This window comes from Zea mays, chromosome 7 (genome assembly GCF_902167145.1).
Source record: "Zea mays cultivar B73 chromosome 7, Zm-B73-REFERENCE-NAM-5.0, whole genome shotgun sequence".
NCBI lineage: Eukaryota > Viridiplantae > Streptophyta > Magnoliopsida > Poales > Poaceae > Zea > Zea mays.
This window is the reverse complement of record NC_050102.1, coordinates 169,726,842-169,871,020: the sequence shown is the minus strand read 5'-3', so window position 1 is coordinate 169,871,020 and position 144,179 is coordinate 169,726,842. Positions and strand designations below refer to the sequence as shown.

At 47.5% G+C, this 144,179-nt stretch overlaps 1 protein-coding gene across 1 annotated transcript; it reads right to left on the bottom strand.

Moving 5' to 3' along the window:
* Positions 1–97,882: 97,882 nt before the first annotated feature.
* Positions 97,883–99,294, bottom strand: LOC100272993 (Homeobox-leucine zipper protein ATHB-40). Its single transcript, NM_001147444.1, is given in 3 exon segments — positions 97,883–98,396; positions 98,541–98,884; positions 99,046–99,294. Coding segments are annotated over 3 exon segments (705 nt in total). The 5' UTR covers positions 99,125–99,294; the 3' UTR covers positions 97,883–98,114.
* Positions 99,295–144,179: the final 44,885 nt, after the last annotated feature.

Here is a 144,179-nt window from a genome sequence, read left to right as displayed (position 1 = left end):
CCGTCGCGTTTCTTTTTCCTCGCGTGACTGTAGTAACGCGCTCTATTTCATACTGCATGTTTTGATTATGTTTTCCTTTGTATGGTGTAATGTTCTTATGCATATGTATATGTTTGTTTGCTGGTGCTTGTTCGTCTTCGCTTCGCGTCGCGAGCGGACTGCGATCCATGTTCGAGCTTCGATGAATCAAAGATCAAGCGTTGGCGACCAAGTGATGCAGTTCTTCGAGTTCCACAAGATCGAAGACCCTGAGCATCTGTTTGGTGAAGGCAAGTGTCCTCTGACCTATTATGTCCCATTTACTTTATAATACACTGTCCCGCATACTATGAACAACCTAAGGATTTACTAGCTTTCTATTTACCTTGTCCTTGATTTACCTTTTGGGTTACTATGGTTAGCTTCATGCTAGCGCTTTACTTTAATCAATGAACATGATGAGATACAATGATGATACTATGATTTTACTCTGGATATGATGATATACTTGTGGCATTTAGGGGACTCGAGCGGTTTCTCGAGTGCCTCTCCGTAAGGACCTGTTCGTTGAGAGACCACCCGGGATAACAGTGCAACCATGAGGGTGAAATGGGATGCCCTTAGCTAATTAATTAGAGGAACTAGAGGTGTAGTTGCTTCGCCGTCGTGCCGTCAATGGGGTCCAGGCACAGTGCTTGCTCTGCCGAGGCTGGGTGCCGAGGTCCTTTCGTTTTGCTTTTGTTAGTCACCCTCCTGCGGGGAGGAGTACTGTGTTTATCAAACTGGAGAAACCTAACGGGCGGCTATGACCTCTAGGGAATCTTTGTAAAAGCTACGTAGTGATACCCTGCCGGACCACCTAGGAAGTGATCAATGGGGAGTCATGATCCCCGGGCAGAACGGGAATCACGGCTCATGGGTAAAGTGTGCGACCTCTGCAGAGGGAATGAAACTGATATATCAGCCGTGCTCACGGTTATGAGCGGCCTTGGGATCCTCTTTGATTAGAGATACTTGATCAGAGATGGTTGGTTTACAGATGATGATGATGATGGTTATGACTATGGTAATGGTAAGTGGTATTCTTTCCGTTTGGAAAGGGTACTTTGGGTTAATAACTTGGGTTAATGTTAAAACCTGGCTCTCAATTAATAATAATAACCTGACCAACTAAAAGCAACTGCTTGACCTTAACCCCAAATAAAGCTAGTCCACTACAGCCAAGCAGGACATTTGCTGAGTACGTTGATGTGTACTCACCCTTGCTTTCACAAAACACCAGGTTGCCTTTGGTGCAACCTATGCTCAGGTAAAGAAGAAGGTGTCGAGGTGGACCTCCAGGAGTTCCAGGATTTCGACGAGTTCGAGGATTAGGCTAGCGACCTCCCCCAGTCAGCTGCCTGTGGTGGGTTTATTTACGTTGGCTATGTTTCTGTTCTGTGTACTTTGATGATATTATGTAAATGACTCTAGTCTTTCATATTATTACTTATCTTTATTGTTATTCGAAGCATTGTGCTATGATGAGTCATTTATGTAATCGCCGTGTACGTGAATTTCTGATCCTGGCACGTACATGGTTCGCATTCGGTTTACCTTCCAAAACCGGGTGTGACATAAGTGGTATCAAAGCCAGGCTGACTGTAGGACCGCTAACCTAGAGTAGCATTGGCCGTTTAAGGACTTATTGATTATTACTTCACCTCATCCTTGATGCTGCTTCAAAATATTAGTCACCTCGACTAATTCTATGTTATGCTTCTATATATCACCTTGCCAAATGTATTTTGTTCTAATATTGTCTATGCTTCACCTATTCATTCTATTAGATCTGATCTCACTCTTGTGCTTGCGACATCTTTGTAAATGCCCCCTGATCATAACCTTCTTGTCTTTTGGGATTCTTTTTGTCTTCCATTATTAAATTGCTACCATTTGACCATATCTATTCCATTGGTATTGACTTGCTGCATCTTTTGGATTCTTCCAAACCCTTATCCCTTAATTCAAATACCTAACCCTGAAAACTTTGTTGCCCATTTAAACATTCTAGCTTATATTTTCATGTCCTCCCTGTCTTTTGAGATCCCTTTCTATTCTGTTGTTAAGTCATTATCTTTCGATAATTTCTTTGCCCTTGGTCTTTGTATGCTCGTATCCTTGGAATCTTACATACTCTTATATTCTTATGTATGCTTATTTTCATACCCCAATGACTGTTTAAGACATTCCAGTTAACATGTCATTGACCACCCCTGTTTCTTAACGGTCCATGAGCGATCATCTTATGTTGCCCATCCTTGGTGATCTCATTGTTCCTTTATAACTTCTCTCGATAATGAATTCTTACTTCAACCATTCTATTGCACCCTCACCTATCTTACCTTGACTATTTTCTCCACTTCGCCATTTCGCGAGTCTTATCTTAACTCCATTCTTTGTTGTACTCATACCACTGGCTCTTCTATGCCTTCATCTTTTCTCATATACCCTTGTCTTGTTATCGCCTTTGACCCTTGCGATATCTATGTCTTCTACCTAAATGCTTACCTCGAGTTTATCTTTTAAAAGCCTCCCCTTTCCTTCAACCCAGTTTGAGAGTTGTGGGTTACCTATCTCTCCCTTGATTTCCTTTCACTTCTTGTCGCCTTACGAGTTTTGTCTTAATTCCATCCTTTGCCATGTGTTTTATTTGCTATCACCATCTCCTTGTCATCCATCGATCTTGCCTTGATACTCATCTTTATGTTGGCTCTTTAAAATCTCCTCTCTTCCACCTCAATTGGAGAGCGGCAATTCACCTATCTGGCCCATGGACGTACCCTCTCCTTTTCCATTCGCATGTCTTGTCTTAACTTCATCCTTTGTGGTATTTATATTCTTGGTTCTTATGCACATTTACCTCCTCTCCTACATCCTTGCCCGTTATCACCTTTAAACCCTCGTGATACCTATGCCCTTGCCCACATGCTTATCTTGAACCTACCCTTTTAAGCCACCTCTTTTTCATCGCTGTCGGAGGATAATACCTCACCTACTTCACCATTGATTGCTTTCCCTTCTTTGATGCCTCACAAGTTTTTTCTAAATACATTATTTGTTCTGTGTTTGACTGTTATCACCTTAACCCTTGTTATCCCTTGATCTTTACCTTCATGCTTATCATGTACCCATATTTTAAAGCCGCCTCTGCCATTTCATTTCAAGAGTGATGTCCTGCCCATCTCGCTCTTATCCGTTCCCTTCTCCTTTGTCGCGTTGCAAGTCTTAGCTTTTGCTCGGTATCACCCTTACCTTCCTAATATCTAGATCTTTTCATGATGCTTATCTTATGCCTACCTTTTGAATTATCATCTTTCCCATCTCGACTTGAGAATGGTGTTTTACCTATCCTGGCCTTGGATGCATCCTCTCCCTTGCCGATTACAATCCTTACTTCAGCTTCATCTTTTATTATGCTCGTGCCCCTATCCTGCATGTCTTGATCTTCTCCTTGTACTTCGACAACCTTAAAGAGTAGTTTCCCCTTGGAAGGGAAGACCACTATTTAATTAAAAGTTACGTATAGCAACGAGATGTTTGTTGTTGTATGCTTGTGCTGTTTGACTTTGTGTGATGACTGATTCGCTTCTTTGTGATGAGTGTTGATGCGTTGTGGCCCTTGGTCCGCAATGACATCCGTTTACTAGCTGAGTGCCGTAGAGTTAAGTAGCTGGGTGCTCTCCCTATTCTCTCGTTAATCCATCTATTCTTGCCTTTTCTATCTACACCCTTTCCTCTTGCACCTATGCAGTTGGCAACCTCCAACCTCTCTTAATCAGTCAAGATCAGGATCATCGACATCTTCACCAAGTGCATATCAATGCTTCTGTTAAGGGGGTTAGTCGCTAACCCCAATGAAGACAATGTGATCAGCATCAACCAACAAGATCAAAGTGGCGCAGCGGAAGCGTGTGTGGGTCCTAACCCACAGGTCCAAGGGATACTCAAGAAGTGTATCACTTGGTCTTGAGCGTTTGAAGGTCAAAGCAACTAGTCCACAAGTTAAAGTTGCCAGAGTCGAAGTTGAGTTAGAAGAAGCTATGAAAGACCGATGAACCAATCTCATTTTCTTGCTAGCCTCTTCTTGAATCTCGAGGGCGAGATTCTGTTAAGGGGGTTAGATTTGTAACACCCTGAATTTGGGGGTATAAATTTTTTTCCTATTATCCATCGAATTTAGGTGTTACCTTTTCTTTTCCTTGCTTTTCTTTTCTTTTTCCTAAATAGTGTAGAGTTATTTTGTTTTAGATAATTGTAAGCCGAGTAAAATAAAACCCAAAAGGGTCATGATTATTGCACAACATGTTGGATCATCTTTTCTTTTTGTATATTGACTTATTCTGGTTGTGCGTTCATGTAATCTGCAAATTTGTGTTTGAATTTGAGTTCAAAAGAAAATGGCATAAAATAGGAAACAAGAGCAAGAAATAGAAAAAATAGGAAAAAGCCCAGCCGACCCCCTCCTTTTTCCTCGCTGGTCCACCTAGCAGCGCCCTCCTCTCGCGGCCCAGCTTCCCCAGCGCGCAGCCCATGCCCCTGCCCTAGCGTGCGCGCTCTCCTCGGCCTGCTTCGGCAGCCCAGCCGTGCGACGGCCTCGCGCGCACCGCAGCCCCGCGCCCGAACCCTAGTGTGCGCGCTCGCCCAGCGCGCCGCCGCTCGCGCCCGCAGCCGCCTCGCCCAGCTGGCCCACCCCGTCGTGGCCCCGCGTGCAGCCGCTCGCCCAGCGCCTCGCCGAGCGCGTGCAGCGCTCGCCCACGCCGTTCGCCCAGCCCACTGTTCTTCTTCCTCACAGGAACAACCGCCCCTTTGGCGCCCACGTCGTGCACCCGCGGAGCTGCAAATCCCTTGCCCAACTTCCCTCTCTCATGCCTCCTCTCTCAGAGCCATCACCTCGCACCTCCCTTCCGCGCCCTCCTCTTGCCATTGGCGCCTTGCCGCGCTTAGCACGCCGTCCGCCGAAGGCCATGTCGCCCATGTCGTTCGTTTCCATCCGCCCATGGTGAGCCCCTCCCCTTCCTCTCTCCATCCCCTCTTCCTCTCCCCTCGTTTGCGCTCGGTGTGGTGACCGCTTGCCATGGCCGGGGATTGGCCGAGCCGGCCCAGCCACGCTAGTACGGTCGCCTCGTGTGCCCCGTGCGCCCATAGCCGGTCGGTCGTGGCCACCGTGCCGAGTCACCGCTGTCGAACGTCCTCGTCGGTACGCGGTCGCGGTCAGGCCAGCGCGGCCGAGCCGATCCCTAGGTCCGCGTGCCCTTGCTCCGCCCTCTGCGAGTTCCAGTCGGCTCAGCCAGGCCGTCGCGCTCGCTGCCGGCACTCACCGCGATCGGAGCAGCCAGCGACCCTCGCGGTCGGCTTACCGCACAGCAGCAACCTCGTCCCACCCTCGGATAGCCCCTGCACAAACCCCGACCAGCCACTGCGAGGTGGGCGCCATGTCCTCGCTCGTCATGACGGACATCACGCGTCTACCCTGTGCATGGCTCCCCGCATGACGCGATTAGCAGAACCGCACGTGGATGACAACCCCAAAACCACATTCTTGTAGCACGCACTCGCGTTCGCTTGCGCGTAGCCCATCGTCGAAGACGATGGTTGTCTACCCTCGCATGTGTTTGTCTACCCCCCCCCTCCTCTACACCCTATGCAATGTCATCTACGCTTTTTTTTGTGTATGGATAGCCTCGCCATTGTGTCATTCTCAATGTCGCGTCGTCGTCCTGAGATAAGAACGTCTACCCCATCATCGTCTACCCATGTCTACCCCCCCTCCCCTTGCACGTGCGCGCGTTCGCGTCGTTCGCTCGTGTCGTTGTCGTTCGCGTGCGCGGTCGGTGCGCGCCGTCACCGTCCGTTCGTGCTTTGTCGCGTGCGCCTTTCCGCACACCTTGTTTAGCGGGTTGCGTGTCTTGTGCGCAGCACGTCGTCAAGGTCCCGACGACATCCGTCTACCCCCCTAGACGACGTTCGTCTACCCCTAAATGACTCCCGTCTACCCCCCCGTCTACCTCGTCTAATCTCCTGCGCTAATTAATTTCCTATTCGATTGTCGATCAGTAAACTGAGTACTCAATTGGATTAAAATTATGATTTTAGTTAAGCGATTGTAAATATGTGATAATGTGATCTTAACGACTTAGATGTGGTATTTACCACCTATTTAGTGTTCAGTATAAACGCGATGTCTTTTAGCGACTCTTGTGAGTCGTGCGCGTCGTCGCACTGTCTACACGTTGTTCGCACGTGTGGCGCTCGCCGTCGCCTTGTTGTTCGTGTGTATAGTTCATTCGTTACTCTCGTGTTGTTTCGCATGTCGCGCGCTACCCGCGCGCGATATTAAAGCCGGTCGATTTTAATCACTAAGGTCAATTAGTTAACTATTTGTTTAATCGTCCACTAGTAAAATAGTAATTTAGTCAAAGCTAAATATTAGTTTTAATTTATATTTGATATGATAATGTCAATTCATGTAATTATAGTTATGTCGAACTAATATTCTAATTAAGACTTGTTTAGTATAAACACGTCACCGATTTAGCTTTCTCGCCTATCGCGCGTGTTGTTCAGCATATGGCGGCGTGCTGGTTCACGCTTCGTTCACGCCCGTTGCGCGTGCTGTTCGTGTATCGTCGGCGTGCTATGTCGCGCGTGTCCGCGCGTCGTTCGCACGCTGTCGTGATGTTTCACGCATTACGTGCTTCGTCTCGCTCCGTTAATTCGTTCTGCTTAGAGTCGCTGTTGTTATTTAAATTACTTATTTAACTAAGAATCGTTAGTGTGGTCAGCTAATTAAAATTGTGCAACAACTCTAGTTCTATTTTAATAAATATTGATTAATATAATTAGATCAAACTAAATGTTATAATTAATACTCTCTTAGTATGGACGCGATAACTTCTCGACCATAGCCTCGACCGTCGCGTTTCTTTTTCCTCGCGTGACTGTAGTAACGCGCTCTATTTCATACTGCATGTTTTGATTATGTTTTCCTTTGTATGGTGTAATGTTCTTATGCATATGTATATGTTTGTTTGCTGGTGCTTGTTCGTCTTCGCTTCGCGTCGCGAGCGGACTGCGATCCATGTTCGAGCTTCGATGAATCAAAGATCAAGCGTTGGCGACCAAGTGATGCAGTTCTTCGAGTTCCACAAGATCGAAGACCCTGAGCATCTGTTTGGTGAAGGCAAGTGTCCTCTGACCTATTATGTCCCATTTACTTTATAATACACTGTCCCGCATACTATGAACAACCTAAGGATTTACTAGCTTTCTATTTACCTTGTCCTTGATTTACCTTTTGGGTTACTATGGTTAGCTTCATGCTAGCGCTTTACTTTAATCAATGAACATGATGAGATACAATGATGATACTATGATTTTACTCTGGATATGATGATATACTTGTGGCATTTAGGGGACTCGAGCGGTTTCTCGAGTGCCTCTCCGTAAGGACCTGTTCGTTGAGAGACCACCCGGGATAACAGTGCAACCATGAGGGTGAAATGGGATGCCTTTAGCTAATTAATTAGAGGAACTAGAGGTGTAGTTGCTTCGCCGTCGTGTCGTCAATGGGGTCCAGGCACAGTGCTTGCTCTGCCGAGGCTGGGTGCCGAGGTCCTTTCGTTTTGCTTTTGTTAGTCACCCTCCTGCGGGGAGGAGTACTGTGTTTATCAAACTGGAGAAACCTAACGGGCGGCTATGACCTCTAGGGAATCTTTGTAAAAGCTACGTAGTGATACCCTGCCGGACCACCTAGGAAGTGATCAATGGGGAGTCATGATCCCCGGGCAGAACGGGAATCACGGCTCATGGGTAAAGTGTGCGACCTCTGCAGAGGGAATGAAACTGATATATCAGCCGTGCTCACGGTTATGAGCGGCCTTGGGATCCTCTTTGATTAGAGATACTTGATCAGAGATGGTTGGTTTACAGATGATGATGATGATGGTTATGACTATGGTAATGGTAAGTGGTATTCTTTCCGTTTGGAAAGGGTACTTTGGGTTAATAACTTGGGTTAATGTTAAAACCTGGCTCTCAATTAATAATAATAACCTGACCAACTAAAAGCAACTGCTTGACCTTAACCCCAAATAAAGCTAGTCCACTACAGCCAAGCAGGACATTTGCTGAGTACGTTGATGTGTACTCACCCTTGCTTTCACAAAACACCAGGTTGCCTTTGGTGCAACCTATGCTCAGGTAAAGAAGAAGGTGTCGAGGTGGACCTCCAGGAGTTCCAGGATTTCGACGAGTTCGAGGATTAGGCTAGCGACCTCCCCCAGTCAGCTGCCTGTGGTGGGTTTATTTACGTTGGCTATGTTTCTGTTCTGTGTACTTTGATGATATTATGTAAATGACTCTAGTCTTTCATATTATTACTTATCTTTATTGTTATTCGAAGCATTGTGCTATGATGAGTCATTTATGTAATCGCCGTGTACGTGAATTTCTGATCCTGGCACGTACATGGTTCGCATTCGGTTTACCTTCCAAAACCGGGTGTGACATAAGTGGTATCAAAGCCAGGCTGACTGTAGGACCGCTAACCTAGAGTAGCATTGGCCGTTTAAGGACTTATTGATTATTACTTCACCTCATCCTTGATGCTGCTTCAAAATATTAGTCACCTCGACTAATTCTATGTTATGCTTCTATATATCACCTTGCCAAATGTATTTTGTTCTAATATTGTCTATGCTTCACCTATTCATTCTATTAGATCTGATCTCACTCTTGTGCTTGCGACATCTTTGTAAATGCCCCCTGATCATAACCTTCTTGTCTTTTGGGATTCTTTTTGTCTTCCATTATTAAATTGCTACCATTTGACCATATCTATTCCATTGGTATTGACTTGCTGCATCTTTTGGATTCTTCCAAACCCTTATCCCTTAATTCAAATACCTAACCCTGAAAACTCTGTTGCCCATTTAAACATTCTAGCTTATATTTTCATGTCCTCCCTGTCTTTTGAGATCCCTTTCTATTCTGTTGTTAAGTCATTATCTTTCGATAATTTCTTTGCCCTTGGTCTTTGTATGCTCGTATCCTTGGAATCTTACATACTCTTATATTCTTATGTATGCTTATTTTCATACCCCAATGACTGTTTAAGACATTCTAGTTAACATGTCATTGACCACCCCTGTTTCTTAACGGTCCATGAGCGATCATCTTATGTTGCCCATCCTTGGTGATCTCATTGTTCCTTTATAACTTCTCTCGATAATGAATTCTTACTTCAACCATTCTATTGCACCCTCACCTATCTTACCTTGACTATTTTCTCCACTTCGCCATTTCGCGAGTCTTATCTTAACTCCATTCTTTGTTGTACTCATACCACTGGCTCTTCTATGCCTTCATCTTTTCTCATATACCCTTGTCTTGTTATCGCCTTTGACCCTTGCGATATCTATGTCTTCTACCTAAATGCTTACCTCGAGTTTATCTTTTAAAAGCCTCCCCTTTCCTTCAACCCAGTTTGAGAGTTGTGGGTTACCTATCTCTCCCTTGATTTCCTTTCACTTCTTGTCGCCTTACGAGTTTTGTCTTAATTCCATCCTTTGCCATGTGTTTTATTTGCTATCACCATCTCCTTGTCATCCATCGATCTTGCCTTGATACTCATCTTTATGTTGGCTCTTTAAAATCTCCTCTCTTCCACCTCAATTGGAGAGCGGCAATTCACCTATCTGGCCCATGGACGTACCCTCTCCTTTTCCATTCGCATGTCTTGTCTTAACTTCATCCTTTGTGGTATTTATATTCTTGGTTCTTATGCACATTTACCTCCTCTCCTACATCCTTGCCCGTTATCACCTTTAAACCCTCGTGATACCTATGCCCTTGCCCACATGCTTATCTTGAACCTACCCTTTTAAGCCACCTCTTTTTCATCGCTGTCGGAGGATAATACCTCACCTACTTCACCATTGATTGCTTTCCCTTCTTTGATGCCTCACAAGTTTTTTCTAAATACATTATTTGTTCTGTGTTTGACTGTTATCACCTTAACCCTTGTTATCCCTTGATCTTTACCTTCATGCTTATCATGTACCCATATTTTAAAGCCGCCTCTGCCATTTCATTTCAAGAGTGATGTCCTGCCCATCTCGCTCTTATCCGTTCCCTTCTCCTTTGTCGCGTTGCAAGTCTTAGCTTTTGCTCGGTATCACCCTTACCTTCCTAATATCTAGATCTTTTCATGATGCTTATCTTATGCCTACCTTTTGAATTATCATCTTTCCCATCTCGACTTGAGAATGGTGTTTTACCTATCCTGGCCTTGGATGCATCCTCTCCCTTGCCGATTACAATCCTTACTTCAGCTTCATCTTTTATTATGCTCGTGCCCCTATCCTGCATGTCTTGATCTTCTCCTTGTACTTCGACAACCTTAAAGAGTAGTTTCCCCTTGGAAGGGAAGACCACTATTTAATTAAAAGTTACGTATAGCAACGAGATGTTTGTTGTTGTATGCTTGTGCTGTTTGACTTTGTGTGATGACTGATTCGCTTCTTTGTGATGAGTGTTGATGCGTTGTGGCCCTTGGTCCGCAATGACATCCGTTTACTAGCTGAGTGCCGTAGAGTTAAGTAGCTGGGTGCTCTCCCTATTCTCTCGTTAATCCATCTATTCTTGCCTTTTCTATCTACACCCTTTCCTCTTGCACCTATGCAGTTGGCAACCTCCAACCTCTCTTAATCAGTCAAGATCAGGATCATCGACATCTTCACCAAGTGCATATCAATGCTTCTGTTAAGGGGGTTAGTCGCTAACCCCAATGAAGACAATGTGATCGGCATCAACCAACAAGATCAAAGTGGCGCAGCGGAAGCGTGTGTGGGTCCTAACCCACAGGTCCAAGGGATACTCAAGAAGTGTATCACTTGGTCTTGAGCGTTTGAAGGTCAAAGCAACTAGTCCACAAGTTAAAGTTGCCAGAGTCGAAGTTGAGTTAGAAGAAGCTATGAAAGACCGATGAACCAATCTCATTTTCTTGCTAGCCTCTTCTTGAATCTCGAGGGCGAGATTCTGTTAAGGGGGTTAGATTTGTAACACCCTGAATTTGGGGGTATAAATTTTTTTCCTATTATCCATCGAATTTAGGTGTTACCTTTTCTTTTCCTTGCTTTTCTTTTCTTTTTCCTAAATAGTGTAGAGTTATTTTGTTTTAGATAATTGTAAGCCGAGTAAAATAAAACCCAAAAGGGTCATGATTATTGCACAACATGTTGGATCATCTTTTCTTTTTGTATATTGACTTATTCTGGTTGTGCGTTCATGTAATCTGCAAATTTGTGTTCGAATTTGAGTTCAAAAGAAAATGGCATAAAATAGGAAACAAGAGCAAGAAATAGAAAAAAATAGGAAAAAGCCCAGCCGACCCCCTCCTTTTTCCTCGCTGGTCCACCTAGCAGCGCCCTCCTCTCGCGGCCCAGCTTCCCCAGCGCGCAGCCCATGCCCCTGCCCTAGCGTGCGCGCTCTCCTCGGCCTGCTTCGGCAGCCCAGCCGTGCGACGGCCTCGCGCGCACCGCAGCCCCGCGCCCGAACCCTAGTGTGCGCGCTCGCCCAGCGCGCCGCCGCTCGCGCCCGCAGCCGCCTCGCCCAGCTGGCCCACCCCTTCGTGGCCCCGCGTGCAGCCGCTCGCCCAGCGCCTCGCCGAGCGCGTGCAGCGCTCACCCACGCCGTTCGCCCAGCCCACTGTTCTTCTTCCTCACAGGAACAACCGCCCCTTTGGCGCCCACGTCGTGCACCCGCGGAGCTGCAAATCCCTTGCCCAACTTCCCTCTCTCATGCCTCCTCTCTCAGAGCCATCACCTCGCACCTCCCTTCCGCGCCCTCCTCTTGCCATTGGCGCCTTGCCGCGCTTAGCACGCCGTCCGCCGAAGGCCATGTCGCCCATGTCGTTCGTTTCCATCCGCCCATGGTGAGCCCCTCCCCTTCCTCTCTCCATCCCCTCTTCCTCTCCCCTCGTTTGCGCTCGGTGTGGTGACCGCTTGCCATGGCCGGGGCTTGGCCGAGCCGGCCCAGCCACGCCAGTATGGTCGCCTCGTGTGCCCCGTGCGCCCATAGCCGGTCGGTCGTGGCCACCGTGCCGAGTCACCGCTGTCGAACGTCCTCGTCGGTACGCGGTCGCGGTCAGGCCAGCGCGGCCGAGCCGATCCCTAGGTCCGCGTGCCCTTGCTCCGCCCTCTGCGAGTTCCAGTCGGCTCAGCCAGGCCGTCGCGCTCGCTGCCGGCACTCACCGCGATCGGAGCAGCCAGCGACCCTCGCAGTCGGCTTACCGCACAGCAGCAACCTCGTCCCACCCTCGGATAGCCCCTGCACAAACCCCGACCAGCCACTGCGAGGTGGGCGCCATGTCCTCGCTCGTCATGACGGACATCACGCGTCTACCCTGTGCATGGCTCCCCGCACGACGCGATTAGCAGAACCGCACGTGGATGACAACCCCAAAACCACATTCTTGTAGCACGCACTCGCGTTCGCTTGCGCGTAGCCCATCGTCGAAGACGATGGTTGTCTACCCTCGCATGTGTTTGTCTACCCCCCCCCCCCCCTCCTCTACACCCTATGCAATGTCATCTACGCTTTTTTTTGTGTATGGATAGCCTCGCCATTGTGTCATTCTCAATGTCGCGTCGTCGTCCTGAGATAAGAACGTCTACCCCATCATCGTCTACCCATGTCTACCCCCCCTCCCCTTGCACGTGCGCGCGTTCGCGTCGTTCGCTCGTGTCGTTGTCGTTCGCGTGCGCGGTCGGTGCGCGCCGTCACCGTCCGTTCGTGCTTTGTCGCGTGCGCCTTTCCGCACACCTTGTTTAGCGGGTTGCGTGTCTTGTGCGCAGCACGTCGTCAAGGTCCCGACGACATCCGTATACCCCCCTAGACGACGTTCGTCTACCCCTAAATGACTCCCGTCTACCCCCCCCCGTCTACCTCGTCTAATCTCCTGCGCTAATTAATTTCCTATTCGATTGTCGATCAGTAAACTGAGTACTCAATTGGATTAAAATTATGATTTTAGTTAAGCGATTGTAAATATGTGATAATGTGATCTTAACAACTTAGATGTGGTATTTACCACCTATTTAGTGTTCAGTATAAACGCGATGTCTTTTAGCGACTCTTGTGAGTCGTGCGCGTCGTCGCACTGTCTACACGTTGTTCGCACGTGTGGCGCTCGCCGTCGCCTTGTTGTTCGTGTGTATAGTTCATTCGTTACTCTCGTGTTGTTTCGCATGTCGCGCGCTACCCGCGCGCGATATTAAAGCCGGTCGATTTTAATCACTAAGGTCAATTAGTTAACTATTTGTTTAATCGTCCACTAGTAAAATAGTAAGTTAGTCAAAGCTAAATATTAGTTTTAATTTATATTTGATATGATAATGTCAATTCATGTAATTATAGTTATGTCGAACTAATATTCTAATTAAGACTTGTTTAGTATAAACACGTCACCGATTTAGCTTTCTTGCCTATCGCGCGTGTTGTTCAGCATATGGCGGCGTGCTGGTTCACGCTTCGTTCACGCCCGTTGCGCGTGCTGTTCGTGTATCGTCGGCGTGCTATGTCGCGCGTGTCCGCGCGTCGTTCGCACGCTGTCGTGATGTTTCACGCGTTACGTGCTTCGTCTCGCTCCGTTAATTCGTTCTGCTTAGAGTCGCTGTTGTTATTTAAATTACTTATTTAACTAAGAATCGTTAGTGTGGTCAGCTAATTAAAATTGTGCAACAACTCTAGTTCTATTTTAATAAATATTGATTAATATAATTAGATCAAACTAAATGTTATAATTAATACTCTCTTAGTATGGACGCGATAACTTCTCGACCATAGCCTCGACCGTCGCGTTTCTTTTTCCTCGCGTGACTGTAGTAACGCGCTCTATTTCATACTGCATGTTTTGATTATGTTTTCCTTTGTATGGTGTAATGTTCTTATGCATATGTATATGTTTGTTTGCTGGTGCTTGTTCGTCTTCGCTTCGCGTCGCGAGCGGACTGCGATCCATGTTCGAGCTTCGATGAATCAAAGATCAAGCGTTGGCGACCAAGTGATGCAGTTCTTCGAGTTCCACAAGATCGAAGACCCTGAGCATCTGTTTGGTGAAGGCAAGTGTCCTCTGACCTATTATGTCCCATTTACTTTATAATACACTGTCCCGCATACTATGAACAACCTAAGGATTTACTAGCTTTCTATTTACCTTGTCCTTGATTTACCTTTTGGGTTACTATGGTTAGCTTCATGCTAGCGCTTTACTTTAATCAATGAACATGATGAGATACAATGATGATACTATGATTTTACTCTGGATATGATGATATACTTGTGGCATTTAGGGGACTCGAGCGGTTTCTCGAGTGCCTCTCCGTAAGGACCTGTTCGTTGAGAGACCACCCGGGATAACAGTGCAACCATGAGGGTGAAATGGGGTGCCCTTAGCTAATTAATTAGAGGAACTAGAGGTGTAGTTGCTTCGCCGTCGTGCCGTCAATGGGGTCCAGGCACAGTGCTTGCTCTGCCGAGGCTGGGTGCCGAGGTCCTTTCGTTTTGCTTTTGTTAGTCACCCTCCTGCGGGGAGGAGTACTGTGTTTATCAAACTGGAGAAACCTAACGGGCGGCTATGACCTCTAGGGAATCTTTGTAAAAGCTACGTAGTGATACCCTGCCGGACCACCTAGGAAGTGATCAATGGGGAGTCATGATCCCCGGGCAGAACGGGAATCACGGCTCATGGGTAAAGTGTGCGACCTCTGCAGAGGGAATGAAACTGATATATCAGCCGTGCTCACGGTTATGAGCGGCCTTGGGATCCTCTTTGATTAGAGATACTTGATTAGAGATGGTTGGTTTACAGATGATGATGATGATGGTTATGACTATGGTAATGGTAAGTGGTATTCTTTCCGTTTGGAAAGGGTACTTTGGGTTAATAACTTGGGTTAATTTTAAAACCTGGCTCTCAATTAATAATAATAACCTGACCAACTAAAAGCAACTGCTTGACCTTAACCCCAAATAAAGCTAGTCCACTACAGCCAAGCAGGACATTTGCTGAGTACGTTGATGTGTACTCACCCTTGCTTTCACAAAACACCAGGTTGCCTTTGGTGCAACCTATGCTCAGGTAAAGAAGAAGGTGTCGAGGTGGACCTCCAGGAGTTCCAGGATTTCGACGAGTTCGAGGATTAGGCTAGCGACCTCCCCCAGTCAGCTGCCTGTGGTGGGTTTATTTACGTTGGCTATGTTTCTGTTCTGTGTACTTTGATGATATTATGTAAATGACTCTAGTCTTTCATATTATTACTTATCTTTATTGTTATTCGAAGCATTGTGCTATGATGAGTCATTTATGTAATCGCCGTGTACGTGAATTTCTGATCCTGGCACGTACATGGTTCGCATTCGGTTTACCTTCCAAAACCGGGTGTGACATACCGCGACTCGAGGCGCACCAGGCACAAGACCCAGCAGCGCCAGCCTGACGCGACGGTCAATGCGGCCGAAAGTGGGCCGGCAGTAATGACGGTGGCAGACGCGCGGGAGCAGCGGGCACGTCGACAGCCAAGCTCACGTCCCATCCGGGGGCAGCGAGAGAGCTCCCTCTCACGGGGTGAAGACAACGCGCCCGTGATCCGTTCCTCGAACGGCTCGCACACGCGCGACGGCTGCCCCGCCAACCACTCGCCCCGTCGCATTAACTCCGTGGCTGGACAGGTGGCGCTTCTGGCAGGAGCAACGGGCGACGCTTCGCCCTCGCCGAAACAACCGCACCAAAAAAGGTACGCCGCGTCGTTCGGTTTCGTATCCTTTTCCCCTTTTTTCGTCTTTCTCTATCTCTTGCAACAGGGACCGGGAAAGGGGGATCCCCCGAAAGGGATCCTTCCCCGTGAAGGAACCAGGCTCCGAGCCTCCTTACTGATCAGGGGTTCGAAGGCTGGCCCCCGAAGGGTTCAACAGCCGCCTCAGATCGCGTGGGCCCTACACCCACTACTGGTCAGAGGTTCGAAGGCCGGCCCCCCGAAGGGTTCCACGGCCGCCTCAGGCTACTCGGGCTCCGTGCCCATTACTGATCAGGGGTTCGAAGGCTGGCCCCCGAAGGGTTCACAGTCGCCTCAGACGCTGAGCGAGGGATGACCAGGGGTACGTTCGATACATAACCGAGGCTCGGGCTGCGCTCCCGAGGTACCCTAGGACATTTCCGAGACCAGCGGGAGCGATCTTGTAACGGAATCCCATCAGAGGGAGGCATCGAGCCCTCGGACCCCGTCGCCAGGGGACCGGGTCCGGCAGATCACCCGCAGGTACTTTTGGGCGTGCCTCTGGGCCCCTAGCCGACCCCTAACGAACGGGGCACGGACGTCCACTCGGATTACCCACTTGCAGCTCACCGGAGACACCATGTTCGGTGCCCATCGAGGGTAACATGGCGCACTCCCCCCCTCCTCCTTGCGGAAAGGCAACGTAGGGGCGTATGTAAAAAAGCCGGGTCTGTCCCTGATCGCCCTCTCGCTCTGTGCAGAGGCTCGGGGGCTGCTCTCGCAAACCCGGCTCCGGCCGAACCGTTGACAGCGTCAACATACCAGCCCGAGAACTTGGGCCTCGACCGTACACCCAGGCTACGGCCAGCTCGCATGAGGGAACAACCAGACCAGCCGAAGCATTACGCAAGGCATTAAGACCTCGAAGGAGTGAAATCACTCCTCCGAGGCCTCGGGGGCTACACCCGGCGGGTGCGCTCGCGCGCACCCACCGGAACCAAATGCAACTGAGAAAGGCTGGTCCCCTTGCAAAAAAGTGCGACGAAAGCCTCCAAGCGAGTGCTAACACTCCCTTCGAGGCTCGGGGCTACTGTCGGGGACCATAATTAGGGGTACCCTCAAGACGCCTAATTCTCAGCTGGTAACCCCCATCAGCATAAAGCTGCAGAGGCCTGATGGGTGCGATTAAGTCAGGGATCAGTCCATACGAGCGACTTGATCACGCCTCGCCCGAGCCTAGCCTCGGGCAAGGGCAGCCGACCCCGAAGGGGTTTCCGTCTCGCCCGAGGCCCCCCTTCAACGGCGGACACATCTCCGGCTTGCCCGAGGCCTTGCCTTCGCTGAGAAGCAACCCTGACTGAATCGCCACACCGACCGGCCAAGTCGCAGGAGCATTTAACGCAAAGGAAACCAGGCCCTGCCAAAGGCACCATAGGGAACTCTGCTCCGCCCGACCCAGGGCTCGGACTCGGGCTAAGCCCCAGAAGACGGCGAACTCCGCTCCGCCCGACCCAGGGCTCGGACTCGGGCTAAGCCCCGGAAGACGGCGAACTCCGCTCCGCCCGACCCAGGGCTCGGACTCGGGCTAAGCCCCGGAAGACGGCGAACTCCGCTCCGCCCGACCCAGGGCTCGGACTCGGGCTAAGCCCTGGAAGACGGCGAACTCCGCTCCGCCCGACCAAGGGCTCGGACTCGGGCTAAGCCCCGGAAGACGGCGAACTCCGCTCCGCCCGACCCAGGGGCTCGGACTCGGCCTCTGCTGACGAACTCCGCCTCGCCCGACCCAGGGGCTCGGACTCGGCCTCTGCTGAAGACCTCCGCCTCGCCCGACCCAGGGGCTCGGACTCGGCCTCTGCTGACGACCTCCGCCTCGCCCGACCCAGGGGCTCGGACTCGGCCTCTGCTGATGACCTCCGCCTCGCCCGACCCAGGGGCTCGGACTCGGCCTCGGCCATGGAAGACAGACTCGACCCCGGCTTCGGAGGAGCCTCCACGTCGCCCAACCTAGGGCACAGGCTAGCCACGTCGACAGGAAGCGCCATCATCACCCTACCCCGAGCCGACTCGGGTCGCAGAGAACAAGACCTGTGTCCCATCTGGCTGGCTCCGCCAGATAGGCAATGATGGCGCCCCGCTAGCCCCGTGACGACGGCGGCTCTCAGCTCTCTTACGGAAGCAGTGCGACGTCAGCAAGGACACGACCGTTCCAACAGTTGTCCCTCCGCCAGGCTCCGTTGCTCCTCCGACAGCCACGACATCACGCCAGCAGGGTGCCAAGATCTCTCCGGCTGCCACATTGGCATGTACTTAGGGCACTAGCTCTCCCCCCGCTAGACACGTAGCACTCCGCTACACCCCATTGTACGCCTGGATCCTCTCCTTACGCCTATAAAAGGAAGGACCAGGGCCTTCTTAGAGAAGGTTGGCCGCGCGGGGACGAGGACGGGGACAGGCACTCTCTTGGGGCCGCTCGCTTCCCTCACCCGCGTGGACGCTTGTAACCCCCTACTGCAAGCGCACCCGACCTGGGCGCGGGACGAACACGAAGGCCGCGGGATTCCCACCTCTCTCTCGCCGGACTCCGGCCTCCTCGCTCCTTTCCCCCCTTCGCGCTCGCCCACGCGCTCGACCCATCTGGGCTGGGGCACGCAGCACACTCACTCGTCGGCTTAGGGACCCCCCGGTCTCGAAACGCCGACACTCTCTATAGGCGACTTTCAAAGTCGTTGAGGACAATGATACAGTCTCTAAAATATAGCTTTGACCAATGTTTTTTTTGTTAAAATACAAATGAACTCCTAATACATTTATATTTTTGTAAAAGTACTTTTAAAGATACGGTGCATATGACTATTAGGTTCAAAACTAAATAACAAAACGGTTATTGGTAGTCAAAGTTTTACAAATTTAACTTAAACCTTGTCTAAAACTACTTATAACTTGGACCTTTATGTTAGCTAATCAAATATACTGTACTTGTAAGCTGGCGTCCAGCCGTCCTTCTGTGTACTTGTTATTGGAGTACTTGCTTTGGACAACCATATGTTAGTTAATCAAATATATTGTACTTTGTTCTTACGATTCGACTCCTCTGATTAAAAAGAACCATGTCAGTTTTTTTTTCTTTCATTTAGCATAAGCGGAGACTTGTAGTTCAGTAATCAATAGTATCAGAGATGTCCTGTCCTATACAGAATGCTCACGAAACACGCTAAAAATAAAATTTAAAAAAAATAGTAATCAAGTTTGTAGTCTTGTATCACCATTAATAATTGTAGGCAATGTATCTATTATGTTTTTAAAGAAATACTCACAATACCTTATTATAGGAAAACATAAGGTCACATCCCTTTTTTTATATCTAAATTACACACTTTTATCACTATCAAATATAATCTAAAGCAATATCTAAATTTACATCTAAATTGCCCACGTTACCATAACTGTAAATAATCTAAGTAACTACTTGAATTTTCTTGTAATCTCTCATCTCTGCCATATTAGAAACAACTAAAATATCTCCTTGTAGTAGTTACATCTAAAGTTACCAATATAACTATTATAGAAAGTTTTCAATAACCATAAATTATGTTATATATAGTTTTAAAACCACCCATTTATGTCAATATTAATATGTAAAAAACTAACCTAAAGTAAACATAAATGTTGTGCCATCATACTTGTCATGTATGATTGGATGCATGCGTGAGCCCATGCAGGCTAGCCCAATCATGTCCTGCCGGATACGGCTGATTCCTGTGTATATGTGGATGCAACAAAATAAACCTAGGCTGTACCGGTGCATGCACGCTCAACTTCCTGGCTACAGCGAACCAAACACGCGTTCAACTATAGTCAATGCATGTGAGGAGTCTAGCTCTCCTGATGCAGCCAACCAAACACATGGATCAAGTATAGAAATATGCGGCTTAAAAGTAACGGTTTAGAAACATAGAGGAGTTTCAGAGTTTTAAAAGACATGAAAAATGCCCCCTTCACGATTCACATAACAATGAACTAGAAAATCTGTCTTAAATTATATCATGACAAAGAATTGCATATTAATTTAGATCAATTTATACGTATTGTGACTGAAACATCATGAATCATGATATCTATATTGATAGTAGAATATTCTTTAAGAAAAACAACTACACATATAGTTTTCTGAAAGATGAAATTCAACATCTTAAGCAGTAGAAAAGATTAGTGCAGTCCAAATGTACCATAACGTCATTGAACTAAAATAGTTTAAATAAAATACAAAGTAAGGTAAGAGTACTGACTAAAATGTACAATAAGCACTATTAAATTTCTACTTAATCCACGGATACAAAACTGTTGCACGTAATAAGATCAACATCTGAAAGTTAAAATATAGATTTATAATGTCACGAGATACGGCATGCAACAAGATCTAAAATATAGATTTTATAATGCCATATTTCGAGATAACGCATACTGAAAATACGAGGATGTGCGATGGCGAGGGGGGAACTCTGTGGATCTGGGCGAAGAAAACATATATAATACTAATTGATAAGTTTACTGCAATTGAATAGAACTTATAAATTAAATGTATGTGTGTAGTGTGACGTAAAAATAATTTTGATTAGTTACACGATTTTTTTGTATATTTACGTAACTTATTAGGATCTAGCCGTGTATGACTAGGGTTGGTAATAGGATCTAAATTTTACTCTATAATATTTTGTATTAGAATCGAACTTTATTTTTTATTTATTTTTAAACTAAAATTAGTTAATGGCTTAAACAAATCGTGAAAAAATAGATTGTGACACCCCTATATATGAGTATAGCGGTAGAGGTTGCGACGCAGATCACTTCATGAGTCCACTATTTTCTGGCCCAATTGAAGGCTAACTGGCAGATTGTCGTTGAATTTTATGGGACTTTTCGGAGCTGTAAATTATTGCTCGAGACTCATGACTTGTATATATGGCATCCATAGTCATAGCGACCCGTCAAATTTCGCGGAAGCAGAGAGAACGGACGGTTGATTTGTCCGGGCCGTCAGCGGCCGTGCACGTAACCCCGTACGTGAGCGAGCCTTTGTATACTCATTACGTGCCCCGGTGAAACTGCACCTGATATCGTGAAAAATCGATCGGGACCAGGTGCGCAGCACGGTAAGAGAGAGAACAAAATGGTGCACTGACCGTCGGACAGCGATGTGCGAACGGGAACGTGCCATGTTTGTAGCTGTATCGTCTCACTACTGGTAGAGAACTTGGCTCCTCAAGCTCCTCCGGTTTTTCTACTCGGACCGCGTATCAAAACTAAGCTCTTGTCTTTTACTGCTAGTCTTGAGTTGGACAAGATTGGATCTTTAGCTGGATCGCGTATCGAAGGTAAACTCTTGATTTGGATCTCTATCTTTAGCCCGCGTTCAGAGATATGGACAGCTTTTTAGTCACATTTGATGTAAAACAACCTGAACAAAAAAGTCTATTTTCTTTTCTTTTTCTTTTTATTTTATAACTTTTTTATGATTCACTTTTAGCATTGTATCGTTCCGGTTTTAAACTCCTCCTAAATTACACATCTATGCCTCTAACCTTGTAAAGCCGTATCATCATAGTCTATAAACTTTGAACCGTGCACAATTTAATCCTTACACTTTGGTTGGTTATGTCATCTGGGTGTCTGTCTAAAATTTATTTTTTGGTGACATCAAAGATATAGATACCATACTGGATCCGACTCAGTTTAAAGTATCTTGATTTTAGCTCTAATTATAGGAAACATTATTAGTATTTAAAATTCCAGAAAGGATGTAATGTAAACTAAAAATTGATTTGGCTAAACACTATTTTGAAACTGTATCTGTTTTGATAGACACACACAACCGGCCGGCCGGCGAGCAACTGCGGCAAGTGTGAGACAGCGTTTGGTCGCCTTCGCCGCGAGGCCGCATTGACCGAGCCGACCTGGCGTGCATCTACTGATCTACACTCTCAAAGTCTCAAGTGGTCCAGCAGCCGTCCAGGGGTACTGTACTCAGGAAAGTAGAGTGTACTAGCCTATAGGTACTGGGGGGGATAGTGAGATCAGAGACAGAGACTCCTTCCAGCCATCCAGCCTCAGTCGATCACGCGCGTAGACTTGGGCGACTTCATGCTGGCATGAGTATGGTGATGAACTGATGATATATGAGGGACCTCCAGCCAGCCAGAAGCGTCTCTCTCATCTCATCTCCTCTCCATGTGGACCGGCGACGCAGCCCCCGTCCCCGTTGCACGACTCCGTTGCTTGGCCGCAGTTGCTCCAGCAGCGCTAGGTGCAGGTGCAGCTCCATCGGTGGACTGCATGTGGTAGCTACTGCCACCGCGGCGTCTCTCAGTCTCTTCGCGTTTTTTTTTTTGACAGTCGGCAAGGAAACACATCGCTGTCTACTGCAGGCCGTGTGCTGACTGACCTCTGACCCTGGATTTCAACGGGGGGGCAGGTCGACATGGCTGCACGCGCGTTTTATTTTATTTAATCGGCTTCATCGAAAAGCCACATTATAGTAAGATCAGGATAAGTGTCTATCTATCTACTGGACCATGCATGCATGTTGCATGGGCGGTCCCGCGACGCATTTGCTGTTCGTAGTCGCACTTGGCTACGCCCCCAACATTTAAGGCGTGCCAAAGAATGCTGCATATAAAAGCCAATCCACCGCTGGTGTGGTGTGGACGGCCGCGACGAAATGGTCTAGGCTGCAAATTAAAATACGGACTCGTACTGATATCTAGGCCGTCTCTAACAACTATCTTATCTTTTATTTAAAACTTCATTCTATAAATATAGATTAATTGTTTGGTATTTAGTGACTAATTTTTAGTACCACCATTTTAGTTTCTAGCAGAAACCGAGATTGTTTGGTATTTAGTGACTAATTTTTAGTACCGCCATTTTAGTTTCTAGCAGAAACCAAATATCCCCATAGTGTAATCTATATTACACCTCTATTTTATAAATATGATGTGCCACTTGCGTGATACACAGCCATACAGTGGTTACCTCACCCACCATCTTCCACGTCCAGAGAAAACGGGTCTTAACTCTTTACTTGTATATTGATGTCTTCGTTACATCAGCTTTACGACACTATTAAGCAGCAGACTTCCCACGTCACGTTTAGTTTGATTGACCGGCTCTCGATTTTTTTTCTCAGACAATCAAAAGCTTTGTACAGCATCTCAAGTTCCTCTTGTTTCTTGCACAGGCCTGCAGCTGCCATTCCGCGGCGATCTCCATGCATGCGTTCTACTACTAGTCAAGGATTCCTGGCGTTTGCCATCCCTTGTGTCGGATTGATTACACCGCTGAACGTTCCACTACCGGCCCTGACTTGTTCGGCGACCGAGCTCACTGATGGAACACATCACCTCAGTTCCAGTACACTAGTGTACTACTGCTGCTAGTGTGCAGTGCAGCAGGTCAACGAGTCAACGGAGAGAGCAGAGGTCGCTGCAAGCCTGCAACGTGTGCATTGGCTGGGATTAATGAAGAACGATGACGAGGACGTGAATCACTGAAAGGATTATGGCCGGGTACAGCTGGTAGCGCTGCCACCAACCCCGAACCACCGGTCGCGACCAAAACGATTGTTTTCCGGCCAACAATCCGCCGGTTGCGCCACTTGCCAGCAATCCGTGCTATCGGATGCACGGTCAATCCGGTAACCACGTCAGTCAATCGCCATTTCTCGCAGGTCTCTCTTCCTCTCTCTCTCTCTCTCTCTCTCTCTCTCTCTCTCTCTCTCCCCATACGTACGCTTCCTGACGACTTGTGAAGGAACACAGTGACCAGTGAGCTGCTGTCGTGCCCTGCCCTCTGAGTCAAAATATATGTCGAAATCCACACACGCTTTATACGCTTGCGCAAGGTGACAGGCATTGCAATTTGACAAAAAGGCCAAAAGCCGTAGGGGGGGCTAGGGATCCGGGGATCCCGAAAGAAAGAAACTGGACGTGCGCGGGTTTTGTCCTTCTAGTGAGAGAGAAGTCAAAGCTCAAAAGCGACGGCCCGAGATTCCCAGCCCAAACCAAACCTGCCGGTGTCCCGGTGGTGGTGGTGGCCCATCAGATCGCCGAGATTGGTCAATGCACGGGCTGGAAAATCTGGCGCCGACGCCCACTTGGTTTCAGACTGACCTCCCTCCCAGATCATGCATCGGAATCTCCGGCTAGGTTTAACGTTACTGTCACCGTGTGTCATCGCCGACAGCCGACGGGCGGCGGCGGCGTCTTGTTTTTTTTTTTTTTACTGCAGAGCAAGTAGTAGCAGTAGTATTTCCTCTTCTTTCCTTTCCTTGGAGTGTGTTGGCGACAGATACGACCCGATGCGCGAGACAAGCGCGTCCCCGTTCGCTCATCCAGATATCTACCCGTACGGTGCCAAACAGGTCCACGTCGGCCGAGCTTTTTAATACCACGCCGCTGATCTCCAAAAGGCGGCAAACGAACGAATCAAAACGAATAAACTAGCTGAAATAGTATTAAATCGCATGGAGAAGTCCGACGCTAATCAGCGACAGTAACCGCTACCGGAAACGTGGGACACACAGAGATAAATTACACTGCACGCAGCCGTTTTATTCGCAGTCGCACAGAAGGTCCCGGCCCTGCATTTGAAAACAGGAGACGTGCGGCCCTGCGCTTGAAAAGCTAGAAAAAAATGTGCTCCTCTTCAGAAGCATACAAACTTGAAGTAACCATCAGATGATCGAAAGGCTGGGAAGAGAGAGAGAGAGATTTACACGAAGACAGAGACATGGACAGCAATGTGTGCCCTATGGTACTAGCTTAGTTCGTCCGTTTCCGATACTCAAACTACAGTAGATGGCTGCACAATGCGCAGGCGCAATACACTCTTTCCCCCATTCCGTCTAACAGTAAATTTAGTATCTAAGTTATCTCCTCTAAAATCCATCATAATATATATATATATTTTTTCATATTAGACCTATTTCATTCCATACATGTTATGTTTCAAAGTTTCAGTAAACTTTTTTTTTTACTGTCGACGGGGGAGGATCTCCCACCTGAAATTCATTGTACAAGGTCGTGGTTACAACGAGAGGTACATCGGCGTTTCCATCGAAGTTCAATAAATTTAAAAATAAACTAGGACAAACTCTATTAAAGTTGATTTATCTGGTCTTGTGAGTATATGTTTGAAACCAAGTACACTCACACATGTGGCCATTGGGCATTGGCCAAAAGGGTCCAGCGAAGATGGAGCACACAATTTTTTTACCGTTTCTATAGACAGGAACCCAGGAAGGTCTTATGGTGAAATGTTTTTTGTTTGTTTGTTTGTGTGTGTGTGTGGAAGCCGCCACAAATAAATTGGTAGCGCTGGGACCAATGCAACAAGTAGCAGGTTTGGCAAGTGACTACTACTACTACTAGCTTAGTCAACAAACACTCAACGGACAGCGTTGTACAAGTTTACTAGCTAGCTAGCTTCTTTGCTTTGTGCATTTTGATATAACAAAGCTAGACGGCTGCGCCGGCGCCAATATAATTATTAGTACACGGTTGAAATCTGGGCACATCAAGTGATGAAAACAAATACGGTGAGAAAGGCCATGCCGAGAGGAATGGATTTGTATCGTTTTCAAGACAGGATGGTCTCAGGAGGGAAGCCAGTTTTTTTTCCCTGGGAACCCGCCATAAATTAGTATTGCATTATTGTTCTGATGTGAAGTTTGCAGTAGAAAAGATAGCTAAAGTGTAGATAGAGTAGAGGGGAGATTGAGAGGAACCAAATTATTTGGTGTTTGCTCCTAACCCTCCTTATTCTTCACCACAGAAATGTGATATTCTCGCTGTGTTCTCCTGTCTATGACGGCCCGAGCGATCTTAGATCTACCTAAGGGCGTGTTCGTTTGTGCCGGATTGGTGGGTCGGAACGATTCCTAACCGGATTGCTTCTCTAATTTATATAAACTTTGATTAGCTGGAACGATTTCGGTTGCAATCCGACACAAACGAACAAGGCCTAAAGTGTGATCTAAATCGGCGTCAAAGATTTTTTTTTCTCTTTATCTGGTACAACAAAAATTAAACCTGTTCGTTCTTTTTAAGAGCCTATAGGATTTGGTTCCAGTTTAAATTATAAAAGTATTTGATTTAATTTTTGTTGTTCCTTTTCATACCAAAGGCGCAAAATTTTGTTTTTATGGGCTTGAGAAACGAAAAGGTTTCTCTGGGCCAAAAGAAACCGACGGAAGCCTAGTGAAGCCTTTGGCAGAAGACGTAGTCACTCGACAAAACTGAGCCATTGGACTTTTGTGCATGAGGATAACTCGGCCCATTTGACGTATCGGCACAATATGGAACCAAATTAAACCAAAATTTGGGCTGACGCTTCCCGTGGCCCTTTTTAAAATAAACAAAGAACGTACAATTTTGATCACAAGTGTAATAATAATATGCTTGCTTTATCATAAAACACTTGACGTTATATGATCCAAATTTTACGTTAAAATAATTGTCTTCCGTACTTTTTTAATGTACGTTTACTTTCTTACAGAACATCTTTTTTTAATCGATCTTTATCTCTATTTCTCCCATTCTCTCTCTTTTGTTTTATATGCACTACGTCTTTTTTTTTACTTCATCTAAATCCTTATGTTCAAATCTTTCGACTGTTTTAGGATGGAAAAGGGGTACATACGTGATTGGGCATATACGGACTATATATATAGAGTAGAATATTTCCTTTTCTTTAGAAAAAATAGTGTGGTACTTCTTTCGTTCCAAATTATAAGATGTTTGATTTCTATATACATAGTTTTTATGGCTTTAAACATACACTATATATCTAGATGAGTAAATAAAATGTACTACCTCTGTACCAAAATAAAATCCGTTTTAGGCCAATGTTAGGTTCATCAAAGACTTGATGGATGTATTTTATATATGTGTCTAGATTTATGCTCACTTATTTGAATATAGATATAAAAACTAAGAGCTAAAACGACTAATATTTTAGAACAGATGGAGTATTAACAGACCAAAACGTCTTATAATTTGATTATATAGTAAACATAATATATTAGAAAATATAAAGGGCCTTATATAATTTGAATAGAGAGAGTACCCATTTCATTCCATTCCATATATATATTTGACCAGAATTTTGCATGTAAGCCATTGTATTTCAGGTAGGTTTAACGGCGGCCGTGCACGAGCGCGATAGGCCGGCGTTCCGCCTATCACTACTTCACTAGGGTTGAAGATCCAAAATCCCTGCAAAAGTTTTAATTTGTTCCCAACGATGTCAGTCGCCATTTGCATCCTTGTCAGTCTGAGTTTTCTAAAGCGGAACGCACGCGATTCATCTGCGTGGTTCCCGGCACGTGGCGTTCAGTGGTGGCGCTGCAATGGCACACGTTGGCATCATCAGAACGATTATATGCATGCTATTGGTAGTAGGCTTCGTGGACGTACGTGAACACAGTTTCGGTTGCCCATCACCAACACCACCAGATCCATAGACGAATGCTCCCCAGCGCCTGCGCCCGCCATGTGCCCGTATGCAGGCCCGCGTGACTGCAGGTATGTACTTACGGTCCTTGGCTCTGACAGTCAGATGGCTTGACGCGCGCGGCCTACCCTGACGCAGCACGATGCATAGTAGCAGTACATTCCCTTCAGCATCCTGCACCGGCACCACTCCACCGCACGACCTCCGAGGGCCAGCCGAGATGTTAAGCAAAAGAGAAAAGACGTCCTGTACCACTACGTATTTTTCCTGTCGATTCAGAATCAGTGTTCAGAGAAAATAATAGGACCTCTTATCTTCAGTTACATGCATGTTTGTATGCAGGCTGCCTAATCCTGTATCTTTTTGCGGCCTCCGTTGCGACACACGTATTTAGCAAGGTTCAGCGCTACCGCTACAGGCTGCATGCAACGAGAGGATATGTCGTATTTCGTATGATCGATGATCTGCACGTTGCGTTAATTGTCGCGCTCATAGCTTGCACGCAGTACAGAGCTGAAGCATTTCGAGCTTGCAAATTTAAGAAAAAACCGGAGGGAACGAAACGAGACGTTTGCAAAAGAACCATTTAGCACTGTAAATACTGCTACTTCAAGTAGCAAGTCGATCCATTCATGCGTTGCCTCTCTCATTGCTACTCCAAAACGATGGCCATGTTTTGCTCATTAGATGCTTCTTTCTCCCAGCCAAATAATCTTTTTACTCCAAATCGACTGACTTTAAGGCTCTCACCATAACGGAACCACACTGCTCTTAGGGCCCTGAGTTCTACAGACCTCCCCTGGCCCTAGCTAAGTGAGGAGTCAACCTAACTAACATTGAATAAAAGTATCCAGATGGGATAGCCCCACATCATGGGCGGATCCACATAGAGGACAAATGGGGGACATTGGTCCCCTCCATTTTTAATACCTCTTATACCTATTGTTTATTTAATGTTAGAGCATCTCTAACAATTTGACTCTAAAAATTCTCTACAAATTCAAATATTATATCATTTAAAGTGTTTAAGGCAATAAGAATACATTGATCTCCAACAGTTAAGCCCTAAATTAGGTATTTAGTAAGTAAATTATATGATTAGCAAATAAAAAGTTGATAATGATATAGAAAAAAGGATATGACACTAATTTATGGTGTAATATATTTGGGTCATTTCATTGTGTGTGTTCTATATTTTTTTCATTAAAAGTTATAAAATACGGCACTATTTATTGGACCTATCTTTTATGGGTTGAGCCATTCATTTCAATGCCACCTGCCTCGTTCCGACGTTGCCCAACTTTGTAACCTTCCTGACGTGCGATGCCACTCGAACATGCCCCCTTCCAGATGCCTCCGCCCTGCTCATCGTCGTGGCGACGCCGAACCACCCAGCAGGCTAAATCTCGTCCGTCGCAATGATATTGAGGGATGAGCATGTTCAAATGAAAGTGCATAAATCGTTCGAACTGTGGAGCTTTTATGTTAATATGGAGGAGAACCTCGAAACCATAGACTCTACCTGTGCGGTTTATTAGAGAATATTCATTTAAATTGTATTTCCTATAAGCTACAACACATGGTTTTAATTTGTTCCCTATGTGCGCAAACGGTTTAGCGCCCGATAGGGCACTTTCACATTCTAGTATTATTTATATGAAACTTGAATTCTATGTAACACTAGTTTTTTATGGGCTTGCTTGATTTTGTCGTGTGGTCGTCCTGGTCCACGTGAATTCTCATCCTGTGTCCGCCACTGTCCCACATCAACCAAAATGTCTAATGGTCTTTTGGTGTACCTAGGTGCAACGAGGCATAAGGCCTCTAGCACCCTAGGACCTTCATGGGTGAAATATTATAAGTCTTCAATGCACCTTGTGCCATGGAACTAATTAGTGTACAAGACCCCATGTGACTCATGCCCTAGGGCACCCATGCAACTAAGTCCTTGGGTATCCATGCCCCGTGGTGCTCATAACCATAAGTCCTCGAGGCCCCCAATGTCCCAAGGAACTTTATGAGCCTAGGTTCTCAAGGCCCTTGCATTCTTGGCACTCATTGGTCCTTGGGGCCTCTTAGGTCACAGGATATTCATAAGTCTTTGGGGCCCCTTCTAGACTCGACACATTCATGTGTATAGGTTCCTAGGACCCCCTAACGTCCCATGCCACTTGTATGTATAGTTTTTTGGGCCCTTCATGCCTCAGGAAAATAAAGTAGATTATTCGCTACTTGAAAGGTACTTCTCATTTTCGATTATTGTTTGACAAGAATTCATTGAAGGAAATTGGTGTTATGGGATTTGTTGATTCTGACTTTGCCGGTGATCTTGATAAGAGATGCTCCATATCTGGCTATGTATTTTTATTATGCGGTTCTTCAGTGAGTTGGAGGGCTTCACTTCAGTCTATTACTGCTCTTTCCACTACTGAAGCAGAATATGTCTCAGCTACTGAAGGGGTTAAAGAAGCTATTTGGATGCAAGGTCTTATTTCTGAACTTGGTGTTCCTCAATATGTCATTAAGCTTTATTGTGATAGTCATAGTGCTATTTGTCTGACCAAGAATGACATGTATCAATTCAAGACCAAGCATATTGATATCAAGTACCCCTTCATTCGTGATATTGTTGTTGAAGGCAAGATTAAAGTTGACAAGAAACATACTAATGAAAATCCTACAAACATGCTTACAAAGTCATTATCTAATACCAAGTTCAAGCATTATATTGACTTGGTAGGTGTTCGTGGAGCTTAGCACCTTGTGGTGTTTGGGGAAACAATTTTATAGATTTAGTGTCAAGGAGAGATGTGTTGGATAAGATTATGTGACTCTATCTCTATCTCCTTTGCCTATATAAATACGCCCCCTTGTACCATGCATGTACGATACACCAAATAATTGATCTGTTTTCCGTGGTGTTTTTTCTCTTTTCCACCTACAATCCTAACAAAATATTATATCATTTAAAGTGTTTAAGGCAAAAACATTCATAAGATGAGCCCCTTAGGGGCCTCTTAGGTCCGAGGATATTCATAAGTCTTTGGGGGCCCTCTAGGCTCGACACATTCATGAGTATAGGTTCCTAGGACTCCTAACGTCCCATGCCACTTGTATGTATAGTTTTTTGGGCCCTTCATGCCTCGGGAAATAAGATGATTGTGGATGCTCAGGGTTTTCGACCCCTCTAGCACTATAACACTAAGTTGTCTAGGGCCCATGAGGAGCTAAGTGCTTAATAAAGTTAAGTATAATACTGTCTCACGATAGAATGATGTTTTGAGCCTACTAGGGACAATACGACCCTAAAATATGGGACCCACATTTAAGCTCCTAAGGGTAAGTCCACAATGAAAGTGAAAGGGAATTAGGCTTACACTTAGTCCCTAATTAATTTTGGTGGTTGAATTGCCCAACACAAATAATTGGACTAACTAGTTTGCTCCAGTGTATAAGTTATACAGGTGTTAAAGGTTCACACTCAGCCAATAAAAAGACCAAGTTTTGGATTCAACAAAGGAGCAAAGGGGCAACCGAAGGCACCCCTGGTCTGGCGCACCGGACTGTCCGGTGTGCCACCGGACATGTCCGGTGCACCAGGGGGGACTCAGACTCAAACTCGCCACCTTCGGGAATTTCCAGAGGCGACTCGGCTATAATTCACCGGACTGTCCGGTGTACACCGGACAGTGTCCGGTGCGCCAAGGGAGGTCGGCCTCAGGAACTCGCCAGCTTCGGGAAACTCCAACGGCTAGTCCACTATAATTCACCGGACTGTCCGGTGTGCACCGGACTGTCCGGTGCGACTCCGGAGCAACGGCTACCTCCGCGCCAACGGCTCTCTGCCGCGCATTTAATGCGCGCTCTGCGCGCGCAGAGGTCAGGCGCGCCCATACTGGCACACCGGACAGCAAACAGTACCTGTCCGGTGTGCACCGGACACCCAGGCGGGCCCACAAGTCAGAAGCTCCAACGGTCAGAATCCAACGGCAGTGATGACGTGGCAGGGGGCACCGGACTGTCCGGTGTGCACCGGACTGTCCGGTGCGCCATCGAACAGACAGCCTCCCAACGGTCACTTTTGGTGGTTGGGGCTATAAATACCCCAACCACCCCACCATTCATTGCATCCAAGTTTTCCACTTCTCAACCACCTACAAGAGCTAGGCATTCAATTCTAGACACACCCAAAGAGATCAAATCCTCTCCAAATTCCATACAAAGCCTAAGTGACTAGTGAGAGTGATTTGCCGTGTTCATTTGAGCTCTTGCACTTGGATTGCTTTCTCTCTTTCATTCTTTCTTGTGATCGATACTCACTTGTAACCAAGGCAAGAGACACCAATTGTGTGGTGGTCCTTGCGGGGAGGTTTTGCTCCCGGTTGATTTGAGAAGAGAAAGCTCACTCGGTCCGAGGGACCGTTTGAGAGAGGGAAGGGTTGAAAGAGACCCGGCCTTTGTGGCCTCCTCAACGGGGAGTAGGTTTGAGAGAACCGAACCTCGGTAAAACAAATCCACGTGTCTCACTTCATCATTCGCTTGCGATTCGTTTTGCGCCCTCTCTCGCGGACTCCATTATATTTCTAACGCTAACCCGGCTTGTAGTTGTGATTATTTTTGAGAATTTCAGTTTCGCCCTATTCACCCCCCCCTCTAGGCGACTTTCAATTGGTATCAGAGCCCGGTGCTTCATTAGAGCCTAACCGCTCGAAGTGATGTCAGGAGATCACGCCAAGAAGGAGATGGAGACCGGCGAAAAGCCCACTACAAGCCACGGGAGCACTTCATCGGAAGAGTCCCGCACAAAGAGGAAGGAGAAGAAGAAGGACTCCTCCAAACGGAAGGAGAAAAGATCTTCCTCTTCTCACCACAAAGAGAAGAAGGAAAAATCTTCTTCTCACAAGTCGCATCGGAAAGGCGACAAGCACAAGAGGATGAGGAAAGTAGTCTACTACGAGACCGACACGTCTACAACATCGACCTCCGACTCCGATGCGCCCTCCGTAACTTCTAAACGCCAAGAGCGTAAGAAGTTTAGTAAGATCCCCTTACACTATCCTCGTACATCTAGACATACTCCATTACTTTCCGTTCCATTAGGCAAACCGCCAACCTTTGACGGTGAAGATTATGCTAGGTGGAGTGATTTAATGAAATTTCATCTAACCTCACTCCACAAAAGTATATGGAATGTTGTTGAGTTTGGAGCACAGGTACCATCAATAGGGGATGAGGATTATGATGAGGACGAGGTGGCCCAAATCGAGCACTTCAACTCCCAAGCCACAACCATACTCTTGGCCTCTCTAAATAGAGAGGAGTACAACAAGGTGCAAGGGTTGAAGAGTGCAAAGGAGATTTGGGACCTACTCAAGACCGCGCACGAGGGTGATGAACTCACCAAGATCACCAAACGGGAAACGATCGAGGGGGAGCTCGGTCGCTTTCGACTTCGCCAAGGGGAAGAGCCACAAGACATGTACAACCGGCTCAAGACTTTGGTGAACCAAGTGCGCAACCTCGGGAGCAAGAAGTGGGATGACCACGAGGTGGTTAAGGTTATTCTTAGATCACTCATTTTCCTTAACCCCACTCAAGTTCAATTAATTCGTGGTAATCCTAGATATACTCAAATGACCCCCGAGGAAGTTATCGGGAATTTTGTGAGCTTTGAATGTATGATCAAGGGCTCAAAGAAGATCAACGAGCTTGATGAATCCTCCACGCCCGAAGCACAACCGGTGGCATTCAATGCGACGGAGGAGAAGAAGGAGGAGTCTACATCGAGTAGACAACCAATTGACGCCTCCAAGCTCGACAATGAGGAGATGGCTTTAATCACCAAAAGCTTTTGCCAAATCCTCAAGCAACGGAAGGGGAAGGATTACAAATCCCGTTCCAAGAAGGTTTGCTACAAGTGTGGTAAGCCCGGTCATTTCATTGCAAAATGTCCTATATCTAGTGACAGTGATAGGGGCGACGACAAGAAGGGAAAGAGGAGAGAAAAGAAGAGGTACTACAAGAAGAAGGGCGGCGATGCCCATGTTTGCCGGGAATGGGACTCGGATGAGAGCTCCACCGACTCCTCCTCCGACGAGGACGCCGCCAACATCGCCGTCACCAAAGGACTCCTCTTCCCCAACGTCGGCCACAAGTGCCTCATGGCAAAGGACGGCAAAAAGAAGAAGGTTAAATCCAACTCCTCCACTAAATATGAGTCTTCCAGTGATGATAATGCTAGTAGTGAGGAAGATAATTTGCGTACTCTTTTTGCCAACCTTAACATGGAACAAAAGGAGAAATTAAATGAACTAATTAGTGCCATCCATGAGAAGGATGATCTCTTGGACTCCCAAGAGGACTTCCTAATCAAGGAAAATAAAAAACATGTTAAGGTTAAAAATGCTTTCGCTCTACAAGTTGAAAAATGTGAAAAATTGTCTAGTGAGCTAAGCACTTGCCGTGAGATGATTGACAACCTTAGAAATGAAAATGCTAGTTTAAATGCTAAGGTTGATTCTCATGTTTGCAATGTTTCAATTCCCAATCCTAGAGATAATGATGATGATTTGCTTGCTAGGATTGAAGAATCAAACATTTCTCTTGCTAGCCTTAGATTAGAGAATGAAAATTTGATTGCTAAGGCTAAAGATTTTGATGTTTACAAAGTTACAATTGCCAATCTTAGAGATAAGAATGATATACTTCGTGCTAAGATTGTTGAACTTAATTCTTGCAAACCATCTACATCTACCATTGAGCATGCCACTATTTGTACTAGATGTAGAAATGTTGATATTGATGCTATTCATGATCATATGGCTTTAATTAAACAACAAAATGATCATATAGCAAAACTAGATGCTAAAATTGCCGAGCACAACTTAGAAAATGAGAAATTTAAATTTGCTCGTAGCATGCTTTATAATGGGAGACGCCCTGGCATTAAGGATGGCATTGGCTTCCAAAGGGGAGACAATGTCAAACTTAATGCCCCTCCTAAAAATTTGTCTAACTTTGTTAAGGGCAAGGCTCCCATGCCTCAGGATAACGAGGGTTACATTTTGTACCCTGCCGGTTATCCCGAGAACAAAATTAGGAAAATTCATTCTAGGAAGTCTCACTCTGGCCCTAATCATGCTTTTATGTATAAAGGTGAGACATCTAGTTCTAGGCAACCAACCCATGCTAAGTTGCCTAAGAAGAAAATTCCTAATGCATCAAATGAACATAGCATTTCATTTAAAACTTTTGATGCTTCCTATGTTTTGACTAACAAATCCGGCAAGGTCGTTGCCAAGTTTGTTGGGGGCAAACACAAGGAGTCAAAGACTTGTGTTTGGGTACCCAAAGTTCTTGTTTCTAATGCCAAAGGACCCAAAACAGTTTGGGTACCTAAAGTCAAGAACTAAATTTGTTTTGTAGGTTTATGCATCCGGGGGCTCAAGTTGGATACTCGACAGCGGGTGCACAAACCACATGACATGGGAGAAGAAGATGTTCTCCTCATATGAGAAAAACCAAGATCCCCAACGAGCTATCACATTCGGGGATGGAAATCAAGGTTTGGTCAAAGGATTGGGTAAAATTGCTATATCACCTGACCATACCATTTCCAATGTTTTTCTTGTAGATTCTTTAGATTACAATTTGCTTTCCGTATCTCAATTATGTCAAATGGGCTACAACTGTCTATTCACTGATATAGGTGTCACTGTCTTTAGAAGAAGTGATGATTCAATAGCATTTAAGGGAGTGTTAGAGGGTCAGCTATACTTGGTAGATTTTGATAGAGCTGAACTCGACACTTGCTTAATTGCTAAGACTAACATGGGTTGGCTCTGGCACCGCCGACTAGCCCATGTTGGGATGAAGAATCTTCACAAGCTTCTAAAGGGAGAACACATTTTAGGATTAACAAATGTTCATTTTGAGAAAGACAGGATTTGTAGCGCATGTCAAGCCGGGAAGCAAGTTGGAACCCAACATCCACACAAGAACATCATGACGACCGACAGGCCGCTTGAGCTACTCCACATGGATCTATTCGGCCCGATTGCTTACATAAGCATCGGAGGGAGTAAGTATTGTCTTGTTATTGTGGATGATTATTCTCGCTTCACTTGGGTATTCTTTTTACAGGAAAAATCTCAAACCCAAGAGACCTTAAAGGGATTCTTGAGACGGGCTCAAAATGAGTTCGGCTTAAGGATCAAGAAAATAAGAAGCGACAACGGGACGGAGTTCAAGAACTCTCAAATTGAAAGCTTTCTTGAGGAAGAGGGCATCAAGCATGAGTTCTCTTCTCCTTACACTCCACAACAAAATGGTGTAGTGGAGAGGAAGAATCGAACTCTATTGGATATGGCAAGAACCATGCTTGATGAGTACAAGACTTCGGATCGGTTTTGGGCGGAGGCAGTCAACACCGCTTGCTACGCCATTAACCGGTTATATCTACACCGAATCCTCAAGAAGACATCATATGAACTCCTAACCGGTAAAAAGCCCAACATTTCATATTTTAGAGTCTTTGGTAGCAAATGCTTTATTCTTGTTAAAAGAGGTAGAAAATCTAAATTCGCTCATAAGACTGTAGAAGGCTTTTTACTTGGTTATGACTCAAACACAAGGGCATATAGGGTCTTTAACAAGTCCACTGGACTAGTTGAAGTCTCATGTGACGTTGTGTTTGATGAAACTAACGGCTCTCAAGAAGAGCAAGTTGATCTTGATGAGATAGGTGAAGAACAGGCTCCATGCATAGCGCTAAGGAACATGTCCATTGGGGATGTGTGTCCTAAGGAATCCGAAGAGCCTCCACATGCACAAGATCAACCATCCTCCTTGAAAGGGAATTAGGCTTACACCTAGTTCCTAAATAATTTTGGTGGTTGAATTGCCCAACACAAATATTGGACTGACTAGTTTGCTCTAGTGTATAAGTTATACAGGTGCAAAAGGTTCACATCTAGCCAATAAAAAGACCAAGTGTTGGATTCAACAAAGGAGCAATAAGGTAACCGAGGGCACCTCTGGCTGGAGGCACCGGACTGTCCGGTGTGCACCGGACAGTGTCCGGTGCGCCCGTAGACTTCGTTTTCTACCCTTCGCCAGAGGACTTCGACTTCAACCCTTCGCCCTCGGGAATTCGCGGAGGCCGGCGCGCTATAATTCACCGGACTGTCCGGTGTGCACCGGACATGTCCGGTGCTCCAACGAACCGCGGCCTCCGGAACTCATCATCCTCGGGTTTTCACGACAGCCGCTCCGCTATAATTCACCGGACTGTCTGGTGTGCACCGGACTGTCCGGTGTGCCAGCGGAGCAACGGCTCTCTGCGGCGCCAACGGCTCCCTGCGCAGCATTAAATGCGCGCGCAGCGCGCGCAGACGTCAGACTTGCCCATACCGGTGCACCGGACATCAAACAGTGCATGTCCGGTGTGCACCGGACACCCAGGCGGGCCCACAAGTCAGAAGCTCCAACGGCTAGAATCCAACGGCAGTGATGACGTGGCAGGGGCACCGGACTGTCCGGTGTGCACCGGACTGTCCGGTGCGCCATCGAACAGAAGGCTCCAGCCAACGGTCAAGTTTGGTGGTTGGGGCTATAAATACCCCAACCACCCCACATTCATTGCATCCAAGTTTTCCACTTCTCAACTACTACAAGAGCTCTAGGCATTCAATTCTAGACACATTCAAAGAGATCAAATCCTCTCCAATTCCACACAAAACCCTAGTGACTAGAGAGAGTGATTTGCCGTGTTCAATTGAGCTCTTGCGCTTGGATTGCTTCTTTTCTTTCTCACTTGTTCTTGAGATCACACTCCATTGTAATCAAGGCAAGAGGCACCAATTGTGTGGTGGCCCTTGCGGGGAAGTTTTGTTCCCGGCTTTGATTAGAGAAGAGAAGCTCACTCGGTCCGTGGGACCGTTTGAGAGAGGGAAGGGTTGAAAGAGACCCGGCCTTTGTGGCCTCCTCAACGGGGAGTAGGTTTGCAAGAACCGAACCTCGGTAAAACAAATCTCCGTGTCTCTCTTGCTTATTCGCTTGGGATTTGTTTTGCGCCCTCTCTCTCGGACTCATTTATATTTCTAACGCTAACCCGGCTTGTAGTTGTGTTTATATTTGTAAATTTCAGTTTCGCCCTATTCACCCCCCTCTAGGCGACTATCAATTGGTATCAGAGCCCGGTGCTTCATTAGAGCCTAACCGCTCGAAGTGATGTCGGGAGATCACGCCAAGAAGGAGATGGAGACCGGCGAAAAGCCCACTACAAGCTACAGGAGCACTTCATCGGAAGAGTCCCGCACCAAAAGGAGGGAGAAGAAGAAGAGCTCCTCCAACAAAGGGAAGGAGAAGAAATCTTCTTCTCATCACAAAGAGAAGAAGGAAAAATCTTCTTCCCACAAGCCGCATCGGAAAGGCGACAAGCACAAGAGGATGAGGAAGGTGGTCTACTACGAGACCGACACTTCATCAACATCGACCTCCGACTCCGATGCGCCCTCCGTCACTTCTAAGCGCCAAGAGCGCAAGAAGTATAGTAAGATCCCCCTACGCTACCCTCGCATTTCCAAACATACACCTTTACTTTCCGTCCCACTAGGCAAACCACCAACTTTTGATGGTGAAGATTACGCTAGGTGGAGCGATTTAATGCGATTTCATCTAATCTCGCTCCACAAAAGCATATGGGATGTTGTTGAGTTTGGTGCGCAGGTACCATCAATAGGGGATGAGAACTATGATGAGGATGAGGTAGCCCAAATCGAGCACTTCAACTCACAAGCCACAACAATCCTCCTCGCCTCACTAAGTAAAGAAGAATATAACAAAGTGCAAGGGTTGAAGAACGCCAAGGAGGTTTGGGATGTGCTCAAAACCGCGCACGAGGGAGATGAGCTCACCAAGATCACCAAGCGGGAAACGATCGAGGGGGAGCTCGGTCGGTTCCGGCTTAACAAAGGGGAGGAGCCACAACACATGTACAACCGGCTCAAGACTTTGGTAAACCAAGTGCGCAACCTCGGGAGCAAGAAGTGGGATGACCACGAAGTGGTAAATGTTATTTTAAGATCTCTCATTTTTCTTAATCCCACTCAAGTTCAATTGATTCGTGGTAATCCTAGATATACTAAAATGACCCCCGAGGAAGTTATCGGGCATTTTGTAAGTTTTGAGTGCATGATAGAAGGCTCAAGGAAAATCAACGAGCTTGGCGAACCATCCGAAGCTCAACCCGTTGCATTCAAGGCGACGGAGGAAAAGAAGGAGGAGTCTACACCAAGCCGACAACCAATAGACGCCTCCAAGCTTGACAATGAGGAGATGGCGCTCGTCATCAAGAGCTTCCGCCAAATCCTCAAACAAAGGAGGGGGAAAGACTACAAGTCCCACTCCAAGAAGGTTTGCTACAAATGTGGTAAGCCCGGTCATTTTATTGCTAAATGTCCTATGTCTAGTGACAGTGACCGAGGCGACGACAAGAAGGGGAGAAGAAAGGAGAAGAAAAGGTACTACAAGAAGAAGGGCGGCGATGCCCATGTTTGTCGGGAATGGGATTCCGACGAAAGCTCTAGTGACTCCTCCGACGACGAGGACGCCGCCAACATCGCCGTCACCAAGGGACTCCTCTTCCCCAACGTCGGCCACAAGTGCCTCATGGCAAAGGACGGCAAAAAGAAGAAGGTTAAATCCAACTCCTCCACTAAATATGAATCTTCTAGTGATGATAATGCTAGTGATGAGGAGGATAATTTACGTTCCCTTTTTGCCAACCTTAACATAGCTCAAAAAGAAAAATTGAATGAATTGGTTAGTGCTATTCATGAAAAGGATGACCTTTTGGATTCCCAAGAGGATTGTCTAATTAAAGAAAACAAAAAACATGTTAAGGTTAAAAAGGCTTATGCTCTTGAGATAGAGAAATGTGAAAAATTATCTAGTGAGCTAAGCACTTGCCGTGAGATGATTGACAACCTTAGACATGAAAATGCTAGTTTAAATGCTAAGGTTGATTCACATGTTTGTAATGTTTCAATTCACAATTCTAGAGATAATAATGATGATTTGCTTGCTAGGATTGAAGAATTAAACATTTCTCTTGCTAGCCTTAGATTAGAGAATGAAAATTTGATTGCTAAGGCTAAAGATTTTGATGTTTGCAATGCTACTATTTCCGACCTTAGAACTAAGAATGAAATATTGCATGCTAAGGTTGTAGAACTTAAATCTTGCAAACCCTCTACATCTAATATTGAGCATGTTTCTATTTGCACTAGATGTAGAGATATTGATGTTAATGCTATTCTTGATCATATGGCTTTAATTAAACAACAAAATGATCATATAGCAAAATTAGATGCTAAAATTGCCGAGCACAACCTAGAAAATGAGAAATTTAAATTTGCTCGGAGCATGCTTTATAATGGGAGACGCCCTGGCATTAAGGATGGCATTGGCTTCCAAAGGGGAGACAATGTCAAACTTAATGCTCCTCCAAAGAACTTATCTAACTTTGTTAAAGGTAAGGCTCCCATGCCTCAGGATAACGAGGGTTACATTTTGTACCCTGCCGGCTATCCTGAGAGCAAAATTAGAAAAATTCATTCTAGGAAGTCTCACTCTGGCCCTAACCATGCTTTTATGTATAAGGGTGAGACATCTAGCTCTAGGCAACCAACCCGTGCCAAGTTGCCTAGAAAGAAAACTCCTAGTGCATCAAATGATCATACTATTTCATTTAAAACTTTTGATGCTTCTTATGTTTTGACTAACAAATCCGGCAAGGTCGTTGCCAAGTTTGTTGGGGGCAAGCACAAGGGTTCCAAGACTTGTGTTTGGGTACCCAAAGTTCTTGTGTCTAATGCCAAAGGACCCAAAACCGTTTGGGTACCTAAAATCAAGAACTAAAATTATTTTGTAGGTTTATGCATCCGGGGGCTCAAGTTGGATACTCGACAGCGGGTGCACAAACCACATGACCGGGGAGAAAAGGATGTTCTCCTCATATGAGAAAAACCAAGATCCCCAACGAGCTATCACATTCGGGGATGGAAATCAAGGTTTGGTCAAAGGTCTTGGTAAAATTGCTATATCTCCTGACCATTCCATTTCCAATGTTTTTCTTGTTGATTCATTAGATTACAACTTGCTTTCTGTTTCCCAATTATGTCAAATGGGCTACAACTGTCTTTTTACTGATATAGGTGTCACTGTCTTTAGAAGAAGTGATGATTCAATAGCATTTAAGGGAGTGTTAGAGGGTCAGCTATACTTGGTAGATTTTGATAGAGCTGAACTCGACACTTGCTTAATTGCTAAGACTAACATAGGTTGGCTCTGGCATCGTCGACTAGCCCATGTTGGGATGAAGAATCTTCATAAGCTTCTAAAGGGAGAGCACATTTTAGGATTAACAAATGTTCATTTTGAGAAAGACAGGATTTGTAGCGCATGCCAGGCAGGGAAGCAAGTTGGAGTCCATCATCCACACAAGAACATCATGACGACCGACAGGCCGCTCGAGCTACTCCACATGGATCTATTCGGCCCGATTGCTTACATAAGCATCGGCGGGAGTAAGTATTGTCTTGTAATAGTGGATGATTATTCTCGCTTCACTTGGGTATTCTTTTTACAGGAAAAATCTCAAACCCAAGAGACCTTAAAGGGATTCTTGAGACGAGCTCAAAATGAGTTCGGCTTAAGGATCAAGAAAATAAGAAGCGACAACGGGACGGAGTTCAAGAACTCTCAAATTGAAGGCTTCCTTGAGGAGGAGGGCATCAAGCATGAGTTCTCCTCTCCCTACACGCCACAACAAAATGGTGTAGTGGAGAGGAAGAATCGAACTCTATTGGACATGGCAAGAACCATGCTTGATGAGTACAAGACACCGGATCGGTTTTGGGCCGAAGCGGTCAACACCGCCTGCTACGCCATCAACCGGTTATATCTTCACCGAATCCTCAAGAAGACATCATATGAACTCCTAACCGGTAAAAAGCCCAACATTTCATATTTTAGAGTTTTTGGTAGCAAATGCTTCATTCTTATTAAAAGAGGTAGAAAATCTAAATTTGCTCCTAAAACTGTAGAAGGCTTTTTACTTGGTTATGACTCAAACACAAGGGCATATAGGGTCTTTAACAAGTCCACTGGACTAGTTGAAGTCTCTTGTGACGTTGTGTTTGATGAAACTAACGGCTCTCAAGTAGAGCAAGTTGATCTTGATGAGATAGGTGAAGAACAGGCTCCATGCATCGCGCTAAGGAACATGTCCATCGGGGATGTGTGTCCTAAGGAATCCGAAGAGCCTCCAAGTACACAAGATCAACCATCCTCCTCCATGCAAGCATCTCCACCAACTCAAAATGAGGATGAGGCTCAAAATGATGAAGAGCAAAATCAAGAAGACGAGCCACCTCAAGATGATAGCAATGATCAAGGGGGAGATACAAATGATCAAGAAAAGGAGGATGAGGAAGAACCAAGACCGCCACACCCAAGAGTCCACCAAGCAATCCAAAGAGACCACCCCGTCGACACCATCCTCGGCGACATTCATAAGGGGGTAACTACTCGATCTCGGGTTGCTCATTTTTGTGAACATTACTCTTTTGTTTCCTCTATTGAGCCACACAGGGTAGAGGAAGCTCTCCAAGATTCGGATTGGGTGGTGGCGATGCAAGAGGAGCTCAACAATTTCACGAGGAACGAGGTATGGGATTTAGTTCCACGTCCTAACCAAAATGTTGTAGGAACCAAATGGGTCTTCCGCAACAAGCAAGATGAGCATGGTGTGGTGACAAGGAACAAAGCTCGACTCGTGGCCAAAGGGTATTCACAAGTCGAAGGTTTGGATTTCGGTGAAACCTATGCACCCGTAGCTAGGCTTGAGTCAATTCGCATATTATTGGCCTATGCTACTTACCATGGCTTTAAGCTCTATCAAATGGACGTGAAAAGTGCATTCCTCAATGGACCAATCAAGGAAGAGGTCTATGTTGAGCAACCTCCCGGCTTTGAAGACAGTGAGTATCCTAATCATGTCTATAGGCTCTCTAAGGCGCTTTATGGGCTCAAGCAAGCCCCAAGAGCATGGTATGAATGCCTTAGAGATTTCCTTATTGCAAATGGCTTCAAAGTCGGCAAGGCCGATCCTACACTCTTTACTAAAACTCTTGAAAATGACTTGTTTGTATGCCAAATTTATGTTGATGATATTATATTTGGGTCTACTAACGAGTCTACATGTGAAGAGTTTAGTAGGATCATGACACAGAAATTCGAGATGTCAATGATGGGGGAGTTGAAGTATTTTCTAGGATTCCAAGTCAAGCAACTCCAAGAGGGCACCTTCATTAGCCAAACGAAGTACACTCAAGACATTCTTGCTAAGTTTGGGATGAAGGATGCCAAACCCATCAAGACACCCATGGGAACTAATGGGCATCTCGACCTCGACACGGGAGGTAAGTCCGTGGATCAAAAGGTATACCGGTCGATGATTGGTTCATTGCTTTATTTATGTGCATCTCGACCGGACATTATGCTTTCCGTTTGCATGTGTGCAAGATTCCAATCCGACCCTAAGGAATCACACCTTACGGCCGTAAAACGAATCTTGAGATATTTGGCTTATACACCTAAGTTTGGGCTTTGGTACCCTCGGGGATCCACATTTGATTTACTTGGTTATTCGGATGCCGATTGGGCGGGGTGCAAAATCAATAGGAAGAGCACATCGGGGACTTGCCAGTTCTTGGGAAGATCCTTGGTGTCTTGGGCTTCAAAGAAGCAAAATTCGGTCGCTCTTTCCACCGTCGAAGCCGAGTACATTGCCGCAGGACATTGTTGCGCGCAATTGCTTTGGATGAGGCAAACCCTGCGGGACTACGGTTACAAATTAACCAAAGTCCCTTTGCTATGTGATAATGAGAGTGCAATTAAGATGGCCGACAATCCCGTCGAGCATAGCCGCACTAAGCACATAGCCATTCGGTATCATTTTCTTAGGGATCACCAACAAAAGGGGGATATCGAGATTTCTTACATTAATACTAAAGATCAATTAGCCGATATCTTTACCAAGCCACTTGATGAACAATCTTTTACCAGACTTAGGCATGAGCTCAATATTCTTGATTCTAGAAATTTCTTTTGCTAGCTTGCACACATAGCTCATTTAAATACCTTTGATCATATCTCTTTTATATGCTATGACTAATGTGTTTTCAAGTCTATTTCAAACCAAGTCATAGGTATATTGAAAGGGAATTGGAGTCTTCGGCGAAGACAAAGGCTTCCACTCCGTAACTCATGCTTCGCCATCACTCCGAGCAACTCTCTATTCCTTGGGGAGAATTGAGCATCAAAGAAAAGGACTTCATCCTTGGAGGAGAGAGTAAAAGCTCAAAAGCAAAAGGACCGAATTTCGTCTTTGGTATAATCTTAACTCATTTACTTATGACCAAAGGGGAAGAAATTACTTCGAGGGCTCTAATGATTCCGTTTTTGGCGATTCATGCCAAAAAGGGGGAGAAATGAGCCCAAAGCAAAAGGACCGCACCACCACCACCAAATTCAAAAACTTAGTGCTTTCCAAAAGTCTTTATCATTTGGTATCCTATTGTGTTCAAAAGGGGGAGAAAGTAGTATTTCAAAAATGGTATATCAAAACCCTCTTGAACACTAAGAGGTGGATCTCTTTTAGGGGGAGTTTTGTTTAGTCAAAGGAAAAGCATTTGAAACAGGGGGAGAAAATTTCAAATCTTGGAAATGCCTTACAAACTCTTATTCATTTACCTTTGATTATTTGCAAAAGAACTTTGAAAAGGATTTACAAAAGAATTTGCAAAAACAAAACTCGTGGTGCAAACGTGGTCCAAAATACTAAATAAAGAAAGAAACATTCCTTGCATATCTTGTAAGTAGTTATATTGGCTCAATTCCAAGTAACCTTTGCACTTACATTATGTAAACTAGTTCAATTATGCACTTCTATACTTGCTTTGGTTTGTGTTGGCATCAATCACCAAAAAGGGGGAGATTGAAAGGGAATTAGGCTTACACCTAGTTCCTAAATAATTTTGGTGGTTGAATTGCCCAACACAAATATTGGACTGACTAGTTTGCTCTAGTGTATAAGTTATACAGGTGCAAAAGGTTCACATCTAGCCAATAAAAAGACCAAGTGTTGGATTCAACAAAGGAGCAATAAGGTAACCGAGGGCACCTCTGGCTGGAGGCACCGGACTGTCCGGTGTGCACCGGACAGTGTCCGGTGCGCCCGTAGACTTCGTTTTCTACCCTTCGCCAGAGGACTTCGACTTCAACCCTTCGCCCTCGGGAATTCGCGGAGGCCGGCGCGCTATAATTCACCGGACTGTCCGGTGTGCACCGGACATGTCCGGTGCTCCAACGAACCGCGGCCTCCGGAACTCATCATCCTCGGGTTTTCACGACAGCCGCTCCGCTATAATTCACCGGACTGTCCGGTGTGCACCGGACTGTCCGGTGTGCCAGCGGAGCAACGGCTCTCTGCGGCGCCAACGGCTCCCTGCGCAGCATTAAATGCGCGCGCAGCGCGCGCAGACGTCAGACTTGCCCATACCGGTGCACCGGACATCAAACAGTGCATGTCCGGTGTGCACCGGACACCCAGGCGGGCCCACAAGTCAGAAGCTCCAACGGCTAGAATCCAACGGCAGTGATGACGTGGCAGGGGCACCGGACTGTCCGGTGTGCACCGGACTGTCCGGTGCGCCATCGAACAGAAGGCTCCAGCCAACGGTCAAGTTTGGTGGTTGGGGCTATAAATACCCCAACCACCCCACATTCATTGCATCCAAGTTTTCCACTTCTCAACTACTACAAGAGCTCTAGGCATTCAATTCTAGACACATTCAAAGAGATCAAATCCTCTCCAATTCCACACAAAACCCTAGTGACTAGAGAGAGTGATTTGCCGTGTTCAATTGAGCTCTTGCGCTTGGATTGCTTCTTTTCTTTCTCACTTGTTCTTGAGATCACACTCCATTGTAATCAAGGCAAGAGGCACCAATTGTGTGGTGGCCCTTGCGGGGAAGTTTTGTTCCCGGCTTTGATTAGAGAAGAGAAGCTCACTCGGTCCGTGGGACCGTTTGAGAGAGGGAAGGGTTGAAAGAGACCCGGCCTTTGTGGCCTCCTCAACGGGGAGTAGGTTTGCAAGAACCGAACCTCGGTAAAACAAATCTCCGTGTCTCTCTTGCTTATTCGCTTGGGATTTGTTTTGCGCCCTCTCTCTCGGACTCATTTATATTTCTAACGCTAACCCGGCTTGTAGTTGTGTTTATATTTGTAAATTTCAGTTTCGCCCTATTCACCCCCCCTCTAGGCGACTATCACTCCTCCACGCTAGCATCTCCACCAACTCAAAATGAGGATGAAGCTCAAGTTGATGAAGTAGAAGATCAGGCAAATGAGCCACCTCAAGATGACGGCAATAATCAAGGGGGAGATGCAAATGATCAAGACAAGGAGGATGAAGAGCAAAGTCCGCCACACCCAAGAGTCCACCAAGCAATCCAACGAGATCACCCCGTCGACACCATCCTCGGCGACATTAACAAGGGGGTAACTACTCGATCTCGGGTTGCACATTTTTGTGAGCACTACTCGTTTGTTTCCTCTATTGAGCCACACAGGGTAGAGGAAGCACTACAAGATTCGGATTGGGTGGTGGCGATGCAAGAGGAGCTCAACAATTTCACAAGGAACGAGGTATGGCACTTAGTTCCACGTCCTAACCAAAATGTTGTAGGAACCAAATGGGTCTTCCGCAACAAGCAAGATGAGCATGGTGTGGTGACAAGGAACAAAGCTCGACTTGTGGCCAAAGGATACTCCCAAGTCGAAGGTTTGGATTTCGGTGAAACCTATGCACCCGTAGCTAGGCTTGAGTCAATTCGCATATTATTAGCCTATGCTACTTACCATGGCTTTAAGCTTTATCAAATGGACGTGAAAAGTGCCTTCCTCAACGGACCAATCAAGGAGGAGGTCTATTTTGAGCAACCTCCCGGCTTTGAAGACAGTAAGTATCCTAACCATGTTTATAGGCTCTCTAAGGCGCTTTATGGGCTCAAGCAAGCCCCAAGAGCATGGTATGAATGCCTTAGAGATTTCCTTATTGCAAATGGCTTCAAAGTCGGCAAGGCGGATCCTACTTTGTTCACTAAAACTCTTGACAATGATTTGTTCGTATGCCAAATTTATGTTGATGATATTATATTTGGGTCTACTAACGAATCTACATGTGAAGAATTTAGTAGGATCATGACAAAGAAATTCGAGATGTCTATGATGGGGGAGTTGAAGTATTTCTTAGGATTTCAAGTGAAGCAACTCCAAGAGGGCACCTTCCTTAGCCAAACGAAGTATACTCAAGATATTTTAAGCAAGTTTGGGATGAAGGATGCCAAGCCCATCAAGACACCCATGGGAACCAATGGGCATCTCGACCTCGACACGGGAGGTAAGTCCGTGGATCAAAAGGTATACCGGTCGATGATAGGTTCCTTACTCTATTTATGTGCTTCTCGACCGGACATTATGCTTTCCGTATGCATGTGTGCAAGATTCCAATCCGACCCTAAGGAATCCCACCTTACGGTCGTAAAACGAATCTTGAGATATTTAGCTTATACTCCTAAGTTTGGGCTTTGGTACCCTCGGGGATCCACATTTGATTTGATTGGTTATTCGGATGCCGATTGGGCAGGGTGTAAAATTAATAGAAAGAGCACATCGGGGACTTGCCAGTTCTTGGGGAGATCCTTGGTGTCTTGGGCTTCAAAGAAGCAAAATTCGGTCGCTCTTTCCACCGCCGAAGCCGAGTACATTGCCGCAGGTCATTGTTGCGCGCAACTACTTTGGATGAGGCAAACCCTGCGGGACTACGGTTACAAATTAACCAAAGTCCCTTTGCTATGTGATAATGAGAGTGCAATCAAAATGGCCGACAATCCCATCGAGCATAGCCGCACTAAGCACATAGCCATTCGGTATCATTTTCTTAGAGATCACCAACAAAAGGGAGATATCGAGATTTCTTATATTAACACTAAAGATCAATTAGCCGATATCTTTACCAAGCCTCTTGATGAACAAACTTTTACCAAACTTAGGCATGAGCTCAATATTCTTGATTCGCGCAATTTCTTTTGCTAGATTGCACACGTAGCTCATTTATATACCTTTGATCATATCTCTTTCATATGCTATGACTAATGTGTTTTCAAGTCCATTTCACACCAAGTCATAGGTATATTAAAAGGGAATTGGAGTCTTCGGCGAAGACAAAGGCTTCCACTCCGTAACTCATCCTTCGCCATCGCTCCAAGAAAAGGACCTTGTCTTTGGGGGAGAGAGTAAAAGCCCAAAGCAAAAGGACCGGACTTCGTCTTTGGTATAATCTTAACTCATTTACTTATGACCAAAGGGGAATATAGTACTTCGATGGGCTCTAATGATTCCGTTTTTGGCGATTCATGCCAAAGGGGGAGAAAGTATGAGCCCAAAGCAAAAGGACCGCACCACCACCAATTTCAAAAACTTAGTGCTTTCCAAAAGTATTTATCAATTGGTATCCTATTGTGTTCAAAAGGAGAAGAAAATTAGTTTTTCAAAAATGTATATCAAAACCCTCTTGAACACTAAGAGGTGGATCTCCTTTAGGGGGAGTTTTGTTTAGTCAAAGGAAAAGCATTTGAAACAGGGGGAGAAAATTTCAAATCTTGAAAATGCTTTGCAAAATCCTATTAATTTACCTTTGACCATTTGCAAAAGAACTTTGAAAAGGATTTACAAAAGAGTTTGCAAAAACAAAACATGTGGTGCAAGCGTGGTCCAAAATGTTAAATAAGAACAATCCATGCATATATTGTAAGTAGTTATATTGGCTCAATTCCAAGCAACCTTTACACTTACATTATGCAAACTAGTTCAATTATGCACTTCTATATTTGCTTTGGTTTGTGTTGGCATCAATCACCAAAAAGGGGGAGATTGAAAGGGAATTAGGCTTACACTTAGTCCCTAATTAATTTTGGTGGTTGAATTGCCCAACACAAATAATTGGACTAACTAGTTTGCTCCAGTGTATAAGTTATACAGGTGTTAAAGGTTCACACTCAGCCAATAAAAAGACCAAGTTTTGGATTCAACAAAGGAGCAAAGGGGCAACCGAAGGCACCCCTGGTCTGGCGCACCGGACTGTCCGGTGTGCCACCGGACATGTCCGGTGCACCAGGGGGGACTCAGACTCAAACTCGCCACCTTCGGGAATTTTCAGAGGCGACTCGGCTATAATTCACCGGACTGTCCGGTGTACACCGGACAGTGTCCGGTGCGCCAAGGGAGGTCGGCCTCAGGAACTCGCCAGCTTCGGGAAACTCCAACGACTAGTCCACTATAATTCACCGGACTGTCCGGTGTGCACCGGACTGTCCGGTGCGACTCCGGAGCAACGGCTACCTCCGCGCCAACGGCTCTCTGCCGCGCATTTAATGCGCGCTCTGCGCGCGCAGAGGTCAGGCGCGCCCATACTGGCACACCGGACAGCAAACAGTACCTGTCCGGTGTGCACCGGACACCCAGGCGGGCCCACAAGTCAGAAGCTCCAACGGTCAGAATCCAACGGCAGTGATGACGTGGCAGGGGGCACCGGACTGTCCGGTGTGCACCGGACTGTCCGGTGCGCCATCGAACAGACAGCCTCCCAACGGTCACTTTTGGTGGTTGGGGCTATAAATACCCCAACCACCCCACCATTCATTGCATCCAAGTTTTCCACTTCTCAACCACCTACAAGAGCTAGGCATTCAATTCTAGACACACCCAAAGAGATCAAATCCTCTCCAAATTCCATACAAAGCCTAAGTGACTAGTGAGAGTGATTTGCCGTGTTCATTTGAGCTCTTGCACTTGGATTGCTTTCTCTCTTTCATTCTTTCTTGTGATCGATACTCACTTGTAACCAAGGCAAGAGACACCAATTGTGTGGTGGTCCTTGCGGGGAGGTTTTGCTCCCGGTTGATTTGAGAAGAGAAAGCTCACTCGGTCCGAGGGACCGTTTGAGAGAGGGAAGGGTTGAAAGAGACCCGTCCTTTGTGGCCTCCTCAACGGGGAGTAGGTTTGAGAGAACCGAACCTCGGTAAAACAAATCCACGTGTCTCACTTCATCATTCGCTTGCGATTCGTTTTGCGCCCTCTCTCGCGGACTCCATTATATTTCTAACGCTAACCCGGCTTGTAGTTGTGATTATTTTTGAGAATTTCAGTTTCGCCCTATTCACCCCCCCCCCCTCTAGGCGACTTTCAGAAAGTTTAATGGGTAAGTCTCAAGTAGCATACATTAATGTAGGATGGGTGATACTGTAAGCCTGATACGATGCACTACAACACAACTTAGGCTACAGGATACCGAAGATCGCTATATTTTATGGACATCAATCCAGTTGCACATGAAGTGTACCATAACATGCAATCAAGTGCAATGGGCTACACTGGCTACTAATTACATTAGGCCAAGTGGTCGGGGCCTCGACATACATAAATGTAACTTTGAAAGGGAATTAGGCTTACACCTAGTTCCTAAATAATTTTGGTGGTTGAATTGCCCAACACAAATATTGGACTGACTAGTTTGCTCTAGTGTATAAGTTATACAGGTGCAAAAGGTTCACATCTAGCCAATAAAAAGACCAAGTGTTGGATTCAACAAAGGAGCAATAAGGCAACCGAGGGCACCTCTGGCTGGAGGCACCGGACTGTCCGGTGTGCACCGGACAGTGTCCGGTGCGCCCGTAGACTTCGTTTTCTACCCTTCGCCAGAGGACTTCGACTTCAACCCTTCGCCCTCGGGAATTCGCGGAGGCCGGCGCGCTATAATTCACCGGACTGTCCGGTGTGCACCGGACATGTCCGGTGCGCCAACGAACCGCGGCCTCCGGAACTCGTCATTCTCGGGTTTTCACGACAGCCGCTCCGCTATAATTCACCGGACTGTTCGGTGTGCACCGGACTGTCCGGTGTGCCAGCGGAGCAACGGCTCTCTGCGGCGCCAACGGCTCCCTGCGGAGCATTAAATGCGCGCGCAGCGCGCGCAGACGTCAGGGCTGCCCATACCGGTGCACCGGACATCAAACAGTGCATGTCCGGTGTGCACCGGACACCTCGGCAGGCCCACAAGTCAGAAGCTTCAACGGTCAGAATCCAACGGCAATGGTGACGTGGCAGAGGCACCGGACTGTCCGGTGTGCACCGGACTGTCCGGTGCGCCATCGAACAGAGGCTGCCAGCAACGGTCACTTTTGGTGGTTGGGGCTATAAATACCCCAACCACCCCACATTCATTGGATCCAAGTTTTCCACTTCTCAACTACTACAAGAGCTCTAGCATTCAAATCTAGACACACCAAATAGATCAAATCCTCTCCAATTCCACTCAAGCCCTTAGTGACTAGCGAGAGTGATTTGCTTGTGTTCTTTCGAGCTCTTGCGCTTGGATCGCATTCTTTTCTTTCTCATTTATTCTTGTGATCATACTCAATTGTAACCAAGGCAAGAGGCACCAATTGTGTGGTGGCCCTTGCGGGGAAGTTTTGTTCCCGGTTGATTGAGAAGAAGAGAAAGCTCACTCGATCCGTGGGATCGTTTGAGAGAGGGAAAGGGTTGAAAAAGACCCGGCCTTAGTGGCCTCCTCAACGGGGAGTAGGTTTGCGAGAACCGAACCTCGGTAAAACAAATCCGCGTGTCACACTCTTATTTGCTTGCGATTTGTTTTGCGCCCTCTCTCGCGGACTCGTTTATATTTCTAACGCTAACCCGGCTTGTAGTTGTGATTATTTTTGTAAATTTCAGTTTCGCCCTATTCACCCCCCCCCCCTCTAGGCGACTATCAATTGGTATCAGAGCCCGGTGCTTCATTAGAGCCTAACCGCTCGAAGTGATGTCGGGAGATCACGCCAAGAAGGAGATGGAGACCGGCGATAAGCCCACTACAAGCCAAGGGAGCACTTCATCGGAAGAGTCCCGCACCAAGAGAAGGGAGAAGAAGAAGAACTCCTCCAAGCGGAAGGAGAAAAGATCTCCCTCTTCTCACCACAAGGAGAAGAAGGAAAAATCTTCTTCTCACAAGCCGCATCGGAGTGGGGACAAGCCCAAGAGGATGAGGAAGGTAGTCTACTATGAGACCGACACTTCATCGACATCTACCTCCGGCTCCGACGCGGCGTCCGTCACTTCTAAACGCCAAGAGCGTAAGAAGTATAGTAAGATTCCCCTACGCTATCCTCGTGTTCCTAAACATACACCTCTACTTTCCGTCCCATTAGGTAAACCACCAACTTTTAATGGTGAAGATTATGCTATGTGGAGTAATTTAATGCGATTTCATCTAACCTCTCTCCACAAGAGTATATGGGATGTTGTTGAGTATGGTGTACAGGTACCATCTATAGGGGATGAGGACTATGACACGGACGAAGTGGCCCAAATCGAGCACTTCAACTCCCAAGCCGCAACCATCCTCCTTGCCTCCCTAAGCAAGGAGGAATACAACAAAGTACAAGGGTTGAAGAACGCCAAAGAGATTTGGGATCTTCTCAAGACGGCGCACGAAGGTGATGAACTCACCAAGATCACCAAGCGGGAAACGATCGAGGGGGAGCTCGGTCGCTTCCGTCTTCGCCAAGGGGAGGAGCCACAAGACATGTACAACCGGCTCAAGACCTTGGTGAACCAAGTGCGCAACCTCGGGAGTACAAAATGGGATGACCACGAAGTGGTTAAGGTTATTCTAAGAGCTCTTATTTTCCTTAACCCCACACAAGTTCAATTAATTCGTGGTAATCCAAGATATCCACTAATGACCCCCGAGGAAGTCATCGGGAATTTTGTTAGTTTTGAATGCATGATTAAGGGCTCCAAGAAGATCAACGAGCTTGACGAGCCTTCCACATCCGAGGCGCAACCGGTGGCCTTTAAGGCAACGGAGGAGAAGAAGGAGGAGTCTACACCAAGTAGACAACCAATTGACGCCTCCAAGCTCGACAATGAGGAGATGGCCCTAATCATCAAAAGCTTTAGGCAAATCCTCAAGCAACGGAAGGGGAAGGACTACAAACCTCGTTCCAAGAAGGTTTGCTACAAGTGTGGTAAGCCCGGTCACTTCATTGCAAAATGTCCTATGTCTAGTGACAGTGACAGGGGCGACGACAAGAAGGGAAGAAGAAAGGAGAAGAAGAAATACTACAAGAAGAAGGGCGGCGATGCCCATGTTTGTCGGGAGTGGGACTCCGACGAAAGCTCAAGCGACTCCTCCGACGACGAGGACGCCGCCAACATCGCCGTCACCAAGGGCCTTCTCTTCCCAAACATCGGCCACAAGTGTCTCATGGCCAAGGACGGCAAAAGGAAGGTAAAATCAAGGTCCTCCAATAAATATGAAACATCTAGTGATGAGGATGATAAAAATGAGGAGGAAAACTTGCGTATCCTTTTTGCCAACCTTAACATAGAACAAAAGGAAAAATTAAATGAGTTAATTAGTGCCATCCATGAAAAGGATGATCTCTTGGACTCCCAAGAGGACTTCCTAATCAAGGAAAACAAGAAACATGTTAAGGTTAAAAATGCTTATGCTCTAGAGGTAGAAAAATGTAACAAATTATCTAGTGAGCTAAGCATATGCCATGACACTATTGCCAACCTTAGAAATGAAAATGTTAAATTAATTGCTAAGGTTGATTCTCATGTTTGCATTGATCCTAGAAATGATAATGTTGATTTACTAGCTAGGATTGATGAATTAAATGTCTCTATTGTTAGCCTTAGAAATGAGAATGAAAAACTAGTTGCTAAGGCTAAAGATTTTGATGTTTGCAATGCTACTATTTCCGACCTTAGAACTAAAAATGATTTGTTGCATGCTAAGGTTGTTGAACTTAAATCTTGCAAACCTTCTACATCTAATGTTGAGCATGTATCCATTTGTACTAGATGTAGAGATGTTAATGTTGATGCTATCCATGATCACTTAGCCTTAATTAAAAAACAAAATGATCACATAGCACAACTTAATGCTAAGATTAGTGAGCATGACTTAGAAAATGAAAAATTTAAATTTGCTAGAAGCATGCTAAATAATGGGAGACGCCCGGGCATTAAGGACGGCATTGGCTTCCAAAGGGGAGACAATGTCAAAATTAATGCCCCTCCTAAAAACTTGTATAACTTTGTTAAGGGCAAGGCTCCCATGTCTCAGGATAACGAAGGATACATTTTGTACCCTGCCGGCTATCCTGAGAGCAAGATTAGGAAAATTTATTCTAGGAAGTCTCACTCTGGCCCTAATCATGCTTTCATGTATAAGGGTGAGACATCTAGATCTAGGCAACCAACCCATGCCAAGTTGCCTAGAAAGAAAACCACTAATGCATCAAATGATCATATTGTTTCATTTAAAACTTTTGATGCATCTTATGTTTTAACTAGCAAATCCGGCAAAGTAGTTGCCAAAATTGTTGGGGGCAAACACAAGGGCTCCAAGACTTGTGTTTGGGTACCCAAAGTTCTTGTATCTAATGCGAAAGGACCCAAAACCGTTTGGGTACCTAAAACAAAGAACTAAACTTGTTTTGTAGGTTTATGCATCCGGGGGCTCAAGTTGGATACTCGACAGCGGGTGCACAAACCATATGACAGGGGAGAAAAGGATGTTCTCCTCCTATGAGAAAAACAAAGATCCCCAACGAGCGATTACATTCGGGGATGGAAACCAAGGTTTGGTCAAAGGTTTGGGTAAAATTGCTATATCCCCTGACCATTCCATTTCTAATGTTTTTCTCGTAGATTCTTTAGATTATAATTTGCTTTCCGTATCCCAGTTATGTCAAATGGGCTACAACTGTCTATTTACTGATGTTGGTGTTACTGTCTTTAGAAGAAGTGATGATTCAATAGCGTTTAAGGGAGTGCTAGAGGGTCAGCTATACTTGGTAGATTTTGATAGAGCTGAACTCGACACTTGCTTAGTTGCTAAGACTAATATGGGTTGGCTATGGCATCGCCGACTAGCCCATGTTGGAATGAAGAATCTTCATAAGCTTCTAAAGGGAGAACACATTTTAGGACTAACCAATGTTCATTTTGAGAAAGACAGGATTTGTAGCGCATGTCAAGCCGGGAAGCAAGTTGGCATCCATCATCCACACAAAAATATTATGACTACCGACAGGCCACTGGAGCTCCTACACATGGACTTATTCGGCCCGATCGCTTACATAAGCATCGGCGGTAGCAAGTATTGTCTTGTAATTGTGGATGACTATTCTCGCTTCACTTGGGTGTTCTTTTTACAGGATAAATCTTATACCCAAGAGACCTTAAAAGGATTCTTGAGACGGGCTCAAAATGAGTTCGGCTTGAGGATCAAGAAGATTAGAAGCGACAACGGGACGGAGTTCAAGAACTCTCAAATTGAAGGCTTTCTTGAGGAGGAGGGCATCAAGCATGAGTTCTCTTCTCCCTACACTCCACAACAAAATGGTGTAGTGGAGAGGAAGAATCGAACTCTATTGGACATGGCAAGAACCATGCTTGATGAGTACAAGACACCGGATCGGTTTTGGGCCGAGGCGGTCAACACCGCCTGCTACGCCATCAACCGGTTATATCTTCATCGAATCCTCAAGAAGACATCTTATGAACTCCTAACCGGTAAAAAGCCAAACATTTCATATTTTAGAGTTTTTGGTAGCAAATGCTTTATTCTTGTTAAAAGAGGTAGAAAATCTAAATTTGCTCCTAAAACTGTAGAAGGCTTTTTACTAGGATATGACTCAAACACAAGGGCATATAGAGTCTTTAACAAGTCCTCAGGACTTGTTGAAGTTTCTTGTGACGTTGTGTTTGATGAAACTAACGGCTCTCAAGTAGAGCAAGTTGATCTTGATGAGATAGGTGAAGAACAGGCTCCATGCATAGCGCTAAGGAACATGTCCATCGGGGATATGTGTCCTAAGGAATCCGAAGAGCCTCCAAATGCACAAGATCAACCATCCTCCTCAATGCAAGCATCTCCACCAACTCAAGGTGAGGATGAGGCTCAAGATGTTGAACAAGAAGATCAAGAAGATGAGCCACCTCAAAATGACGGCAACGATCGAGGGGGAGATGCAAATGATGAAGAAAAGGAGGATGATCAACCAAGGCCGACACACCCAAGAGTCCACCAAGCAATACAACGAGATCACCCCGTCGACACCATCCTCGGCGACATTCATAAGGGGGTAACTACTCGATCTCGGGTTGCACATTTTTGTGAACATTACTCGTTTGTTTCCTCTATTGAGCCACACAGGGTAGAGGAAGCACTTCAAGATTCGGATTGGGTGATGGCGATGCAAGAGGAGCTCAACAATTTCACAAGGAATGAGGTATGGCATTTAGTTCCACGTCCTAATCAAAATGTTGTAGGAACCAAGTGGGTCTTCCGCAACAAGCAAGATGAGCATGGTGTGGTGACAAGGAACAAAGCTCGACTCGTGGCCAAGGGGTATTCACAAGTCGAAGGTTTGGATTTCGGTGAAACCTATGCACCCGTAGCTAGGCTTGAGTCAATTCGCATATTATTAGCCTATGCTACTTACCATGGCTTCAAGCTTTATCAAATGGACGTGAAGAGTGCCTTCCTCAATGGACCAATCAAGGAAGAGGTCTATGTTGAGCAACCTCCCGGCTTTGAAGACAGTGAGTATCCTAACCATGTTTATAGGCTCTCTAAGGCGCTTTATGGGCTCAAGCAAGCCCCAAGAGCATGGTATGAATGCCTTAGAGATTTCCTTATTGCAAATGGCTTCAAAGTCGGCAAGGTCGATCCTACTTTATTCACTAAGACTCTTGACAATGATTTGTTTGTATGCCAAATTTATGTTGACGATATCATATTTGGGTCTACTAACAAATCTACATGTGAAGAATTTAGTAGGATCATGACACAAAAATTCGAGATGTCGATGATGGGGGAGTTGAAATATTTCCTAGGATTTCAAGTCAAGCAACTCCAAGAGGGCACCTTCATCAGCCAAACGAAGTATACTCAAGATATTCTAAGCAAGTTTGGAATGAAGGACGCCAAGCCCATCAAGACACCCATGGGAACAAATGGGCATCTCGACCTCGACACGGGAGGTAAGTCCGTGGATCAAAAGGTATACCGGTCGATGATTGGTTCATTGCTTTATTTATGTGCATCTCGACCGGACATTATGCTTTCCGTTTGCATGTGTGCAAGATTCCAATCCGACCCTAAGGAATCCCACCTTACGGCCGTAAAACGAATCTTGAGATATTTGACTTACACACCTAAGTTTGGGCTTTGGTACCCTCGGGGATCCACTTTTGATTTGATTGGTTATTCGGATGCCGATTGGGCGGGGTGCAAAATTAATAGGAAGAGCACATCGGGGACTTGCCAGTTTTTGGGAAGATCCTTGGTATCTTGGGCTTCAAAGAAGCAAAATTCGGTCGCTCTTTCCACCGCCGAAGCCGAGTATATTGCCGCAGGTCATTGTTGCGCGCAATTGCTCTGGATGAGGCAAACCCTGCGGGACTACGGTTACAAATTAACCAAAGTCCCTTTGCTATGTGACAATGAGAGTGCAATCAAAATGGCCGACAATCCCGTCGAGCACAGCCGCACTAAGCACATAGCCATTCGGTATCATTTTCTTCGGGATCACCAACAAAAGGGGGATATCGAGATTTCTTACATTAACACTAAAGATCAATTAGCCGATATCTTTACCAAGCCACTTGATGAGCAATCTTTTACCCGACTTAGGCATGAGCTTAATATTCTTGATTCTAGGAATTTCTTTTGCTAGTCTTGCACACATAGCTCATAAATATACCTTTGATCATGTCTCTTTAATATGCTATGACTAATGTGTTTTCAAGAGAATTTCAAATCAAGTCATAGGTATATTGAAAGGGAATTGGAGTCTTCGGCGAAGACAAAGGCTTCCACTCCACTCTACTACTCATCCTTCGTTGTCGCTCCGCATCACTCTCCAACGTTGGTATAATCTTCACTTATTCATTTTATGACCAAAAGGGGAGAAAGTACATAAAGGGCTTATATCTCACTCAAAGTATCCGTTTTTGGCGATTCATGCCAAAGGGGGAGAAAGTATGAGCCCAAAGCAAAAGGACCGCACCACCCTAATCTTAAAAATTTGATGATTTTTCAATTGATAAATTTCAAAATTGGTATCTCTTTGTGTTCTAAAGGGGGAGCAAGTAGTATTTTCAAACTTGATATCTTAAAACCCTCTTGAACACTAAGAGGAGACTTTATTTGAGGGGGAGTTTTGTTTAAGTCAAAGGAAAAGCATTTGGACAAAGGGAGAAAATTTCAAAACTTGAAAATGCTTTGCAAATCTCATTCATTTACCTTTGACTATCTTGCAAAATGACTTTGAAAAGAATTTGCAAAAACAAAACCCTTGGTGCAAATGTGGTCCAATATGTCAAAAACAAAGAAAACAATCCATGCGCATCATATGAGTATTTATATTGGCTCAATTCCAACTAACCTTTGCACTTACATTATGTAAACTAGTTCAATTATGCACTTCTATATTTGCTTTGGTTTGTGTTGGCATCAATCACCAAAAAGGGGGAGATTGAAAGGGAATTAGGCTTACACCTAGTTCCTAAATAATTTTGGTGGTTGAATTGCCCAACACAAATATTGGACTGACTAGTTTGCTCTAGTGTATAAGTTATACAGGTGCAAAAGGTTCACATCTAGCCAATAAAAAGACCAAGTGTTGGATTCAACAAAGGAGCAATAAGGCAACCGAGGGCACCTCTGGCTGGAGGCACCGGACTGTCCGGTGTGCACCGGACAGTGTCCGGTGCGCCCGTAGACTTCGTTTTCTACCCTTCGCCAGAGGACTTCGACTTCAACCCTTCGCCCTCGGGAATTCGCGGAGGCCGGCGCGCTATAATTCACCGGACTGTCCGGTGTGCACCGGACATGTCCGGTGCGCCAACGAACCGCGGCCTCCGGAACTCGTCATTCTCGGGTTTTCACGACAGCCGCTCCGCTATAATTCACCGGACTGTTCGGTGTGCACCGGACTGTCCGGTGTGCCAGCGGAGCAACGGCTCTCTGCGGCGCCAACGGCTCCCTGCGGAGCATTAAATGCGCGCGCAGCGCGCGCAGACGTCAGGGCTGCCCATACCGGTGCACCGGACATCAAACAGTGCATGTCCGGTGTGCACCGGACACCTCGGCAGGCCCACAAGTCAGAAGCTTCAACGGTCAGAATCCAACGGCAATGGTGACGTGGCAGAGGCACCGGACTGTCCGGTGTGCACCGGACTGTCCGGTGCGCCATCGAACAGAGGCTGCCAGCAACGGTCACTTTTGGTGGTTGGGGCTATAAATACCCCAACCACCCCACATTCATTGGATCCAAGTTTTCCACTTCTCAACTACTACAAGAGCTCTAGCATTCAAATCTAGACACACCAAATAGATCAAATCCTCTCCAATTCCACTCAAGCCCTTAGTGACTAGCGAGAGTGATTTGCTTGTGTTCTTTCGAGCTCTTGCGCTTGGATCGCATTCTTTTCTTTCTCATTTATTCTTGTGATCATACTCAATTGTAACCAAGGCAAGAGGCACCAATTGTGTGGTGGCCCTTGCGGGGAAGTTTTGTTCCCGGTTGATTGAGAAGAAGAGAAAGCTCACTCGATCCGTGGGATCGTTTGAGAGAGGGAAAGGGTTGAAAAAGACCCGGCCTTAGTGGCCTCCTCAACGGGGAGTAGGTTTACGAGAACCGAACCTCGGTAAAACAAATCCGCGTGTCACACTCTTATTTGCTTGCGATTTGTTTTGCGCCCTCTCTCGCGGACTCGTTTATATTTCTAACGCTAACCCGGCTTGTAGTTGTGATTATTTTTGTAAATTTCAGTTTCGCCCTATTCACCCCCCCCCCCCTCTAGGCGACTATCAAACTTACCAAACCTGCCCCTACGACGCGTATGATGATCACTTTAGGGAGGAATGACCCTGGATAGGGAGAAAAATGAGGCTCCCAAGTAACCCCATTAAATGTGATGGATGACCTTACATTCACGCCTTCATCCCGACGTACTCTCAGAGGGGCAGATGTATTTGTTGTACTATGTAGGTGTGTCATCTCATTCAATATTATAGATGGACATGCAATCATGCACATTACTAGGGAATGTTAAAATGATTGTAGCCATTACTAGATAGTATGATCACACTTTCATGCATTAAAAGTATGAGAAATCATACTAAAACTCCTATATATTACATCGTACTATCGCCATTAAGGCCCTCATTCTCACCATGAACACGACTTAGGGAGGACGCCTCTACATGAATGATTACACTAGTGCAGGTGGGGCGTGTGTTGCATGACTACGAGATCTAGGATATATCATTGTACAAGTTATAAGGCCGTGATGCGACCGAGGCGATGTCCCGGCCGATGGCAAAGTAGGACCCACAAATAGAATATACACACATGTGGCATAGGACAAGCAACATATATACTTAGAAATAGGTAGAGAGTGTGTTTGGCTCAAGTTCTCCCTGGTTGTGTAACTTGTACTACCAAATGTAAATACATCCAGCAGATAGCCAGATAGGTCGTAAGGTATTACGCTAACTGTGGCTCGAACCTGTATAAAAAATTTGTGTGGTGTAAGCAAGGCTCTGTTGTCGTCATAGCTTTGTAGACATATTCTAGGTCCCTCTTCCCTTGTTATATTTTCTCTAGTACCCTAGAGTCGATAATGAATCGGAGTATCGCACTACAGTAAAACAGAGCATTTCCGACGGCCTCCTTACCTCCGACGGCCTCGTACAGGGCCGTCGGACATAACCTTATGTCCGACGGCCGCCACCGGCTCTCGGAAATAGAGCTTATGTCCGACGGCCCTGTACAGGGCCGTCGGACATAAGCGCTATGTCCGACGGCCCCATACCTAGCCGTCGGACATAAGCCTTTTTAACGCGCGGATCGGACCCGCGCGGCTTTCATTTCACCGTGTCGGTTTCTCTCAGCCGCCACACCATCGCCGCCGCTCGGTTTCTCTCCGCCGTCCGCTCGGTCGCCGCCACACCATCGCCACCGCTCGTGCTCCTGCCCGCCACGCCGTCGCCGGAGATAAGGCGCCCGTGCTCCCGCCGCCACCGGTCGTGCTCCGGCCACCGTCCCGAGCTCCGCCCCGTGCTCCGGCCGCCGCCGCCGTCGCCCCGTTCGCCGGTCGCCGCCGCCCCGTGCTCCGGCCAACGGCCACGTGCGCCCGTCGCCGGCCGGCTCCCCACGCCCGCTAAGTGAGTATCCTTAATTAGCAATTTTGTTTATTAAAATTGTATGCTTGTATTAATTTATTTGATTAAAATAGTATGCTTGTATTAATGTATTTGATTAGAATTGTATGTATTAATGCATTTAATTGTTTAGTTTGTTATGTCCGACAGCCAAAATTTGATTAGGTAATTAAAGTAGCTTGTTTTAGTTTATTTAGTGGTACTTTAGATAATTTAAATTTTTAATTTCCGAGGGTAATTATTATGCCCTCGGAAATAAGGTCATTTTATATGATTTGTCATCTACAACAATGTTATTTCGTATGTAATATTGTATTGTGGTTTATTAGTTTAATTATTTAATAATGCACGATGATTATAGTTAATCATAGTGTATCGTAGTGTGAACAAACGAAACCTAGGCGTCACCCGTTTCGGCCCAACACACCTTACAAGCGACGCATGTGAGGTATGTTGGGCCGGAATTGTCCCTTTATTGGACAGCCTCGGGGTGACCGACAGAGTCCGTGTTTATGACAAAAGCATGTGCTCCTGCTTAGTTTCGGCAGCATAACCTCTCTGTTCTCCAATTGCACCATTTTTAGGCGTGCGATTGGAGAACAACGGGGTTATGCTGCCGAAATTTCGCACGACCACATGTCTTGTCATAAACACGGCCTCGTCGGTCACTCCTGGGTGGGTTTAGGACCTATCCTTTTCTACAGATGTAGGGGCGTGATTTCTTCGTAAAAACGGATGGCACGTGCATTACTTATCTAATTAAGTTAACGTCTCGTATCTAGTATGGAGGAGAATCGTCGATGGATGTATGAAGGTTGGAAGAAAAGAGGTGCTCTATCAAGTGAGTGGGTGGCCAAGACTGATGCTTTTCTCGACCATGCTTTTGCTCGGTCAGAGACTGGAACCGATGTTAGGTGCCCTTGTAGCAAGTGTCGGAACATTAATTTCCTTGACAGGAGGACTATGTCGATACATATTTGCAAGAACGGTTATATGCCAGGCTATGAGGTGTGGGTGCACCACGGTGAGGACCCACCTCCTCGTATTGTATCGGAAGTTCAGTCACATGAAGAGGAGGACTACGATAGGATGGAAGAGATGCTTGACGATGTACGCCATGAGTTTCTAACCGTCGATTCGGAGAACCCCGGTCAACCCACCGAGTTTGAGGATCCAGCTACACCTGAGGTTCAGAAGTTCTTCGAGCTCCTTAAAGATGCCGAAGAGCCGTTGCATGAACACACTAAAGTGACCGTCCTTGTATTTGTGACTCGACTTATGGCTATTAAGTCTAAGTTTGCATTCTCAAACAACTGTTACAAGGAACTTTTGAACTTGATCAGTGATGTACTTCCGGAGAATCACAAGATGCCAAAGGACATCTATCAGTCTAAAAAGCTGTTATCTGGCCTCGGTATGGACTACGAAAAAATCGATGTCTGTGAAAATAATTGTATGCTTTTCTGGAAGGAGACCGCAGGTGAGAAGAAGTGTACTGTATGTGGTGAGCGTAGATTCGTTGAGGTTGAAAACGACGATGGTTTGACCGTGACTACGAAGATTGCACGTAAGCAGCTTCGTTACATGCCTCTCATACCTCGGTTGAAACGTTTGTTCATCTCCAAGAATACAGCCAGACACATGAGGTGGCACAAAGAAGGGGTACGTGAGAATCCAAATGTCATGGTGCACCCAGCTGATACAGATGCATGGAAGGCACTAGATGCTTTTGATTCCAGCTTTGCTGATGAAGTGCGGAATGTCCGCTTCGGTTTGGCAACAGATGGTTTCTCACCATTCAATCTAACTGCAACGTCATACTCATGTTGGCCCGTCTTTGCTGTTCCATACAACCTTCCACCAGCTCTTTGCATGAAATATGAATTTATTTTCTTGTGTCTTGTAATACCTGGTCCGGATCATCCTGGAACAAAGATCGATGTGATGATGAGACCCCTGATTGAAGAATTGAAAATTTTGTGGGAAGGAGTCGAGGCGTACGATTGTTACAAGAAACAGAAGTTCAACCTGAGAGCCGCGTTTTTATGGTCTATTCATGATTTTATGGCTTATGGTATCTTTGCTGGATGGAGTTGTCATGGGATTTTGACATGTCCTATATGCGTTGAAGACACTTTATGCTTTCGACTAAAGTTTGGTGGAAAGATATGTTACTTCGATTGCCATAGATGTTTTTTGCCAGAGGATCACCCGTTCAGGTTCGATAGGAACGCTTTTAAAAAGGACACGATTGTGACGAGGGGACCACCCAAGCGTCTAAGTGGTCCAGAGATTCTCGCGAGACTTAATGATTTGAAACTAAACGAACATGGAAATCGTTTTGAAGGTTATGGAACCGAGCATAATTGGACTCACAAATGTGGTCTATGGGAACTCCCTTATATGAAAGCCTTGATTCTAATGCATAACATTGATGTCATGCACCAGGAATGAAATATGGGTGAAAGCATTATCAGCACTTGCATGAATATCACCGACAAAACAAAAGACAACCCTAAGGCAAGGAAAGACTTGGCCTTAATCTGTAGAAGACCAACTATGGAGATAGGAGAGAATCAGAAAAAGCCACGTGCTCCTTTCAGTATTAAACCTAAAAGGAAGAAACAATTGATGAAATGGTTGAAAAACTTAAAGTTCCCAGATGGTTACGCCGCGGGCTTTAGAAGGTCTGTGAATTTGAAGACGAGCAAGTTTTCTGGGTTGAAGAGTCATGACTACCACATAATAATGGAAAGACTCCTTCCTGTTATGTTTCGTGGTTTTGTAAAAAATGATGTCTGGAAAGCATTAGCGGAGCTAAGCTACTTTTATAGACATCTTTGTGCCAAAGAAATAAAGAAAGAGATGATGGAGAAGCTTGAGCAAGAAATACCGATTTTGGTATGCAAACTTGAAAAAATATTTCCACCAGGTTTCTTCAATCCGATGCAACATCTACTTGTTCACCTACCATACGAAGCTAAGGTAGGAGGTCCTGTGCAATATAGATGGATGTATCACATCGAAAGGACACTAAAAAAGCTACGTGCAATGGTTGGTAATAAGAGACGAGTTGAAGGGTGCATCGCTGAAGAATTCAAATACAAAGAGATAGCATCGTTCACGGGCCTGTACTTTGCAGAGGAACACAATGTGAACGTGACCAGATTCGTCGAGAGGGAAAAGATGGGGGACTTAATTTCTTGTGTTGGTTTCGAGATTATGTAGATAAAAATGACAATATACACCCGGACCTTCGACAATTATCCCTAGGAGCAATAACTCGAAAGTTATGTTTTAATTTCTACATTGATTTCTGTTTGCAGGACTTGGATCGACGACTCGTTCACAGGCACAGGACACTACAGGCAGGTGAACATGGTTCTTGGTAATCTTGTTCGTCTGCACTGGCCTGGTCTTGTGACTTTGCCTACTGGTGAGTCTGTCCCCGCCACCACTTGGGAGCATTATCGCTATGGTGTCTGTAGAACGTTTGGCAACACACAGGCACTAGTTTGGGATGCATTCTGGGTATGACTTGTTTATACTATTTTAGTTATTCCATATATGTTTGCTTTTATGATAACACTATGGTTTTTGCAGAAACGGTACAAGTTGTCGGACGATGGATCATATGATATGAACGCTCGTTACGTGTTTGAGTTTAACGCGAACGATGTCGTTGCAGATGCAATGTACTATGCACGAATTCAGGCTATAAAGGCATGGTACAGAGCAAATGCTGATGATCGACCGATGCCAAATACAAAGGCCGAGTGGTCATCAATTTATTTGACGGAGGAGCAATACCTAGAGGTAAACAGGTTGTTGCCTCTCATATCGCACAAAGCCATGTATTTGCTTGCTTTATTTAAAAAATTTCATGTAGGTGTCGGTGCCGTGGATGGCCACCCGATCAGACGGTTATCGGGCATTGTGCAGATGGTGGGCTTCCCCTGACTTTCGTGCCATTTCCGAAAGGAACAGGGGAAACCGTGGGACTGAGTCGTTCCACAACTACGGCGGTGATGGTCATGTGCGTTTGGCTAAGCGAATGGTAAGTCACAGTTTGTCGTAACTTTGAATCACATAGAAATGTGTCATTATAACTTTTATGTACAGGAAGTCAAATCCGGCCGTACGCCCACGGATGTGGAGGTGTATATGCAAGGGCATAGGGGTTCTGATCCTCAGAATCCTGATGTGTTATGCACTCAGACGGCCACCGACCGTCTAGTGAGTTTTTGATACTCTATTATGTGTGTTGATATTGTTTGCAAGGGCATAGGGGTTATGCACTTATATTTGATATTGTTTGCCTCTAGGCTTCGTATGGGCAGGAGATGGTTCAATGCCATGGGGAGGAGTACGATTGGAGGAGCCAGCCAATCGACCCTCAGGCAGCCTATGCTAGCGCAGGAGGACAAGCCCATGGACGGTGAGATTATTTGATTTGGTTTTTAAAATTGTCATCATATGCTTGCGATTCAACTGAGCCATGAGTTACTATACTAAGTGCATGGTTCACTCTTGTAGGTTGGGTATTTTTGATTCTACGATTGATTCCAGAGAGCTGAGACGCCGTGGACGACAATCCACATCGTCGTCTTCACAGTCGTCCCGTTCACGATCAGCAGCCCATGAGATAGAGCTTGCAGTGTTGCGTCAACAGGCAGAGTACCATCAATCAGTCTTGAGGGAACAATTGGAGTACCAGAGGCAACAATCTGAATACCAGAGACAACAAGCCGAGTACCAGAAGAAGAGGGACGAGTATTATGCAAGCCTCCAGACCCAAAATCAAGCTCTTCTCTCGGTAAGTTGAAGTAACATTTTGTAGCTTATTTTGCAAAACACTTGATGTGTATCTTGTTTGTTCAACAATGACTTGTATATAATTTGTAGCAACTAGCCCAACAAGCGGGCGTCCCGATGCCGACATATGGGATGCCGCCTCCGGACTTTGCACTGCCAATGCCAATGTTGGCGCCTCCACCTCCGCCTCCGCCTCTGTCACAATTCCCTATGGTATGTACACATATGCGTGTGTGACATGTTCATAGATGTCTTATGTGTTTAAATGAACAACTGAGTGGTTACTATTTCATGTGCTTGTGTTATAGGGATTTCAGACACCACCCGCTTCAGTTGCCGCACCTGGAGATGGGTCTGGTCAAGACGACACAACACATTCGTGGGTGAACAACCTTTTCAACACGCAGAGTCCAGCCGGAGGAGGTGGCTACTCGAACCATCCAGACGATGGATATGATTGATGTGTCATGATGTTTATTTATGAAACACTTTGCAACACTTGTTTGTGAGACACAATTTCAGTTTGCAACAACCGTCGAACCTATATGTTGGTCGAACCTATATGTTGATGTTAAATTTGTGAATGTTAATATTTATGTGAGAATATTTGTGATTGTGAATACTTATTAGAATGTGTATATTTGTGATTGTGAATGTGTATATGTGCATGAATCTGTTTTTGTTTTGTAAATGTCAGATTTTTTAAAAAACAGAATTTTGTGTAAATTCTGTAATTTGTTATGTCCGACGGCCTAGTGGTAGCCGTCGGACATAACCTTGACTTATGTCCGACGGTATTTAATGCCGTCGGACATAACCTTACCTTATGTCCGACGGCTTATCGCTGGGCCGTCGGACTTAAGCTTGTGGGGCCCACTGACTGACCGGTAAAACGGTTGAGATTTACTATTTCCGACGGGCGCTAGCAGCCGTCGGAGATAGGTTATGTCCGACGGCTGCCGTCGGACATTGCACTATTTCCGACGAGTTATCTCCGACGGCTTTAAGCCGTCGGAGATAAGTCTTTGGGGCCCCTTCTAGACTCGACACATTCATGTGTATAGGTTCCTAGGACCCCCTAACGTCCCATGCCACTTGTATGTATAGTTTTTTGGGCCCTTCATGCCTCAGGAAAATAAAGTAGATTATTCGCTACTTGAAAGGTACTTCTCATTTTCGATTATTGTTTGACAAGAATTCATTGAAGGAAATTGGTGTTATGGGATTTGTTGATTCTGACTTTGCCGGTGATCTTGATAAGAGATGCTCCATATCTGGCTATGTATTTTTATTATGCGGTTCTTCAGTGAGTTGGAGGGCTTCACTTCAGTCTATTACTGCTCTTTCCACTACTGAAGCAGAATATGTCTCAGCTACTGAAGGGGTTAAAGAAGCTATTTGGATGCAAGGTCTTATTTCTGAACTTGGTGTTCCTCAATATGTCATTAAGCTTTATTGTGATAGTCATAGTGCTATTTGTCTGACCAAGAATGACATGTATCAATTCAAGACCAAGCATATTGATATCAAGTACCCCTTCATTCATGATATTGTTGTTGAAGGCAAGATTAAAGTTGACAAGAAACATACTAATGAAAATCCTACAAACATGCTTACAAAGTCATTATCTAATACCAAGTTCAAGCATTATATTGACTTGGTAGGTGTTCGTGGAGCTTAGCACCTTGTGGTGTTTGGGGAAACAATTTTATAGATTTAGTGTCAAGGAGAGATGTGTTGGATAAGATTATGTGACTCTATCTCTATCTCCTTTGCCTATATAAATAGGCCCCCTTTACCATGCATGTACGATACACCAAATAATTGATCTGTTTTCCGTGGTGTTTTTTCTCTTTTCCACCTACAATCCTAACAAAATATTATATCATTTAAAGTGTTTAAGGCAAAAACATTCATAAGATGAGCCCCTTAGGGGCCTCTTAGGTCCGAGGATATTCATAAGTCTTTGGGGGCCCTCTAGGCTCGACACATTCATGAGTATAGGTTCCTAGAACTCCTAACGTCCCATGCCACTTGTATGTATAGTTTTTTGGGCCCTTCATGCCTCGGGAAAATAAGATGATTGTGGATGCTCAGGGTTTTCGACCCCTCTAGCACTATAACACTAAGTTGTCTAGGGCCCATGAGGAGCTAAGTGCTTAATAAAGTTAAGTATAATACTGTCTCACGATAGAATGATGTTTTGAGCCTACTAGGGACAATACGACCCTAAAATATGGGACCCACATTTAAGCTCCTAAGGGTAAGTCCACAATGAAAGTTTAATGGGTAAGTCTCAAGTAGCATACATTAATGTAGGATGGGTGATACTGTAAGCCTGATACGATGCACTACAACACAACTTAGGCTACAGGATACCGAAGATCGCTATATTTTATGGACATCAATCCAGTTGCACATGAAGTGTACCATAACATGCAATCAAGTGCAATGGGCTACACTGGCTACTAATTACATTAGGCCAAGTGGTCGGGGCCTCGACATACATAAATGTAACTTACCAAACCTGCCCCTACGACGCGTATGATGATCACTTTAGGGAGGAATGACCCTGGATAGGGAGAAAAATGAGGCTCCCAAGTAACCCCATTAAATGTGATGGATGACCTTACATTCACGCCTTCATCCCGACGTACTCTCAGAGGGGCAGATGTATTTGTTGTACTATGTAGGTGTGTCATCTCATTCAATATTATAGATGGACATGCAATCATGCACATTACTAGGGAATGTTAAAATGATTGTAGCCATTACTAGATAGTATGATCACATTTTCATGCATTAAAAGTATGAGAAATCATACTAAAACTCCTATATATTACATCGTACTATCGCCATTAAGGCCCTCATTCTCACCATGAACACGACTTAGGGAGGACGCCTCTACATGAATGATTACACTAGTGCAGGTGGGGCGTGTGTTGCATGACTACGAGATCTAGGATATATCATTGTACAAGTTATAAGGCCGTGATGCGACCGAGGCGATGTCCCGGCCGATGGCAAAGTAGGACCCACAAATAGAATATACACACATGTGGCATAGGACAAGCAACATATATACTTAGAAATAGGTAGAGAGTGTGTTTGGCTCAAGTTCTCCCTGGTTGTGTAACTTGTACTACCAAATGTAAATACATCCAGCAGATAGCCAGATAGGTCGTAAGGTATTACGCTAACTGTGGCTCGAACCTGTATAAAAAATTTGTGTGGTGTAAGCAAGGCTTTGTTGTCGTCATAGCTTTGTAGACATATTCTAGGTCCCTCTTCCCTTGTTATATTTTCTCTAGTACCCTAGAGTCGATAATGAATCGGAGTATCGCACTATAGTAAAACAGAGCATTTCCGACGGCCTCCTTACCTCCGACGGCCTCGTACAGGGCCGTCGGACATAACCTTATGTCCGACGGCCGCCACCGGCTCTCGGAAATAGAGCTTATGTCCGACGGCCCTGTACAGGGCCGTCGGACATAAGCGCTATGTCCGACGGCCCCATACCTAGCCGTCGGACATAAGCCTTTTTAACGCGCGGATCGGACCCGCGCGGCTTTCATTTCACCGCGTCGGTTTCTCTCAGTCGCCACACCATCGCCGCCGCTCGGTTTCTCTCCGCCGTCCGCTCGGTCGCCGCCACACCATCGCCGCCGCTCGTGCTCCTGCCCGCCACGCCGTCGCCGGAGATAAGGCGCCCGTGCTCCCGCCGCCGCCGCCCGTGCTCCGGCCACCGTCCCGAGCTCCGCCCCGTGCTCCGGCCGCCGCCGCCGTCGCCCCGTTCGCCGGTCGCCGCCGCCCCGTGCTCCGGCCAACGGCCACGTGCGCCCGTCGCCGGCCGGCTCCCCACGCCCGCTAAGTGAGTATCCTTAATTAGCAATTTTGTTTATTAAAATTGTATGCTTGTATTAATTTATTTGATTAAAATAGTATGCTTGTATTAATGTATTTGATTAGAATTGTATGTATTAATGCATTTAATTGTTTAGTTTGTTATGTCCGACGGCCAAAATTTGATTAGGTAATTAAAGTAGCTTGTTTTAGTTTATTTAGTGGTACTTTAGATAATTTAAATTTTTAATTTCCGAGGGTAATTATTATGCGCTCGGAAATAAGGTCATTTTATATGATTTGTCATCTATAACAATGTTATTTCGTATGTAATATTGTATTGTGGTTTATTAGTTTAATTATTTAATAATGCACGATGATTATAGTTAATCATAGTGTATCGTAGTGTGAACAAACGAAACCTAGGCGTCACCCGTTTTGGCCCAACACACCTTACAAGCGACACATGTGAGGTATGTTGGGCCGGAATTGTCCCTTTATTGGACAGCCTCGGGGTGACCGACAGAGTCCGTGTTTATGACAAAAGCATGTGCTCCTGCTTAGTTTCGGCAGCATAACCTCTCTGTTCTCCAATTGCACCATTTTTAGGCGTGCGATTGGAGAACGGGGTTATGCTGCCGAAATTTCGCACGACCACATGTCTTGTCATAAACACGGCCTCGTCGGTCACTCCTGGGTGGGTTTAGGACCTATCCTTTTCTACAGATGTAGGGGCGTGATTTCTTCGTAAAAACGGATGGCACGTGCATTACTTATCTAATTAAGTTAACGTCTCGTATCTAGTATGGAGGAGAATCGTCGATGGATGTATGAAGGTTGGAAGAAAAGAGGTGCTCTATCAAGTGAGTGGGTGGCCAAGACTGATGCTTTTCTCGACCATGCTTTTGCTCGGTCAGAGACTGGAACCGATGTTAGGTGCCCTTGTAGCAAGTGTCGGAACATTAATTTCCTTGACAGGAGGACTATGTCGATACATATTTGCAAGAACGGTTATATGCCAGGCTATGAGGTGTGGGTGCACCACGGTGAGGACCCACTGAGAGCACCTAGAGGGGGGGTGAATAGGTGATCCTGTAAAACTTAAGCTTATAGCCACAAAAACTTGTTAAGTGTTAGCACAATAAAATGCCAAGTGGCTAGAAAGGAGTCTCAACAAAACACAATACCACAAGAGATCAATCACAGAGATGACACAGTGGTTTATCCCGTGGTTCGGCCAAGACCAACGCTTGCCTACTCCACGTTGGCGTCCCAACGGACGAGGGTTGCAATCAACCCCTCTCAAGCGGTCCAAAGACCCACTTGAATACCACGGTGTTTTGCTTGCTTTTTCTCAATCCCGTTTGCGAGGAATCTCCACAACTTGGAGCCTCTCGCCCTTACAATTGAAGTTCACAAAGAACCCAGAGCAAAGGGGAATGAGCAACACACACAAGACTTCAAAAGATCAGAGCAACAACACGCACACAAGTCGCAACAAGAGCTCGCAACACAACTCAAAGAGTTCACAACTCCACAAGAGCTCTATATGCTATCACAATGAAACGAATGCGCGAGATCGATGTCTTGGTGCTTAGGAATGTTGTAGGAATGCTTGGTGTACTCCTCCATGCGCCTAGGGGTCCCTTTTATAGCCCCGAGGCAGCTAGGAGCCGTTGAGAACAATTCTGGAAGGCTGATCTTGCCTTCTGTCATCGGGCGCACCGGACAGTCCGGTGCACACCGGACACTGTCCGGTGCCCGATCTCCTTCCTAAAATGGCGCAGCCGACCGTTGCAGATCTGGGAGCCGTTGGCGCACCGGACATGTCCGGTGCACACCGGACAGTCCGGTGCCCCCTTTCGACCGTTGGCTCGGCCACGTGTCGCGCACGGATTCCGCGGTCGACCGTTGGCCCGGCCGACCGTTGGCTCACCGGACAGTCCGGTGCACACCGGACAGTCCGGTGCACACCGGACAGTCCGGTGAATTTTAGCCGTACGCCGTCGGCGAATTCCCGAGAGCGGCCTCTTCGGCCGAGGCAGCCTGGCGCACCGGACACTGTCCGGTGCACCACCGGACAGTCCGGTGCTCCAGACCGAACAGCCTTTTGGCTGTACACAGCCAACTTTTCTCTGACTTGATTTCTCCTGTTTCAAGCACTTAGACACAATACATTAGTCTTCAAAACAATGTACTAAGGCTTAGAAACATACCTTTACTCTTGATTTGCACTTTGTCCATCCATGGGTATAGATTCACATTTAAGCACCTGTGTTGGCACTCAATCACCAAAATACTTAGAAATGGCCCAAGGGCACATTTCCCTTTTAATCTCCCCCTTTTTGGTGATTTATGCCAACAGAACATAAAGCAACTAGAACAAGTGCAATATCACTTCAAATAAAATCTCAAATTTATTTTGATTCAATTTGGCATATATGGATCATTCCTTTGCCACCACTTGGTTTGTTTTTGCAAATCAACCTCAAAATCCTATCTCTAAGTCAAATCCACTTGTAGAGACATCGAGAGAGGTTTTCCAAAGAAAATTGATTCAAGATTCCAAAAACTCCCCCTATTTCCCATGATCAATACTTCTCCCCACAAGAAGCCAACTTTTGACAAGAGAGACAACAAAAGAGTTTTGAAAAAGCTCTATTCTACTATTTTCAAAATCTCTATTTTCAAATTTTCTCAAGTGGTAGCTGATCCATTTATCGCTTTGGCCTTTATTTTCTCCCCCTTTGGCATCAAGCACCAAAACGGGATCAATTTTGGCCCTAGAACCCCATTGCCTCACCAAAATCTTCAATAAGAATACAAAGGCAATAAGAGTACATGAGATGAACTTGGAATAAGTTACCCTCTCATCGGAGTGCAGTGGAAGTCTTTCATGGTCCAAGTCCACTTTTTCCCTTTTAATTCTCCTTTGAGACTAAAACAAGCCAACTCAAGCATACGGTTAGTTTCAAAGGGTCAAGTTGTAACACATCTCCCCCTAAATATGTGCATCACTTGCAAACAGGACTTGTGAGGTCCAGGGAGTGTTTGTACAACTTGAGCACCACAATAAGCAACAAAATGCAGAATGAACATGATCAAAGGCATAAACACATGTATGCTACAATTCAATCCAAGTTCCGCGAATCTAAGACATTAAGCTCACTACGCAACCTGCAAAAGGTCTTCTCATCTAGAGGCTTGGTAAAGATATCGGCTAGCTGGTTTTCGGTGCTGACATGAAACACTTCGATATCTCCCTTTTGCTGGTGGTCTCTCAAAAAGTGATGCCGGATGTCTATGTGCTTTGTGCGGCTGTGCTCAACAGGATTTTCCGCCATGCGGATAGCGCTCTCATTATCACATAGGAGTGGGACTTTGCTCAGATTGTAGCCAAAGTCCCGGAGGGTTTGCCTCATCCAAAGTAGTTGCGCGCAACACTGTCCTGCGGCAACATACTCGGCCTCAGCGGTGGATAGGGCAACGGAGGTTTGTTTCTTAGAGTTCCACGACACCAGGGACCTTCCTAAGAATTGGCACGTCCCTGATGTACTCTTCCTATCGACCTTACATCCAGCATAGTCGGAGTCTGAGTATCCAACCAAGTCAAAGGTAGACCCCTTTGGATACCAGAGCCCGAAGCAAGGCGTAGCGACCAAATATCTAAGAATTCGCTTCACCGCCACTAAGTGACACTCCTTAGGTTCGGATTGAAATCTAGCACACATGCATACACTAAGCATAATATCCGGTCTACTAGCACATAAATAAAGTAAAGACCCTATCATTGACCGGTATGCTTTTTGATCAACGGACTTACCTCCTTTGTTGAGGTCGGTGTGTCCGTCGGTCCCCATCGGAGTCTTTGCGGGCTTGGCGTCCTTCATCCCAAACCTCTTTAGCAGATCTTGCGTGTACTTCGTTTGGGAGATGAAGGTACCATCTTTGAGTTGCTTCACTTGGAACCCAAGGAAGTAGTTCAACTCGCCCATCATCGACATCTCGAATTTCTGCGTCATCACCCTGCTAAACTCTTCACAAGACTTTTGGTTAGTAGAACCAAATATTATGTCATCGACATAAATTTGGCACACAAACAAATCACCATCACATGTCTTAGTGAACAGAGTTGGATCGGCTTTCCCAACCTTGAAAGCATTAGCAAGTAAAAAGTCTCTAAGGCATTCATACCATGCTCTTGGGGCTTGCTTAAGTCCATAGAGCGCCTTAGAGAGCTTACACACGTGGTCGGGGTACCGTTCATCCTCGAAGTCAGGGGGTTGCTCCACGTACACCTCCTCCTTGATTGGCCCGTTGAGGAAAGCGCTCTTCACATCCATTTGGAACAACCTGAAAGAATGGTGAGCGGCATATGCTAGCAAGATACGAATTGATTCTAGCCTAGCCACAGGAGCAAACGTCTCCTCAAAGTCCAAACCTGCGACTTGGGCATAACCTTTTGCCACAAGTCGAGCCTTGTTCCTCGTCACCACCCCGTGCTCGTCCTGTTTGTTGCGGAACACCCACTTGGTTCCCACAACATTTTGCTTGGGACGAGGCACCAGTGTCCAAACTTCATTGCGCTTGAAGTTGTTGAGCTCCTCCTGCATGGCCAACACCCAGTCCGGATCTAGCAAGGCCTCCTCTACCCTGAAAGGCTCAATAGAAGAGACAAATGAGTAATGCTCACAAAAATTAACTAATCGAGATCGAGTAGTTACTCCCTTGCTAATATCACCCAGAATTTGATCGACGGGATGATTCCTTTGAATCATCGCTCGAACTTGGGTTGGAGGTGCCGGTTGCGCTTCTTCCTCCATCACGTGATCATCTTGTGCTCCCCCTTGATCACACGTCTCCTTTTGATGAACCTGTTCATCGTCCTGAGTTGGGAGATGCACCGTTGTTGAGGAAGAAGGTTGATCTCGTTCATCTTGTTCCTGTGGCCTCACTTCTCCAATCGCCATGGTTCGTATAGCGGCCGTCGGAACATCTTCTTCATCTACATCATCACAATCAACAACTTGCTCTCTTGGAGAGCCATTAGTCTCATCAAATACAACGTCGCTAGAGACTTCAACCAAACCCGATGATTTGTTGAAGACTCTATACGCCTTTGTATTCGAGTCATAACCTAACAAAAACCCTTCTACAGCTTTGGGAGAAAACTTAGAATTTCTACCCTTCTTCACTAGAATGTAGCATTTGCTCCCAAATACACGAAAGTAAGATACATTGTGTTTGTTACCGGTTAGGAGCTCATACGAAGTCTTCTTGAGGAGGCGATGAAGGTAGACCCTGTTGATGGCGTGGCAAGCCATGTTCATGGCTTCCGACCAAAAACGCTCGGGGGTCTTGAATTCTCCAAGCATAGTCCTCGCCATGTCGATTAGCGTCCTGTTCTTCCTCTCTACCACACCATTTTGCTGTGGTGTGTAGGGAGCGGAGAACTCGTGCTTGATCCCTTCCTCCTCAAGGAACTCCTCCACTTGAAGGTTCTTGAATTCCGACCCGTTGTCGCTCCTTATCTTCTTCACCTTGAGCTCAAACTCATTTTGAGCTCTCCTGAGGAAGCGCTTGAGGGTCCCTTGGGTTTCAGACTTATCCTGCAAAAAGAACACCCAAGTGAAGCGGGAAAAGTCATCAACTATGACTAGACCATACTTACTTCCTCCTATGCTCAGATAGGCGACGGGTCCGAAGAGGTCCATGTGTAGCAGCTCCAGGGGTCTTGATGTGGTCATCACATTCTTGCTGTGATGTGCTCCTCCTACTTGTTTACCTGCTTGACAAACTGCACAAGGTCTATCTTTTTCGAATTGTACGTTAGTCAAACCTATCACGTGTTCTCCCTTTAGAAGCTTGTGAAGGTTCTTCATCCCCACATGTGCTAAGCGGCGATGCCACAGCCAGCCCATGCTAGTCTTAGCTATTAAGCATGCATCTAGACCGGCCTCCTCTTTTGCAAAATCAACTAAATAAAGTTTGCCGTCTAATACACCCTTAAATGCTAGTGAACCATCACTTCTTCTAAAGACAGACACATCTACATTTGTAAATAGACAGTTATACCCCATGTTGCATAATTGACTAACAGATAGCAAATTATATCCAAGAGACTCTACTAAAAACACATTAGAGATAGAGTGCTCATTAGAAATTGCAATTTTACCTAACCCTTTTACCTTGCCTTGATTCCCATCACCGAATATAATTGAATCTTGGGAATCTTTATTCTTGATGTAGGAGGTGAACATCTTCTTCTCCCCCGTCATATGGTTTGTGCATCCGCTATCAATAATCCAGCTTGAACCCCCGGATGCATAAACCTGCAAGACAAATTTAGACTTGGGACTTAGGTACCCAACTCTTGTTGGGTCCTACAAGGTTAGTGCAAATATCCTTAGGGACCCAAATGCAAGTTTTGTCTCCCTTGCATTTTGCCCCTAACTTCCTAGCAACTATCTTCCTATCCTTTCTATAAATAGCAAAGGAAGCATTTAGGGCATGATAAATTGTAGAAGGTCCATGAACTTTCCTATGAGCATTAACAACATTTCTCCTAGGCATATTGTGAATAACATTTCTTCTACCAACCTTTCTATCATGCACAACATGAGAACTAGAAGCAGTCATAGCATAAGAATCATAAGCATGTGAATCAAAAGCATCATAACTTCTAAAAGCATTTCTAGAATTTTTTCTATCATGATACAAAAAGGCATGGTTCCTTTTAGCACTAGTAGCCATAGGGGCCTTCCCTTTCTCCTTAGCGGGAATGGGAGCCTTATGGCTTGTTAAGTTCTTGGCTTCCCTTTTGAAGCCAAGTCCATCCTTAATTGAGGGGTGTCTACCAATCGTGTAGGCATCCCTTGCAAATTTTAGCTTATCAAATTCGCTTTTGCTAGCCTAAAGTTGAGCATTAAGACTAGCCACTTCATCATTCAATTTAGAAATTGAAACTAGATGTTTACTACAAGCATCAAAATTAAGATCTTTACACCTAGTGCACGTTTCAACAATTTCTACACAAGATGTTGATTTACTAGCTACTTCTAGTTTAGCATTTAAGTCATCATTAACACTCTTTAAAGTAGCAATGTTTTCATGACAAGAAGATAATTTACTAGAAAGCACTTCATTTCTTTTAACTTCTAAAGCATAGGATTTTTGTGCCTCTACAAACTTATCATGTTCATCATACAATAAATCCTCTTGCTTTTCTAAAAGCCTATCCTTTTCATTCAAGGCATCAATCAATTCATTGATTTTATCAATTTTATTTCTATCCAATCCCTTGAACAAACTAGAGTAATCTATTTCATCATTACTAGACTCATCGTCACTAGAAGAATCATAAGTGACATCATTACGAGTGATTACCTTCTTCTCTCTTGCCATGAGGCAAGTGTGACGCTCGTTGGGGAAGAGGGATGACTTGTTGAATGCAGTGGCGGCGAGTCCCTCATTGTCGGAGTCAGACGAGGAGCAGTCCGAATCCCACTCCTTGCCAAGATGAGCCTCGCCCTTTGCCTTCTTATAATTCTTCTTCTTCTCCCTCTTGTTCCCTTGGTCCTGATCACTATCATTGTCGGGACAGTTAGCAATAAAATGACCAAGCTTACCGCATTTGAAGCACGAACGCTTCCTCTTGGCTTTGGTCTTGCTTGGCTGTCCCTTGCGACCTTTAAGCGCCGTCTTGAATCTTTTGATGATGAGGGCCATCTCTTCATCATTAAGTCCGGCCGCCTCAATTTGTGCCACCCTGCTAGGTAGCGCCTCCTTGCTTCTTGTTGCCTTGAGAGCAAGGGGTTGAGGCTCGTTGATTGGTCCATTCAAGGCGTCGTCCACGTATCTTGCCTCCTTGATCATCATCCGCCCGCTTACGAATTTTCCGAGTACCTCCTCGGGCGTCATCTTCGTGTACCTGGGATTCTCACGAATATTGTTCACGAGATGAGGATCAAGAACGGTAAATGACCTTAGCATTAGGCGGACGACGTCGTGATCCGTCCATCGCGTGCTTCCGTAGCTCCTTATTTTGTTGATAAGGATCTTGAGCCGGTTGTATGTTTGCATCGGCTCCTCGCCCCTTATCATCGTGAATCGTCCGAGCTCGCCCTCCACCAACTCCATCTTGGTGAGTAAGGTGACATCGTTCCCTTCATGAGAGATCTTGAGGGTGTCCCAAATCTGCTTGGCATTGTCCAAGCCGCTCACCTTGTGATACTCGTCCCTGCACAAAGAGGCTAGCAACACAGTAGTAGCTTGTGCATTTTTATGGATCTGTTCATTAATAAACGAAGGACTATCCGAGCTATCAAATTTCATTCCATTCTCTACAATCTCCCATATGCTTGGATGGAGAGAGAATAAGTGACTACGCATTTTGTGACTCCAAAATCCGTAGTCTTCCCCATCGAAGTGTGGAGGTTTGCCAAGAGGAATGGAGAGCAAATGCGAATTCGAACTATGTGGAATACGAGAATAATCAAATGAAAAGTTTGAATTGACCGTCTTTTGTTTGTCGTAGTCGTCGTCCTTGTGGGAAGAAGTAGACTCGTCGCTGTCGTAGTAGACGATCTCCTTGATACGTCTTGTCTTCTTCTTCTTCCCATCTTTACGTCTGTAGCCCGAGCCAGAGTCGTTGGATTTGTCATCTTTTGGCTCATTGACGAAGGACTCCTTTTCCTTGTCGTTGATCACGATTCCCTTCCCCTTAGGATCCATCTCTTCGGGCGGTTAGTCCCTTTCTTGAAGAGAACGGCTCTGATACCAATTGAGAGCACCTAGAGGGGGGGTGAATAGGTGATCCTGTAAAACTTAAGCTTATAGCCACAAAAACTTGTTAAGTGTTAGCACAATAAAATGCCAAGTGGCTAGAAAGGAGTCTCAACAAAACACAATACCACAAGAGATCAATCACAGAGATGACACAGTGGTGTATCCCGTGGTTCGGCCAAGACCAACGCTTGCCTACTCCACGTTGTGGCGTCCCAACGGACGAGGGTTGCAATCAACCCCTCTCAAGCGGTCCAAAGACCCACTTGAATACCACGGTGTTTTGCTTGCTTTTTCTCAATCCCGTTTGCGAGGAATCTCCACAACTTGGAGCCTCTCGCCCTTACAATTGAAGTTCACAAAGAACACAGAGCAAAGGGGAATGAGCAACACACACAAGACTTCAAAAGATCAGAGCAACAACACGCACACAAGTCGCAACAAGAGCTCGCAACACAACTCAAAGAGTTCACAACTCCACAAGAGCTCTATATGCTATCATAATGAAACGAATGCGCGAGATCGATGTCTTGGTGCTTAGGAATGTTGTAGGAATGCTTGGTGTACTCCTCCATGCGCCTAGGGGTCCCTTTTATAGCCCCAAGGCAGCTAGGAGCCATTGAGAACAATTCTGGAAGGCTGATCTTGCCTTCTGTCATCGGGCGCACCGGACAGTCCGGTGCCCGATCTCCTTCCTAAAATGGCGCAGCCGACCGTTGCAGATCTGGGAGCCGTTGGCGCACCGGACATGTCCGGTGCACACCGGACAGTCCGGTGCCCCCTTCCGACCGTTGGCTCGGCCACGTGTCGCGCACGGATTCCGCGGCCGACCGTTGGCCCGGCCGACCGTTGGCTCACCGGACAGTCCGGTGCACACCGGATAGTCCGGTGAATTTTAGTCGTACGCCGTCGGCGAATTCCCGAGAGCGGCCTCTTCGGCCGAGGCAGCCTGGCGCACCGGACACTGTCCGGTGCACCACCGGACACTGTCCGGTGCACCAGACCGAACAGCCTTTTGGCTGTACACAGCCAACTTTTCTCTGACTTGATTTCTCCTGTTTCAAGCACTTAGACACAATACATTAGTCTTCAAAACAATGTACTAAGGCTTAGAAACATACCTTTACTCTTGATTTGCACTTTGTCCATCCATGGGTATAGATTCACATTTAAGCACCTGTGTTGGCACTCAATCACCAAAATACTTAGAAATGGCCCAAGGGCACATTTCCCTTTCACCCACCTCCTCGTATTGTATCGGAAGTTCAGTCACATGAAGAGGAGGACTACGATAGGATGGAAGAGATGCTTGACGATGTACGCCATGAGTTTCTAACCGTCGATTCGGAGAACCCCGGTCAACCCACCGAGTTTGAGGATCCAGCTACACCTGAGGTTCAGAAGTTCTTCGAGCTCCTTAAAGCTGCCGAAGAGCCATTGCATGAACACACTAAAGTGACCGTCCTTGTATTTGTGACTCGACTTATGGCTATTAAGTCTAAGTTTGCATTCTCAAACAACTGTTACAAGGAACTTTTGAACTTGATCAGTGATGTACTTCCGGAGAATCACAAGATGCCAAAGGACATGTATCAGTCTAAAAAGTTGTTATCTGGCCTCGGTATGGACTACGAAAAAATCGATGTCTGTGAAAATAATTGTATGCTTTTCTGGAAGGAGACCGCAGGTGAGAAGAAGTGTACTGTATGTGGTGAGCGTAGATTCGTTGAGGTTGAAAACGACGATGGTTTGACCGTGACTACGAAGATTGCACGTAAGCAGCTTCGTTACATGCCTCTCATACCTCAGTTGAAACGTTTGTTCATCTCCAAGAATACAGCCAGACACATGAGGTGGCACAAAGAAGGGGTACGTGAGAATCCAAATGTCATGGTGCACCCAGCTGATACAGATGCATGGAAGGCACTAGATGCTTTTGATTCTAGCTTTGCTGATGAAGTGCGGAATGTCCGCTTCGGTTTGGCAACAGATGGTTTCTCACCATTCAATCTAACTGCAACGTCGTACTCATGTTGGCCCGTCTTTGCTGTTCCATACAACCTTCCACCAGCTCTTTGCATGAAATATGAATTTATTTTCTTGTGTCTTGTAATACCTGGTCCGGATCATCCTGGAACAAAGATCGATGTGATGATGAGACCCCTGATTGAAGAATTGAAAATTTTGTGGGAAGGAGTCGAGGCGTACGATTGTTACAAGAAACAGAAGTTCAACCTGAGAGTCGCGTTTTTATGGTCTATTCATGATTTTATGGCTTATGGTATCTTTGCTGGATGGAGTTGTCATGAGATTTTGACATGTCCTATATGCGTTGAAGACACTTTATGCTTTCGACTAAAGTTTGGTGGAAAGATATGTTACTTCGATTGCCATAGATGTTTTTTGCCAGAGGATCACCCGTTCAGGTTCGATAGGAACGCTTTTAAAAAGGACACGATTGTGACGAGGGGACCACCCAAGCGTCTAAGTGGTCCAGAGATTCTCGCGAGACTTAATGATTTGAAACTAAACGAACATGGAAATCGTTTTGAAGGTTATGGAACCGAGCATAATTGGACTCACAAATGTGGTCTATGGGAACTCCCTTATATGAAAGCCTTGATTCTAATGCATAACATTGATGTCATGCACCAGGAACGAAATATGGGTGAAAGCATTATCAGCACTTGCATGAATATCACCGACAAAACAAAAGACAACCCTAAGGCAAGGAAAGACTTGGCCTTAATCTGTAGAAGACCAACTATGGAGATAGGAGAGAATCAGAAGAAGCCACGTGCTCCTTTCAGTATTAAACCTAAAAGGAAGAAACAATTGATGAAATGGTTGAAAAACTTAAAGTTCCCAGATGGTTACGCCGCGGGCTTTAGAAGGTCTGTGAATTTGAAGACGGGCAAGTTTTCTGGGTTGAAGAGTCATGACTACCACATAATAATGGAAAGACTCCTTCCTGTTATGTTTCGTGGTTTTGTAAAAAATGATGTCTGGAAAGCATTAGCGGAGCTAAGCTACTTTTATAGACATCTTTGTGCCAAAGAAATAAAGAAAGAGATGATGGAGAAGCTTGAGCAAGAAATACCGATTTTGGTATGCAAACTTGAAAAAATATTTCCACCAGGTTTCTTCAATCCGATGCAACATCTACTTGTTCACCTACCATACGAAGCTAAGGTAGGAGGTCCTGTGCAATATAGATGGATGTATCACATCGAAAGGACACTAAAAAAGCTACGTGCAATGGTTGGTAATAAGAGATGAGTTGAAGGGTGCATCGCTGAAGAATTCAAATACAAAGAGATAGCATCGTTCACGGGCCTGTACTTTGCAGAGGAACACAATGTGAACGTGACCAGATTCGTCGAGAGGGAAAAGATGGGGGACTTAATTTCTTGTGTTGGTTTCGAGATTATGTAGATAAAAATGACAATATACACCCGGACCTTCGACAATTATCCCTAGGAGCAGTAACTCGAAAGTTATGTTTTAATTTCTACATTGATTTCTGTTTGCAGGACTTGGATCGACGACTCGTTCATAGGCACAGGACACTACAGGCAGGTGAACATGGTTCTTGGTAATCTTGTTCGTCTGCACTGGCCTGGTCTTGTGACTTTGCCTACTAGTGAGTCTGTCCCCGCCACCACTTGGGAGCATTATCGCTATGGTGTCTGTAGAACGTTTGGCAACACACAGGCACTAGTTTGGGATGCATTCTGGGTATGACTTGTTTATACTATTTTAGTTATTCCATATATGTTTGCTTTTATGATAACACTATGGTTTTTGCAGAAACGGTACAAGTTGCCGGACGATGGATCATATGATATGAACGCTCGTTACGTGTTTGAGTTTAACGCGAACGATGTCGTTGCAGATGCAATGTACTATGCACGAATTCAGGCTATAAAGGCATGGTACAGAGCAAATGCTGATGATCGACCGATGCCAAATACAAAGGCCGAGTGGTCATCAATTTATTTGACGGAGGAGCAATACCTAGAGGTAAACAGGTTGTTGCCTCTCATATCGCACAAAGCCATGTATTTGCTTGCTTTATTTAAAAAATTTCATGTAGGTGTCGGTGCCGTGGATGGCCACCCGATTAGACGGTTATCGGGCATTGTGCAGATGGTGGGCTTCCCCTGACTTTCGTGCCATTTCCGAAAGGAACAGGGGAAACCGTGGGACTGAGTCGTTCCACAACTACGGCGGTGATGGTCATGTGCGCTTGGCTAAGCGAATGGTAAGTCACAGTTTGTCGTAACTTTGAATCACATAGAAATGTGTCATTATAACTTTTATGTACAGGAAGTCAAATCCGGCCGTACGCCCACGGATGTGGAGGTGTATATGCAAGGGCATAGGGGTTCTGATCCTCAGAATCCTGATGTGTTATGCACTCAGACGGCCACCGACCGTCTAGTGAGTTTTTGATACTCTATTATGTGTGTTGATATTGTTTGCAAGGGCATAGGGGTTATGCACTTATATTTGATATTGTTTGCCTCCAGGCTTCGTATGGGCAGGAGATGGTTCAACGCCATGGGGAGGAGTACGATTGGAGGAGCCAGCCAATCGACCCTCAGGCAGCCTATGCTAGCGCAGGAGGACAAGCCCATGGACGGTGAGATTATTTGATTTGGTTTTTAAAATTGTCATCATATGCTTGCGATTCAACTGAGCCATGAGTTACTATACTAAGTGCATGGTTCACTCTTGTAGGTTGGGTATTTTTGATTCTACGATTGATTCCAGAGAGCTGAGACGCCGTGGACGACAATCCACATCGTCGTCTTCACAGTCGTCCCGTTCACGATCAGCAGCCCATGAGATAGAGCTTGCAGTGTTGCGTCAACAGGCAGAGTACCATCAATCAGTCTTGAGGGAACAATTGGAGTACCAGAGGCAACAATCTGAATACCAGAGACAACAAGCCGAGTACCAGAAGAAGAGGGACGAGTATTATGCAAGCCTCCAGACCCAAAATCAAGCTCTTCTCTCGGTAAGTTGAAGTAACATTTTGTAGCTTATTTTGCAAAACACTTGATGTGTATCTTGTTTGTTCAACAATGACTTGTATATAATTTGTAGCAACTAGCCCAACAAGCGGGCGTCCCGATGCCGACATATGGGATGCCGCCTCCGGACTTTGCACTGCCAATGCCAATGTTGGCGCCTCCACCTCCGCCTCCGCCTCCGTCACAATTCCCTATGGTATGTACACATATGCGTGTGTGACATGTTCATAGATGTCTTATGTGTTTAAATGAACAACCGAGTGGTTACTATTTCATGTGCTTGTGTTATAGGGATTTCAGACACCACCCGCTTCAGTTGCCGCACCTGGAGATGGGTCTGGTCAAGACGACACAACACATTCGTGGGTGAACAACCTTTTCAACACGCAGAGTCCAGCCGGAGGAGGTGGCTACTCGAACCATCCAGACGATGGATATGATTGATGTGTCGTGATGTTTATTTATGAAACACTTTGCAACACTTGTTTGTGAGACACAATTTCAGTTTGCAACAACCGTCGAACCTATATGTTGGTCGAACCTATATGTTGATGTTAAATTTGTGAATGTTAATATTTATGTGAGAATATTTGTGATTGTGAATACTTATTAGAATGTGTATATTTGTGATTGTGAATGTGAATGTGTATATGTGCATTAATCTGTTTTTGTTTTGTAAATGTCAGATTTTTTAAAAAACAGAATTTTGTGTAAATTCTGTAATTTGTTATGTCCGACGGCCTAGTGGTAGCCGTCGGACATAACCTTGACTTATGTCCGACGGTATTTAATGCCGTCGGACATAACCTTACCTTATGTCCGACGGCTTATCGCTGGGCCGTCGGACTTAAGATTGTGGGGCCCACTGACTGACCGGTAAAACGGTTGAGATTTACTATTTCCGACGGGCGCTAGCAGCCGTCGGAGATAGGTTATGTCCGACGGCTGCCGTCAGACATTGCACTATTTCCGACGAGTTATCTCCGACGGTTTTAAGCTGTCGGAGATAAGTCTTTGCCGTCGGAGATAAGCTATTTCCGACGGTTTAATTCTTATGTATGACGGTTTTGTCCGTCGGACGTTTATCCGTTTACTGTAGTGTCGGTTCTACAGTAGCCGCCTGCTGCTGCTTCGCCTCCGTGTCGTCCAATGGTTATCCCCATGTGGCGTGGCGTGGCGTGTCACGCCATGGATCGCGCTTCGCAGCAACCAGTCCTGAAGCGCCGACCCAGCGCGCGACTTGCGTGCTCAAACCAGCTAGCGGGAGGTCGTGGTGACTCTGGTGGTGTACGGTTTCCGTGGCCCCGATCGATGAGACGATCACTCGACCAGCCTCGCTCCGGGCTAGACGCCTTTTGCGGTCGGGGTCGGACGCTCGGCCGGGGGGGATGGACACACGACACCAGCACACCGCGGGCGTCGCCATCCGCCAGGCACGTGCTCTGGTTGGTTGCTGTCGTCGGTAGAGACGAGGCCGGCCGGGCGCGCGGTCGCTAGTGCCTGGCCCCTGCGCGTCTAGGCGGGCGCAGCAGCGCGCGCAGTGCGTGCGGCATGCATGCATGCGCTATATTTGTTGACAAGTCATAGAGCATCTCCAAGTATTATATAGTACAGATGAATATGGAATGAGTGACAGTCGATCGGTAGTAAACGAACGAGTCGATAGTGAATATCGTGCATGTGGGTTCTACTTGTACAGTAGCTGACTGTTGCCGATTCGCCCCCCCCTGATCCCCGCCTCCGTGTCGTCGTCCAATGGTCATCGTCTCCTAATTGTCGCGTGTGTCGTGTCACGCCATCGACCGCTTGGCACCAACCAGTCCTCAAGCGCGCGCCGACCGACCCCGCGGCTAGCTAGCTAGCTTTAGGTTGCGTGCATGCTGGAACCAGCGGCAGCTCGTGCCTCGTGGTCACAGCCTCACATGGGTGCTGTGGTACGGTGTCCCTCGGCCCGATCGATGAGACGATCACTCATCAACCCTCATGGCTAGACACGCCGGCCGGCGCCGTTGCAGGCTTTGAGACTCGAGAGTACGTTGCGGGGTCGACGGATGACGCTCGGGGATGGACACACACACACACACACGACACGACACGAGCGCAAGCAATATCAGAGGTCGACGGGCGTCGCCATCCGCCGTGCACGTGCTCCTTGTAGTCTGGTTGTATGGCGTCGATAGAGACGAGACGAGACGAGGCCGGGCGGTCGTCCTGTGGCGGCGTCTAGGCAGCGTGGTGCATGTGCATGCGGCATGCATGCGCTATTTGTTGACAAGTCATAGGGATCTCCTGTAGCATCGGCAGCGCGCATGCAGATGTGCATTCGTCCCCCCCGTGGTGGGGCGCGCAGCCGGCTGGTCGTCGACACCGCGCGTACTGTGTTCGGATAAGGCTATCCCGCCTCCTAGCTAGGACGGTGGCGGAAGTACACCTGTCGACTGTCGTTGGGGGGTGGTGATTGGTGAAGGTGTATGAGCAAACCCGATCGAGTGACCTTATCGAATCCATATCCATTCGTGAGATATGCATTCGATCTACACCCTCCGCCCATACCATACCATACCATACCCAACAGCAGGCCCACTGTCAGCACCTGCGCGTCCCAGCAGGCGTCACGTAGCTGATCGGCTAGTGGCTGATCACAGCAGGGTCCCCAGGAGCAGGAACTGCCCGGCCCGCGTGATATTTCCTGGCTGTGTGGAGGTCTGGACCGGAGAGACCCAGCCGCCTTATTATCCACCCCTAGCTAGCCCTCAGCCAGCCCCCCCTCCACATGCGCCGCACGATCGATACGTCGTCGTCCGTCCGTCCGTCGCGATCGACTCCAGACACCAGAGGCGGCTGAGGCCGGAAGCAAGCAGTGGCGGGTCGACAGCTGGCACTCCCCCCGGCCCGGCGTCCTAGGTGCACCGGTGGGCGCTGCTGCGTCTGCGTCCGATGGTATAGTAGTAGGCGCCTAGGCCGCCGCTGGCATCCGGTGCGGTCCGTGCACGCGCAAAGCCGCGCGCGCGCAAGCGCAGGCTTTCCCGCTCGCCTGCTGCACGCGCAGCGCAGGCCTTGCCTGGTGCCTGGTGCCTGCCCGGCCGGACCGGACGTACGCTTTGTGTCACCCGTCGCGTCCATCCATCGTGGCCTTATCCGCTCGGGAGGGAAGGGAGGGGGGGCTCGGCCTGGACGTCGTCTCGGTTCGGTGCGGTCGTTGGTTGTTCGCTTGCTTTCCCATCTCTCTCTCTCCATCAGCCGATCGCGCGCGTGTGTCGACCGCTGGTGGGCAACCTTAGTAATAAACTGGCGCGCGCCATGCCGCGCCGAGCGAGGGTTCGTTGTCGTTGTCGTCGTCGTCGTCCACCGGCCCCGTGGGGACTCGAGTCGACTGCACCGCGACGACTAGGACTAGCTGCGCTTGCACGCTACTACCGCCATGCACATCATATTATCGCACATGGAATTGATGCCTTATTGTTCTCGACAACCGATCCAACAGTTTCGCGAAGCGCGCGACGACATGCGCGTCTCTGTCCGACCGACTGGCCCGCCTGACGCCGAGGGTGGGTGCCTGTGCCTGTGGGGGATAGATGTGACAGATCAGATCACGCCTACGAGCATGAGTGATGGCGACGAAAGCCTGGAACACACCCACCACGACGACTACGACGAGGATACGTACGCATGCATATACGCTGCTGTGATGTGATGTGACGCACACACACTGGCGGCGATCTTGAGCTTCTTCTTTTTTTTATTTGTGGTCGATCCGTCGACCGACGACGACGGCCCATCGGGTGGACGACATGTCACCTTGCTCAAAAGGTGTCACATTATCGTGGCGGTCCATTCCTGCTTTGCTGGATTTACTGGATTTGCTTCATCTACTGCATTGCGTCAGTTTCGACCGTGTAGCTAGTCGGGGCTATCGGTACTGGAACACGAACCTATTTTGTTTAAAGTGATATATGGTGTGCCTCTTTCTAATTATCCGAACGGAAATACATACACAAATATGATAACGATAAACATATATATAGTACTCCGTAAGAGACAAGCGCAACGAAATACGCATCTAATAACTTTCCCTTTTTTCTCCCTCCATGGTTTTGACACGTTCTTTGGATATAGAAATATCAAATTTATTGTGAGATTATTGGATTTTTGCCACTCACAATGTTGTTTTCTTGTTATAATTACCACTATGTCTATGAATTGTGGGTCCAGCTGGGTCTATGAATTGTGGGCCTGATCACTACCGGAATCGACGGCTTTGCCGAGCGCCCGAAGCACTAGGCAAAGAGGGCTCGTCACACAGTACATCGGCAAAGCCTTCTTTGCTGAGTACTTTTTATCAGACACTCGGCAAAAAAAGCAGCCGTTACGGCGCCGGGTGACGGAGACGGAGACTTTGCCGAGTGTCCCCAGTGACACTCGGCAAAGGAGTTACCTTTGCCGAGTGTCTGCTCGACAACACTCGCCAAAGAATCCGTCAGCGGGGTCCCCATGTCAGGTACTTTGCCGAGTGCTTTGTATGGCACTCGGCAAAGCGTGCTTCTTTGCCGAGTGTCAGAGCCACTACACTCGACAAAGAGCCTATACCGGTGCCCAGGTCTTGGTTCTTTGCCGAGTGCTATGGTCCTGACACTCGGCAAAGTGCCTCTTTGCCGAGTGTGACACTCGGCAAAATGACCAGTATACATCTTTTTATTTGTTTTCCCTATTTCATCCAAACAAACAAAAGATATTTCACAGATATCACATATATACATCACATATCATCACAGACATATATAGCCAACACAAACATTAATATACAAACATAAGTTCAGAAGTTTTCAACACAAACAGTATCAACAGAAATTCAGAAGTATCAACACAAGTTCACAAGCTCTGACATAAGTATTCAACATAAGTTTTGTAGTATAAACACTAAACTCATTGAGGTGGGCGGTTGGACTGGTGTTGCGTTGGGCTAGTCGAACCATGAGGGTTGTTGGATGCCGCCCCAGATTGGCCCTGCACAGAGAAGAGATTGCATGTGTTATACCAGATACATTACCAACATCTAACTATAATTTTGATACTCACAGGAGTATGTGAAAGGGAAATGAGCCCTTGGGCCATTTCTAAGTATTTTGGTGATTTAGTGTCCAACACAAATGCCTAAGTGTAAAATGGTGGACAAAGTACAAATCAAGGATAAAGGTATGTTTCTCAGACTTAGTACATTGTTTTAGAGACTAATGTATTGTGTCTAAGTGCTGGAAACAGGAAAAATCGAATTGGAAATGAGATGACTTCGTTCTGCCAAAGTCTGCTCAGTCTGGGAGCACCGGACTGTCCGGTGGTGCACCGGACAGTGTCCTGTGCGCCAGGCTGGCTCGAGTGAACTGGCCGCTCTCGGGAATTCACCGACGACGTACGGCTATAATTTACCGGACTGTCCGGTGTGCACCGGACTGTCCGGTGAGCCAACGGTCGGCCGGGCCAACGGTCGGCCGCGCGATCTGCGCGGGACACGTGGCCGAGCCAACGGCTAGAAGGGGGCACCGGACTGTCCGGTGTGCACCGGACATGTCCGGTGCGCCAACGACTCTCTGGCTGCCAACGGTCGGCTTCGCCATAGAAGGGAAGAAATCGGGCACCGGACACTGTCCGGTGTGCACCGGACTGTCCGGTGCGCCAGACGACAGAAGGCAAGAATTGCCTTCCCAGATTGCTCTCAACGGCTCCTAGCTGCCTTGGGGCTATAAAAGGGACCCCTAGGCGCATGGAGGAGCACACCAAGCATTCCTAGAGCACTCTTGATCACTCACACTCCATTCCTGCGCACTTGTTCGACATTCTAGTGATTTGAGCTCCGTTCTAGTGTGCTAGTCTCTTGAGCTCAATTCTGGGTCTTGTGTGTGCGTATTTGCTGTGATCTTTGTGTCTTGTGTGAGTTGCTAATCCCTCCCTTGCTCCGTGCTTCTTTGTGAACTTCAAGTGTAAGGGCGAGAGGCTCCAAGTTGTGGAGATTCCTCGCAAACGGGATTAAGAAAAGCTAAGCAAAACACCATGGTATTCAAGTAGGTCTTTGGACCACTTGAGAGGGGTTGATTGCAACCCTCGTCCGTTGGGACGCCACAACGTGGAGTAGGCAAGCGTTGGTCTTGGTCGAACCACGGGATAACCACCGTGCCATCTCTGTGATTGACATCTTTGTGGTTACTGTGTTTTGTTGAGACTCCTCTCTAGCCACTTGGCGATTATTGTGCTAACACTTAACCGAGTTTTTGTGGCTTAAGTTTCAAGTTTACAGGATCACCTATTCACCTCCCCTCTAGGTGCTCTCAATTGGTATCGGAGTCGTTCTCTTCAAGAAGGGACTAATCGCCCGAAGAGATGGATCCGAAGGGAAAGGGGATGGTGGTCAACAACGAGAAGGAGTCTATCTTCAACGAGCTGAAGGATGACAAGCCTACCGACTCGGGCTCGGGCCACAAGCGCAAAGACGGGAAGAAGAAGAAGACAAGGCGCATCAAGGAGATCGTCTACTACGACAGCGACGAATCTTCCTCTTCCCAAAAGGATGACGACGACTACGAGAAAAAGAAAACGATCAATTCGAACTTTTCTTTTGATTACTCTCGTATTCCTCAAAGTACAAATGCTCATTTATTATCTATTCCACTTGGTAAACCTCCTCATTTTGATGGAGAGGACTACGGATTTTGGAGTCACAAAATGCGTAGTCACTTGTTCTCTCTCCATCCTAGTATATGGGAGATTGTAGAGAGTGGAATGCACTTTGATAGTACGGATAGTCCCATGTTCATTAATGAGCAAATTCATAAAAATGCACAAGCTACTACTGTTCTTCTAGCTTCCTTGTGCAGGGATGAATACCACAAAGTGAGCGGCTTGGATAACGCCAAGCAAATTTGGGACACCCTCAAGATCTCTCATGAGGGGAATGACGTCACAATGCTCACCAAGATGGAGTTGGTGGAGGGCGAACTCGGGAGATTCGCTATGATAAGGGGAGAAGAGCCAACCCAAACGTACAACCGGCTCAAGACCCTTGTCAACAAGATAAGAAGCTATGGAAGCACGCGATGGACGGACCATGACGTCGTTCGCCTAATGCTAAGGTCTTTTACTGTCCTTGATCCTCATCTTGTAAACAATATTTGTGAGAATCCTAGGAACACCAAGATGACGCCCGAGGAGATACTTGGAAAGTTCGTGAGCGGGCGAATGATGATCAAGGAAGCAAGATACGTGGACGACGCATTGAATGGTCCAATCAATGAGCCTCAACCTCTTGATCTCAAGGCAATAAGAAGCAAGGAGACGTTACCTAGCAAGGTGGCACAAATCGAGGCTGCCGGACTTAATGATGAAGAGATGGCTCTCATCATCAAGAGATTCAAGACGGCGCTAAAAGGTCGCAAAGGGCAGCCAAGCAAGACCAAGACAAAGGGGAAGCGCTCATGCTTCAAATGTGGTAAGCTTGGTCATTTTATTGCTAACTGTCCCGACAATGATAGTGATCAAGATCAAGGGAACAAGAGGGAGAAGAAGAAGAACTATAAGAAGGCAAAGGGCGAGGCACATCTAGGCAAGGAGTGGGATTCGGATTGCTCCTCTTCCGACTCCGACAATGAAGGACTCGCCGCCACCGCCTTCAACAAGTCATCCCTCTTCCCAAGCGAGCGTCACACATGCCTTATGGCAAGGGAGAAGAAGGTATGTACTCGAAACTCTACTTATGCTTCTTCAAGTGAGGACGAATCTAGTGATGAGGATGAAATAGATTATTCTTGTTTATTTAAGGGCCTAGATAGAACCAAGGTAGATAAAATTAATGAATTGATTGATGCCATGAATGATAAGAATAGGCTTTTAGAAAAGCAAGAGGATTTGTTGTATGAAGAACATGACAAATTTGTAGAAGCACAAAAATCTCATGCTCTAGAAGTTAAAAGAAATGAAATGCTTTCTTGTGAATTATCTTCTTGCCATGAGACAATTTCTAACTTAAGGAGCATAAATGATGATTTGAATGCTAAGTTAGAAATAACTAGTAAATCAACATCTTGTGTAGAAATTATTGCAACGTGTAATAGGTGTAAAGATTTTGACATTGATGCTTGTAGTGAACACCTAGTTACAATTTCCAAACTTAATGATGAATTGGCTAGTCTTAATGCTCAACTTAAGACTAGCAAGAGCGAATTTGATAAGCTAAAATTTGCGAGGGATGCCTACACGATTGGTAGACACCCCTCAATTAAGGATGGACTTGGCTTCAAGAGGGAAGCCAAGAACGTAACAAGCCATAAGGTTCCCATCCCCGCCAAGGAGAAAGGGAAGGCTCCTATGGCAAGTAGTACTAAAAACCATGCTTTTATGTATCATAATAAGAGACATGCTAGAAATGACTATAAAAGTTATGATTCACATGCTATGTTTGCTTCTAGTTCTTCTTATATGCATGATAGAGATATGTATAGGAGATATGTTCATCATGTGCCTAGAAAGAATATTGTTCATGTTTCTAGGAAAGTTATGGACGGTCCTTCTACAATATATCATGCTTTAAATGTTTCCTTTGCTATTTGTAGAAAGGACAGGAAGATAGTTGCTAGGAAATTAGGGGCAGAATGCAAGGGTGATAAAACTTGCATTTGGGTCCCTAAGACAATTGTGACTAACCTTGTAGGACCTAACAAGAGTTGGGTACCTAAGTCCCAAGCCTAAATTCGCCTTGCAGGTTTATGCATCCGGGGGTTCAAGCTGGATTATCGACAGCGGATGCACAAACCATATGACGGGGGAGAAGATGATGTTCACCTCCTACGTTAAAAACAAGGATTCCCAAGATTCAATCATATTTGGTGATGGGAACCAAGGCAAGGTGAAAGGCTTAGGCAAGATTGCAATTTCAAATGAGCACTCTATCTCTAATGTATTTTTAGTTGAGTCCCTTGGATATAATTTGCTATCTGTTAGTCAATTATGTAATATGGGATATAATTGTCTATTTACAAATGTAGATGTGTCTGTCTTTAGAAGAAGTGATGGTTCATTAGCTTTTAAAGGTGTATTAGACGACAAACTTTATTTAGTTGATTTTGCAAAAGAGGAGGCCGGTCTAGATGCATGCTTAATAGCTAAGACTAGCATGGGCTGGCTGTGGCATCGCCGCTTAGCACATGTAGGGATGAAGAACCTTCATAAGCTTCTAAAGGGAGAACACGTGATAGGTTTGACTAACGTGCAATTCGAAAAAGATAGACCTTGTGCAGCTTGTCAGGCAGGTAAACAAGTGGGAGGAGCGCATCACAGCAAGAATGTGATGACCACATCAAGACCCCTAGAGCTGCTACATATGGACCTCTTCGGACCCGCCGCCTATCTAAGCATAGGAGGAAGTAAGTATGGTCTAGTTATTGTTGATGACTTTTCCCGCTTCACTTGGGTATTCTTTTTGCAGGATAAGTCTGAAACCCAAGGGACCCTCAAGCGCTTCCTAAGGAGAGCTCAAAATGAGTTTGAGCTCAAAGTGAAGAAGATAAGAAGCGACAACGGGTCCGAATTCAAGAACCTTCAAGTGGAGGAGTTTCTTGAGGAGGAAGGGATCAAGCACGAGTTCTCCGCTCCCTACACACCACAACAAAATGGTGTGGTAGAGAGGAAGAACAGGACGCTCATCGATATGGCGAGGACCATGCTTGGAGAGTTCAAGACCCCCGAGTGCTTTTGGTCGGAAGCCGTGAACACGGCTTGCCATGCCATCAACAGGGTATACCTTCATCGTCTCCTCAAGAAGACGTCATATGAGCTTCTAACCGATGAAGAAGATATTCCGACGGCCGCTATACGAACCATGGCGATTGGTGATGTACGACCACAAGAACAAAAGGAGCAAGATCAACCTTCTTCCTCAACTATGGTGCATCCCCCAACTCAAGACGATGAACAGGTTCATCAACAGGAGGCGTGTGATCAAGGGGGAGCACAAGATGATCATGTGATGGAGGAAGAAGCGCAACTGGCACCTCCAACCCAAGTTCGAGCGATGATTCAAAGGGATCATCCCGTCGATCAAATTCTGGGTGATATTAGCAAGGGAGTAACTACTCGATCTTGATTAGTTAATTTTTGTGAGCATTACTCCTTTGTCTCTTCTATTGAGCCTTTTAGGGTAGAAGAGGCCTTGCTAGATCCGGACTGGGTGTTGGCCATGCAAGAGGAGCTCAACAACTTCAAGAGGAATGAAGTTTGGACGCTGGTGCCTCGTCCTAAGCAAAATGTTGTGGGAACCAAGTGGGTGTTCCGCAACAAACAAGACGAGCACGGAGTGGTGACAAGGAACAAGGCTCGACTTGTGGCAAAAGGTTATGCCCAAGTCGCAGGTTTGGACTTTGAGGAGACTTTTGCTCCTGTGGCTAGGCTAGAGTCCATTCGTATTTTGCTAGAATATGCCGCTCACCATTCTTTCAGGTTGTTCCAAATGGATGTGAAGAGCGCTTTCCTCAACGGGCCAATCAAGGAGGAGGTGTACGTGGAGCAACTCCCTGGCTTTGAGGATGAACGATACCTCGACCACGTATGTAAGCTCTCTAAGGCGCTCTATGGACTTAAGCAAGCCCCAAGAGCATGGTATGAATGCCTTAGAGATTTCTTAATTGCTAATGCTTTCAAGGTTGGGAAAGCCGATCCAACTCTTTTCACTAAGACATGTGATGGTGATTTGTTTGTATGCCAAATTTATGTCGATGACATAATATTTGGTTCTACTAATCAAAAGTCTTGTGAAGAGTTTAGCAGAGTGATGACGCAGAAATTCGAGATGTCGATGATGGGCGAGTTGAACTACTTTCTTGGGTTCCAAGTGAAGCAACTCAAGGACGGCACCTTCATCTCCCAAACAAAGTACACACAAGATTTGATCAAAAGGTTTGGGATGAAGGACGCCAAGCCCGCAAAGACTCCAATGGGAACCGACGGACACACCGACCTCAACAAAGGAGTCTCAAAGGAGGTTTGAAAGGGAAAAGGTGGACTTGGACCATGAAAGACTTCCACTGCACTCCGATGAGAAGGTAACTTATTCAAGTTCATCTCATGTACTCTTATTGCCTTTGTATTCTTATTGAAGATTTTGGTGAAGCAATGGGGTTCTGGGGCCAAGATTAATCCCGTTTTGGTGCTTGGTGCCAAAGGGGGAGAAAATAAAGGCCAAAGCGATAAATGGATCAGCTACCACTTGAGAGATTTTGAAAATAGTAGAATAGAGCTTTTGGTTTGTCAAAACTCTTTTATTGTCTCTCTTGTCAAAAGTTGGCTTCTTGTGGGGAGTTTTTGAAATCTTGAATCAATTTCTCTTGGAATGACTCTTTATGTCTTAACATGTGTGTTTGACTTAGAGATGGAAATTTGAGTTTGATTTGCAAAAACAAACCAAGTGGTGGCAAAGAGTGATCCATATATGTCAAATTTGAATCAAAACAATTTGAGTTCTTATTTGAATTGATTTTGTATCTGTTCTACTTGCTTTATATTGTGTTGGCATAAATCACCAAAAAGGGGGAGATTGAAAGGGAAATGAGCCCTTGGGCCATTTCTAAGTATTTTGGTGATTTAGTGTCCAACACAAATGCCTAAGTGTAAAATGGTGGACAAAGTACAAATCAAGGATAAAGGTATGTTTCTCAGACTTAGTACATTGTTTTAGAGACTAATGTATTGTGTCTAAGTGCTGGAAACAGGAAAAATCGAATTGGAAATGAGATGGCTTCGTTCTGCCAAAGTCTGCTCAGTTTGAGAGCACCGGACTGTCCGATGGTGCACCGGACAGTGTCTGGTGCGCCAGGCTGGCTCGAGCGAACTGGCCGCTCTCGGGAATTCACCGGCGACGTACGGCTATAATTCACCGGACTGTCCGGTGTGCACCGGACTGTCCGGTGAGCCAACGGTCGGCCGGGCCAACGGTCGGCCGCGCGATCTGCGTGGGACACGTGGACGAGCCAACGGCTAGAAGGGGGCATCGGACTGTCCGGTGTGCACCGGACATGTCCGGTGCGCCAACGGCTCTCTGGCTGCCAACGGTCGGCTTCGCCGTAGAAGGGAAGAAATCGGGCACCGGACACTGTCCGGTGTGCACCGGACACTGTCCGGTGTGCACCGGACTGTCCGGTGCGCCAGATGATAGAAGGCAAGAATTGCCTTCCCAGATTGCTCTCAACGGCTCCTAGCTGCCTTGGGGCTATAAAAGGGACCCCTAGGCGCATGGAGGAGCACACCAAGCATTCCTAGAGCACTCTTGATCACTCACACTCCATTCCTGCGCACTTGTTCGACATTCTAGTGATTTGAGCTCCGTTCTAGTGTGCTAGTCTCTTGAGCTCAAGTCTGGGTCTTGTGTGTGCGTATTTGCTGTGATCTTTGTGTCTTTTGTGAGTTGCTAATCCCTCCCTTGCTCCGTGCTTCTTTGTGAACTTCAAGTGTAAGGGCGAGAGGCTCCAAGTTGTGGAGATTCCTCGCAAACGGGATTAAGAAAAGCTAAGCAAAACACCGTGGTATTCAAGTAGATCTTTGGACCACTTGAGAGGGGTTGATTGCAACCCTCGTCCGTTGGGACGCCACAACGTGGAGTAGGCAAGCGTTGGTCTTCGCCGAACCACGGGATAACCACCGTGCCATCTCTGTGATTGACATCTTTGTGGTTACTGTGTTTTGTTGAGACTCCTCTCTAGCCACTTGGCGATTATTGTGCTAACACTTAACTGAGTTTTTGTGGCTTAAGTTTCAAGTTTACAGGATCACCTATTCACCCCCCCTCTAGGTGCTCTCAGTATGGAACAGAGCGGGGTCAACTGCAGGGAACAATGGAGGTGGCGGAGCGAAACCCTGTGCGGCGCCAAGGCTCTGCATGTACTGGAACATCTCTGCCATCTTCTGATGATATGCCTCGCGAGCCAGCCGCTCCGCCATCATCCTCGCCTCCATCTCTTCTAGTTGGGTCTGTAATATTACAAGCCAACGTTATAGTAACTCAAAGAGAAGGTATATAACTCAAGTGTTGGGGACTTGTTCTCAAATGCTAAGAGTTAAGAATAAGACAACATAAAAAGTGTTAAATGTTAAAGTCCTTCGTCCTTCGAAGCATTATCTCCCTTCGGATATAATGAATTCCGGACGAAGGTTATGAAGGACAAACCTTCATAAGCGCTAAGTTTATAATATTATGAACTTGAGAGAAAAATCCAAAAGGTAAAATATAATATTATGAACTTGCTTCTAAAGCTAAGTTTATGTTCCCTTGCCTGCACCGACAACTTTGGTATAGTTTGTGTTGACAAGTACATTGTAATTTCATCATGAGGGAGCCAACTAAAGTGTTAATGATGCTGATTTTCTTATGTTGACTTCTTTTTTTCTTGTTTATTTATTTCTAGGGCTCATCTGGGACAAAGGGTAATGGAGGGGGATTGAGTGTACCAAAATTCCTTACTATTCAAAATTGAATAGTAAGGAATTTTGACCCCCTCAATCTCCTACTTTACACTTGCTCCCAAACAAGCCCTTAAGGATGGGAATTATAGGGAGGAGCATGGAGTTGATAAACACTTACATTATCAAAGACACTTGGAAGAAGGTGCATTATATTCGATTGTGTAGTGCTAACCGGAAACTGGCATATGACACAAACTTTTCTGCTATCTGGCATAGTGCGATGCATGTACAATAAGTCATTATAGAGGCACTTTAATTTTGGGACGACTTGTCTAAATGCATAGACAAAAATGCACATATTTTAACACAGAGGGTATTGATGTCCTTTATTCTAGTCGACATGGAAATTCTAGGAGATCAGATCAAAATGTTTTTGGACCATACTCTATTTCTATTTGATTTTTAACTAAAATTAATTAAGGTATCAAACAAATCATGAAAAAACCAATTGAATCGTACGTGATCCATTACCATCCCTACCTACACCCGAGATATTTTGAACGTGTCACAAGAAAATTTCCAGATGTTTAGTTTCACAACTAGATTAAATGTGTTTGTAAGAATCAGGTGAAATATTTCTTATCCACATCGATTTTTTTAGCCAAACTAATTCCAACTAACAATTACACCAATTTGAAGTATCTATGTAGAAAAACAAAATGGCTTACAATTTGAAGTAAAGATAGTATTTATGAAGAGTATAGAGGAAAAGGTGTGGCAAAGTAGATTTTCACGAGGGTATAATATAGCAAAATTGGTTGTTGTTTACTACATCGATCGATCAATCCACATAGTAGTATGGATTCCATTCCACGTGAACTTCGAAATTCTATATTTGTTGTTCAAATGCTACATCTTCTGACGTACACTTTTCGTCTTAAATTATAAGTCACGCTGTAGTTTTTTTTAGAGTCGAAGTATCTTAAGCTTGACCAAGTTTGTACAATAAAATAACAATATTTATAATATCAAATAAATATTGTTATATTTGGTAGTATATGATGTTACAATTCTTTAGTTTTTATACAATTTTAATTAAATTTAAGACTTGTTGATTTTTTTTCAAATATTGAAATGCCCTGTAATCCGGAACAAAGGAAGTAGCAAGAATGTGATTGTCAGCTAGCACATGCATAGTGTACTCCCATCAGCCCACGAAAGACTATAGTAGTCAAGAAAAAAAAAGATTCCAATGTGGGTAGCAGTAAGAACACACATCTGAATTAAAGTACTAGTTGCTGCTAGCTGGCTATATTTTGCCAGTAATTGATAGCTTGATTTATGTACATATGATTAAGAGGGCGCACATAGAAATCAGCAATTCAGCACAGCAATGACACGCTACGATGAGTAGCTAGCTAGAATTAATCTGCCGACGACGATGGCATACCATACCATCGATTACATCAGTCCATACAGGCTAAACCACTCGACCACGCTGCTGTCAGCGTAGGCATAGTCAGGAACATAGAGCAGGTCGTCGTCCCCCAGGTGATCGCCGCCGCCGCCGCCTCCTCCGGGCTGCTGGCAGGTGCCAGTCGAGAACGATGAGCTCGGGCTCCCGCTGCAGACGGCACGGGCCATGACGTCTCCGCCGTCACCGGAGACCGCGTGGTTGCCCGCGGATCTGAAACGCGTCAGCTCCTCCTCGGCGAGCACCAGCTTGTCCTTCAGCCTCATCACCTGCCAGCCGTGCATGTGCCCACGAAATGCATGCTCAGTATTATATATATACTGCAACGCCGTCAATGATCCATGGCGCATGGGGGATGAACAGAGAAGAGGATTGGAGCACAGGCAAAGAGTGAGAGGTAGGATGGCATGTACCTCGTTCTCAAGGTGGCATTTGTGGAGGATGGCGGCGTCGTGTGCCTGCTTGAGCTTGGCGAACTCCTCCTCGAGCAGCTTGCTCTTGTGGCGGGCGCGGCGGTTCTGGAACCAGACGGCGACCTGCTTGGGGTCGAGCCCGAGCTCGGCGGCCAGGTGCACCTTCCGGCCGGTCTCCAGCTTCCGCTCCTCCCGGAAGCTCAGCTCCAGCATCTCTACCTGCTCGTCGGTCAGCCGCCGCTTCTTGTGGTCCCCTCCTCCGTCCAGCTCGCCACCGCCGCCGCCGCACCTCGCTGCTCGACGCCTCCTGCGCCGCGCTCTCGGTCTCTCCTCCTGCGCAGTGCCTGCAAACCGCACAGAATACACATCAATTGCCATTCATGTAGCAGGTGCATGTCCTGCAGGTAGCGGGTAGGCCGGTACTGATGATGAGCTGCGCAGTTGCAGAGACGAAGTACCTACAGCTACACAACTGTGAGAAAGAGAATGTACGACTACTGCGCACCGTTGGCGTTGGGCACCAGGAGGAGGGATGAGGAGGAGTCCACGTAGGCGGGAGGAAAGAGCCCGTCGTATTGTTCCATCCTTCGCCTGCGCTCCCGGCCGGGCGGGCGCGGATCAGCTGCTGCAACGCCTTTCTCTCTCCTTGTCAAGCGTGACCACTGTGTCAGGTTATCTGGAGAGGACCAGGGATAGAGAAAGAGAGAGGGAGGCTGCTGGGGAGAGGACCAAGGACAGAGAAAGAGAGGGAGGCTGGGGAGAGGAGACGTGCTGTGCGAGGAGGAGCTGCAGGAGGAGTGGATCAAGGAGCGAGGACCACAGGGCAAGGCACCAGCTGGGGTGTTAAGTAAGCTGGGGTGCGGGTCTCGAGAGAGACCTAGGAGTAATATATAGGGCTAGCAAAGGCGCGCAACGCCGGAGGCGGTGGGGTTCGCCGGCCGGCTGGCCGGCCGGGTCGGGGGGTGGTGCTTTCTGAGGCAGACCGGCTATGGATGTAAAACCACCTGCTCCAACTTTGTTTTTTCTTTGGGGGGAAAGCTACATATGTGGCTGCTGCTGATGAACAGGATGGGGGCACCACTGTGTCATGCGCTTACTGGTGTACCAAAGTCCAAAGGGTACCGTGTGTCTGCTGCAGGACTACTCCATCTGTCGAAAAGATAAAAGGGTGCAATTGTGCATTTGTTCCAAGTCAAAAAAAATCAAGTGTAACTAAATTTATACGAAAAAGTGTCAATATTTTATGTCTCTAAATAGATTTATCTAAGAATACACTTCACAACTAGCAACGTGGCACATACAAATAGCGCGCTAAACTAGTTTTTATAGCAATTGGCTCTTAATTTTTATATGCAAATTTTTTTTGTTTGATTATAATCGTCATCTTTATTTTTTCCCTCTCCCAACTACATCCACTTGCACAAAGTCTGGACTGCTACCATTGACTAGTTTTCTTAATTTCACAATTCCATCAACTATCTTTCTTTTTATTTCACTAATGCTCCTTTATCGTGAAATTTCTGCATATACACCAAATATCAGTAGTATTCTCAGTTATCCCATAGTATGGACAAAATCATTGCCGATTCCCTTATGTTTTTTTTTAAAAATCAATTGTCTTATAAATTTAAGATTTTTAAATCATTACTTGCTAATGGTCCTTAATTGTCATCAAAGAATCCGACAATGTATACTCTTTTATTTTCAGCTAACCCTATAAATTTTTACCATATATCAGAGCGAACATATAGGCTCCTTTTTAACAACATTATATAAATATAATTCTACTTCCGTTTTCGAATATTTGTCGCCCCACTAGCTCATTTTTAACTAAACGGCGACAAATAAAAACGAATGGAGGGAGTAATTTTTTACTTTATAAGTAGTCTAAGTTTACATATATGTTAATAGTACTTGATATATGCTCTTTTGTTAAAACGTTAGATCATTGTAAATCCAACGATATATGATATTTCGATTAATCTCGTACATTGGTATAATATTACGGCTTTTCTTTGAAGAGCCATAAATATATATAATTCTAATCTATGATTGATGTCGCCAAGGAGTTACACTGATATGTCTGCTGATTATTATGACGAGATACCTCTCTCAATTTTATATGCGATGTGTTAAGGATTGCAGTGTTATATGTGTATACCCTGATGACATAATTATTTAGACTAAGTTGGCCATTCAGGATTTAATTAGTTAAACTACTGGCTGGACAAGTTTCTAATAAAATAAATTTTATTCACAATCAAAATGCATTTTTGCACCACTATACAATGCACCAGTTTAAACTTTGCAAAACTCACTCAGCCAAATCATCCCTACACTCATAACATCCATGCACTAAATCTACCAAATAAATTGCACACTGACTTTACATCATCAAAACCAATGGTTAAGATGCCGGATAACCACATCTTTCTTACTCAAATCAAATGTAAAATATTATTTGGATCATCCCTCCTGCTTCCCCTCCCTTGCGACCTCTCGTCCCGAAGTCCCCTCCGCCCCATCGCCCTTAAATGTGCCGCATCTATCAACCCCTCTCTTTCCCCTCCGCGGGCATCGTAGCGTTAGCATGCGCTATATGCTAGTACAGATATAATTTAATAATGAGAATAATTGTTTATTAAAGAAAGACCAAATATCTAAAGATCTATGATGTCGGATTTTTTTGATGTTTACTATAAAAACCAGAAAAAAATCGTATTGTTATGCATAACAGTTTAGAACAAAAATGAAAATAAAGTAACCATGAAGAAGATCAGAAAGACGGTGCAGGGAAAACAAACAAATAGACAAACGAAATGGAAGATGGGCCAAGAAATTTTGTGGTTTAATATTTAAAAATAAGTAAATTCAATTTATTAATCGGACTTTTTTGTTAGATTTAAACTATGAGATCTCTATAAAATATAGTTAATGACGGGCCAGGTATTCTTTTCGTTCGGTTGGATTAAAACCGTTAATCTTAGTAAAATCCAAATATGAATAATCTTTTCCTTTTTTTTATTAAACTCGTATTTTTTACAGCTCTTGATAATGTGAGAAATAATTTTTAATTCTGTTGTATTAATATAATAGATAATATGCAATAGAAGATAGATGAATCAATAAATACTTAGTAACTCTATCTAAAGAAGAATATAATGTAATTCTAACATGGTGTTTGGTCCAAAAAATGTATTGTAATCAGATTATAGAGGATAAAGAATATTGATTAATTTTGGTCAGACTCCTGATATTAGGTACTCCCTCCGTTTCTTTTTATTTGTCGCTGGATAGTTCAATTTTACACTATCCAACGATAAATAAAAAGAAACGGAGGGAGTACTTGTAATCCAATCATTCAAATCCGTTCGCGGTCGTCCCAAGCCTTATCCGCCGTGATACTGCTGCCGCCACTATAGACCTTGAGCCCTTCTTCCTCACACAGCACGCCTTCGTAGCTAGATGCATCCGTGGTCGACGAGCTACGCGCTTCGACCAACAGAGAAGTCACGTCCCTCTCCCACAAAATTAGCGACCCCAGGAGGTTCCCGGATTCAACACCGCCGCCGTCGTTCCTAATCCTAAAGCAGTGGTTGTGGTCATTAAGAAGAAGGCGGTGGTCCTCAGGAGCCATGGTCAGAAGAACGGCTTTGACGAGCGGTGACGATAAAGACCTAGAGCAGCAAGCAATGCGCGCTAGAAGTACATCATCACGCACCTCCGCGCAATGTGCACCGAGCAGATGCAGAAACTGCAGGTCGCCATGTAGAGGCGGCCCCGCGGGCGGCGGTCGCCGGGAATGGCAAGGCCAAGAGCCGACGCAACGCGAGGAAAGTGGTGGACCTGCGCACGCTTTCTCGTCGCTTGGGGAGCGGCTCTAGCACTGCAGGTTCGTCGCTGGGGGAGTGGATGTGGACTCCGTCGTCGTGCGTTCGTCACTCCGTAAAGATTCGTCACTGCAGCCTATCGCACTCAACTGATTTCCTCTACCTTTCAAATCCAAACAAAGACCATGCACGATCTGATTTAGTATTATCTACGGCCACAATATAATGTAATTCGATTTCATTAACAACATTTACACTTGGCAAATGGCAACAACCAAACAAAAACTTGATTGCATTCTTGAAAACGTGCATAAATTGTAAACAAATATATAGAGCAAATATTGATATTTATAATGCGAAGTAAATAGATTGTAAAAATATATGTCATGATAAATCTACTAATAATGCTTATTTGATATCATAATTTGAGAATACTCTGGTTTGATACCCATTAGAAAATATTTGTTGTATATGTAAGGTTAGTTAAATTTAAATTTAACATTTACACTCAATACTTTTATATGTAAGTCTAGTTAACTTTAAAATTATTTGACTAATAAAAAACAAGGATTAATTTTTTTTGGAACGGCGAGTACATTCTTATCGTCTCGTGTGGTTTGGAGAAAACGACATTGGCTGGCATGCTAATAATAGAAAGAGACATGTGTCGTATGTGCACTTGGTTGTACACGTATTTCTAACTGCTTTCCATGTCTTATCTCTTATCTACTAGCTACTCCATTCCAGTGTCAGGGTATCTTTGGAACGCTAAATTCTGAAAACCCAGGTTTAGGAAAAACTATGAAGGAATAGAATAATGTCGTAATAGTATCTTAAATCCTATGAACCGGCAAAAATATACAAAACTTCCAGAACGAACGTTTAAATGTAGTGTAAGGAAAACTAGGTGAGCGACGTACGTACGCAAAAGGAAGGTTTTCAAGAGGTCCAACACTCCAACCAGCAGAATAAATCCTGCAAAATTACTAAAAAAACAAATAATTTCATAGGAATATCACAAGATTTATTTTTAGAGAATCCGATATTCGTTGTTCCAAAGCATTAACTTCAAAGAGAGCGATGTTTCTATATGGTTTGAACGCTTTATAATTCATCTATATTCTTCCTTTAATTTGTTCCAAAGTGCCCGGCCGGCCGGGCCTTATGTATTATTCTCTGATCTCGATGTCCCTTTCTTTGTTTTTCCTGTCTTTGATCCCAGTCCCCTGAAAGCTTTGCATCGAGGGAGGGAGTAGGGGCCGGGTGCACGAATATATATGTCAGTGCTTAATTTGGAGATTACTTGGGAGCGCACGACCTTCTAGGCAGACACAAGAGTGGTCGACAAGGTGGCGCTTGCTCCTGGAAAGGGCCATCACTTTATTTGAAAAGATCGGGCAGGAGATTCTCTAAGTCACACCCACACACACACATAATAGTCTTTATAGGGAGCTAGCGTGTTATTTCGTGGTGTACAGCTCGACCATTTAACCTAGCTATCCCATTAGCGAAGCGTGGTGTCTCAAAGTTAGTTACGTAGGACATGTACAACCTACATATTATGGTGTGGTTCTCCAAGCACTAGATACTTTTAGAAATCCCGTTCATACAACCCAATGTATTTAAGTGCATGTACAAACCATATAAATGCATGTTTCTTAAGGAGTATCCAAGGAGGTAAATGAAAAAAAAACACACAAGAGACGTATATCTTAGTGAAGTAACGTCTCTAGCATGGTAATTTAAGTGTAAGATGTGGTTCCACCTATACAACCCATATAAACGAGTCATTTCTTGAGAATTTCTAGTGAACAAAATATTTAGATACATTGGATTGTATTAACAAGTTTCTTAGATGTATCTAGCGTTTGGAGAACACCAACATAGTATCTAGGTTGTACATGATCTATTGAAGTGAACACTAGTGCATGAAGTGGTTGCAGTTTGAGTTGGAAACCCCTTCAATCCTGTTTTCCTAACTGGGACTGAAAACCCCATCCTTTAATCAAAGGTCTAGGACCACAACTAAACAAACAACGCGCGAAGTCTCGCCCCCAAAAGCAAAGATGCAGACTATCATACTGCACCGATGAAGAACACGCCCAGTCACACACCGTAGTATGCGAGATACGTTGCATCTTATTCTCGCGGACATGCCGATGCCAATGCCTTGCCATCAAAGGATTAGAGCATATCCATGAGCACGCACACAACAGATCCAGCAAGAAAGATTAGAAGATAACTCGGCGAGTCAGCAAGGATGGGGGGAAATGCTTTCTGGCGAGGCGAGCCAGGCAGGGGGAGGGGAAAGGAACAGTGGATAAGGCTAGGATCAGCTGCGCAAGCAAAGCAAAGCAAAGCAAAGGAGGCGAGGCGAGGCAGTCAGTGCCGTGCCAGAGAGTCAGCCCCGGCCGTAGCCGTAGCAGCAGGACAGGAGAGGGCACTGTGGGCGTAGGCGCGTAGCTAGCCCGGGAGACAGGGGACGTAGGCACATGGCCTGCACTGGCAGCTGGCGCCGCGCCTGGGGGCTGGCTGGATCGCGCCAGTCGCCAACGGGCAGCGGCCGATGCCAGTGGACGGGACGCACAGGTATCCACCCCCGTCCCCACGCGTCGCCCGGGGCGAGGCTCGGGCGCCAGGGACCACACGCCCCCGCGCCCCGGACGTGTCGGCACCCGGCGGCCGCGGCCCGCCGATCCGGGGAAGAAAACTGCAGTGGCCGCGCAGCGCCATCTCTGCTTTTCGTGCGCTCCGGGATTCCAAACGCGCCACTGTCCACAGGCTGATTAGTCAGTCCTCGGAAGAGGCGGCACTGAGTGGCTGAGGAGTGGGGCCACGGAGGAGCAGCCTGCGCGCAGGGGGGGGCGTCCCGCTGTCTACTGGCCGCCGCTGCAGTGCTGCTGCTGACGACCTGCTGTCAACTGCGACTGCCGCCGCCAGTACTGATCTGTTCTCGGAGCGGGAGAGCGTTTCGGGATTTGGGGTACAATCTGGGCAGTACTATGTGCAGTACTCCTACTACTACGCACCAGTGGAAATTCTACTCTACTACTACTACTGTTTTTTATTCTACTGAAAGAATCCAGTAACTTTTTTGTTTGACTGCACTTCGTTGTTGGACCCGAACACTTCGCTTCGATCGGGTGCATGCAGTGCAGCTTTTCGCTGGATGCAGGAAATCCCCGAGTCTATCCGGTCGTACGATTCACTGCCAGGAAAGGGGTAGCTTATCGACTCGGCCATGCGTCTGTCCCGTTCCGGTCAGTCCACTTAGGGCTGCAAGCTGATGCCACCCTCCATTCCTCCCAACTGTAAAGCCACGGTACAAGGTGTAAAAACCAGGACCGGATCTCGGATGTGTTCGAATCCAACTCAGTCACGGCATCCGATGAAGCGCATGCCATGGCCGGCCTGCTGACGCCTGGTGGTGAGGGAGAGATCTGCTGCCCAGGACGGGACGGGACAGCTACAGCTACAGCGCGGTCGATGCATGTACCCGGGCAGGCGCGCAGGCCAAGTACTACCCGCCCTCCTTCCATTACCGGCAAGTTCCCGGTCCCGTCCACCACCCGTGTTGACCTGTGCCTAGCGCGTTTCCGGTAAGGCTTATCCTATCCGGCCCCGACCCCGGCCCCCTCCATCCCTCGCCCCCGTTTCCGGTAGACGCGTCGTCAGCTCGCGAGGATGCGGGAGGAGATCCGCCGCCATGGATGGACGCTCTCGGCAATGCATGTGTAGGGGTAGGGGGCCGGCGCCACGCACGGCGGCGGCGGCGGCGGGTCCACAAGGACGAGGAGATCGATGCTGCCGCTGGTGCAAGGAACCTGCAATCCGCCCCGCGCGCGCCAAGATTATTATCTCTCACCTCTGCGTTGTCAGCCGCCCGGCGATGCATATGCGTGCTGCGCTGTGCCTGCCGCCCTGCGCTGCTGGTAGCTTTCTCGGTGGTTGACCCCTATTGCAGTGCAGTGTGGTGAAGAAGAAAAAAAAAACTAGAGGAAGCAAGCAAATAATAACGACAAGCACGTCGACGACCGACTTGTTATTACCAGATAGCCAGATACTAACGCGCGGGATCCCAAACTAAATGCTCATGAATTAATAGTTATTCAACGGCAGCTTATACCTTTCCCAGATTCTTTATATCGCCACCACCGCCACCGCCTTGAAGCATCTCCTTTTCAAACAATCTAAACTAATTAACAAGGGTGCCCTAGAACTTTCTCGTCATAAGAGAACAAGCGTGCCTATCTGCAGGGCGTTAAGGAGACTAGAATTTCTTAATGGCACTCATCAGCCGAGCTTAGCTGTGTCCCGATCGAGGCAGTGTATATAAGTATAACCATGTCCTTTACACGCACATCGAGCTAGCTATAGCTAGCTAGCTAGGCTGTTCCCAGCCGAGATTAGCTGAAGGGATCAGCATGAACTGATGATCAGGACGGGAGTAGTTAATTAATTAGCTAGGCGAGGCGAGGCGAGGCAACACTACCTAATCCATCCCCATCATCATGTGATGCTCGATCGATCGTCCCCTCACATGCTCCATGATCTCCGCTTGCTTTTGTTAAATGATGCGGGGGCGATTAAACAAGCGGAGGCGCCCTTACTCCCGGACAAGCCACGCCCCTGCTTCCCAACCTCCAACTTATACTTATTATCTCCTTGGATCCGCGCAAAAACTAGCTCTTGCATATCATCATCGCTGCTTCAACGTCAACGGATCTTATTGCGTGCAGTGTTGGGATATCGTAAATTCTTTTTCCCTAGCTTGTTGTGTGCTTTCATTACCCTTCTTCGCCACCCCATGCATCCATCACTTTTATTATTCTCTCCTGAAAGTTCTGCGATGTGGACTGGTACTACTAACTATACCAGCTGCAAATGTTAACAAAACACATGGACAAGCAAGTTTCACAGTCGTTAACAACTAATCTCATACCGCATGCAACATCTAGCAATAAATCGAACGGATGACGTGCTGCCGCCCATATTGAAGTTCTTGTATTTTGGTCACAACAACACTGTGCACGATTTTCGGCGGCCACTATTATTTTCGGCGGCTGATGGATGGCCGCCGAAAATAACGGCTAATTTTCGGCGGCCTGGCGTCGGCCGCAGAAAATAAGTTAATTTTCGGCGGCCATGGCAGAGGCCGCCGAAAATAACATAATTTTCGGCGGCTACTGACACAGCCGCCGAAAATTATGTTATTTTCGGCGGCCTCTGCCATGGCCGCCGAAAATTAACTTATTAAAACAGTCAGCCGACCTTTCTCTTCCTCTTTCTCCCGACCGCGCCCTGTCTTTGCCGCGCCGCCGCCGCCGCCTTCTCGCGCCCGCCCGCGCCGCCGCCGCCCGCGCCGGCCCCGCGCTGCCGCGCCGCGCCCTCCCCCGCGCCGCGCCCCTGTGCGTGGGCGCGCGCCCGACCGGCGCCCAAATAGCCGCCGCCGGCGCCCAAAGCCGCCGCCAGCGCCTCAAGCCACCGCCACGGCCCTGAGCCGCCGTCGACCGCCGTTCAAAGCTCCGTGCTGCCCCCGTCGACCGCCGCCGTGCAATCGACTCCGCCGTCGTCGCCGTTGAAAGCCCCGATCGTTAGGTATTTTTTTTTTGCGATATTTATTCAATATTTTCGGCGGCCGTTGTTTAATTGCCGCCGAAATTAATATATATTTGTGATTGTGTATGTTTAATTAGTTGTGCGATTAATATTATTGTTTAATTTGATTTCATTAATGTGTTAGTGGTATATGTAATTTAGTAATTAGAGGTATTTATATTGTATGTAGCCATTAATTTCATATTAAAATGTGGTACTATTATATTATTAATTTTAATAGAAATGATATTGGTACGTAGAATAATTGCATTATTAGTGTATGTGGTATTTAGTTTGATTTGATTAATATTATATCATTCTTTGTTTTATATATAAATAATATTATTTAGTGGCAGCGAGGTTATGCTGCCAAAATTATTTGTGGGTCCTGGTAGCTTGTTGTGGTTTAGACTCTATCCTTGCCTGTACATATAGGACCGATATACTTGATGAAATTGAATAATGGTTTCACGATATGGTTCGGTTTAACAGTCTCAGGCATGGCTGAAGACCGTGCATGGATGTACAATGGCTGGAGTAGGAATGGACGTCATTCTGATGAGTGGGTAGCCAAGACCAAAGATTTTGTGGACCACGTATTCGCCTTGTCCTTAACCGGCACTGTCAGATGCCCTTGTAGGCGTCACGAAAACAGTATATTTCTTAATAAGGAAAGAGTTAGCCTAGATCTTTGTCAGTTTGGATTTATGCCCGGATATGAGGTGTGGGAACATCATGGTGAGGTAGTACCCAACAGGAATGTAGAAGAGGAGGAGAACAATGATTGGGCTGGCGATGATGCGATGCATGAGATGCTAGATTCGCTACGTCCAGAATTCAACCTAAGCTCCGAGGATCCTGCCACACCAGAGGTTTCCAGATTTTTTAAACTACTAAAAGACTCTGAAGAGCCGTTGCATGAACACACAGATGTGAGTATACTCGCTTTTGTGACTCGGCTCATGTCCATTAAGTCCAAGTACTTTTTCTCGAACAATTGTTACAATGAGATTTTAAAGTTATTAGGAGATGTGCTCCCAAAGCCCAATAAGTTGCCTAAAGACATGTACCAATCAAAGACAATTATCAAAGGTCTCGGTATGGATTATGAGAAGATTGATGTGTGCAAAAATAATTGTATGCTTTTCATGAAGGAGCATGCGGAAGAGAAAAAATGTCTGAAATGTGGACAATCTAGATTTGTGGAAGTTGTTAATGATGAGGGTGAGAAGGTGATGACAGATGTTGCACATAAGCAGCTCCGCTACTTGCCACTAACTCCTCGAGTGAAACGGATGTTTCTATCTAAAAAAACCGCTATGCACATGCGATGGCACAAAGAAGGTGTCCGTGATAACGATGACCTAATTGTGCACCCTTCAGATGGGGATGCATGGAAGGCTCTCGACACGTTTGATCCCGAGTTTGCAGCTGATCCGAGGAATGTTCGAATCGGCCTCGCGACCGATGGCTTCACACCTTTTGGTCAAATGGCATCATCATACTCATGTTGGCCCGTCTTTGTTATTCCATACAACCTTCCACCTTCTCTTTGTATGAAATATGAATTTATATTTCTTTGCTTAATCATTCCTGGCCCAGACTATCCTGGAAAGAACCTCAATGTCATGTTAAAACCCTTGATTGAAGAGTTGAAGGAGCTTTGGAAAGGTGTTGAAGCATACGATGTTTTTACAAAACAGATATTCAAACTTCGAGTTGCGTATTTGTGGTCGGTGCATGACTTCATGGCGTATGCTATTTTTACCGGTTGGAGTACACATGGTAGATTGACATGTCCATATTGCGGTTCAGATACAGATTGCTTCCGTCTTGCTCATGGTGGAAAGATCACTTACTTCGATTGTCATCGACGCTGGTTGCCCAGGAAACACCCCTTTAGGAGCGATAAGAAAAACTTTATAAAGAACACTGTGGTCACCAAAGGTCCGCCTAAACGTCTTAACGCGGCAGAAATATATGCTCAGCTGAACAACCTTGTCCTAAATGAAAAGGGGGACAAGTACGAAGGATTCGGAGTGGACCACAACTGGACACATATATGTGGTCTCTGGGAGCTCCCTTATATGTCGTCATTGATTCTTGTGCACAACATTGATGTCATGCACCAAGAAAGTAATGTTGCTGAAGCCCTCATACACACCTGCATGCATTTTGACAAAACAAAGGACAATCTGAAAGCTCGAAGAGATCTAGCAATGCTTTGTGACCGACCAACCCAAGTGCTCAATGACAACGGTAGGCCGCCCCGTGCCTTGTTCTGTCTTACCTCTAAAGACAAGATCGAGGTAATGAGATGGATGAAAAAATTAAATTTCCCGATGGTACACCTATTGCTGAGACACGCTCGGCCAGAACTACGTGATACACCTATCGCTCTACAACGGAGTACCGATGTAAATGTTTATGTAATTGATCTTATTTGTCAGTCACTTATATAAAGATCTTATGTAAATGTTTATGTAAATTTTTACGTGTCTCTATTTCATGTGCATAGGAAGAGGAGGACGACGAGGAGGAGGTGCAACACCATGAGGAGGAGGACGAGGACGAGCAGGCCCATGAGGAGGATGACGAGGAGGACGAGCAGCCCCATGAGGGCATAGATGCTGAGGCAGATGACGATACCACCGAGGCTCCTGTCGTTCGACGAAGGGGCACTCGGAAGGGCCACTTTGTCCTACCTCCGTCAGCGCCTGCACAATCTGAAGCTCGAGTACTGATCATCCCGGTTGGTGATAGGTACTCACGTTTGACCACTTTGTTCTTACTTATTTGTTTATTTTACACTATATATATGACATGACTTTCTTGTTTTTTGTCATGCAGCCAATGGGAAGACACGTCATTTGACGGTCGAGGTCACCATAGACAGGTTAATCAAGTCTTAGGTAACCTCTGTCGTCTACATAACCCAGGAATTGTCACCGACCCGAAAGGTGTGGTGGTTCCTTGCACTAGCTGGTCGCACTTCGCACTAGCTCCACATGCTACATATGGAACAGCTCAAGGCGCCGTCAAGCACGACTTTTGGGTAATTTTTTCGAACTAACATTTATTAGTTGTTTCAACCTAACATTTATTAGTTGTTTTTGAACAAATTTTATTTTCGATGTTGGACAGAGACGCTATCGTGTGGAACCTGAGGCTCAAGAGCATGCAGACCGAGTATTAGAGAAAAATGCAAAAAAAGTGTGCAGGGATGCATTTTCCAATGCTCGTCTACAGGTTGTGAACGCGTACATGAAGCGCCGAGGTCATTCTATCAACAACTTTCGACAATATTCAGATGTCTACTTGACTGTAGACCAGTACATGGAGGTAAAAATCTAATTTAACAGCTCATTCAGATGTGAATGTAATTTTGAGCTAACGCTTTATATGTAGGTAACTCTTCCATGGATGGAACACCGGCCACAGGCTTACAAGGCTTTGTGTGAGATATGGGCTTCGCCCGAGTGGATTGAGAAGTCAAACAGAAATCGACATAGGCAGCGCCATCAGCAGGACGAGGACGATGATGAGGTCGTAGTCAACCATACCTATGGGGCTGATGGACACATTCGGTTGGCTAAGCGAATGGTGAGTATGTAGTATTCTGTTTTACTCAGAAATGAAACAGGATTGAACTCATATATTTGCAGGAGGCTCAAACTGGAGTTGTCCCGAGCCCAATCGATGTTTATAGGAGAGGGCATCGAGCGAAAAACAGTGAAATCTCCGATGAGCTGTGTAGTCAAGCGGCCGTTGAGCGTATGGTTAGTTGTTGTTATGATTAATGTTTTCTTCCCATACAGCTATAAATTACATGTGTGCTGAACCTTCATATTGTATTGCAGGAGACATACGGGCAGGAGATGGTTAAGAAGTATGGAGAAGACTACGATTGGCGAGGAGCGCCTACCATCGACGCTGAGGTTGTGCATTCACTTGGAGGCAAGGCGCATGGACGGTATGAACTTGTCAATTGTTTTCAATAATATTGGAACTACGACCGAATAGCTAATTTTCTTGTTCTTCAAGATATTCTATGTTTACCGGTGTTATCGATTCGACGGAGTTGCGTTCTCGTGGCGGCTCTTCGTCGCAGGCGGGTTGTGGTAGTAGCAGCCGTAGTCGCCGCTCTGTATCTAGCATGGAGGAAGCTATGAGGGAGCAGCAAGAAAAGTTTCGTGAAGAGATGCGGCAACAACAAATGGCATTTCTCCAACAGCAATCAGAGTACATGGCTGCTTACAACGCACAGGCGCAACAAGCAATGAACGTGAGTGTCTTATTTATTCTCAACACGCTCGATATTGGTTCTATAACTAATATATTATATTTGCAACAGTCTTGGTTTCCACAGCAGGCACAGCAGCAACCATTTGTTTTCCCTCAATTTCAGCCGTCGATGCCTCAGTGGGGATTACATGCTCCGCCACCTCCACCTCCACCTCAGGTTATTCAATTTAGTTAAGACTTGTCGTTTGTATCAACCTAATTGTCAAATCTTTAATAAACTTGATTTTGTAAGGATCCGGGGTCATGGGCCACAACACGCCACCACCGGTCATACCAGCACCAGGAGGAGCTTATGCTGGGGAGGGAGCTTATGCAGGAGAGGTTAGTTTGAGAAACAATTTGTTTGAATAGTCGTTATACATGTAACCAATGCCGTTATTAATGTCATCTTGTTTTTAGGATCCAAACCCGTTACACGACTTCGTCGACCAGTTATTGGCTTCTGGAGGTAGTGGACACAACTCCAACGACCCCAATATGTGATTAAGTTAGCTTTGTGCCGCACTGTGTTGTAATAAACTATTTGTGGACTTTATGTTTGTATGGACTATTTGTGGACTTTATATTTGTATGGACTCAAGTTTTATGTTGTGAACTCAAGTATGAATTTTCTGTTATTGTATGGAATTTCTGTTATTGTATGAATTTTGTATGAAATTCTGTTATTTTTCGCATTTTTTCAATTTTTTTTGCTCTGAAATTAGTAATTTTCGGCGGCCCTTCTGGCCGCCGAAAATAGAGATTTTATTTTCGGCATTTTTTATTTTCGGCGACTGGCTGTTTGGCCGCCGAAAATAATCTGTTATTTTCGGCGGCCAGGAAGCCAGCCGCCGAAAATACGCTATTTTCGGCGGCCAGGGCCTGGCCGCCGAAAATTAAGCCTTATTTTCGGCCAGGTTTTTTTGGCGGCCAGACGCCGCCGAAAATAAGCCAGTTGCCGCCGAAAATAGCTTAATTTCGGCGGCAACTGGCTTATTTTCGGCGGCGTCTGGCCGCCGAAAATGACTGTACCTGCTGTAGTGGGTTTCAAGATGAAATTATTACTGTATGACGACGATGGAACATGCAGACCAAGTCCTAGATTACAGACAGGAGAGAAATTAGCTAGTAGTACGTACTCCTAGTGCTACTCAAGATGAGTCCATTGAACGGCGTCAACGCTCTTGGGTTCCGATCTTTACTCGTAGTGTACGGAACATGGGTTTGCACGCACCGCTCCCTCCAACTTTTAACCCTACGATGCGAGGAGGAACTCACAACTACTCGAAATTTACCCTAATAAGATCCTTTCGCCCCTTTCCTTGAATTACGCCACTAACCATGTGCCATGACCCTTTTGGCGCCACTAGAATAATAGCAGCCCCATATATTACAATGCCTAGCTACAACTACAAGCTGGATGAGATAGGATACGGCCGCCCGGGCGAAAGGGAGCGTGATTTGGCAGTAGAGCCAGGTCGTACGCCGCCGATGCCACGGCGAAACGTGGCAGCGATAGATATACTAATGCGTTTCCATTTTTTCCCCTTCCCCCCCCGGCCGTCAGCGACGACGAAACAACCGATGCATTTTTTCTTCCCGTCCCCGTGTATTGTATGGCGAGGGCGAGCCATGCTGTGGTGGCGAATTGGCGGTTAAGCAAACGGATCAGGCGTGAGTTTAAGTAATGGCCCATGCTAATCTGGCGCCAATAGGAAATTAGACGCTGCTGCAAAAGATAGCCGCGGACCCCTGTGGAGGTGGCGTACGTACGTAGCTTGCAGAATCTTTCCGAGATATTAGCATGTGCCCCGAAAGCAGCTGTTTGCAGGCAGCAGGGACGAGAACGGGAACCGTAATATTTGGGTTACTGGGAGTCGTTTTCAAAATTTTGCTGAAATCTAGGGCTGAACGGAAATGATTGCTAAAATATGAAAACAGGATCGGTAGAAAAAAAAAAACACCGCAAACGGAAACGGTTTGGATCTCTTTTCGACTGTTTTCGAAAATTACCATATTTATTATGCGATATGTTTGGATGTCGAAATTGGCAAGGATGGAATTGAATTGGATTGAATACCAAATCAGCCATGATATCGAAATCATATGTGATTCAAACTTGTCGGGGACCATAATTAGGGGTACCCTCAAGACTCCTAATTCTCAGCTGGTAACCCCTATCAGCATAAAGCTGCAAAGGCCTGATGGGTGCGATTAAGTCAGGGATCAGTCCATTCGAGCGACTCGATCATGCCTCGCCCGAGCCTAGCCTCGGACAAGGGCAGCCGACCCCGGGGGATTTCCGTCTCGCCCGAGGCCCCCCCTCCAACGGCGGACACATCTCCGGCTCGCCCGAGGCCCCGCCTTCGCTAAGAAGCAACCCTGACTAAATCGCCGCACCGACCGACCGAATCGCAGGAGCATTTAACGCAAAGGTGGCCTGACACCTTTATCCCGACACACGCCCCCCGGCAGAGCCGAAGTGACCGCCGTCACTTCGCCGCTCCACTGACCGGCCTAACAAAAGGACAGCGCCGCCTGCGCCACTCCGACTGCAGTGCCACTTGACAGAGTGAGACTGACAGGCAGTCAGGCCCTGCCAAAGGCACCATAGGAAGCTCCGCTCCGCCCGACCCAGGGCTCGGACTCGGGCTAGGTCCCGGAAGACGGCGAACTCCGCTCCGCCCGACCCAGGGCTCGGACTCGGGCTAAGTCTCGGAAGACGACGAACTCCGCTCCGCCCGACCCAGGGCTCGGACTCGGGCTAGGTCCCGGAAGACGACGAACTCCGCTCCGCCCGACCCAGGGCTCGGACTCGGGCTCAGCCCCAGAAGACGGCGAACTCCGCTCCGCCCGACCCAGGGCTCGGACTCGGGCTAAGTCCCAGAAGACGACGAACTCCGCTCCGCCCGACCCAGGGCTCGGACTCGGGCTAGGTCCCGGAAGACGGCGAACTCCGCTCCGCCCGACCCAGGGCTCGGACTCGGGCTAGGTCCCGGAAGACGACGAACTCCGCTCCGCCCGACCCAGGGCTCGGACTCGGGCTCAGCCCCAGAAGACGGCGAACTCCGCTCCGCCCGACCCAGGGCTCGGACTCGGGCTACGTCCCAGAAGACGACGAGCTCCGCTCCGCCCGACCCAGGGCTCGGACTCGGGCTAGGTCCCGGAAGACGGCGAACTCCGCTCCGCCCGACCCAGGGCTCGGACTCGGGCTAAGTCCCGGAAGACGGCGAACTCCGCTCCGCCCGACCCAGGGCTCGAACTCGGGCTAGGTCCCGGAAGACGACGAACTCCGCTCCGCCCGACCCAGGGCTCGGACTCGGGCTCAGCCCCAGAAGACGGCGAACTCCGCTCCGCCCGACCCAGGGCTCGGACTCGGGCTAAGTCCCAGAAGACGACGAACTCCGCTCCGCCCGACCCAGGGCTCGGACTCGGGCTCAACCCCGGAAGACGACGAACTCCGCTCCGCCCGACCCCAGGGCTCGGACTCCGCCCTGGCCTCTGCCGAACGACCTCCGCCTCGCCCGACCCAGGGGCTCGGGCTCGGCCTCGGCCATGGAAGACAGACTCGACCTCGGCTTCGGAGGAGCCTCCACGTCGCCCAACCTAGGGCGCAGGCCAGCCACGTCAACAGGAAGCGCCATCATCACCCTACCCCGAGCTGACTCAGGCCGCAGAGAACAAGACTGGTGTCCCATCTGGCTAGCTCCGCCAGATAGGCAATGATGGTGCCCCGCATGCTCTGTGACGACGGCGGCTCTCAGCTCTCTTACGGAAGCAGGAGGACGTCAGCAAGGACTCAACCGCTCCGACAGCTGTCCCTCCGCCAGGCTCCGTCGCTCCTCCGACGGCCACGACATCACACCAGCTGGGTGCCAAAATCTCTCCGGCTGCCACATTGGCATGTACTTAGGGCGCTAGCTCTCCCCCGCTAGACACGTAGCACTCTACTACACCCCATTGTACACCTGGATCCTCTCCTTACGCCTATAAAAGGAAGGACCAGGGCCCTCTTAGAGAAGGTTGGCCTCGCGGGGACGAGGACGGGACAGGCGCTCTCTTGGGGCCGCTCGCTTCCCTCTCCCGCGTGGACGCTTGTAACCCCCTACTGCAAGCGCACCCGACCTGGGCGCGGGACGAACACGAAGGCCGCGGGATTTCCACCTCTCTCACGCCCATCTCCGGCCACCTCACTTCCCCCCTTCGCGCTCGGCCTCGCGTCGACCCATCTGGGCTGGGGCACGCGGCGACATTCACTCGTCGGCTTAGGGACCCCCGGTCTCGAAACGCCGACAAAACTCTACTGTCTGAATGTCACCGGATTGGAGCTTGTAATTGTGCAGCCTAATTCCACGCAACATCGAGGGGTGATGCTCTGTATTGGGAGATGATGTTTCTAGTTATAATCCAATTACAAGGAATTGAGCCTCTGATTCCAAATCTCAATTCCACGTACAACCAAACGACGTCTTCCCCGCGTGGTGGAAGAACAACATTCGAGCTCGCCCCGTCCTCTCCCCCGCCAACGGAGGAGGAGGCGGGGCAACCAAGGCCAAGCGGGAGGCCGCGTCTCGTCGGCTGTCGAGCGAGTCGACGTCCCCAGCGCTCCAACGGGGGGCGCGTCGGGCGTCGACCTCGCGTTTGAGACGAAGGCGAGCGCCGTCTCCCCGCGACACGCCAATCCCGAGCAAGCGGACGACGCCAGTGCGCTCGCGGAGAGCTTGCAGGACGTCGCCCTCGTACCTGAGACGACGGTGCAATCAGCCCCCAACGTAACTATGTCGCTGCTTGTCGACCGAAAGGTACCGACCGATTCCCATCCTACGTCATTTGGACTCAGCCTCAACCCGCCTAGCGACCTTGCTTTGGCGGGCGCTCTCGTAGAGGCGAGTTCAAACCCTCTGGGGTTTCGCATGCGGTCGCCTTGGGACCGGCTGACGGACGTCTCGACCTACGGGCCCTCTGGGTCCGAGGAAGATGACGACCCCAACATCTGTTGGGATTTCTCTGGATTTGGCAACCCCAGTGCCATGCGGGACTTCATGACCGCATGTGACTACTACCTCTCCGACTGTTCCGACGGTAGCCGCAGCCTCGACGATGAGGACTGCGGCCCAAGCCGCGAATGTTTCCACGTCGATCTAGGGGATCCCTCCGAAGGAAATCATCTCGGCATGCCGGAGGACGGTGATCTCCCTAGGCCGGTGCCTCGCGCTGACATCCCACGGGAGCTAGCTGTGGTCCCCATTCCGGCGGGGGGTCACGACCCACAGCTCGAGCAAGTCCGCGGGGCGCAGGCCAGGCTCGACGAGGGAGCAGGAGCGCTTGAGCCGATCCACCGGGACGTCGGGCAGGCATGGGCGGGCCAACCCCCGGCCGGAGAAATACGTCACCTGCCCCAGGGTCTCCAGCACCGCGTCGCCGACGGCGTCAGGGTCAGGCCGCCACCTGCATCCAGTGGGGTCGGTCAGAACCTGGCTGCAGCAGCGATGCTTCTCCGCGTGATGCCGGAGCCATCAACCACCGAGGGTCGGCGAATCTAGGGAGAGCTCAAGAATCTCCTGGAAGGCGCTGTGGTCCGACGGGCCGAGAGCTCTGCCTCCCAAAGGCAGGGATACCCCTCGGAACCTCATGCCGCGACTTCCCGATTCATGCGGAAAGCCTCGGTCTACACCGGGCGCACGCGCAACACCGCGCCTGTGGCCCCGGGCCACCTCGGCAACGAGCACCATCATCGCGACCGTCGGCCCACCTCGACGAGAGGGTGCGCCGAGGTTACCACCCCAGGCGTGGGGGACGCTACGACAGCGGGGAGGATCGGAGTCCCTCGCCCGAACCACCCGGTCCGTAGGCCTTCAGCCGGGCCATCCGACGGGCACCGTTCCCGACCCGGTTCCGGCCCCCGACTACTATCACAAAGTACTCGGGGGAAACGAGACCGGAACTGTGGCTCGCGGACTACCGCCTGGCCTACCAACTGGGTGGAACGGACGACGACAACCTCATCATCCGCAACCTCCCCCTGTTCCTCTCCGACACCGCTCACGCCTGGTTGGAGCACCTGCCTCCGGGGCAGATCTCCAACTGGGATGACCTGGTCCAAGCCTTTGCCGGCAATTTCCAGGGCACGTACGTGCGCCCTGGGAATTCCTGGGACCTCCGAAGCTGCCGGCAGCAGCCGGGAGAGCCTCTCCGGGACTACATCCAGCGATTCTCGAAGCAGCGCACCGAGCTGCCCAACATCACCGACTCGGATGTCATCGGCGCGTTCCTTGCCGGCACCACCTGTCGCGACCTGGTGAGTAAGTTGGGTCGCAAGACCCCCACCAGGGCGAGCGAGCTGATGGACATCGCCACCAAGTTCGCCTCTGGCCAGGAGGCGGTCGAGGCTATCTTCCGAAAGGACAAGCAGCCCCAGGCCGCCCATCGGAAGATGCTCCCGAGGCGTCTACTCCGCGCGGCGCCAAGAAGAAAGGCAAGAAGAAGTCGCAAGCGAAACGCGACGCCGCCGACGCGGACCTTGTCGCCGCCGCCGAGTACAAGAACCCTCGGAAGCCCCCCGGAGGTGCTAACCTCTTCGACAAGATGCTCAAGGAGCCGTGCCCCTATCATCAGGGGCCCGTCAAGCACACCCTTGAGGAGTGCGTCATGCTTCTGCGCCACTTCCACAGGGCCGGGCCACCCGCGGAGGGTGGCAGGGCCCGCGACGACGACAAGAAGGAAGATCACCAAGCAGGAGAGTTCCCCGAGGTCCGCGACTGCTTTATGATCTACGGTGGGCATGCGGCGAATGCCTCGGCTCGGCATCGCAAGCAAGAGCGCCGGGAGGTCTGCTCGGTGAAGGTGGCGGCGCCAGTCTACCTAGACTGGTCCGACAAGCCCATCACCTTCGACCAAGCTGACCACCCCGACCACGTGCCGAGCCCGGGGAAATACCCGCTCGTCGTCGACCCCGTCGTCAGCGACGTTAGGCTCACCAAGGTCCTTATGGACGGGGGCAGCTGCCTCAACATCATCTACGCCGAGACCCTCAGGCTCCTGCGCGTCGATCTGTCCTCCGTCCGAGCAGGCGCTGCACCCTTCCACGGGATCATTCCCGGGAAGCGCGTCCAGCCCCTCGGACGACTCGACCTTCCCGTCTGCTTCGGAACGCCCTCCAACTTCCGATGGGAGACTCTGACGTTTGAGGTGGTCGGGTTCCGAGGAACCTACCACGCGGTACTGGGGAGGCCATGCTACGCGAAGTTTATGGTCGTCCCCAACTACACCTACCTGAAGCTCAAGATGCCGGGCCCCAACGGGGTCATCACCGTCGGCCCCACGTACAAACACGCGTTCGAATGCGACGTGGAGTGCATGGAGTACGCCGAGGCCCTCGCCGAGTCCGAGGCCCTCATCGCCGACCTGGAAAAGCCTCTCCAAAGAGGTGCCAGACGTGAAGCGTCACGTCGGCAACTTCGAGTCAGTGGAGACGGTCAAGGCCGTCCCTCTCGACCCCAGTGGCGACGCCTCCAAGCAGATCTGGATCGGTTCCGGGCTCGACCCCAAATAGGAAGCAGTGCTCGTCGACTTTCTCCGCGCGAACGCCGACGTCTTCGCGTGGAGTCCCTCGGACATGCCTGGCATACCAAGGGATGTCGCCGAGCACTCGCTGGATATTTGGGCCGGAGCCCGACCCGTCAAGCAGCCTTTGCGCCGATTCGACGAGGAGAAGCGCAGAGCGATAGGCGAGGAGATCCACAAGCTAACGGCAGCCGGGTTCATCAAAGAGGTATTCCATCCCGAATGGCTTGCCAACCCTGTGCTTGTGAGAAAGAAAGGGGGGAAATGGCGGATGTGTGTAGACTACACTGGTCTTAACAAAGCATGTCCGAAGGTTCCCTACCCTCTGCCTCGCATCGATCAAATCGTGGATTCCACTGCTGGGTGCGAAACCCTGTCTTTCCTCGACGCCTACTCAGGGTATCACCAAATCAGGATGAAAGAGTCCGACCAGCTCGCGACTTCTTTCATCACGCCCTTCGGCATGTACTGCTATGTCACCATGTCGTTCGGTTTGAGGATTGCGGGCACGACGTATCAGCGGTGCATGAACCATGTGTTCGGCGAACACATCGGTCGCACGGTCGAGGCCTATGTCGATGACATCGTAGTCAAGACGAGGAAAGCTTCTGACCTCCTCTCCGACCTTGAAGTGACATTCCGATGTCTCAAAGCGAAAGGCGTCAAGCTCAATCCCGAGAAGTGTGTATTTGGGGTGCCCCGGGGCATGCTCTTGGGGTTCATCGTCTCCGAGCGGGGCATCGAAGCCAACCCGGAGAAGATCGCAGCCATCACCAGCATGGGGCCCATCAAGGACTTAAAAGGCGTACAGAGGGTCATGGGATGTCTCGCGGCCCTGAGCCGCTTCATCTCACGCCTCGGCGAAAGAGGTCTGCCTCTGTACCGCCTCTTAAGGAAGGCCGAGTGTTTCGCTTGGACCCCTAAGGCCGAGGAAGCTCTCGGGAACCTGAAGGCGCTCCTCACAAAGGCGCCTATCTTGGTGCCTCCAACTGATGGAGAAGCCCTCTTGGTCTACGTCGCCGCGACCACTCAGGTGGTTAGCGCCGCGATTGTGGTCGAGAGGCAAGAAGAGGGGCATGCATTGCCCGTTCAGAGGCCGGTTTACTTCGTCAGCGAGGTACTGTCCGAAACTAAGATCCGCTACCCACAAGTTCAGAAGCTGCTGTATGCAGTGATCCTGACGCGGCAGAAGTTGCGACACTACTTCGAGTCTCATCCGGTAACTGTGGTGTCATCCTTCCCCCTGGGGGAGATCATCCAGTGCCGAGAGGCCTCGGGCAGAATTGCAAAGTGGGCGGTGGAAATCATGGGCGAGACAATCTCGTTCGCCCCTCGGAAGGCCATCAAGTCCCAGGTATTGGCGGACTTCGTAGCCGAATGGGTCGACACCCAGCTACCGACGGCTCCGATCCAACCGGAGCTCTAGACCATGTTTTTCGACGGGTCGCTGATGAAGACGGGAGCCGGCGCGGGCCTACTCTTCATCTCGCCCCTCGGGAGACACCTACGCTATGTGTTACGCCTCCATTTCCCGGCGTCCAACAATGTGGCTGAGTACGAGGCTCTGGTTAACGGGATGCGGATCGCCATCGAGCTAGGGGTCAGGCGCCTCGATGCCCGTGGTGACTCGCAGCTCGTCATCAACCAAGTCATGAAGAACTCCCACTGCCGCGACCCGAAGATGGAGGCCTACTGCGATGAGGTTCGGCGCCTGGAAGGCAAGTTCTACGGGCTCGAGCTTAACCACATCGCTCGGCGCTACAACAAGACTGCGGACGAGCTGGCAAAAATAGCCTCGGGGCAAACAACGGTTCCCCCGGACGTCTTCTCCCGGGATCTACATCAACCCTCCGTCAAGATCGACGACTCGCCCGAGCCTGAGGCGCCCTCGGTCCAGCCCGAGGTACCCTCGGCACAGCCCGAGGCACCCTCAGCTCGGCCCGAGGCGCCCTCGGTTCAGCCCGAGGTACCCTCGGCCTCCGAGGGCGAGGCACTGCGCATCGAGGAGGAGCAGAGTGGGGCCACGCCTGATCGGAATTGGCAGACCCCGTACCTACAATATCTCCCAAGGAGAGCTACCCCTCGACCGAGCCGAGGCTCGGCGGGTAGCACGACGCGCCAGGTCGTTCGTCTTGCTGGGCGATGAGAAGGAGCTCTACCACCGCAGCCCCTCGGGCATCCTCCAGCGATGCATCTCCATCGCCGAAGGTCAGGAACTCCTGCAAGAGATACACTCGGGGGCTTGCGGCCATCACGCAGCGCCTCGAGCCCTTATCGGGAATGCTTTCCGGCAAGGCTTCTACTGGCCAACGGTGGTGGCTGACGCCACTAGAATTGTCCGCACCTGCGAAGGGTTTCAATTCTATGCGAAGCAGACCCACCTGCCCGCTCAGGCTCTGCAGACGATACCCATCACCTGGCCCTTTGCTGTGTGGGGTCTGGACCTTGTCGGCCCCTTGCAGAAGGCGCCCGGGGGCTACACGCACCTGCTGGTCGCCATCGACAAATTCTCCAAGTGGGTCGAGGTCCGACCTCTGAACAGCATCAGGTCCGAGCAGGCGGTGACGTTCTTCACCAACATCATCCATTGCTTCGGGGTCCCGAACTCCATCATCACCGACAACGGTACCCAGTTCACCGGCAGAAAATTCTTGGACTTCTGCGAGGATCACCACATTCGGGTGGGCTGGGCCGCCGTGGCTCATCCCATGTCGAATGGGCAAGTAGAGCGTGCCAACGACATGATTCTACAAGGGCTCAAGCCTCGGATTTACAACGACCTCAACAAGTTCGGCAAGCGATGGATGAAGGAACTCCCCTCGGTGGTCTGGAGCCTGAGGACAACGCCGAGCCGAGCCACGGGTTTCACGCCGTTCTTCCTGGTCTATGGGGCCGAGGCCGTCTTGCCCACTGACCTGGAATACGGCTCCCCGAGGACGAGGGCCTACAGCGATCAAAGCAACCAAGCTAGCCGAGAAGACTCGCTGGACCAGCTGGAAGAGGCTCGGGACAAGGCCTTACTACACTCGGCGTGGTACCTGTGGGGGATAGATATCCCCTGGGTCCACTAAAGAAGTAAAAGGCCTCACGAAAAGCCCAAGGGCCCAAATAATTCGTAAGGTCATTCTTTCGTGGGCCTAGGGAAAGACAACCAATAAAGAAGACGTGGGACTGATTAGTGCAAACACAGGCGGCCCACAACGTCAAACGAATGAATCACAAACAGAGACCCGACTTTCCCGCGCTGAAGCTCCCATGCAACGGAGCCATGCGAGGATAAGTCGGCGGAGGTTACGTAAGGATAAACTCAAGAGGTTTACTATCTTTCAGCTACTTGTTGTTATCGTATCACATGTAATGCTCCACGGCCGAGTATATAAGGCCTAGGGGGCACCCCTTCAGATCGATTCGATTCTACTCAGCCACCCACAAACATTCTCTGTGCCTTCTATCCAGAGAATCCTCTTGTAACCACGCTCATATACTCACCAGGACGTAGGGTGTTACGCACTTCTAAGCGGCCCGAACCTGCAAACCTTGCCCATTGTCCCTCGTGCGATCGGCACGAACCATTTTGCTACAGTCGTCGACACCGTCCTACTCCTAAAAGCACCTTGAGGGGCAACCCCGGGTGTGCGGTCGGACCCAAAACACCGACAGCTGGCGCGCCAGGTAGGGGGTGTGTCGACGATCCAAGCTAGCTCAATGGCCGTCACCTTCCATAGCAAGATTACCATGCGCCCCGGATCCACATTCTGCTTCGGAACAATCTCATCCGTGGCGGACGAAGAAGGAATTCTACACCGCCTCGCGGATCTACCGGAACAGAAGTCTCCTCCAACAAACTCCGAGGATGCTGGAAAAGCACTACCTCCGGCTCTTCGGAACAAGATCGCCTCCGGGGAGGCTGGAGCTAGAAGCTCGCTGACCCGGAAGACTCCGCTGTCTACTTCCCCAACAAAAGAATGGACACAAGTCATAAGGAAGAAGGAGATCAGAGGGAGGCCAATCATTCTTCCCGTTCCTCCGACCTCAAAGGAGAACGGAAAGAAATCCGCCGCGGCAACAATGCCGTTTGAGAGTCGCCTAGAGGGGGGGGTGAATAGGGCGAAACTGAATTTTACAAATATAAACACAACTACAAGCCGGGTTAGCGTTAGTAATAAAGAAACGAGTCCGCGAGAGAGGGCGCAAAACAAATCCCAAGCGAATAAGCAAGTGAGACACGAAGATTTGTTTTACCGAGGTTCGGTTCTTGCAAACCTACTCCCCGTTGAGGAGGCCACAAAGGCCGGGTCTCTTTCAACCCTTCCCTCTCTCAAACGATCCACGGATCGAGTGAGCTTTCTTTTCTCAATCACTTGGAACACAAAGTTCCCACAAGGACCACCACAAGTTTGGTGTCTCTTGCCTCAATTACAAGTGAGTTTGATCGCAATGAAGGAATCAAGAAAGCACGATTAAAAAGCCAAGCAACAAGAGCGACAAATGACACACGGATCGCTTTCTCTCTCAAGCCACTAATCACTAATGATCTCTTATCTCAATAGTGAAACTTGGAGAGATGGAGGCTTTGAATGTGTCTTGGAATGGATTGCTAGCTCTTGTATTGAATGTTGAAGGTTGTAATGCTTGGATGGAGTGAATGGAAGTGGTTGGGGTGGTATTTATAGCCACCAACCACTTCCTAGCCGTTGGGCCATTCTGCTGAGCGCGGACGGTCCGCCCTCCTGGTGCGGACGGTCCGCCCCTGTAGATCAACGGCTGAAAATGCAACGGTCAGCAGTAACGGCTATATCAACGGCTATATTGCATTTAATGCGTCGTCAGATGTCAGACAGAGCCAGTCGCGGACGGTCCGCCCGCCTGGTCCGGACGGTCCGCGAGGCCGCTATAATTCATTTCTCCGAACCCGTTACCTTCGGGTTTTTCGGTTTCTCACCTACCGGACGGTCCGTGCCAGAGGCCGGACGGTCCGCGCAAAGGGCTCGGACGGTCTTTGCTTTTCCTCCGGACAGTCCATAGCGCAGACTTGGATTTTTGCATTGGTTCTGGCCGAGTGACATCCTCGTGTCGCGGACGGTCCGCCGCAAGGGCCCGGACGGTCCGCGCTTGGCCTGTTTTTCCAAAAAGCTTCTCCTGTCCGGAATAATCTACGGTATTCCGGACAGTCGATTTAGTATAGATATAGATGAACTTTTGGCACCTGTAGAACATATAATCTAGAGCAAACTAGTTAGTCCAATTGTTTGTGTTGGGCGATTCAACCACCAAAATTAATTAGGGACTAGGTGTAAGCCTAATTCCCTTTCAATCTCCCCCTTTTTGGTGATTGATGCCAACACAAACCAAAGCAAATATAGAAGTGCATAATTGAACTAGTTTGCATAATATAAGTGCAAAGGTTGCTTGGAATTGAGCCAATATAAATACTTACAAGATATGCATGGATTGCTTTCATTCTTATATAACATTTTGGACCACGATTGCACCACATGTTTTGTTTTTGCAAATTCTTTTGTAAATCCATTTCAAAGTTCTTTTGCAAATAGTCAAAGGCAAATGAAAAAGATTTTTCAAAGCATTTTCAAGATTTGAAATTTTCTCCCCCTGTTTCAAATGCTTTTCCTTTGACTAAACAAAACTCCCCCTAAATGAAATCCTCCTCTTAGTGTTCAAGAGGGTTTTGATGTCTCATTTTAAAATACTACTTTCTCCCCCTTTTTGAACACAATAGGAAAACCAATTGAAAATATTCAACACTAAGTTTTTTTTTTTAATTTGGTGGTGGTGCGGTCCTTTTGCTTTGGGCTCATACTTTCTCCCCCTTTGGCATGAATCGCCAAAAACGGAATCATTAGAGCCCTCGAAGTGCTATCTTCCTCTTTGGTCATAAAGAGATGAGTTAAGATTATACCAAAGACGAAGTCCTTTTGCTTGGTGCTCATGTTTTCTCCCCTTAGAACGGAGAGAGTTGCTCGGAGTGGTGGCGAAGTATGAGTTACGGAGTGGAAGCCTTTGTCTTCGCCGAAGACTCCAATTCCCTTTCAATATACCTATGACTTGGTTTGAAATAAACTTGAAAACACATTAGTCATAGCATATAAAAGAGATATGATCAAAGGTATTCAAATGAGCTATGTGTGCAAGCTTAGCAAAAGAAATTTCTAGAATCAAGAATATTGAGCTCATGCCTAAGTCTGGTAAAAGATTGTTCATCAAGTGGCTTGGTAAAGATATCGGCTAATTGATCTTTAGTATTAATGTAAGAAATCTCGATATTCCCCTTTTGTTGGTGATCCCTAAGAAAATGATACCGAATGGCTATGTGCTTAGTGCGGCTATGCTCGACGGGATTGTCGGCCATCTTAATTTCACTCTCATTATCACATAGCAAAGGGACTTTTGGTTAATTTGTAACCGTAGTCCCGCAGGGTTTGCCTCATCCAAAGCAATTGCGCGCAACAATGTCCTGCGGCAATGTACTCGGCTTCGGCGGTGGAAAGAGCGACCGAATTTTGCTTCTTTGAAGCCCAAGACACCAAGGATCTTCCCAAGAACTGGCAAGTCCCCGATGTGCTTTTCCTATTGATTTTGCACCCCGCCCAATCGGCATCCGAATAACCAAGTAAATCAAATGTGGATCCCCGAGGGTACCAAAGCCCAAACTTAGGTGTATAAGCCAAATATCTCAAGATTCGTTTTACGGCCGTAAGGTGTGATTCCTTAGGGTCGGATTGGAATCTTGCACACATGCATACGGAAAGCACAATGTCCGGTCGAGATGCACATAAATAAAGCAATGAACCAATCATCGACCGGTATACCTTTTGATCCACGGACTTACCTCCCGTGTCGAGGTCGAGATGCCCATTAGTTCCCATGGGTGTCTTGATGGGTTTGGCATCCTTCATCCCAAACTTAGCAAGAATGTCTTGAGTGTACTTCGTTTGGCTAATGAAGGTGCCCTCTTGGAGTTGCTTGACTTGGAATCCTAGAAAATACTTCAACTCCCCCATCATCGACATCTCGAATTTCTGTGTCATGATCCTACTAAACTCTTCACATGTAGACTCGTTAGTAGACCCAAATATAATATCATCAACGTAAATTTGGCATACAAACAAGTCATTTTCAAGAGTTTTAGTAAAGAGTGTAGGATCGGCCTTGCCAACTTTGAAGCCATTAGCAATAAGGAAATCTCTTAGGCATTCATACCATGCTCTTGGGGCTTGCTTGAGCCCATAAAGCGCCTTAGAGAGCCTATAGACATGGTTAGGATACTTACTGTCTTCAAAGCCGGGAGGTTGCTCAACATAGACCTCTTCCTTGATTGGTCCATTGAGGAAGGCACTTTTCACGTCCATTTGATAGAGCTTAAAGCCATGGTAAGTAGCATAGGCCAATAATATGCGAATTGACTCAAGCCTAGCTACGGGTGCATAGGTTTCACCGAAATCCAAACCTTCGACTTGTGAATACCCTTTGGCCACGAGTCGAGCTTTGTTCCTTGTCACCACACCATGCTCATCTTGCTTGTTGCGGAAGACCCATTTGGTTCCTACAACATTTTGGTTAGGACGTGGAACTAAATGCCATACCTCGTTCCTCGTGAAATTGTTGAGCTCTTCTTGCATCGCCACCACCCAATCCGAATCTTGGAGAGCTTCCTCTACCCTGTGTGGCTCAATAGAGGAAACAAAAGAGTAATGTTCACAAAAATGAGCAACCCGAGATCGAGTAGTTACCCCCTTATGAATGTCGCCGAGGATGGTGTCGACGGGGTGATCTCGTTGGATTGCTTGGTGGACTCTTGGGTGTGGCGGTCTTAGTTCTTCCTCATCCTCCTTTTCTTGATCATTTGTATCTCCCCCTTGATCATTGCTATCATCTTGAGGTGGCTCGTCTTCTTGATTTTGCTCTTCATCATTTTGAGCTTCATCCTCATTTTGAGTTGGTGGAGATGCTTGCATGGAGGAGGATGGTTGATCTTGTGTACTTGGAGGCTCTTCGGATTCCTTAGGACACACATCCCCGATGGACATGTTCCTTAGTGCGATGCATGGAGCCTGTTCTTCACCTATCTCATCAAGATCAGCTTGCTCTACTTGAGAGCCGTTAGTTTCATCAAACACAACATCACAAGAGACTTCAACTAGTCCAGTGGACTTGTTAAAGACCCTATATGCCCTTGTGTTTGAATCATAACCAAGTAAAAAGCCTTCTACAGTTTTAGGAGCAAATTTAGATTTTCTACCTCTTTTAATAAGAATGAAGCATTTGCTACCAAAAACTCTAAAATATGAAATATTGGGCTTTTTACCGGTTAGGAGTTCATATGATGTCTTCTTGAGGATTCGGTGAAGATATAACCGGTTGATGGCGTAGCAGGCGGTGTTGACCGCTTCGGCCCAAAACCGGTCCGGTGTCTTGTACTCATCAAGCATGGTTCTTGCCATGTCCAATAGGGTTCGATTCTTCCTCTCCACTACACCATTTTGTTGTGGCGTGTAGGGAGAGGAGAACTCATGCTTGATGCCCTCCTCCTCAAGGAAGCTTTCAATTTGAGAGTTCTTGAACTCCGTCCCATTGTCGCTTCTTATTTTCTTGATCCTTAAGCCGAACTCATTTTGAGCCCGTCTCAAGAATCCTTTTAAAGTCTCTTGGGTTTGAGATTTTTCCTGTAAAAAGAATACCCAAGTGAAGCGAGAATAATCATCCACAATAACTAGACAGTACTTACTCCTGCCGATGCTTATGTAAGCGATCGGGCCGAATAGATCCATGTGTAGGAGCTCCAGTGGCCTGTCAGTCGTCATTATGTTCTTGTGTGGATGATGAGTGCCAACTTGCTTCCCTGCTTGGCATGCGCTACAAATCCTGTCTTTCTCAAAATGAACATTGGTTAGTCCTAAAATGTGCTCTCCCTTTAGAAGCTTATGAAGATTCTTCATCCCAACATGGGCTAGTCGGCGGTGCCAGAGCCAACCCATGTTAGTCTTAGCAATTAAACATGTGTCGAGCTCAGCTCTATCAAAATCTACTAAGTATAGCTGACCCTCTAACACACCCTTAAATGCTATTGAATCATCACTTCTTCTAAAGACAGTGACACCTATATCAGTAAAAAGACAGTTGTAGCCCATTTGACATAATTGGGAAACAGAAAGCAAGTTGTAGTCTAATGAATCAACAAGAAAAACATTGGAAATGGAATGGTCAGGTGAAATAGCAATTTTACCCAAACCTTTGACCAACCCTTGATTTCCATCCCCAAATGTGATAGCTCGTTGGGGGTCTTTGTTTTTCTCATATGAGGAGAACATCCTTTTCTCCCCGGTCATGTGGTTTGTGCACCCGCTGTCGAGTATCCAACTTGAGCCCCCGGATGCATAAACCTACAAAACAAATTTAGTTCTTTGTTTTAGGTACCCAAACGGTTTTGGGTCCTTTAGCATTAGATATAAGAACTTTGGGTACCCAAACACAAGTCTTGGAGCCTTTGTGTTTGCCCCCAACAATTTTGGCAACTACCTTGCCAGATTTGCTAGTCAACACATAAGATGCATCAAAAGTTTTAAATGAAATGGCATGATCATTTGATGCATTAGGAGTTTTCTTTCTAGGCAACTTGGCACGGGTTGGTTGCCTAGAGCTAGATGTCTCACCCTTATACATAAAAGCATGGTTAGGGCCAGAGTGAGACTTCCTAGAGTGAATTCTCCTGATTTTGCTCTCGGGATAACCGGCAGGGTACAAAATGTAACCCTCGTTATCCTGAGGCATGGGAGCCTTGCCCTTAACAAAATTAGACAAGTTCTTAGGAGGGGCATTAATTTTGACATTGTCTCCCCTTTGAAAGCCAATGCCGTCCTTAATGCCCGGGCGTCTCCCATTATAGAGCATGCTTCTAGCCAATTTAAATTTTTCATTTTCTAAGTCATGCTCTCTGATTTTAGCATTAAGTTGTGCTATGTGATCATTTTGTTTTTTAATTAAGGCAAGGTGATCATGGATAGCATCAACATTAATATCTCTACATCTAGTGCAAATGGACACATGCTCAATAGTAGATGTAGAGGGTTTGCAAGACTTTAATTCAATAACCTTAGCATGCAACAAATCATTCTTAGTTCTAAGGTCGGAAATGGTAGCATTGCAAACATCAAAATCCTTAGCCTTAGCAATTAATTTTTCATTCTCATTTCTAAGGCTAGCAAGAGAAATGTTCAATTTTTCAATCCTAGCAAGCAAATCATCATCATTATTTCTAGGAATTGAAACATTGCAAATATGAGAATCAACCTTAGCTAACAAATTTGCATTCTCATTCCTAAGGTTGTCTATAGTCTCATGGCAAGTACTTAGCTCACTAGACAATTTTTCACATTTTTCCATTGCTAGAGCATAAGCATTTTTAACCTTAACATGCTTCTTATTTTCCTTGATTAGGAAGTCCTCTTGGGAGTCCAAGAGATCATCCTTTTCATGGATAGCACTAATTAGCTCATTTAATTTTTCTTTTTGTTCCATGTTAAGGTTGGCAAAAAGAATACGTAAGTTATCCTCCTCATTTTTATCATCCTCATCACTAGATGTTTCATATTTAGTGGAGGACTTTGATTTTACCTTCTTTTTGCCGTCCTTGGCCATGAGGCACTTGTGGCCGACGTTGGGGAAGAGGAGGCCTTTGGTGACGGCGATGTGGGCGGCGTCCTCGTCGTCGGAGGAGTCGCTTGAGCTTTCGTCGGAGTCCCACTCCCGACAAACATGGGCATCGCCGCCCTTCTTCTTGTAGTACTTCTTCTTCTCCTTCCTCTTGCCCTTCTTGTCGTTGTCCCTGTCACTGTCACTTGATAATGGACATTTAGCAATAAAGTGACCGGGCTTACCACATTTGTAGCAAACCTTCTTGGAGCGGGATTTGTAGTCCTTCCCCTTCCGTTGCTTGAGGATTTGCCGGAAGCTTTTGATGATTAGGGCCATCTCCTCGTTGTCGAGCTTGGAGGCGTCAATTGGTTGTCTACTTGGTGTAGACTCCTCCTCCGTTGCCTTGAAGGCCACGGGTTGCGCCTCAGATGTAGAAGGCTCATCAAGCTCGTTGATCTTCTTGGAGCCCTTAATCATGCATTCAAAACTAACAAAATTTCCGATGACTTCTTCGGGGGTCATTTGTGTATATCTAGGATTGCCACGAATTAATTGTACTTGAGTAGGGTTAAGGAAAATAAGGGCTCTTAGAATAACCTTAACCACTTCGTGGTCATCCCATTTTGTGCTCCCGAGGTTGCGCACTTGGTTCACCAAGGTCTTGAGCCGGTTGTACATGTCTTGTGGCTCCTCCCCTTGGCGAAGACGGAAGCGACCGAGCTCCCCCTCGATCGTTTCCCGCTTGGTGATCTTGGTGAGTTCATCACCCTCATGCGCCGTCTTGAGTAGGTCCCAAATCTCCTTGGCGTTCTTCAACCCTTGTACTTTGTTGTATTCCTCCTTGCTTAAAGAGGCAAGGAGAATGGTTGTGGCTTGGGAGTTGAAGTGCTCGATTTGGGCCACTTCGTCCGTGTCGTAGTCCTCATCCCCTACGGATGGTACCTGTACACCATACTCAACAATATCCCATAATCTTTTGTGGAGAGAGATTAGATGACATTGCATCAAATTACTCCACATAGCATAATCTTCACCATTAAAAGTTGGTGGTTTGCCTAATGGGACGGAAAGTAAAGGTGTATGTTTAGGAACGCGAGGGTAGCGTAGGGGGATCTTACTATACTTCTTACGCTCTTGGCGTTTAGAAGTGACGGACGCCGCGTCGGAGCCGGAGGTGGAGGTCGATGAGGTGTCGGTCTCGTAGAAGACCACCTTCCTCATCCTTTTGTGCTTGTCCCCACTCCGATGCGGCTTGTGAGAAGATTTTTCCTTCTTCTCCTTATGGTGAGAAGAGGAAGATCTTTTCTCCTTCCGCTTGGAGGATTTCTTCTTCTTCTCTCTTCTCTTGGTGCGGGACTCTTCCGATGAAGATGAAGTGCTCCCTTGGCTTGTAGTGGGCTTGTCGTCGCCGGTCTCCATCTCCTTCTTGGCGTGATCTCCCGACATCACTTCGAGCGGTTAGGCTCTAATGAAGCACCGGGCTTTGATACCAATTGAGAGTCGCCTAGAGGGGGGGGTGAATAGGGCGAAACTGAATTTTACAAATATAAACACAACTACAAGCCGGGTTAGCGTTAGTAATAAAGAAACGAGTCCGCGAGAGAGGGCGCAAAACAAATCCCAAGCGAATAAGCAAGTGAGACACGAAGATTTGTTTTACCGAGGTTCGGTTCTTGCAAACCTACTCCCCGTTGAGGAGGCCACAAAGGCCGGGTCTCTTTCAACCCTTCCCTCTCTCAAACGATCCACGGATCGAGTGAGCTTTCTTTTCTCAATCACTTGGAACACAAAGTTCCCACAAGGACCACCACAAGTTTGGTGTCTCTTGCCTCAATTACAAGTGAGTTTGATCGCAATGAAGGAATCAAGAAAGCACGATTAAAAAGCCAAGCAACAAGAGCGACAAATGACACACGGATCGCTTTCTCTCTCAAGCCACTAATCACTAATGATCTCTTATCTCAATAGTGAAACTTGGAGAGATGGAGGCTTTGAATGTGTCTTGGAATGGATTGCTAGCTCTTGTATTGAATGTTGAAGGTTGTAATGCTTGGATGGAGTGAATGGAAGTGGTTGGGGTGGTATTTATAGCCACCAACCACTTCCTAGCCGTTGGGCCATTCTGCTGAGCGCGGACGGTCCGCCCTCCTGGTGCGGACGGTCCGCCCCTGTAGATCAACGGCTGAAAATGCAACGGTCAGCAGTAACGGCTATATCAACGGCTATATTGCATTTAATGCGTCGTCAGATGTCAGACAGAGCCAGTCGCGGACGGTCCGCCCGCCTGGTCCGGACGGTCCGCGAGGCCGCTATAATTCATTTCTCCGAACCCGTTACCTTCGGGTTTTTCGGTTTCTCACCTACCGGACGGTCCGTGCCAGAGGCCGGACGGTCCGCGCAAAGGGCTCGGACGGTCTTTGCTTTTCCTCCGGACAGTCCATAGCGCAGACTTGGATTTTTGCATTGGTTCTGGCCGAGTGACATCCTCGTGTCGCGGACGGTCCGCCGCAAGGGCCCGGACGGTCCGCGCTTGGCCTGTTTTTCCAAAAAGCTTCTCCTGTCCGGAATAATCTACGGTATTCCGGACAGTCGATTTAGTATAGATATAGATGAACTTTTGGCACCTGTAGAACATATAATCTAGAGCAAACTAGTTAGTCCAATTGTTTGTGTTGGGCGATTCAACCACCAAAATTAATTAGGGACTAGGTGTAAGCCTAATTCCCTTTCACCGTTCTACCCCGACATCCTCTTCATTGGGAGGGCAGAATCGCTCGCCGTCTCCGACGATGAACCGACTGCACCCGGAGAAGAACCGCCTCAGCGAGAGTCCCGCCGACGAAGGAACCGACGCAGGAACATCCGACGACATCACGCAGCTGGAGAACGGGATCCGGAGCAGCCTGTCTCGCGAGACGAGGTCTCAGAGATGGGAGAAACTCCGGAAGAACGCGTCTTCAGGGAACGAAGGAACTCCCGACGACGAGATCGCCGTCGGACTCAGGAGCAAGCCGAGCAAGATGCAAGGCAACGACGCGAGAATCCGCTCTTCGGGCGCAACCTGAACCCCGACTTCGCCCGAGCTATGAATACGCCGAGCGAAGTCGGAGGCGTTCTGGCCCGGATAGCCGACGGACTTCCTCGGACCCCCGACGCCGAGGGATACCGGCGCCTGTTCACTCAGGCAGCCAATCATCTTCTACCGCTCGCCCATCCGCCGAACGATCTGCGACACGCCATCAACAGTCGCCGAGACGCGCGAAGCTCTATCAATGCTTCGCGCGAACGGCGGCACGAGAACGAAATTCGCCGTCGGGAGGAGTATGACCGAGATCATGGCTTCCCGACTCAAAGCCAGGCCACCCGAACTGAGTCAGCAACGGCTTCAACCGGTGGAACCTCCCGGGAACGGCCGAGGAACCACCACCGCCACTCCCCTCCCCGGGACAGGCGCCATCCTCGACGACAGGAGGACACGTGTGGAGTATCTGCTCTTACTCCGCGCCTTAGGGCCATCCAATGGCCTCCAAACTTCAAGGTATCCAACGTCGACAAATATGAACCTAAGCAGGACCCAGGGGGCTGGTTAGCCGTCTACACCACCGCCGCTCGGGCTGCCGGGGCATCTGAGGACGTCATGACTGCGTATCTGCCCATCGTCCTCGGGCAAGACGCACTGCAGTGGCTACGGCATCTACCCCGACACTGCATCGACGACTGGGGAGACTTCAGCCGACGTTTCACCGCCAACTTCCAGTCTCTCTCCGACAAGCCGGCGCAACCATGGGACCTCAAATCCATCAAGCGCCGGGGAGATGAGACTCTCCGGTCATACCTTAAAAGGTTCCAGACCATGAGAAACCGCATCCCCGAGGTCACGGAGGCGGCCGTGATCGAGGACTTCTACAGAGGATCTAATGACTCGGCTTTCGTCCGAACCATACTACAAAAGGCGCCAACCACCTCCGAGGAGCTGTTCCGGGAAGCCGACCTCTACATCACCGCTGACGAGCGGGCCCAGGACCTCATCGGAGGAACAAAACCCGTACCAGCGGCACCACGACGCGACGCGAACCAGCCGTCCGACAAGCGCTGGGAGAAGAGGCCTCGCGAAGAGGTACACGCCGCCGGACCACCCGCCTCTCGCGCCCGAGGAGGACCTCGTGGAGGCGAACGCACGCTGGACGACATCCTCGACGCCCAGTGCCCGTACCACAAGGATATGCGCCACACTCTCCACAACTGCCGGGACTTCAAGCACTCCGTCGGGCATGACCGACCCTTCCAACCTCTACCACCTCCTCCTCCGAGGGGAGGACCAGACGAACCACGACAACCCCATCAGCCGGAGGAAGGGGGAGGCGGAGCTTTCCCGCGCGTTGACAGGGAGGTCAACGTCATCTTCGGCGGGCATGGGTCGCAGGAGAGCAAGAGACAACAAAAGCTCAACGACCGCCAGATACTGGTAGCGACCACCGGCCTTCCCGCCCCGTACCGGTGGTCGGAGCACCCAATCACGTTCACTCGGGAGGATCAATGGCTCAACTTCGACCACCCAGGCAAATACCCGCTCCTCGTCGATCCGGTGATCCGAGAGAGCCGGGTGAAGAAAGTGCTAGTGGACGGGGGGAGCAGCATCAACATCACCTTCCCCCGCACACTTCAAGGCTTGGGGGTTCACCTCAAAGAGCTCCACGAGTCAGACACTCCTTTCTTCGGCATCGTGCCGACGGAAGGGGAGTATCCGCTGGGCCACATCTACATGCCGGTCACCTTCGGGACTCCGGATAATTACAGAACCGAGTTCCTGAGGTTCGAGGTGGCGAACTTCGACTGCGGGTACAACGCCATCGTCGGGAGGCCAGGGCTGGCCAAGTTCATGGCCATTCCACACTACACGTACATGATACTGAAGATGCCAGGACCACGAGGAATCATAACTGTACGCGCCGACTTCCGAGGCGCCGCAGAGTGTTTCCGAGTGGCCATCCAGGCAGCCCTCACCACCAAGCCATCAGCGATTTCTTCTACACCGGCGAACTCTAAGCCTGACGAAGACCTCGTCGTGCCGGCAAACGAAGCTCAGGCCGCGACCTCTATGCGGCCGACTGAAGACACCAAGCGGATCAACCTGGGTTTCGCTGATGAGCGCAAGACGGCCATCATCAGCTCCAGTTTGAGTGACAAATAGGAAAGCGCGCTCGTCCAGTTCCTGCAAGATAACCGAGACGTATTCGCATGGCAACCTGCGGATATGCCGGGAGTCCCAAGAGAACTGGCCGAGCACAAATTGAAGGTCTATCCCCAGGCGAGGCCAATCCGGCAAAAGCTGCGTCGTTTCACGCCCGACAAGAGAGAGGCCATTCGTGCCGAGTTAGCTCGCTTGGTCACGGCCGGATTTATTAGAGAAGTATTGCACCCCGAGTGGTTAGCCAACCCTGTTCTTGTACTCAAAAAGAATAAAGTGGATTGGCGCATGTGCGTCGACTATACCGATCTCAACAAACACTGTCCGAAGGATCCCTTCGGGCTCCCAAGGATAGATCAAGTGGTGGATTCCACCGCTGGATGTTCGATGCTGTCTTTCTTAGATTGCTATTCCGGGTATCATCAGATTAGTTTGGCAAAAGAAGACGAGGAAAAAAACGGCATTTATCACCCCATTCGGTGCTTTCTGTTATACCTCCATGTCGTTTGGCCTCAAAAACGCTGGAGCGACTTATCAGAGAGCTATTCAAACATGCTTAGCCGATCACTGGGGCAAGCGTGTGGAAGCTTACGTGGACGATGTGGTGATCAAAACGGAGAATCCAGAAAACTTCATCGAAGACTTACAGCTGGTTTTCAACAGTTTGAGAAGATATAGATGGAAGCTCAATCCTGAAAAATGTGTCTTCGGGGTACCAGCAGGGAAGTTACTCGGATTTATTGTCAGCCACCGGGGAATTGAAGCTAATCCAGATAAGATCGAAGCTATCATGAAGATGGAAGCTCCTCGGTCACAGAAGAAGGTTCAGCGACTCACCGGATGTATGGCAGCCCTGAGCAGATTCATATCCAGACTGGGAGAAAAAGGCCTGCCATTTTATAAACTGCTGAAAAAGGTGGATAAGTTTCAATGGACTTCAGAGGCACAAGAAGCTCTAGACGCACTGAAGAAATTCCTGACAACACCGCCAGTATTGAAACCGCCCCGGCGAGCTATGCCGACTCAGCCGGCTGAAGATCTGCTGTTATATATCTCTTGCACGACTCACGTGGTAAGCACTGCGTTGGTAGTCGAGCGAGTGGAAGAAGGGCATGCCTACCCGGTTCAACACCCCGTCTATTTCATCAGTGAGGTTCTAGGCCCATCGAAGAAAAAGTATCCTCAAGTTCAGAAGCTATTATATGCAGTACTTCTAACTGCCCGCAAGTTGCGTCACTACTTTGACGACCACAAAGTCATAGTAGTTACTGGTTTTCCAATAGGGGACATTCTTCACAACAAGGAAGCCATTGGCCGAATAGCCAAGTGGGCTTGCGAGTTGGGGTCCCACGATATCGAGTTCCGACCTCGCACTGCCATCAAAACTCAAGCACTGGTCGACTTCGTATCAGAATGGACAGAACAGCAAGTGCCGGATAATCCAGAAACCGCAGAAGTATGGCGAATGTATTTTGATGGCTCGCTGAAGCTGCAGGGAGCAGGAGCAGGAATTCTCTTCACTGCACCGGGAGGCGAACACCTCAAGTACGCTCTCCAATTGCTATTCCCGGCCTCTAACAACGCAGCCGAGTATGAAGCTTTGATACACGGATTAAACATCGCCATATCACTGGGTGTCAAGAGACTGATGGTATATGGGGATTCTCTGGTAGTCGTCAGTCAGATAAACAAGGAATGGGATTGTTCAAATGATTCAATGGGGAGATACTGCGCCGCCGTCCGAAAGCTAGAAGATAAATTCGAAGGTCTGGAGTTTCATCATATAGAAAGAGATCGGAACACGGCGGCTGATATACTGTCAAAGCTCGGATCTGGTCGAACTCAAGTCCCGCCCGGGGTCTTCGTGCAAGAAATCCTTCAGCCGAGCATCTCGATGGATCAAAGGGAAGAGTGCAACATCATAGACCAACCCGAGCCAGACTCTGATGACTGGAGGCAACCGATTATTAAGTATATAAAGAATGAAGAAGAGCCAGATGACAAGAACTCAGCAGAGCGCGTTGCCAGACAATCAGCTCACTACACACTCATTGGGGAGGTATTGTATCGGAGGGGCGCGTCAGGCGTCCTCATGAAGTGCGTTCTCCCGTCCACCGGGAAGCAACTTCTGGAGGAAGTCCATGCAGGGCAGTGCGGAATACATGCAGCATCAAGAACATTAGTTGGGAAGGTTTTCAGGTCGGGATTCTATTGGCCGACAGCAAAGAATGATGCAGCCGAGCTAGTTCAGAGATGCGAAGCTTGCCAGTACCTGTCAAAACAACAGCACCTGCCAGCACAGCAACTACAAACCATACCAGTAACTTGGCCTTTTGCATGCTGGGGATTGGATATGATTGGACCTTTCAAGAAAGCTCAAGGAGGATACACCCATGTATTGGTGGCAATTGACAAGTTCACTAAATGGATAGAGTTTCAGCCCATTGCCTCTTTAACCTCTGCTAAAGCCGTGGAATTCATACAAAGCATAATATTCAGATTTGGGATACCAAACAGTATCATCACTGACTTAGGATCCAACTTTACCAGCTCAGAATTCTTTGACTTCTGCGAGCAGAAAAGCATTCAGATCAAGTATGCATCTGTAGCCCATCCGAGAGCCAATGGGCAGGTTGAGCGAGCCAACGGAATGATATTGGAGGCACTCAGAAAGAGGGTCTTTGATAAAAATGAAAAATTCGCAGGAAAATGGATAAGAGAATTGCCTTATGTTGTTTGGAGCTTGAGAACTCAACCTAGCCGGGCCCTGCATGGAAACACTCCTTTTTTCATGGTCTATGGATCAGAAGCAGTGCTACCCGCTGATCTCAAGTTTGGGGCGCCAAGATTGATTTTCGAAAGCATAGCGGAAGCTGAGGCCACCAGGCTGGAAGATATTGATATACTTGAGGAAGAACGACTGAATGCAGTAATACAGTCAGCGCGATACCAGCAGACTCTAAGGCGCTATCACGATAAGGCTGTGCGGCAAAGGTTCTTATCAGTAGGGGACCTCGTCCTCCGCCGAATTCTAACGGGGGAGGGACGACACAAGCTATCACCCTTATGGGAAGGACCCTTCATAGTGGCAGAGGTCACTCGACCCGGATCGTATCGCCTCACCCAGATGGATGGTACAGAAGTCGGGAATTCTTGGAACATAGAACACCTCAGAAAGTTTTACCCCTAGCTGTACTTCAAAACAGCCGGGGCGGCCACGTACTCTGTAAAGTGGAAATATGTCATCAATAAAGAGAAATTTCAAAGATACTTGATTCATTTATGATTGACTTGCATTCTTACTTAACTCGGGGTGACCACTATGCCCTACAAACGGAGCAATCGGCTTAAGTCGGCAACGACTTAAGGCGGTGCAACATGCTCACGCTTACTTAACTCGGGGTGACCACTATGCCCTACAAACGGAGCAATCGGCTTAAGTCGGCAACGACTTAAGGCGGTGCAACATGCTCACGCTTACTTAACTCGGGGTGACCACTATGCCCTACAAACGGAGCAATCGGCTTAAGTCGGCAACGACTTAAGGCGGTGCAACATGCTCACGCTTACTTAACTCGGGGTGACCACTATGCCCTACAAACGGAGCAATCGGCTTAAGTCGGCAACGACTTAAGGCGGTGCAACATGCTCACGCTTACTTAACTCGGGGTGACCACTATGCCCTACTAACGGAAGTTACCGGCTAAAAGTAATTGATGGTTTAAACCAGTATAGCATACTCACGCTTATGCAGTTCAAGGGATGATCTCCATATCCCACAAACAGACTTCATAATTATCATGTAGCATACCACAAATTTGCAAACTAATAAATTCTGATACGATAAGAAAGAAATCATAACATTCGAGTGATAAGCTGATGTCCTCTAAATAAATACTCGCTCATGCTAACTGCGCGCTCAGAGCACGCGAACTGTTTCTTTATCTTCCAATGTCTCTTTCAGGAACGACTGACGAAGAAGGGCGATTCGAGGAATCAGGGGCAGCAACCACATCGGCTCTTATATCCTCGGGGACAACCACGCCAGGTCTTCTCATCAAAATTCGTCCCGCCCGAATGGCCTTGTCCAGGGCCTTATCGCGCTGAGTTTTGAAAGTGACAGCAGCCTCTTCAGCAACTTTAACAGCCTGCTGAGCAGTTTCCAACTCCCGGGCAATGGTTTTCTTGGAAGCTCGGAGTTCCTTGATGGAGGCATCCTTTGCTGATAGCAACTGTGTAAGGCGGGCCACTTCGTCCGAAGATTCTTGCAGTTGACGGCGCTGATTGTCAAGTTCCTCCATCGTAAAGCGGTGGCTCCTCTCCAAGATGGTCAGCGAATTACTGGAATCCCGGTACAGTCTGTCCAAGTTGTCGCGAGAAGCAGCAAGGCTACGTTTCTCTTCCTACAAGCAAAAATCAAGCTCATTCAGAATCCAAGATCGTGATAAGGCGAAGCACAGGTTCGTAAGCTACCTTCTCAGAGTTAAGCTGAACATGAAGAGAAGAGCTCAGAGCGTTAGCGTCATCCAAAGCCGCAGAGACCTGACTCAACTCGATCTGACTTTGAGAATACTTCTCCTCGAAGTCAGCACATCGTTGAGTCATCTCGGCTTGATCTTGAGAATGTTTTTCTTCAAGAACTATGATCTGCCGAGTCATCCCTATCAAGAAGTATTCAAACAAAACGAGATCAGAAGGTAAAACAACCTACGGACAAGAGCAAAGAAGAAGAAGAAAGGACACTGACCAGCATTGATGGCCTCCAACTCAGACACACGACGGCGAAGCAACACTGGATTCCAACACTCGAGAGATGATGCCACTTCTGGGGTAGAAGCACCCTGTGATTTCAGTTGACTGACCAATCCATTCACCAAAGCCTGACGAGAAGAACAGATGAGTATAATGACAGCAATTCATGCAACATAGAGATCAAATTAAAGCACGGCACAGCACCTGGAGGTTGGAAAAGAACGAAGAGATCCCCAGGTCAGGAGAAATCAGCTGGTAATCAGGTATCAGACCACCACCCGAAGCAGCTCGTAGTAGGCCAGCAGGAACAAGCTCAGTACATTCAGCAGAGTTCAACTTCAGACCAGTGGGGATGCTGCCCTCCAAAGCGACCCCCTGATCCGAAGTCCGAGCCACCGTCATGCCGCCAGAATGTGGAGGTGAACCCACATGAACATCCATAGAAGTGCAGGAGGGAGACCCCACTCGGACACCCTCGGGGGCTGGGTCAAGGTTGGCACTACCCACTTGAGCCGGGTCACCCCCGGCAACACCCTCGGGGGCTGGGTAGTGGCCTACACTCCTCACCTGAGTTGAGTCCTCCCCGGCGACACCCTCGGGGGCTGGGCACATGTCAGCACTGTTCAAAGGATCCAAGCTCTCCGCCGTGACCACCTCTAAGGTCGACGGGCCTTCAGCTGTTTCCACAGGATCAGGACAATCCAAGTCATTATCCCGGCCCTCAAGATCGTGCTCTAAGGTCGACGAGGCACGGGACGACCTCAACCCTGCATCTGGCACGGCTGCGCAAATTTCTGTTGCATCAACGTCTGCAGGTTCCAACAGCAAGTTCTCAGGGACCATATCCTCTAGAGCTTGATCAAAATTGGTCATGGACAGTTCTTGCAGACCAATAAGAGCAGACAAGGCAGGAGAAGGAACCCCACTACTACCACCGCTAGCGACGAGCTGCCGACTGTTCTTCCGAGTTAATGGAGTTTCATTCTCTTCCTCCTCATCTTCCACAGCAGCAGCGCAGACAGCATCCTCATTAGGGTCAGCAACAGGCGGAGCACACCCATTGGGATCAACGTCAGCTAGACCAGTTGCAGTCATTTCTTCAGCAGTAGGAGCTAAGGTGCTGGCGTCCTCATCAAAGCTAGACACTCGCCGGAGGCGTCTTCTTTTCCTTTTCTGATCATCAGCAGAAGGCTCGGGCTGACTGGTTCGGCTAGGACGCCTCGGGCGAATATTGGCAGGTTTCGAGACATCCAAGGTCGCAACAACCTCTGGAGGCGGCACCACTGCCAGTGTACCATCAGGAACAGTATCAGACGAATCCTCAGCTAGCAGATCGAGCATGTCATTTATGTCTGCGTCACTAGGGTTCAGGGGCACTTCAAAATAAATCTGTCGTTCATCATCAGGTATCTCCCCGAGCGAAGCAACTAAGGAACGGACATCTTCAGCAGAAGGTCGAACTCTAAGACCCAAATTGCTATCTGTCACGGGCGGATTGGACACAAAAAGAGTGAAATCTTTGGGAGAAGGCAGATTCCAAGCCGAGTATGCCACTGGAGCTCCAACGTTTGAAACCTTACCCCTGAGGATCATCTCGAGTCGGCTCACCAAATCAACAGAAGGAATTCTCCTATTAGTAACTCGAGTTGGGTCGGCCAGCCCTCGGTAAAGATATGCTGGATAGGCCCTGTCCTTCAGCGGCTGAATGTTTTTGAAAACAAAATCTGTGACCACAGCTTCGGCAGTCAGACCTCTCTCTTTCAGTAATCCAACCTCAGTAAGCAACACGCCCGCCTCGGCTACTTCTTGGTCCGTGGGAGATTCAGTCCAACTCGGAGTGCGAACGTCTGCCTGTCTCCCTGAACGAGGAGGAAGAGAGTTTCCATAATTGTCCACTATAAACCACTCCAGACGCCAGCCTTTAATGCTATCCTTGAGGGGTATCTCGAGATACTCGGTCTTCCGCCCCCGGCGCATCTCTAAACTGGCACCTCCGACCAATTGATGTTGCCCCCCGGCCATCCCAGGACGGCAGTGATACAAATATTTCCATAAGCCAAAATGCGGCATCACGCCAAGAAAAGCTTCGCAAAGGTGAACGAAAATAGAGATTTGGAGAATGGAGTTAGGGTTCAGGTGAGTCAGGTTGATATGATAAAAATCAAGGATGCCACGGAAAAAAGGAGATATGGGAAGGCCGAGGCCGCGAAGAAGGAAAGGGGTATAGACCACTGATTCGTGGGTATCTTCGGTTGGGACAGTAGTCCCATGGCAAGAACGCCAAGAACAGAGTTCCCGTGGAGGGAGAACCCCGACGGAAACAAGGCGGAGAAGCTCAACTTCAGAAATCACAGACATATGGTTACCTGCGAAGGGTAACTGACTGTTGGGATCGATGGCGGGGATCACTGCAGCAGACGAGTTCGCGGTTTTCCTCTTGGGCGCCATTCTTGCTTCTCGCTAGCGAAACAGAGTGGGAGGCGAGTGGCAGAGAAGATTCAGATGCGGAAATACAAGAACTAGGGCACGGAAAGCAAAGGCGGCTGAAAGCGCGACACTTAAGGGATATTCTTGAGCCAGATACCTTTTGAAAAAGTGCCCGGTCATCACCCAGCGGTCATCTCCGAAATCTCAGCACGCCACGTGGATATCTAACAGTTATTTCCAAGAAAGCCGATGTGCCACCTCATCACTCGGCCATTTTCCTCAAAGAAACTTGAAGAAGTTGGCTATCACTCGGCGTTGCCTCTAAAACGCCGACCATGGGTTCAATCGCTCGGCATTACTTCTAAAATGCCGACGCCGACTTGCTATCACTCGGCGCTGCCTCTAAAACGCCGACCGCGTGTTCAATCGCTCGGCATTACTTCTAAAATGCCGACGCCGACTTTCAACCACTCGGCGCTGTCTCTAAAACGCCGACCATGTGTTCAATCGCTCGGCATTGCTTCTAAAATGCCAACGCCGACCTTCAATCACTCGGCGCTGCCTCTAAAACGCCGACCACGTGTTCACACGCCCAGCATTACTTCTAAAATGCTGATGCCGGTATTCTATCACTCGGCGTTATTTCTAAAATGTTGGTCTTGTGTTCGATTGCTCAGTGTTACTTCTAAAACGCTGATGTCAATCTTCACAACTGCTCGGCGTTATTTCTACTACATCAAAAGAATCGATTCAACATTTAGCAAAACCAGTGAAGAGTCATCAAAAAGAGGAAATAAACGACAACTTTCATTGAAGGGAAGTTAACAAGTTACAAACCAACTCTTTATGAGTTGATACTTCCCTAATTCTACTCTACACTACTACTACTACTAAACTACATTATACTACTACTACTACTAAATTACACTAATTACTACTACATTATATACTAAACTATACTAAAATCTAAAAAAGACCAGTGGCACCTAGCCACTGGCCCTGCCCCTGCCGCCGCCGCCGCCCCGGGTGCTACCCATGCTGCTGCCCCTGGTGCTGTCTCCGCTGCCGCCGCTGCCGCCCTTGGTGCCGCCTCTGCCGTCGCCGTCGCCCCCGCCACTGCTGCCGCCGTCGTCGTCATCGTCGTCGTCGTCGTCGTCGTCTTCACCCTCCTCGCCGCCGTCCGAGTCCTCCTCATCCGAGGAGTACTCCGACTCATCCGAGCCTTCGAGCCCGGCGCGCTCGACGGCCCGGATGTATGTCCAGACCTCCGCGGCTATCCCCTGGGAGTCGTCCGAGTCATCGGACGACGCCGGGGGAGAGACGGGAGCCGGAGACCCCTCGGGCTCG